General features: G+C 39.3%; 2 long non-coding RNA genes across 2 annotated transcripts; both read left to right on the top strand.

Annotated features, from left to right (window-relative positions):
- Window positions 1–11836: 11836 nt before the first annotated feature.
- Window positions 11837–14881, top strand: LOC140609996 (uncharacterized). Its single transcript, XR_012011786.1, has 2 exons — window positions 11837–12063; window positions 12473–14881. It is a non-coding gene; the product is annotated as an uncharacterized lncRNA (long non-coding RNA).
- A 26733-nt stretch (window positions 14882–41614) lies between these two features.
- LOC140609997 (uncharacterized) lies at window positions 41615–89900 on the top strand. Its single transcript, XR_012011787.1, has 4 exons — window positions 41615–41934; window positions 82144–82290; window positions 87855–87924; window positions 89140–89900. It is a non-coding gene; the product is annotated as an uncharacterized lncRNA (long non-coding RNA).
- The last annotated feature ends 54279 nt before the right edge of the window (window positions 89901–144179 follow it).

Here is a 144179-nt window from a genome sequence, read left to right as displayed (position 1 = left end):
AAAGATTGTTTTTAAGTGTTCAGGGGCTGGTTGAAATTAACAAATACCGGTTTATTTCAGAGGAACACTACCAAGGTGGATCTATACATTTATTCTCTTACACCAGATCTATTCTTAGACCCATTTGTCCCCAATGTTGCCATCTTCAGAGCCATACATCATCAGAGTGAGGTGTTCTTATAATGTATTGCACTAATACATTGTGCGAAGGACAGCAGTGATGATAAATTTCTTAAATGATGGTGCTGTCTAAGGCTAATGACTCTAAGAGCAAATGCAAGGTAATGCAGTGATTTCTTTTCAGGCCCCAGCAAAGAATACAGAAGACATCTCAAAACCATTTTCACTTGAGGGGAATACTGAAATGAACAGTATTTCAATGCCTTTGTAACAGGCACTTAGGCTGTATTAAGGAAAATGTAAATGGCCTTGCCTTTTTCAGTGAAAACTGGTTTAATGCTTTCCCTCATGGAAGTTAAGGTGGATGTTTTGTTTGTTTTGTTGTTTGGGGGGTTTTCTTTTCGTTTTACACATCTCTCACCTGACGTTTCTCTTTGTGGATCCCGTGTGCCTTGCGCTTCCTCGAATTTGCAGGGTTTACTCTGAGCTCTTTGAGCAGGAGGTCTGTTCCCAAGACTGTTGTTCGCATGGTTGCAGCCAGAAGGATGGAAAAATTGGCAGAATTTGTGGCTGGAGACTAGTTCTGGCAAAAGGTATGTGGGTGGATGGCAAATTCCTGTGTGTGCCACAGAGCCACGTCACATCCATGCCCAGAAATCGTGTGGTCGTTCATTAGTTCTCAAACACTAAAATCGAGAAATGGAGAGGCGAAATGAAACATTTGGTGGAATGTTCTGGAGGAAGTCTTTCCTTCGGTAAGTGTGGTCTTTACTCTGTGCGCCAAAGAAAGCAAAAAACTGCGACCAAATCATGTCATAATACTTGGGGGTGAAGCCTCCCCACGTAGCATCATTCCCATCTTTGGGCATAGCCAGAATAAGATGTGTCTACTGGTTTTCCAAGGAAAGAAATTTCAGTCCAAATATCCACACGACAGAGTTTCTCCCTTGATGATTACGGTAGAGATAATCCCTGAAACGTGTGGGATATATTGCCGGCAACTGCTCTGAGCGCTCCTGTGTTCCGTCCCACTGAATTGGGGCAGGTGCGAGTTTTAGGCCCATTTTCCAGATGAGCAATTTAGACTTGGAGAAGGTAAGTCACTTGCTCTGGGTGACAGAGTAGATGTGGTGTTTGGACCATCTGATTCCTGATGCCAGGATCTAAACTATGAAACCCTATTGCAGGTCCATGTGTCTTATTCATTTATTTTTAATTTTAACTTTTTAAAAGATTTTATTTATTTATTCATGAGACACACACAGAGAGAGGCAGAGACATAGGCAGGGGCAGAAGCAGGCTCCATGCAGGGAGCCCAATGTGGGACTCTATCCCAGGATCCCAGGATCACACCCTAAACCAAAGACAGATGCTCAACCACTGAGCCACTGAGGCACCCCTAATTTTAATTTTTTAAAAGATTTAATGTATTTGTTTGACAGAGAAAATGAGAGAGAGCGAGAGCATTAGCGGAGGGGCGGGGGAGCGGCAGGAGGCAGAGGGAGAGGGAGAAGCAGACTCCCTGCTGAGCAGGGAGCCCAACAGGGGGCTGGATCCCAGGACCATGAGATCATAACCTGAGACAAAGGCCGACTCATAACCACCTGAGCCACCCAGGTGCCCTGGTTCATGTGTTTTAAAATGAATCCTACATCTTCTTCTGCATCACAACATGAGAGTATAGGCATCAAGTCATAGACTGTAATTTGAAAATAGTAATTTCTTTGCCCAATTTATTGACTTTTACCAGATGATAATACATTTAATTCATCCATTTTTCCAGCCAAACATACAATAAGAGCCAACACAACCCTTTTTAGCTAGGTGTCATATCAAATTTTGAGGGTTTTTAAAAAATGTCACTATTCTTAGCCTTTAAACAATGGATAAGACCAATGGGAAATCTTTATTTTGCCTATTGTACCTTCAGAATTCTCTATTCTCAGCTAAGGGCTAGAATAGTGACTTTAAATTTCCCACTCTTCCAGGAGGCAGCATTATATTTTTACTAATTATACCTTAATTTATTGATAAAAATGGTTATGTGTTGAGTTAGGGCCTTTGGAGTACGATTTTAATTTCTCCCAATAAGAATATTTGGTTGAAATCCTGGCTCTTTACTGTTTGCTTGTGGATTACATTAGAAATCATTTTTAAAATGTGCTCGTTACCAGATAGTTTTCACTTATAGAATTATTTTCTCGAATTTATACTTATTCCAGCTCCCAATTGTGAGGAAAGAATCCAATTGTAATGATCTTTTTGAATGAGCTTAATTTTGGTTCACACTCTACGGAATATTTATCTTGTATGAGTGCCAATAAGAGGGAAATGGGATGACAATATAGTTTTACTTGATATTTTTGCCAATAAATTTGAACAGATGTGACAAGAAAAAATTAATGGTAAAATAGTTACCACTTATAAGTGCTTAATTTTATAGACCAAGTCAAATGTTTTATAAGCTTTTTAAAATTTTTAACGAATTGTTTATTTACTATCTTAATCAGATTTTCCTTTCTAGAACTTAAGTAAGTGAGAGACTGGAATCAGCCTATAACTTTAGCTTTATTCTTTATCAATTTTCTTTAAGATAGAAAGATACCACAGGCTACTCTCAGAGATGATATCAAGCAACTAGGTCTGGTGGGTGATTATCTTCAGTTTTTACAAAGACACCAGAGAAGATATAAATGTACTTCATTTCCCTAAGAAAATATAACTAATATATTCAGAATAGAACTTTTTGTTGAGTCCTGACCATCTGTTACTCATTGTACAAAGTGATTCTATATTATTATCTCATTTGTTTCTTACAGCAATACCTTGAAGTGGTTATTAATAACCTCATTTTACAAATAAGGAAACTAAGGATGAAATATTTTAAGTAGGCTCCATCAGCTTGTATACATGTGTTTATCTAACATCAAAACCCATGACGGTATTATTTAATATTACCAACTGTTTGGATATGTTTTAGAAACCTCAGCTAAAGATAATCACACAAACTCTTGTTACCTGTTTCATTTTGCAATGCACATTTTAGATGGTTTATTGCATTTATTACACTTTAGTTTTTAAATTTTTATTTATTTGAGAGAAGAGAGAGCAAGCATGAGCAGAAGGGAGGGGCAGAGGGAAAGGGAGCAGAGCAGGGACCTGGACTGGGGGCTTGATCCCAGGACCCTGAGATCATGACCTGAGCCAAAGGCAGATGGTTAACTGACTGAGCTACCAAGGTGCCCCTCATTTATTATATTTTAAACATTTTATTAATAAAAACATTAACTTTTTGTTTTCAAAGATTTTACTTATTTGAGAGAGAGTAAGAGAACAAGAGAGAGGATGAAAGAGACCACAAGCAGGGGGAAGGGCAGAGGGAGAAGCAGACCTCCCACTGAGCAGGGAGCCTAAAACAGGGCTCAATCCCAGGACTCTCAGGGATCATGACCCAAGCTGAAGGCAGATGCTTAACTGACCGAGCCACCCAGGTGCTCAAAAAACATTTAAAACATTTTAACAAAAATGTTCTCAGTCATTACATTAAAACCACAAATTTTATAATGTTTTGATGTTTGTCTTAAAAGGGTAATGCAAAGAATTGTATGAAGTAGTGATTAAACCTTTTTCTTCATGATTTCTACCCCTATCACCTACACCTGGCCTCCTGGTATCTGTTCCCCAAGGAAATCACAAAGCACTGTTAAGAATTGCTTTCTTCCCCTACCCCTGTCTCTCCACATCCCCCCAGCACTATTGAGAAAGAATTGATGCAGTATCTTATGTAAGTTTAACCTGTACAGTATGAAGATTTGCTGCACATATATATTGCACGTATATATTGCAAATGATGTGATGACCACAATGAGGTTAGCTAGTATGTCCATCACCTGACATAATTACTATTTTTGTGTGTATGATGAGAACATTTAAATCTACTCCACTAGAACTTTTAAGTATATAATATAGCATTTTTAGCTACAGTAGTCATGTTGTAAGTTACATGGCCAGAACTTAATCATATTATAACTGGAAGTTTATACCCCTTGACCAACATCTTCCTATTTTCCCTCACCCCCAGCCCCTGACAACTACCATTCTGCTCTTTTTTTTTCTACAAGTTTGGCTTTTTCTGATTCCACATTAAGTGAGATCATATGGTATTTGTCTTTCTCTGACTTCTTAGCATAATGCTCTCGAGGTCCATCCATGCTGTTGCAAAAGGCAGGATTCCCTTCTGTTTATGGCCAATATTTCATCATGCATACATACATTACATTTTCTTTATCCACTCATCTGCTAGGGGACACTTAAGTTGTTTCCATGACCTGACTATTGTGAATAATGCTGCAATGAACATGGGGATGCAGATATCTCTTCGAAATAGCACTTTCATTTCCTTCAGATATAAACTCAGAAGTGGGATTGCTCAATCATACGATAGTTCTGTATTTAATTTTTAATTTTACTGTTTTCCATAGTGGCTACATCAATTTATATTCCCATCAACTATACACAAGCCTTTTTCTCCACATTCTGGCCAACATTTGTTATCAACTTTTGGATAATAGCCATTCTAACAGGTGGGAGGTGATATCTGATCGTGGTTTTGATTTGCATTTCTCTGATGATGAGTGATGGTGAGCATCTTTCCGTGATCCGTTTGAACCACAGGTTTTCTAATCTCTTCATTTATGGAAGGTCTGGTTGTGAATTGCCTCGATTTTTTTGTTTGTTTGTTTTTGTAACAGCTTCTATTTTTATGGTTTTCTGTTTTGTTTTGTTCTGTTTTGCCTGGTAAAGTTTTCAAAGAGAAATACCACACTCAAGATGATGTTTGAAGTAGCTGAGATGTTTCCATTACTTTTTCTAGGTCTAGGGAATCTTAACCTAATCTTCTCCTAATTCTGTCTGCAGAATCCCTTAGCTAATAATTGATAATGGTTTGAATTCAGTTGGGCTGTAGAGTCAGCTAAATGCAGAAATTAGGATCTATTATTTTGAAAGGTACTGCCCTTTGTAACTCATAGCCTCAGAATTCTTGAACACGTTTCTTTCACTAGTGAAATTATCCAGGATGGTTAAAAGTTCCGCCTGATGGAATCATTCTTGAGTCAGGGAGCACTTGCAGTGGGTGGATCCAATGAAACTGACCTTTACCTTAAAGTGAAAATGTGAACCAATGCTCTTCCTCTAGCTCATGCGTGGCATGATATTTTTACATATGGAGCTAAATAATAATGGTATTTTTAGGGGTGCCTGGGTGGCTCAGTTGGTTAAGTGTCTGACTCTTGATTTAAGCACAGGTCATGATTTCAGTGTTGTGAAATCCAGCTCTGAATCAGGCTCTGGGCTGGGCATGGAGCCTGCTTGAGATTCTCTCTTTCCCTTTCCCTCTACCCCTACCTTCCCCCGCCCCCTGGTTCACACACATGTTCTGAAGGAGAAGGAGAAGGAGAAGGAGAAGAAGAAATAGTATTTTTAATTTGAATTTTTCAAAATAAGGGATCTGAATAACATTGGGCAAATACCATGTTAAAAATCCCATGTTTTGGGATCCCTGGGTGGCGCAGCGGTTTGGCGCCTGCCTTTGGCCCAGGGCGCGATCCTGGAGACCCGGGATCGAATCCCACGTCGGGCTCCCGGTGCATGGAGCCTGCTTCTCCCTCTGCCTGTGTCTCTGCCTCTCTTTCTCTCTCTGTGACTATCATAAATAAATAAAACTTAAAAAAATATTAAAAAAAAAAAAAAAATCCCATGTTTTATGCAGTGTCAAAGACTATTTCTCTTTGTGGAGTGTATGAGATTTATTGAATTGGTGTTGCCTTTTAGTGCTTAATTTTTACAACTGACCCACTGGGACTAAATTCAAATTTGCAAGAGGACCCCTTATCTATATGGCCAATTGATTTTCAACAAAGATACAAGGCCGTTCAATGGGAAAAGGACAGTCTTTTCAACATATGGTGCTGGGAAGATGGTATGTACATACAGAAGAATGAAGCTGGACTTACCTTAAATCATATAAAAGAATTAGCTCAAAATGGAACTGAAAGCAAGAACTCAGATACCCACACACCAGTGTTCATAGTCTGTATTTGTCCCCAAAACGAAAAGGGGGAAGCAAACCCTGCCCATTGACAGGCAAATGGATAAACAAAATATAGCATTTACATACAATGGAATATTATTCAGCCACAAAAGGGAATGGAATTCTGACACATGCTGCAACATGGATTCATCTTTTCTTTTTAAGTGGCATAGTTAGAATTTTATTTATTATTTTTTAACATATAACTAATTATTGGTTTCAGAAGTAGAGTTTAGTGATTCATTGGTCTTATATAATACCCAGTACTCATTCCATCATGTGCCCTCCTTAATGCCCATCACCCATTTACCCCATCCTCCTCCCATCCCCTCCAGTGAACCTCAGTTTATTTCCTATGATTAAGAGTCTCTTATAGTTTGTCTCCCTCTCTGATTTCATCTTGTTTTATTTTTTTCCTCTCTTCCCCTATGACCCTCTGTTTCACAACATGGATAAATCATAAAAACATTATGCTAAGTGGAAGAAGCCAAACACAAAAGGACAAGTATTTTATGAGTCTCTCTCTATATATAGATATATATATATATAGCCTAGAATAGGCAAATTCATAGAGTCAGAGAGTAGACTAGAACTTACTTGGGAGTCAGAGAGTAGACTAGAACTTACGAGGGAGAGAGGAGAATGGATAGTTGCTGTGTCATGGGTAGAGAGTTTCTGTTTGGGATGGTGACACAGCTCTGCAAGTAGTGGTGATGATTGTCACACATTGTGAATGTACTTGTCACTGAATCATACACTTTGAACTGTTAAAATAATACATTTTATGTATATTTTATTTATAATGTATTTATTATTTTGTATATTTTATGCACACATGCATGTATATTTATTATGTGTATTTTATATATGCCATATATTTACATATGTATTTTATATATAATACAGGTTTTATATGTTTTACATATATATTTTATGCATAATACATAATACACATACAGAAGGGGGTAAGATACTGCTGGGTAAAGAAAAGTGTAGGTAACCACTGAAATATAAATCTAAAGATAGACATTAGCTGTAAGTGTAGTGACTGGCACCTTTAACAAATGGTGAACATCTTTGAAGGGGGAAATTCATGCCTCTCTTAACCAAAAGCTAACAGCTACCCAGTAATTTGCTCTAACTTTGAAGATCATTTTATGAGTTGTGTATTGCACATTTTTGTGTGCAGTGTATATTTTTTCCCAGCCTTATGTTTTATAAAATGGAAAAATAATGCAAACTGGCATGCCCAATCAAAGGCATTGAAAATCTATTTTAAATTTTTAGAAATTTGGGAACGTGATTCTTTTAGAGAGGTGTGCTGCTGCCTGGAACTAGGAGGAGACTGTTATTGTGATCAGCCAATTAACATTTCCAGCCACCCCTCTGAACAACCACCCATCTTCGTATTGAATTTATGTCAGGGGACATTAAGCAAACAGGAAAAGAAGGGACGGAAAAAAATTCTTCAAATTAATTTGAATAAGGTTGAAATAGAAAAAAATATATAGCCACTTAAATTATTTTAAAGCTCACTTTTTATTGATTGAGTTTACAGTAGCAAAAAATTTTTTAAAATATAATAAAGATATATTGAATATTGATTTAAAAATAATATGTATACATTTTACATTCCTTCAGCCTGGAGGATTGTGCTCCCTCTGTCTCTGTCACTTTATTACTTTCAAAATTACAAGGGACAAGAAGAAAAGAACTTTACTATAGTATTTTGAACTGAGTCTAAAGTACGTGGTTGTAAGTTTGACAGGAAGGGCTGCAGATCTTAAACTCCATGTTAACGAGCTGGTACCTTTATCTTTTTATCTGTGTTCAAACTATGTGAAATCAGACATTTAGTAACATGGAATGGCTCAGAAAAACTTTATTGATTCGGTTAACAGGCATTTGAGGAATTGAAGTATAGACCAACTTCTCTGCTAGCAGGACATGCCCTCTCAGAGCTCAGGGTTGAGAAAGAGAGAGAGACAGAGAACAATAAAGAGACAATCATAATACCCTCTACTTAAGTGCTATCAGAAGACTAAGCCCTGAGGGCTCTGGAAGAACAGTGGGGGGGGGGGCGGGTAGGGGAAAACTACGAAGAAAGCATGAGTAGCAGGTGCTTCTGGGGGCCATTTGTCACCTCCTCTTTGCCCACCTCTGATGTGGTTGCGGAGCAGGGCCTAGTTCTGACCCCCTGACATTGTGAGTGGCTCCTCTCAGCTCTTCTGCTCAACAGCTTTCTCTGAGGCATCGGGACCTGGAAGGATATCGCAGAGCTGCCCAGATAGTTAATGCCCTCAAGGGCCACCTCCCACTGATGGGGGAAGGAAAGCTAACAGATAAATTCCCAATTTCTCCACCTTTAAAGGAACAAATTGTAAGAAACAGTCTGTGTGGGGTTCAGATATCCCAACATTGCCTACAGCAACAACCTTGACAACTGCTGTTTTTTTCACTGTTGCTTCTCCTTCTCAGTCTTCCCACTAGGCCTTCCTGCTCCCTGTGATCCCTTCCCAAATGAACCACCTGCATCAAGTGCTGGCTTCTGGCTCTGCTTTTTGAAAGAATCCAAACAGAGAGAGAATGTGGCAGTTGAGCTGGGGGTTCAATGTTGGGAGTAGGAGTTAGTTGAGGTTGTGTGTAAGCCAAGGAGCATGGTACCTTCCACGGGGATGGAGCCACTACTGTAAAGTCACTAAGGACCAGGAGTGATTCTGGGGGGTTCGTAAGGTGATAGGATGTGTGAGGAACTGTGGGGAGGTCAGTGTCAGCTGGGCTAAGAGATCTGGGATGGCCAAGAGGCCATAGAAGTCTGTTGGGATCAATCAAGAAAAGGCTTACTAGCGTGAGAAGAATTCAGGACTGTCTCATCAGTGAGGGCAGATGACATGTTTGGTGGGCAGACCATGTTCAGAGGTGAGAGACAATAGGCAGGGAGTTACGAGGTCCAGGGAGTGAAGATGAATGAGGGGGCTCCCAGTATAAATGGTGAAGAGGCGACAGGATAGCGTGGAGAAATGTGGAAACAGAAGACCCATTGGAGTTGGTGACAACATGGAGGGCTGAAGGAGACCAAAGCTGAAGCTGTCACCGGGTGTTGGGGCTTGGCAAGTAGGGTAGATGATGGTGCCGCCATATGTAGAGACCTAGTCCCCAGTGTGATGGTTTCAGGAAGTGGGGCCTTTGGGAGGTGATTAGTTCATGAGGGTAGAGCCCTCATGAATGGGGCTAGTGGCCTTACAGAAGAGCCCCCAGGTAGTTCTCTTGCCCCATTCACCAGTGAAAAGATGGCTATCAATGACCCAGAAACTGGGCTCTCACCCGACATTGTTTTGCTGGTGCCTTGATCTTGGTCTTCTCCTCCCCTAAACTGTGAGCAATAAATGTGGCTCACCCCACACCATCTATGTTATTTTGTTATAGCAAGCCAAATGGACGAAGATACCTTCCCAGTGTGGAGGGACGGGTTGTCAGGTAAATTTAACAAAGTTGTTGAGTTCAAAGTGTGGAGGGATTTGAATGCCTTGAATGCCCTATGAAGACATTTGGTTATATGAACTTGACCTTCCATGTTGGGGTTCTTACAGATGAGAAAAAAGGTCAGAGAATAACCTATTTGCTATGAGGAGCGAAATAGAGAGAGAGAGAGAAGCAGAATAGGGAAGGAGAAAGTCCAAGTAAGGGGATGATCTCATGTGAAGTGGAGCTTCATTCTGGTCTCTGAAGTCATTCTACCTGAGTCCTTTGAATCCTGTATTCATCAGGCACTGAACATCTGGATAGGGAAGGCTGGGGGTGACTGCCCGTGATGGTTGATTTTATGTATCCACCTGGAGAATGTTTTTGGGTGAGATTAACATCCAAATTCATGAATTTTGAGTAAAGTAGATCATGCTTCATATGGTGGGTGGGCCTTGCACAATCAGTTGAAAGGCTGGATGCAACCAAAAAATCCAGCCCCCCGAGCAAGAGGGAATTCTCCAGCAGGTTGCCTCTAGACTTCATCTGCACCATTGCCTCTCCTGGGTCTCTGCCCGCCAGGCTTCAGGCTGAAACTGCACCATCAGCGATCCTAGGGCCACACTGCAGATTTAGACCTGCTAGTCTCCGTAATTGTGTGAGCCAATTCCTTGTGACACATTTCTTCTAAACATGCCCATTCTATTTGATCTATTTCCCCAGAGGATGTTGACTAACACAAGTCCTGAAGGTCTCTGTCTCAGAGGATGTGGCTCCCATCTGCCAAGGGCGAGGTTTCTGCAAAGGTCATGGGTCTAAGCAGCAGCTGGTGGCTGGATGTACCCTCAGGGAAAGGGGGGGTCTTGATGGGGCACCAATTTGGACAGCTCTTTTATGGAGTGCTTGGAGAATGATGTGAGAGTAAATAGCAAATTAAATTTATTTAGCTGCAAGTTAAGTTTATGGCCCTTCACAAATCCCTCCTCAGTACTCTGCGAATCCTTGCGGAGCTTCTTTTAGCAACGTGTTATTGTGGCAGCACAGTGTGGCAGTGCAAACTTTTGGGCATTTGAAGTCAAAGAGAGATATACATTCAAACGCCAACTCTTTGCTTATCCGCTGAGCAATATTTACCCCTATCACTGAATTTCTGGGTTTGGATTCCACATCTGTATGACAAATACTGCAAATAACCTCTATGTTGTAAAGATTAAAATTAACACTGATGTCTATGTGAAAAGCAAATGCTTTTTGCCTGTGAATACCGAGCTCCTCTGTGCCAAGCAGTGGGCTAAGCAACTTAAAAATATTGCTGGTTTGGGGGCGGGGGGCGGATGCCTGGGTCGCTCAGTCAGTTAAGCGTCCAAGTCCTGATTTCCGCTCAGGTCCTGATCTCAGGCTTGTGGGTTCGAGCCCTGCGCAGGCTCTGTGCTGGGTGTGGAGTCTGCTTAAGACTCTCTCTCTCGGGATCCCTGGGTGGCGCAGCGGTTTAGCGCCTGCCTTTGGCCCAGGGCGCGATCCTGGAGTCCCGGGATCGAATCCCACATCGGGCTCCTGGTGCATGGAGTCTGCCTATGTCTCTGCCTCTCTCTCTCTCTGTGTGACTATCATAAATAAATAAAAATTAAAAAAAAAAAGACTCTCTCTCCATCTGGCCCTCCTCTCTCTCTCTCTCTCTCTCTCAAAAAAAAAAAAAAAAAAAAAAAAGTTCCAGGTTAAATTCCCACAATAGTTCCCTAAAGTAGGTATTATTCATCTTGTTTCCTAACATGGAAACTGAGTGGTAGAAGAGATGTGTGCCCAAGGCCACTGGGCTAAGAAGCAAAGGAGCTGACACTGCTCCAAGTGTCCATCAGAAATAGAGCCCTGACATAGTGTTGGGCTTCTGACATATAGAGTTCTAGAAGCTTTGTGACTTGGTGGTCTCTCCGGAAGCATGAGATCTTGCTCTGGGGACCTGAAGGTACAGGCCGCTGCTGTGGTGCTCAGGGCCCTTGGGAAGGGAGCAAGGGAGGTGAGGGGTGGGAATGTCGAGGACTCCAGCCACTGCCATGACATTTTTGGCCAACGCATCCAACGTGCCTTGTGTGTTTCCACTGCCTGCCAATCACTGCAAGTTGCACAGCAGCTTGGGGTGGGGGTGGGGGGAGGGTAAATGAACCAGACAAAATGATGCTTCTAAACCCCACTTTGGTAGGTCCTTTTGTTATGTCATCATTAGGATGGGAATCTTGGGGTTGAAAAGCTCATAAATGGGAAACCTGCTTCACCTCTGAGTTTTCACTGATTTCAACGATTTGGTCCAAATCCAGAGTCTCGAGACAATAAAAAGGCTGCTGCTGAATGTTAACGGAGGAGGACGGCTGAAATCTCAGTGAGCTACTTTGATGGTACCAGAGGCATTTAATTTTCATGGTCTTGCAGTAAATTTAAAGGCAAATTATAAAAGTGAGGCTCAGTTTTGGTAAGGCTCCAATTTATGTGCTTCGGGCTTCTTCTAACTAGACTGTGGGGGCAGCCGCCTAAGAAAGTTTAGATTTAAAGACTTTTGCCAAGGTGTCCTGTGTGAAAATTTCCAGCGTTTTGTCGTATTTCCAAAAGGCGTCTCATTGGATACTCCTGGGCCTCATATTATTCACAGGTTTGGAAAGTGGGCTGTGGCTTCTGGAAGGTAATATTTTAATGACCAAGTGCTAAAGTGAAGGACCAATTCACTTCATCTAGTGTATTTAGGGAAATCGCTTCGAATCTGTTTTGGGGTTAGAGTTTAATTCTTTTTTTTTTTTTTTTTTTTTTAAGAATTTAATTCTTGCTGTAGTTTCACGTGAGCAAGGCCTGCAAAGGCCTCTGAAGGCCTCAAGTCTCGGTTTCTTCATCTGCGGTGTGTGATGTTAATAATTATCTCAGGGTGATGTTTGACAGAATAAACTCCATGAAGATCGCAAAGTCTTAATGAAGTTGCTGGCATATATTATGTATTCATACAGCAATCATTAACAGGAAAACTCCCTCTGTAACAGGATGAACAGAACTGTTTTGTAATCCGTGAGATTGAGAAAGAGAACCATCTGTGGGTTTCCACCTGGACAGTAGTTGGGCTCAGGTATCTGTTTGAATGGCTCTGAATAAGGGAGGCCTTTAAAGGAGAGAAAATGGATTTCCTGTCTACTCTGAGCTTCAGCTGACTCTGAAAAGGCGGAGGAACAGTTTCCTGGTGGATCCGGGTTCTGTTTTTACAACTGGTTGCACACATCCCTCATTTGAGGGTTCAAATGGGTAGTTTAGGAGAGAAAATGGATGTCTATGTTCTTGAAGGCCAATTTGGGAGTGTAAATCTGGGATTTGGGATCTCATTGGAAAGTCTGTGTTATTGAAATTTCTAAAATGAGCCCTTCTAATATGACCTCAAGCTAATGTGTGGGTCTGTTTGAATAACAGCCTCGAGTAATTTCTTCCAACCGCGCCTACTAAGCAACCCAAGATAAAAATATTGTTTTCCTGTGAACGGTGGAATTGTCAGGAAGGCAACAAATTGCCCCAGACTTTTGTTGGTGAAGCAGAATTCCGGCTTCTTTCAATTGTTTTGGACTTAAAAACCAAAACAACAAAATCCCCTACCTTTCAGAGACTACTGATGTGAAAATACCATGTGCTTGCCGGGGATCCTACAGATGACAGGCACCGTGCTACAATCTCGCCTTATTTTTCTCTTCCCTCCGCCCCCACCCACCATCTCTTGCCAGACAGAATAGGTGAAGAGGTTGAGCTGTAGATCTCATTTCTCCTGTTTTGCTGCTTGTGAAGTCTGCCAACAGAATCCACCTTGACAAAGTCAAGGACTGTGCGTTTAATGTTGAACTGAGTGAATAAATTATGCATGAAATTGTGCTGGAGTCTCTAGTGTGCAGAATTGCTCCTTTTGATATGAAAGGTTAATTCAGAAAGGAGTCCAAAATAGCTGGAAATTGTGGGGATAAGTGGATAGTATTCACTGTTGTGAGCTGTTATTACTAGAAATTGCATTCCCTCTCTGGCTTCCCCGGAGATTTCGCTTTGCCAGTGAATATAAACTGTACTCAATAGAATAGCATTTAGGAGTAACAAGAGTGTATGTCCACACACAATAAAATATTCTAATGGTGTTTTAAAAAGAAGTTGTACTTTTTCATGTATATCATGCACCCCAAGGAAGAATTTCTATTGCATTTAGGTCAAGAACAAGGCATATCGAACGTAATGAGTTTTGAGCATATATGCATTGCAAGGGGCTGCCTGGGACTCCCATTTCAGAGCCTGGGCTGGTCATGCCACTGATTAGTTATGCAAGCCTGGTTTCCGATAAAGCCCAAACCATCCTTGCTTAAAAGAAGGAACAGCCCCCAATTGTTTTATCACTACATCTTACACATCCAGCTTTAATTTAATCTTTGGTAAATTTATGAAGCTCTTCAACCTGTTTCTCTTAAATGTCCTTTTTACACACATCCTTATATCATTTTTATGTTAGTTCATTATTTCCAGCAGAAAAACGTAGTTGTCTGGAAAGCTAAATTTTACTTAAAATACACATACACATATTTTTGGAGCTTGTTAGAGACTCCTTTTTGTGTTTCCATCACAAGGGAACAGAATTGTGCCACCAGACTGTGGAAGTTGTTTATTTCTGTCCCTCTTATGTACATTTTCAGAAACCATCCCCTTCTTAATCTCCACTGGGGACTGGTAGTTTTTTCTCTAATTATAAAGTGGTCTCATTTCTGACCTGGGGTAGTTTTTAATTTTAGTTCCTGGCTTGTGTTTATAAACTGTTACACTATATTATCCTGTTGGGAACATGGAGAGAAGGGTTCTAGCCCTTTGTGTTGGTTTTAACAATTAGGTATTCATTCAGTGTCTCACAATGTATTTTGGGGGAAACCAGAGATGCATTTTTGACGTCGATTTTTTACCTTCTGTGTTTCTCTTATCTATATATTTCACATTAGTGATAAAGCTTTTAAAACTCTGGATGGGTGACGGCGGATAGCAGTAGTATTATTAAACATCTGACAGCAGTGAACAAAACTGATATGGTTACTTGTTTTTAGGTATTCTTTTTTGTTTCAAATGTTGATGGGGAAAAAGATATAGAAGTCTTGGCATAGGGAAGATATTCCTATAAATTGTGGCAGATGCTGGGTTAAAATAAAGTAGTTGCTCAAACATCAAGGTGACTGTGGGTTTTGTTTTTTTTTTTAAAGTGTCATTTTGTTACTTTAAGGCATCACTAAGGAGCATTGAAAATGACCAATCCTTACCCTGCTCATTAATGCCAAGAGTGTTAAGTTTCTTTATTCTGTTGTCTGTGACTCATGAGTCTGAGTTCTGGACAGCAAATTGGCCAAATGGCCTCTTGTCACTGGAAATTGTTCCTTCTGCTCAGTGAGAATATTCTGCGCCTGAGGGGTTGCAAACATTTTTTTTCATGTGAACCTGAATGCCCCAGGCCGCTAAAACTCAGCAATTAAGTCACAAGGCAGTGTGGCGTTGTGTGTAATATTCCGATGACTTGATTACAGGGATGCCTTTCCCCCTGTGATACTAGATTTGATGCATTTAAAATGTTTCGGGCCAACCAAAGATGCCTTTTCTGATGCAGATTCAAATGCCTCCAGGAGATCAAACTGAAAAGTCATTGAATGAACCACTCTGTAGCACTGAGGACGGGGATGGAAGGTAGGGAAGGTGCTGCTTAGTATCTGAGTATATTTTACACAGTTCTGCAAGATAAACTCAGTAGAAGTCTTCATAGAATTATGTGACATGCACACACGTGCAGAAATAAAACAAAACCGAAGATCTTTTAAGGAATGTTCAATCTAACATCTACGTACATTTATATATGGATATAAATGGTTTTCCATACATTTATATATGTATACAAATGGTTTTACATATATTTGTATATGTATGTAATATATAAATACATGCAAGGGTTTCACATATGAATAAATTACTTTTACATATAAAAACAAAGAACTTAAAATGTTTTCTATAATTCTAAATATGTGTTAATAATTCTAATGACATTTCAATATAGTTTACATAATTTTAAAGGTAACATGTAAATATATTATTGAAATATGTTATTTAAAATTATGGTGACGGAATGTTCACTTTTACCCCAGACATTTTTTGCAGGCAAAGAATCACCCAAAGAAACAATTTAGAAGTAAATGGAGAATCTTTTCCGCAAGTAATTAATACCTTTAAAAGCATGTTTGAAATAATTAGTTAAGAGAATCAATCTCTTTTAAAAGCCTCCAATTCACCAGGGGCCCATTCGGTAGCACACACCTGCTCACCAACAGTCCAATATCCTGGCACCATCAACATTGTCTTTATCCACCCTCCTCTTTCTTGAGGGAGGGGAGAGGAAATACACATTTTCTTAAAAATTTATACACCCTCACCTCCACCCCCAGGGCCCCAAAAGCATGATGCATTCAATTTTCATTATGAGGTGACTAGTGAATATTTAAAAGCTTGGGTTTCAAATTGCTTGTATTAAATGCGCATAAAATGAATATATTGTTTGTGAAATATTAAACACGAGTACTTTTTTCCCAGTTGTTAAGCACAAATATGGTCCTACCATGCACTCGTGCTATCTTGGGAAAATCGGGGCTTTATTAGCTCTTCTTTAAATCATACAAATTACTCCTTTTAACTATAAATGATCTTTTCTTTTGGTAAGTTTCCTCGACTAAAGATAACTTCACAAAAGCTCTGTAAGTTAACCAGAAATGCAAGGAAAAAGTAACTCTTGTTCAGAAGCGATTTATCTTTTTAAGCATCACTTGGGGGCGATATAAAAGGCAATTCTTAAAATGCAAGTAATCTTTAGGAAAAATATTATGAAAGGACTTTATTAGTATTCCGTTGTGTTGTGTTAGCATCCATTTCATGGGAAAGATGTTTCATTTTAACAAGATCCTCTGCTGCAAGAAAATTAATTTTTTTTCTTCTTTGGCACAGCTCCAATCTTTTTCTTCCTTTCCCCTCCCAGTGGATGAAGTGATCAGAGTGGAAAACACATTTTTATGAAAGAGCATATTTACAGGTGACTGTGACCAATGAAAATATTTGAAGTTAAACAATGAACATCAAGTGATTGATGTGGCTCTGCTTGGTGAACAGTGTGGAGTTCTGCTGACTGATTAGAAGGAATGGCCATCTACCCTAACTCGTGAGGGAGCTCGTTTTAATCCACTAATGTTGCATATTGATTCTGGAAGATTTGCAATGTGATATGTGCGATAGGTATTTTTGCAGCTGGTACCAACTGCATCCAATACTAATATTTATTTTATTATTCATTGCATTCTTGTACTTTCCAAGTTTTAGGCATAAAATTTGATATTTACCTTTGAAATACTTAAAAAGAAATCAGTTTTCCTACTATTTGGAAGTCTCAGAGAACTTTCTCTTTCAGTTGCTGTGTGCATCAGTTTCTTATTGCTGTTGCAACCCATGACCACAAATGAACAGTGTAAATTGATTATCTTACCATTCTAGTTCTCCCTGGGCCAAAATCAAGGTGATGGCAGAGCTGTGTCCTTTCTGGAGGCTCTAGGAGGTTGGTTGCTTCCTGGTCTCTTCCAGCTTCTAGGAGCTGTCCGCAGTCCATGGCTCAAGGCCCTTTCCCCCGTCGTCAAAGCCAGCCATGTTACATCCTTGGGACCCATCCTCTGAGTGCGGCCACATCTCCCTGTGCCTCTTACCGGAACAGGAGAGGGCTCTGCTTGGGGACTCCTGTGCTGAGGTTGGGCCCACCCAGATAATCCAGGCTCATCCCCCATCTCAGAGTCCTTCACGTTTGCATAGTCCCTTTTGCAGGGTTAAGCAACATGTTCACAGGGTAGGATGCAGACATCTTTGGGGGATGATTAGTCTGCCTCCAGGTGCAGAAGGAGGAGGTAAGTCAACAGCAACAGCAGTTGCTGCCATTTATTTTATTTGGTGCCTCTTTTTGCCCTTTACAAAAATGACCATGTGTGACACACTGTAGGCACTCAACACGTGTTTGTTGAGTAAATAAATGAAAGGTTGATTGCTTCTCATATTTTTTCATCAGACGGCATTATTTGGAGCTTGTAGCAGAAGTGGGAGGGCACTTCAGGATCGGTCACTGGCAGAGAAATGGGGAGGTTTTTCAGGAATTTACTGATAAGGATAAGCAAATCCAGAGCTTGGTGTTGCGTTTTACCAGAGGTGTGGGGTGTACTAACTTAAAACTAAATGTTGGGGGCATCCCGGGTGGCTCAGCGGTTTAGCCCCTGCCTCCAACCCAGAACATGATCCTGGAGTCCCGGGATCGAGTCCCACGTCGGGCTCCCTGCATGGAACCTACTTCTCCCTCTGCCTGTGTCTCTGCCTCCCTCTCTCTTTGTGTCTCTCATGAATAAATAAATAAAATCTTAAAAAAAAAAACAAACCCTAAATGTTGGGTGTTGCAGTAAAGTCACTGTTCCCAAAGGTCAGAGTGCAAACCTGTGCACCTGTTCCCTGAAGGAAATAGTCAGCAGAAGATACAGGATTCTGAGCTTCCTTCAGGGGGGGACAAGACAAAGCTCTGCTCATAGGGCACCAAATGTAATCTGGCCTTGTGGATGATTCTTCTTGACCACAGTCAACAGTGGTGAAGCTTCTGGTAACCCCTGAGGATTGGTTAGCATGAACCTCGCATTTCTCTGAGAGTAAGCAGAGCACACACTTGCCTTTGTTCCTACTTCAGAGGTAGCACACTGAAGTGGAAATGTTGGGTTTGGAGCCATGAGAATTGCATTCAAATTTTGTATAACCGGGTGACATAATGTATTTGTAAATTCTGATAATAATATCTCCCTTATGGATCAATGAAAGGATTAAAGATATCTTTATAAAGCTTTGGGGACAGGAACAACATAGTAGGCACTCAGTAAATAGCTGGTTTCGTTGTTACTATTATTATTATAACATTTCTCAGCCAGCTTCTAATTTTGCCAGTGATGTGTTATTCAAAAATATCATTCATCTCAGATAATTAAGAGGCTCAATTGGTTAAGAGTTTAGGCTGGATTTATTCTTTTTATTCATTTGTCCACACATTCCAAAGTTTTCTCTTACTGATGACTCACTATGTGATGGGGTGTGCATACAATATTGAAGAGAACAGACGTTGTCTCTTACCTCATAGTACTTTCAGTCTAGTGGGTGGGAGAGGCCATTAAGTAAATAAACAGATTAAAGTTCGTATCCTGGTGCTGTAACTCATCTGCTGTGTGGTTCTGGGCAGGTGATTGAACCTCTCTGACTCTCTATTTCCTCATCTGTGCCTGAAGTTCCTAGGACTTCACTCGAAAGATTAAATTATATAATGCACATACATGTTTAGCATAGTCCTTGGCATAGGAGAATTACTCTTTTGTAATTTAAAAAATTTGTATTTTTAAATTTTCATTTATTACTTTTTTAAAGAGTGATTGAGAGAGCACATAAGGTGGGGAAAGGTGGAGGGAGAGAGAGAGAGATTGAGAGAGGGAGAGAGAATCTTAAGCAGGATCCACACCCAGCAGGGAGCTGACGTAGGGCTGTACACATGGGGCTCAATCCCATGACCCTGAGATCATGACCTGAGTCAAAATCAAAAGTCGGACACTTAACTGACTAAGGTACCCAGGTGCCCCTCTTTTGTAATTTTTAAAATATTCTTTAATAGCTAAAGAAGACATGGTACTGTTTTTCATGAGGAAATTCTACTTTTTACAGGGAAAGCATCAAATTGCTGATAAATGTTTAAAAAAAAAAGTGAGGACGTGTCCTACTGTCTCTCTGATTCCTCATGCTCAGCATTTCAGGGAATGCTACTACTTCTAATATTCTAATACTATTGCTCCTATACCTACATCTACTCGTACAATTGCTATTTTTATGAATACTTACATTTTACTAAGGCTTGGCTCAATCGCATTATGATATTTAATCCACATCACAGCCTGTAGTATGGATTAGGTGCTCTATAGAACCCATATCACTGCTGAGGGAATGAGGCGAGAGGGTGAAGTCCCAGATCTATATCAAGGGGGTGACAGGCCAGAACTCTGACCCAGGTGCTATGACTCTGGGTCTGTCACACCTCAGATGGAGGCAGGATTTGGGACACCTTTCCAGTGAGGTGAATTTTATGGTGGAAGGTGTTGTGAAAATGGAGGAGGAATATAGCCCTGAGATCTTACAGAAAAGAGACAAGATTCATTTGCTCATATCTCCATTATTTGGTCAAACTCTAAATGCGTACCGAGTCCTGGGTGTTGTTCCTGGAGTTTAAATTAGTGCCTCAGGGGGGCACTCAGTCCATAGTGGGGGCAGGCAGTGACTAGGAACCCACTGTTCACGTAGAGCATGTAGTGTGGTCTAAGCGAGGTCTCTGCATGTGGTGCTCTGGAAAGTTCAGGACATCTCATCTAGCCCTTAGTGGCCAGGAGAGGCCTTCCAGAGGAACTATGTTCTGAGGAAACAAGACTTGCTTACTAGAGCTTCAGAAAATCACTTCCTAAGACATGCAGGTCATCATCATATATCATAATAATTAAATGTGTAGGCTTTGGAGTTTAAACTGCCTATATTCGGGGCACATGGGTGGCTCAGTTAAGCAACTGACTCTTGATTTTGGCTCAGGTCATGATCTCAGGGTCTTGGGGTCAAGCCCCCATCGCACTCTATGCTCAGCCTGGAGTCCGCTTGTCTCTCTCCCTCTGCCTCTCTCCCATCTCACGCACTCTCTCAAATAAATAAATAAAATCTTAAACAACAACGACAACGACAACAACAACAACAAAAACCCTGCCTCCTTTCAAACCCTATCTCTGCCATTTTCTCACGTTTAGACTTGTTCCTCATTAAGCCCTTGGAGCCCTCATCTGGAAAATGGGAGCAATAAACATCCCTCTTTTTCTTCAGATTGTGGTGAAGATGACATACAAAGCTATTGGCACAATGCCTGGTAAATGGTGAATGCCAACACAAGTGAACATTTATTATCACTGCTTTTGTCATTGGCATCATCAGTAGTATCATTATCATCATTGTTTTTTTTTGTTTGTTTTTTTTTTTTTAGGAAATATGAAACAGCAAGATAGGCAACAAAGGGATTATTTTGGTGGTTGCTGCTGAATTATTAAGAAACATAATGCCTTGGTCTTAATTTTTAAGGCTGGAAAAATTTCAGACAGTTTATAAGTCCCTGTGATCTTATACAAATATATATTACTGGAATTGATGTGTGCAAAGAGCACAGTTTGTTTTTACCCCAGTCGAAAATGTGCAATGACATAATGTAACCCTTTAAGATAACAGAAGCCAGCTGCCCCATTCATATTTAAATATGAGTCACCTTCCAGAGAGACTTGCAAGATTCTATGTGCCAAGCTGGAAAAGTAAAAATTGCTAGCAAGGCAGGAAAGAATAAATTCACACTTGGATGTTGGTATTATAGGCTAGAGGCCCCATCTCACCAATTCCTTTATGGAGCAGGAAATGGTACCCTAGTGGCCAGAGGAAAGAACTGCAGCACCATGGCCGCATGGTTCACATTTTCGAAGCGTGGAAGCCTCTTCACATTTGGGGAATCATATCCACTTGATTAAAAATATTTTATGTAGATAGCACACAAGCCCAGGCATAAACATAGTCTGCTGTAATGACTTTTAAAAAACACTGTGTGGTTACTTTTGAATTTCCCCCTAAGACCTTGAGATTTGAGTTGGCCAACCACTTCCGATGTCTTCCAGTTTAGCAGAGCTGATCTCAGAAGAAAAGTGAAGAACAGATTCTTGACATTAAGTACAACAAAAGAAGGCCTGAAATGTTAAGTAATGTGTGTCTTCATGAGTGTTTGCTGAGAACATTTCAGAAAGAGGAAGCCTATTGGTGGTCTTTGGGAAAAACATTTAAAAATTCATTACATATGTAAATTGAATTGACACATTGACAATTGGATGAGGTTAGAAGGTTGGTTTGAAGGAATGATAAACTGCTAATTAGGGTTTCCCTCATGGCTGAATCAGATTTGCTATGGGTATGTCTCTGTGAACTTTTACTTGAATGATAATTCAGTGATCAGTAATCAAATTTGGTTGAATCAAAACCTGGAAGTTAGTTCAATTTAGGTAGCGTTTGATAGGCTGTGGCTCATCTCTTATTCTGTAGAGTAGACTGCATCACTGAAAACAATCATGCTCATCCGGAATGGCAGTGGACAGTACTTTTAGGAGCAGAGTAAAATTGTTAGAGAAGGTAAAACAGCTAGGTAAAGGTTGATTAAAAATCACTTTTTAACTTGATTTTGCCTTTCAATGAAATTTTTTGAAGGACAACTTGCTATCCTACACTTTGACTTCTATTCAACTTCTACCAAGTTAACAGCATAATTCAAGATGTACATAAGGATTTAACAATGAAGATGTTCAGAGAAGCATTGTTTATTTTCATCAAAACTGAAAATAATATAAATATTTACAGTAGATGATGAAGTAAACTATAAACACCCACACAATCACACCTTCTTGTGCTGTGAAAGGAGTTGTTCAGAGTTATGTATGTGGCCATATAAAGATGTGCACTCTATATTACTAAATGAAAAATAAGGCAGTAGATCTGATCTTGATTTTAATAATGATCCCATTTAATTAGTATCTTTTTATACAACATTCTTTGGATTAAAAAATTGTGGAATGTCTCTCCCATTTGACCTCTTTCCATTTCTATTAACTTAATTACTAAATTTGTTTTGGTGGAGTATGATTTCTTAGCTCTGTAAAAAGTAATATTTATTTTTATTAAGGAGAGTTAAAAATGTAAAACCTATTTATTTCTTAACTCTATAACTAGTTATTTCTAAGAAAAGCAAAAGAGAAGATTATTACCCAAAAGAATATTCCTTTAACAATGACTTAAAGATGTCCGCATAATAAGCTAAGTCTCTTATATGTTCTTGATGGCCAATCTCATATTGGCATGACTCCATGACAGAGTCAAGAAATATATTTTGTAGGAGTAAATGACAAAGAGGCACCCAACAAAATTTGAGTAAAACCTATCTCACCTCCTCTCTCCCCTGTTACCTCACCAGCTTCCTACAGTTATAGAAGTTGGGAGAATAAATGATAAATAGTGTCATACTATCATAAATGCTGCCTCCATTAATTGTATATGAAGAAACATTTTGTAATTTGCTTTTTTTCCAAAGATTTTACTTATTTGAGAGAGAGAAGGAGAGCACAAGTGGGGGGAGGGGGAGGCAGAGGGAGAAGCAGACTCCCTGATGAGCAGGAAGCCCCAACTGAACAGAGCTTGATCCAGGGGTCCTGAGATCATGAACTGAGCCGAAGGCAGACACTCAACTGGCTAAGCCACCCAAGTGCCCCTCATTTTATAGTTTCGGTATTAAATTTCATTATATTGCCTTTCTATTGTTATAACAATACCAATATTGGATAAATTCTGGGAATCTGGGATGCCATTCCACCTTGCATAATTTGGTGACAGACATTCTAGAATGATTCCGGCATTAGTGTTACATGTGAGGCTACATATGCATGTATATAGGTCAGGATTTCTCATTCTTGGGACTATTAACATTTTGGGCTGAATAATTCTTTATTGCAGAGGGCTGTCTTGTTCACTGTAGGGTGTTCAGCAGCAGCTCTGGCCTCTACTCACCAGATGCCTCATCTCTCTCGTCTTGAATTTTGAATACTCAAAAATGTCTTCAGAAGTTGCCAAATGTCACTTGGTGGAAGGGGAAAATTGCACCCCACCCCATTGGAGAATATATGGTGTTAATAGGTATTATTTTGGGGTGGTGAGGACACGAATGATATCCCCCTTCTGTCTGCTTATATTATTTAATTTTTATATGTGGATGTGTAATATCTAATTTTTTTTATTTATTTATTTACTTATGATAGAGAGAGAGAGAGAGAGAGAGAGGCAGAGACACAGGCAGAGGGAGAAGCAGGCTCCATGCCGGGAGCCCGACGTGGGACTCGATCCCGGGACTCTAGGATCGCGCCCTGGGCCAAAGGCAGGTGCTAAACTACTGAGCCACCCAAGGATCCCCTGTGTAATATCTAATTTTAGAAGAAGGTCAAAAGACAAAAAAAAAATTGTCAAAGTTCTGAAAAGCAGAACATAGAGTGGTACGTTCTTATGGTCCTTGCTCTTGTAGAGAGCTTTGCAATTTGCCCCTACCTTCATATGCACATCATTTTTTTTGGAGTCCTTCAATTTTATGAAGCAGGAGGATAGGGATTATTACCTTCCTTCTTTACCGATATAAATGCTGAAGTCTAGGTTAACACTATCCAAGTGGTTAAATAACAGAAGTAGGACCGTAGCTCTGGATTCCTTAACTACCTTAGTCATTGGTTGGGGGCCCTCAGCCCTTTCTATGTGTGACATGTAGGTGTGGCTCTGAGTTGTGTTTGCCTCGGGGGCTGGTGTGCATGTCGCTCTGGTTGTGTGGATGACTTAATGGGGAATTGGAATTGGCAAAAAGAAAGAAGAGTAAAAAGGCAAGGCACCTACCCATTAAAGATGTGAATGCTGGTAGGGTCTCACATGGCTGCTAATTTCCTGGACTGAACTCCCACACAGAGTCCCAAGCCACCATGGCATTTTTAGCACAAAAGGAGACTGACCAGTGTCAGCTCTGTGAGTTTTTTCTATGAAATATTTTGTGGACTCTGCTTCTCTGTCCTGGATGCATATTTATTTTGAGAAAATTTAATGGAATTAATTCACCTACTTCCAAGGGAAACAGACCCTTCCAGATTTCCCTTTATATTAAGTTTCTGGGGTTCTCCCTTTCTCTCTTTTTTTTTCATTGGTGCACTTCCTCTGGTTCTATTAACATAGTGGGAATTAAGCATGTGCATCGACTGGTGCCCATACCCATATGCTGGGAATTTAATTTCTCAGTCTAGGTGTGTCTTGGATAAGGCACAGTAATTATTATTACCCATTAATATCAGTGCACAAAAATACCCTGAGAAGTAAATATTTAATATTTCACACTCATTGCCTTTTTTTTAAGTTTTTAATTTACTGTGTGCATCGCAAGCAAATTGCATGTCTTCTCTCCTGCCCGTCTTAAAATTAAGCTCTTTTAATTTTGAATAGCATCTGGTTGTCAAACGCACACCATTTTATTTTCTTACACTGAGTGTTGAGCATTCCAGCATATCTGAAAGGGAGTCAACATACAGATATAGGTGAGTGTAAGAAATCTCATTTTAGATTTTAATTTTGGTTTCAATTTTAAGAGCATTAATACCTCACCCCAGTGACTATACTTTTAATTTAACCCACTGTGACTGCATTCTCACATTTCAAAACTGACAAATGAATAGGGAGGAAGGGAAGGCTTTATGTAGTGTTGGACTTGGCATAACTCCTTTAAAAGCAACATTACCCATCTCTGGATCTTGGAATGCATTGCAAAGAGGGGAGCCCAGCACATAATTTGGTTCTCCAAATAATTCTTGAACTAATCAAATCAATCTGTGCTTCATAACTCCTCCATAACTGCTCTTGGCTTCCTTGTCTGTTGACTTTACATCTTCTCTTGTTCTACCCTTGGGTTGACCTTCAAATCTGACCATTTGTCTTCGGGGTTGTGACTTTCTGTTCTATCTATGACTTACTCAAGTCGGTAAGGCTAAACCAGGACTGTGGTCATCACTTATGTCATCAGTAACTCCTGAAACTAAAGAATGGGTTCCAATCACCCATATTTTTTGTGAGCTTAGATTTAGGATTGCAGACTCAGTTGTGTCCAAGAGCCAGATAGTGTAGACATGTGGAGTGTGCAATGGGCAGAACAATAGGCAATAGTGAGGACCTTATGTGGAGCATGCAAGACCTGTATCAAAGGGGGAGTGGCTGCTGTGTTCATGCTCAGTGTTGCTATTCCAAAATGTGTACCAGAGTGGCTAGATGTTTTCATTAAGAGAAAAGTCAGAGATCTAGACATTTGGTTGAAACATCTCTGTTGCCAAATATGACAATAAGTTTCTAATTAAAAAAAATCAATTGCAGAACTATCAGGGAATTTTTAAGTTTGACTAGATATTTGATGGTGTTAAGAAATTATTATTTGCATTTTTGCTTAAATTTATATTGGTATTACAGTTATTTTTTTTTTAAATATCCTTCTAGATGAATGATGTGTTGTGTAAGATTTGCTTCAAAATGGTCCAGGGATTAAAGTGGGGAAGTGAATCTACCTGAAATAAGAGGTGTAAATAAAGCAACATTGACCATGAATTGATAATTATTGAAGCTGGATGATGGATGAATATATGTATACTTAAATTTGTATATGTTTGACGTTTCCACAATAAAGAGTTAAAAAAAAAAAAAAAAAAAAAACCATGGCCATAGGCCAGTTTTGACCTCAGGAGTTGTTGACCTGCCAGGGTTGCATCTGATCCAGGAATTTTTCTGTATGTATCCCAATCTATTTATGTTTTCAATCTGTACTATATTTGGTTATAGTGTTTTTAAACTTAGTCACAAGCACACTACTCCAATACTACTCCAGAGTTCTTGAACTTCTTTGAACAAATGCATGTTCATCCCTTTTACTTGTAAATTTGTTTAAAGATTTTATTTATTTCTTTGAGAGAGAGAGAGAGTGTGAGCATGTGGGGGGCTCAGAGTGAGAGGGAGAAGCAGGCTCCCCGCTGAGCAGGGAGCCCAACACGGGGCTCCATCCCAGGATCTCAGGATGGTGACCTGCGGCAAAGGCAGGCCCTTAACCGACTGAGCCACCCAGGCACCTTATTTATTAATTTTTAACCCTCCAGTTATATTCCCTTGAGCTTTCATCCTTTTAGAAGATTTTTAGTTCTTCATTTTTCTCTCCTAACAGTACTCAAATTTATCAACATGCTTTTCAGAGACTTCCTCTCTTTTGATCCATTGTGCTTTATTTTTTAAGGCACATGGGATTTTGCACAAATTTCAAATGTGTCACATGTTGGAAAGAGGAGAGATTTATTTCCCTCTGAATTTTTTCACCCTTCTTACCTATTTTTCCTTTCTTTTCAGGACATGAATCTGCCTCTTTATCCTTCTGTGTTTGGACCGTGAGCTCTTTGAGGACAATTGTAGTTTGCCATCCCAGTGCCAGGCCAATGCGGGTGCATAGACAGCCTTTCATTTATTCAAAGATATTTACTGAGCTCCCTACTCAGTGGCAAATTTTTTCACTGCTTCAACTCCACTTCTTTCTTGCTAAAAGTGAGGTCTTAACTCTTGTGAAAAAGGATAGTAATAACCCAAGTATCCTTTGGGCAATTTCTGTGTTCTTACTCTCAGGTTCTCTACAGGCTGACCAGAGACCCATTTATTGACTAATTTTGTTCCCTCTTTTTCTTTCCTCTTCTCCATCTTTTTTTTTTTTAAAGACTTTATGTATTCATGAGTGACACACAGAGAAAGAGAGGCAGAGACAGAGACATAGGCAGAGGGAGAAGCAGGCTCCATGCAGGGAGCCTTTTGCAGGACTTGATCCCAGGACCCTGGGTCTTGAGCCAAAGACAGGTGCTCAACCACTGAGCCACCCAGGTATCCCTCCTCTTCTCCTTCTTTTTTTTTTTTTTTTAAGATTTTATGTATTTATTCAGAGAGAGAGAGAAGGAGAGAGAGAGACAGGCAGAGGGAGAAGCAGGCTCCACGCAGGGAGCCCAACGTGGGACTCGATCCCAGGTCTCCAGGATCACACCCTGGGCTGCAGGCGGCGCCAAACCACTGCGCCACTGGGGCTGCCCTCCTCTTCTCCTTCTCAGGCAAACCTCAGGATGACAGATGAAGGGCCTTTGGAATTTCTTTTGCTTTTCACCAATCCCGAATTTTATAACCTGCCTCACCAAGCTCTCTTCCTTTGTTCTTTTATTTATTGAACACCTATTGTGTGTCAGGCACTGTTCTAGACTGTGAGGATCTGATAGGAAACAGAACAGGCACAGATATCTGCCTTAAATTGTTGAGGAAGATAGAGAAAAACTGGATTTCAACAATGAAAAGGATTCAGTAGCTTCTTTAAATCTGTGTCTATCTGGTCATCACCAATTATGGTACCTTTCATATATTCTATGCTTGTTTTCTTTTTGAATACATTTATTTAGAGAGAGCTCTTCTCTCTTTCCTCTTTTCGAGCCCCCTTTGATGTTTTACATATGGTCTCTTTCTCTCTTCATCAGGCATGTTAATGGAAATATAGTCTCTAGGTAGGAAGTGATGGAATAAAGTTAGGAAGCATTAAAATTCATAACGTATCTATAAAAATGTTTCTATTTCACATCTAACACTTGTATTAGGTGTTAAGATACAGTGTTATTTGAATTAACAAAAGATTTTCATTTACATGAGATGATAAATAGCCCTTATTCATACATGCTTCCCACTGTAAGTATTAGGTGGGGTTCGATCCTTATCAGTGCACATACTTTTCCAACGAGGCCATATTTTGGTGACAGAGCTAACTGGTGCTAAAATGAATAAAAGCCTCATCTATAGAAACAAACTATTATGGCATTTAGTCGATTGACCAGTTATGAAAGTTGTCGCATACATCAATCCGTAAGAAATACCTTATCTGTTTGTGGCCCAAAAAAAGGTAAACAGGAATTTATGTATATGATAGCCGGAGACCTGCGCAAGGAAAAAAAAATAGTTTCTGAATATTCCTACTAAATTACATCAGTGCTCTTCCTTTCTATTATTTTGTCACAAAATGACTGCCCAATTTGAGTCAAGCAAGAATGCTGAATAAATTTTATGGATGATTTTTAATTTTTTATTGAGGAGGAGGCTGCTGACAGTGAGTTCCTTAAATATACGCTTCTTTTCTATCTTCCCTCCTTTCTTCCCTCTCTCATTGAATGTTTATTTATGTTTTTAAGGTTATCTGATCCTAAAAGGGTGGAATATTTTTAATTCATTTTGAAAGAATGTTTCCATATACATTCTTAAAAATTTTGGATTATTCTTGTAGGACTTTAACACAACACTGAAAATTTGGCATCTGTAAGCATAATTCAACGAAGAATTGTCTTTGCCTTGTTTGAGGACATTTAGTTTTGAAATAACAGCATTAGAGTCTTTTGAAAATAACAGAACATGAACAGAAAATTATTTCCCTTGGAAAAAACTGTAGCTAATTTTTCCTTTGGCTGATTTGCTGCTGAAATCACACATTCGTATAAATGCCAAGCTATACATATGCATATACATATGTATATGGATGAGCACGTGTATGTGTGTGCGCGCGCGTGCGTGTGTGTGTGTGTGTGTGTATGTATGTAAAATTCCACTCTACAATCATGGTATAAATTGGAGAATTTGTCTTTTTAAATTAACACTCATTCATATACAGGTCAGGAAGTAATGCAGAATGTTGGTGTTGCTAGCACATTTCATCCAAGATTTCAATTAATTAAGTTTTACAATTCCCCCATGCAGTGGGCAAATACTGTCATTATCTCTGCTTTATTGATGGAAAATCTGAGAGTAAAATCTTGTTCAAGGTCAAACAAGATCCAGGCCCTCAAAGCCAAAGTGAAAGGGAAATTTGAGACATTTATTTGATATTTCAGTTAAAGATAAGTATTTGTTGAATGAATAAAATATACATATTAAATAAAGATCTTGGATCTGAATTGGTCAAAATAGCTCCTCAATTTTTTTTTCTTTTTGAGAAAAAATGCAATCAAAACTGTGAATTTAGTTGTATTTCGTTCAGCCTCAAGAGAGTTGATGAGTGCAAAGGAGTCCAGTTCAATCTCTCAACGCAGCATGAGGACTGCAAAGGCTCCTGCCATCATGGGGGTAGGATGGACACTGAATTCCGTGGCCAGAGCTATATTTCTGCTTGACTTTATTTTGAACCTATAGTTCTAGCTTGCCTCAGTTTTGGTACAGTAAAAGTTCCAGCTAACTCAGAACAGATTTGGATATTCCAGACAGAATCACCAGATTGAACAAAAAAGTCTCTTAAAAATCCAAAGAGCTTTGGGGACAGTTACAGGGTTATACACTTTGAAGTATAATGCATGTCCTGGCCCCTTTCTACTCTCAATCTATAATATCCCAGTGCTGACTTTGTGGCTGCAAGATAGAGAAGGCCGAATTTTGTTTAAAAGGGTATTAGGTAATTGGTACTGTTATCAGTAAACTTTCCAATAATCACCAAATGGATCATCTCTAAGAGGTATTCTTGTCCAAAGTTCTTTTCTAATTACATTGTCTCATTTGTTTCTTTGTGATGGGAGGACCTGCATTCACTGAGCACTTGCTTATCAGGGACTGTTTACACTGTCATATACATCTCATACCAGGTAGGTTTCTAGTTTTAAACCCACTTTACTTTTTTTTTTTTTTGGTTAAAGATTGTATTTATTTATTCATGAGAGACACACACAGAGAGAGGCAGAGACATAGGCAGAGGGAGAAGCAGGCTCCATGGAGAGAGCCTGACGTGGGACTCGATCCTGGAACTCCAGGATCACGCCCTGGGCCAAAGGCAGATGCTCAACCTCTGAGCTGCCCAGGTGTCCCAACCCACTTTACATTTAAAGAAACCAGGGCAGAAAGAGAAAATAATTGCCTAAGGACACACAGCTGTCATAAGATAGAATACAGATTTGAATCCGAGGTGTAGCATGTCAGACCCTTAGCCTGCAGGAACTATCACTGCCCTCACAAGCAGACAGATATTAATGTACCCATTTTATGGATTAAGGAAACCAGGGAGGTTAATCAATCTGTCTGAACTCACAGGTTTCTATTTTTTTCCTAACAAAGAACTGACTCTACCAGCTGACGAACTTGCGGGATGATAAAATTGTGTGCTGACTAGAAGGTTTTTGTATGTATTATTTGTAAAGTGACATGTTTATTGTACAAATAAATAATAATTGAGCTTGAATCAATAGAAATTTAATTTTAAAATACCGGAAGAGAGCATTAGGTAAGCATTTCAGACAGAGGTCATAAATTCAAAATTTAGTTTCTAAGGTTCAATTTAGTTATGGAGGTTTTTTCAACTGTTTTAATGACTAATACCATCATTTATCTATTTCATCTGCAAATATTTAGAATTGTCAACTGTGTACTCATTGTGAAGGGTCATAATAAAGAAAAACTTGAGGATATGGACTCTCTTGGAGATCTTGAATGTGTTTGGTGATAAAGACCTGCTATCTGGAAAGCTAAGAAGATGCTGTGAAGTACTATAAAGATTTATGGGAAAAGAAAGACCACTGTCAGTTGGCATTAGTTGGGGATGTCTTCATGGAGATCATTGATCCCGAGCTGTGTCTGGAAGGAATAAGGGAATTGGGAATTGCTGAGAACTAGATGCGGAGCATACCCTCTACTATTGCAAGGGTTACCATTCATTGCCAGAATCCTCACTTAGTGTCCTCTCCATGCCAGGCACTGTGCTAGGGGCTGGGGATACAGCTGTGACAATGACATGTAGGTCTGTCCCCTCACAGATTGTACAACTGAGGGGAGAAACCAACATTAAATGAGCAATGATTATAAAGTCTGTGCTGTGAGAGCCCAGAGCAAGGGAATTTGCCCTGGCATGGGAGTCTGGTGGGGGACAAAGCTCCCTGGGGGAAGTGCTCTTTTATTTGATAAGAGATAAAAAGAAGTCAAGAGATGTGCTAACTCTGGTAATTGGCAGTGTAACTCAGACACAACAACTTTTAATCAGCGGCCACCCTTCCTCTGGCACTCTGGTTATTTCTGGCTTTTCTGCTCCTTCCTGGTGAATATCTAAAGAGTTCAAGTTAATTTGAAGGTTATCCTGAGAAAAATATTACAAGGGCTCAATGTTCTCATCACATCCTATTTGGCAGTCACAGCTGGGAGGAGGAGCTACTGGCATCTAGGTGGGATAAGGCCAGGGATGCTACTAGAAATCTCACGATGCGCAGGACGGTCCCCACCCCCTACCTGCCCTCCAACCCTCCAAAGAGAATTATTTGGCCCCAAATGTCGATAGTGCAGATGTTGAGAAACTCTGATCGAGATACCTGAAAATTGAGCTGATTTTGGGAAATTGGACAGTTCACGCTGGCCGAGGCTTAGGATATATAAAGATATGGAAAGGCATTTGGGTCAGAAGTATTGGGTTAAATATGTCTTATGGCCAAGAGTCATGGACGACAAGACAGCTCAAGTTGATCGTACTCATTTTAATAAGCAGTGAGGACATCATTTCACGTTTCTGGACTAAGCCTGAAGGGTATGGTGAAAGAGAACCATAGTTGAGAAAGATATGTCCAGTGACACATGTACATTGGGAGGAACAGGAGGCGGCATGTAGAGGTGGGATATGATCTCAATGCTCTAGACTGGAAATAAGGAGAGCTTAAATTAGAAAAGAGGACAGGGAAGTTAGGAAAAAAAAAAAGAAAAAAAAAAAAAAAGGACACCTGTCAAGAGGCTGTAAAGGCCGTGACTTTAGGAAGTGGCTTATAGGAGGTCAGGAAAAGAAAGGAGACCAGGCCATACCAAAGATGAGAACTTGCACACCAACCCTGGCATTCATGAGAAATGGGAGTAGCAGGAAAAAAGGGCTTTTCGGGGAGAAAATGAATTCGAGTTGGTGCAGGTTGTGGTTGAGATGCTGGCCGGTCCTTGAGTTGCAACCCCCGAGCTGGTGCATGCAATGGTGAGTCGGGAGCACGGAGCCATGACCCCGCCTGGGGACCATGCTACCATCTTTCTTCCAAGCCAGAGGTCCTAAACTGGCAACCTGCAGCCCCATCTGGACTACAGATGTGTTTTGTTTGGCCCGCATAGTGTTTTAAAATTCTTTAAAATCTCCAACAACATACACATCGAGAGACTGCATATAGAAACCCATCTTTTTAGCTTGTCTTGAAATATCTGAGCAGCTGGCAATTCTGGGTTCTCATTTTTGCATGGCAGGAGTCTGAGCTGAGGCTCAGCCACCCCCTTGAGATGGCATCGGTGTCTCCAGGCTGCCTCCCGCCAACACTCCCTGATTTCACCTGGACGGCCCACCTCGAGCATTTACTCTGCCCGCCTCCTTGGTTTCCGCGCTGATTGCATTACTTACCTGTCTTCGTAAGAAGCCTTCCTGGAGACCAGCTCCCTCTACCTTTGTCCGTGACCATGTCCTTCCCACCTGCAGCCTTCACTGTGCTTCCGTCCAAGCTCCCCTCCCCCCATCTCTCCAGACTGCCTTTCTCCTGCTGTGGGTACCCCCGAGTCTCCCCTACTTGCAACATGTCCATTAGATCCTATCACCTCTTGGGATCCTTCGCGCTTCAGCTCATTTTGTTGGATGAGTGAAGGGTTATGGAAGTAGACGAATCTACCACTTCCTATGCATTTCTTTGGAAGCCCCATCCTCTTGTTACCTATCTGAATGTGTTTGCTTCTTTCCCACCTGCTTTCCAGACCCTGTGTCCTATGACTGCCCTCTGAACCGCTTAGCTGTTTGCCCCCACACCTCCCTCACCGCCCCTCCACTACAGAACGCCTTTTCTCAGCGGCAGCAGCTGTGGTTGCCTTGGGAGGTTTGCTCTTCTCCTAATCTCCACCAGCTCCTCTTATTTTATCTAACCTGGATCTCTATGCCTCCTCTGCAGACACAGCTTCAAACAAGTAAGCCCCTGAACCATCCCTCCCTACCCCAGAAAAACAGATTTCCAACCAAAGTCCCCCCTACAGGGACATGCAGAGCTGCCACTGCACATCCCTGGCCTCTACATTTTGCTAAATTTATTGCATTCCTCCAGAAGCCCCTCTGCCTTGTTTCTGGGAAATCTCATCCTTCGCACAGGAAGACAGTGCTGCTGGGTGGTTCAGAGCATGAGCCGTGAAGTCAGGCTGACCTGAGCTGGAGTCCTAACCTCTTCTATGCCGTTGTGGGGGTCTTCATCAGTAAGATGAGGCCATTCTGAGGATTAATTAAGGTAATATTTGGGAGGGGCTTAGCACAGTGCCTGGCATATTTTAAGCATCATTAGCGGCAACATGGTCTTCTTCATGATTCAAGACCCGCTTGTCTGCAATAAACCTTTTCCAGCAAGGTCAGTCCCCAGATCTCTCTTGCAAAGTCCTACTGCACTTCTTGTCTGGGCTATTCAAATCCACCCATTTTACAGTTCCTAATGATATGCCTCGGTTGTGAGCTCTCAGCAGACCAGAACCAGATTTTTTAACCTCTGTGCCTGCGCCCACCCTTCATCAGCATATTCTAAATGCCAAATATGTCCACGGCTTTCCATGAATATTTGTAGGCTAAAAAAATTATTTGAGGCTGTGAAGCACAAAACAGTTTTAAAACAGACTTCCAATGCCTTTCCATTTAATTAGAAGGAAACTGTTTTGTGTTCCTTATCTATCTATTGTGCTGTCTTAAAATAGGAATAATAAAATAGACCACGTACTAATCCAGCAGTCACTCTCAAGAAAATTGGGACTTGACACTTTAATTAAGATCATGTAGTAAAGCATTTGGCCAGAAGATGGTGCAGTGTTCAAGGGATAGCTAGCTCCCTCTGAAAGTCAAAAAAACTGATTTTTAAAGGGCTGAAATTGCAATCCAACCAAGTCTATAAAGAAATAGAAGAAAGTGATGCCAGTTCAGCTTTGACACCATCCTAGGGCTTAGCAAGTGTCACGCTTTCATGTAGTTTCTTACTTCTTCCTGCCTAGCATAATGAGCTGGAGGATTCTTCTAATTAGCTAAATATTATTGTACATCAGAGTGGGGCCGTGCTTCCTGTACATTCTTATTTGTGTTTTGCCAGCCAAGGGAAGAAAGCTGTCAGAGGCAGGAACAGATGTAAGAAAGGCGCAAAACATACCAAGAAGTCATGGCACTTCTTTACTATCGGACGAGTCATTTAACTTTGCGTGTTTTTAATTCTGATATTAGTATGACTCCTTCAAGCCTGTGCGTAGGACTGGGAAAAGCTTTTGTGGGTGGTGTGTGTGCAGCGTGCATGTGTCAAGTTTTCTCTGCCCTCCGCAAGGTCGTGTGAGTTGGCTTCATCGCTAAAATATCCTCTGTAAAGCCCACACTGACCCAGTCTTCTGATTATTTTCTGTAATGTGCGGAGCCAGGTAAAGGCATGCTGCAGTTGGCTTAAATTTCCTGTTGACAGGGACTGGAAACTCATTAAAAAGGGAAGATTCAAAGTTGATGCCGATCAACTATCTCCTATCAAGTTTGTGTATCGTGTACTTGTTCCTTTTTTTTTTTTTTTTTTTTGCCATGTAGAGTCTTCTGAAAATTGAAAACTAATTTATGATCATGTAGTTATTAGCACAATCACAAAAGAGGTCACTGGTCTTTCCTTTAATTTCTGTCACAGGCTGCAGGCCGTATTATGCTAAATCAAGGATACGGGGAGATAATTAACATAGCAACTCTGGCAAGTTTAATAGGTGAGTGATGAACATTGAGAGTTAGGTTTCAAAATTCATGTCTTAATTAGCACCGCCCGAGTGTGCTGATGGAGCGGCTCCAGCGCATGTGTCCCGGGTACCCTCTGTCAGGCCAAAGTTTCTGTGAGTTGCCTGTAAACCTGTTGTTATTAGATCGAGAGACTTCAAGGAGAGGGAGAAAAAGGTGGCTTGGGTTTTGTTTGGAAAAAACTACGTGAGGTGTCTTAGGCTGGTCCCCTGTGCGGCTCTTCCAGAAGAATCCACCGTACTGGATCAGTTCTCACCTGGGATGGCGTTGTCAATGTCCCATTTGACACAGCCAAGAGACTTTTGTGGTTGTCACTCTGGGGCCTGGGGAGAAGGTGTCGCTGGCACCTGGTGCGTAGAGGCCCGGCTGCTGCTGAAATTCCTATAGGACACACGGGACAGGCCCCACAGCAAGGACCTGGCCCCAAACCTCCATGTCGATAGGCCGAGGCCGAGCAGCTCTGTCCCCCGCCACCACGGACTGTGTCGGTGGTTGTTGGGCACCGCTGATCGCCAACAGGTGTCACCACAGCCCCCGTTCCATCGGCAGCGTCGTCAACGAGAGAGTCCATAAACCCTTGTAACATATGGAATGAAATCCCAACTGCAAAGCTTTTGTGGAAGGCAGTTACATGCTGGTGAGCTGAGGCCCTATGCAACCAAAATTGATCAATTACACAAATTAAGCATAGCCCTTAAGGAATTTATTTTATTGGTCTGGACATCTGTTGCAGTATTGTCCAAATCCAAAACTCAAATGGTGCCTCGGGTTGCCAAGTTAGGCAAGAAAATCTAGTAGCTATAAAAGTACAACTGAAAACCCTATATTAATATCACGTCCATCTGCTGAATGTTACATAAATATGCAGACTTTTTATTTTCCTTGGGAATAACATTTATTTTTACTGTGCCCAGTTTGACATTCTTATGACATTCTGTTCAGTTTATTACATTGTAACTTTAAATGTTTCTTCAAAAATGCATTTATAATGTTGTTGTTAATCTTTTTTCAAGGGTCTGTACCACCTGTTTAACTTACAGTTAAATAGAGAAGTCCTTTTTCTTATAGGAAGAATGGGAAATCTTTGGACAAAGAGGCTCAGAAAAGATTTTGAGTAACACTTGTGTAGTGTAAAGGGAAATTATATAACAGCCATGAATGCTAATATTCCATCCTGCTCTTTTACAAGTTGAAATGTAATCTCCATTTTAAACTAAATTAGCATCATTTCCAAACAGAGTATCATATTTATATCAGATTTATACAACCACATCAGATTACTATTAACATGTAAAATAGTCTCTTTTATGCTGCGGGTAAAAAATAGATTGAAGAGAATGATTTGATTTCCACTGTAATGTTGGGGATTTAAATTAATCTGAGTGGACATGTTTAGATTGAGAGTAACTCCGGCGTTGAAGAAACAGCAGGTAGGGGCGGCTTTACCTTAAGAACCTGTTGTGATCCTGGCACCAAGAAAAACTTGCAGTTATAAAAGTACATCTGAAAATCATGATGTTCCTATCATGTCCATCTGCCGAATGTTAAATAAATATGTTGGTTGGTTATTTAAATATGTTGAGTGGTTAAGCCAACTGGAAAATTATAGGATATGTGTAGGAAAACTTAGAGGACATTTTTGTTCATGTTTTTTCTTCCTTCATTCTCATTTTACGTATTCAGTAAAACACTTTTTTGGTAGTCAATTATTGAATGGATTGTAGTCTAATAATAAGATTAGCTAGGATGATCAGGGAAAGTTAAGAAGCAAAAAAATTAAAAAAATAAATAAGTACATTATAAAGCGAACAACACTTGGCACAGACTTCTGGGAGACTTCCTTGTGTTATTTTCTATTTTAAAAGGAAAATGTATATATAGAGCATTTTATCAGATTCATTTTAAAGAACATTTTAATTATGAAAGTGGTCCATGCTTGCGATAGGACATTTAAATAATATAAATGAAAAAGATTATTAAAAATCAATACAATTTTCTTCATTTTAAAAGAACATACATTGACCCTAAGTTCCAAGGTTGCGAGGTTCAGGAAAAGAGTAATAATGGATGTTGTTTTTTCTTTACTAGAAAGCCACGTTGACTTGACTATCATTTCTAACAGAATTCTTGTATCCTCCTACTCTTGGAACTAAAGAAGGGAGGGTTATCTGGGTAAGTCCCAAATAAACTCACTGTAGGGAAATGCATCTCTGATGTCAAAGAAGATAGACAGAAAAATGAAGGAGGTGTCTGAGGATCTGAATTGGCCATGAGGGGAAGAGGGGTCAGTTATTTGCCATTTATATATTGGTGAACTAAGCCCATTTGAAATGAGAGGAGATGAGATACTTTTTACAGTTGTGCTTGCACTGGAAAGGGAGGGGGCAGAGGTGAGGAATATGGGGTCAGCTGTAAAGAGGTTTCATGCTAGGGATTGCCTTAGAAAGATGGGGGATGTGTAACTCATTGAGGCAGAATGGGCAGAAAGGAGCATCCCCCAGATACCCCGGAGACCTGAGCTTTCCCTCCCACCTCGGCTGTGGGCAGCCCTATTGTCTTGGGCAAATCAGTTATTCCATTGGGGAAATAACCAGTATGGAAGCTGTCACTCAACAATCTGCGGTGGGGGGAAAAGTCTAGAGAAAGGTGTCCATAGCTCAGCCGTCAGCACTATAGCACTATCTAGGGATCCTTGTGATTTATATTCATGCACCCACGGAAGGAGATGGATGGTGGAGGAGAGGAGGTAACTTGCTTTTGCTTTTGGAGAGATTGACTCTAAACGGCCCAACGAAGAATCCCTCTTTGATTCCCAGTAGTCTTAAAACCAACAGGCATTTTCTTTTCCTGTTATAGAACTGCCGCATTTATTGAAGTCATAAGCCCGTAGTCTATCTTTAGACTCTTGATGTAATTTCTGAATCACCAACCATTTCGGAGACCACAAGATATTTAAAAATAAGATAAGAAATATTGACTGAGACTCCCTGATGCCTGCAAGGGAAACGAAGACACCGTGGCGGAGGTTTACAGTGGAGTTTCTCTCCTGCAGCTCGTACGCATCGAAAATGACATGATCTATCCCAAGGAATGACTTAAGGCCCGATCCACTTAAACAGCTCCAAGTGATTTATCAGAAATGTGCTTGTTTGGAACATTTTGCAGTAACAGCCTATGGGAGGTGGTGGGGTTAACTACCAAAATTGTGCATAACTTGGGTCCTGTGTATGGCAATTAATCAAGAAATTATATTCTTTGACTTTCTAACAACCCACAGAGAGTGCTACATCTGTGGTGTGTTTCAAGAGAGAGAGGTGGGGAGGGGTACCGAAGGATGAAATATTTCTTCTAATAAAATGCTAATGGTTTTGTTTTGGAGAAAAAAGTATTGAATTATTGTGGGGTTAGATTTATCTGTATGAGGGTTTCTCAAGTCACAGTCAATAAGTGCTTGTGACAGAAAGGCACGTATTCTCTGAGTACCCTACTACGTATTCTCTGAGTACCCTACTCCAGCCCTCTAAGCGACTTCAGGATTACGGCCAGACCCCTCTGTATGGTGTGGAAGCCAGAGTGTAGGAATAAACGTTGTCATGGAAAACTGTGGCATCTCAGGCTGTGGCTGTGGGCATTTATTACATTCTCAAGGCTATCGTTCACCAAAAGCGTGTGGGAATGTGTTAGTAAAGACAAGGAAGGCATTGCCATTTATTTATAGTGTCCTTTGGAGGCAAAACCTGTGCCTGTGTGGACACCCCAGTACTCAGGTCTTCAAGGCCAGGGTTGCTAGACGGTGCCTGCTGTACTTAGGAACCCAGAACTCGCAACTCTCCTAGAGGGTTACTTTGACAAATTCAGTGGCTGAAAACTTAAAGGAGGTTAGCATCACCAAGAAAAAAAAAAAAAAAAAAAAAAAGGAAATTTCCAGCAACCAGAGTAGCTCTGTAATATCTTTTCGCTTCTGTGGTCCTTTGTGATGTGGTTCAAATTGTGAGTCCTAACGTTTTAGAGTTCTATCATTGGCTTTTTAAAAATTGCAATTTGGGGCACTTGGGTGGCTCAGTGGGTGAGCATCTGCCTTTGGCCCAGGGTGACCCTGGAGTCCCGGGATCGAGTCCCACATCGGGCTCCCTGCATGGGGCCAGCTTCTGCCCCTGCCTATGTCTCTGCCTCTTGCTCTGTGTCTCTCATGAATAAATAAATAAAATTTTTTTTTAATTTTTTTTTAAATTTTTATTTATTTATGATAGGCACACAGTGAGAGAGAGAGAGAGGCAGAGACACAGGCAGAGGGAGAAGCAGGCTCCATGCACCGGGAGCCTGACGTGGGATTTGATCCTGGGTCTCCAGGATCGCGCCCTGGGCCAAAGGCAGGCGCTAAACCGCTGCGCCACCCAGGGATCCCCTAAATAAATAAAATCTTAAAAAAAAATTACAATTTAGTGGATACGTAAGGAGCAGCTACTTTGTTGCAACATCTGGCAGAAGACAGAAAGAGGGAGGAACACCTGACTCCTGCCTTTAGGACCTAGTGCAGCGAAACAGGCAGTTAGAGCAGTATTTAGAGTGCGGTAAATGCAATCCTAATGACCATCGTCTGGCTCTGGACACTTAGTCTACGGCAGGCACTGCATTGTGTCCGTTTTCACGGGCAAGGGGGTTTCAGCTTGGACAGAGTTTAGGTCGTGCAGTTAACAAGAGGAGGGGCTGCTGTTAACGGGTCTGCTTCCCTCACCTGCTACGTAGGAAGCACACAGCTGATGTGCCCCTGTGAGCCAGGCCCTGTGTTGAGGGCTTTGCACCCATTGCTTCACTCACCTGTCACACCATCCCTACATGATAGAAACCTTTAGCTCCATTTTACTGATGAGCAAACTGAGGCTCTCAGCGGGTAAGGAACTTGACCGAGGTGGTGCAGGTAGTGTCAGAGCAGCGATTTGAATGTAGGCTCTCAACCACTAGACTTTACTGCTATGCATTCTGAGGGAGATGTTCTTTTTGCCTGGGGCAGTGGGTAGGTATAGAGATTGGGGTAAAGAAGGTGTAAGATGATCGGAGAAACTTAGAGACAGTTTTGATCAGGACCTTGAGGATGATAATACTTGTATCATACTTCCCTCTGATCTGTGTAGATGGAAGGATCTATTTCTGACCCTTCCAGAAATTTCTCTTAAAATTTGTAGATCTGAATTTTAGTGAGAACCTATTCAATTCCTTGCATTGAGAAAATACAACACAATGTCTGGGAATTCAGACTTATAAAACTCAGATAGAGGTGCTTTTTTTCTCCTTTTTATTTTGAAATAACTGTAGATGTATAAGGAGTTGTAAAAATGGAAGAGAGGTACCATATACCCTTAACCCAGCTTCCCCCAATGGTAACATTTTATGTAGTCATTATGTGTGTCATAAGCGGGAAATCGACTTTCCCAAAATACTATTAACCAGGCTATAGACCTTATGTGGATTTCATCAATTTTTAGATGGACACTATTGTTTTGTGCAGTTTAATGAGATTTTACCACGTGTGATTTGTGTAAGTACCAAGAGGTAGTTCTTTTTAATGCCAGCATGAAGAAAAAGGAAAGTAAACTGTTTTGAACGAACAATCAATCGTTTTGTTGGATGGCATTGTTAGGTTTGGGGTTTATTTTGCCAAATTTCCTACTCTTTCAAAATAATTCATGTTTTAATGGAATATTTCCACAGTGCAGAATCATTATATGTAGTACAAAAAGCTTACACTTCATAGAAAACAACTCCCTTCAGAGGATATAAAATGATGCCATCAAAAAAATTCGGTTCCCATGCATGTCTGACTTAAAACTTACCTGGTGCATTTAATTTCTAACCATTTACAGATGGAAGTGACAAGCTTTTGGTTTTTCTGTGTATTTCAAGTGAAGGAGCAGTTAATACCGAATTGAGGTGAATTTTGAAGGACATACATTATAATATCGTAGGGCTCCTCTTCATTGTAATTCTGTGCTTTTTATTTTGTAGCTCCTCTTTCTCAGAAGGATCTGGAGGTAAAAACCCACGTTTACAGTACATTCCCCAGAGCCCCAGATGCTTGAGCCCAAAAAAGGGTTAAATTTGAACGAAAACATACCTTCTAGTCAATGTGCTTTAAATTATAATTTTAAAAGCCAATCATTTTCTTTTTTGACTGACATGTGGCATTTCGGAGAAATTTTTAAATCTTCCAAGTCTGTAAGAGATGAATTTGGGGGGCTTGTAGTTACCGTATTTAGAGCAGAGGGGAAAAAAAGAGATAGCTCATCGCGAAGGGGTTGAACTAAAATCATTTGTAATTATGCATCACAAAGAGACACAATCACAGAACATCCATTTATATGTACATCTGTGCATCTGCTTCTGACCCTAGCTTTCTGGTTTCTGTCCCTTTCTTTACAAAATCTTCAGTTCTGCGTAGATGCACACATTAGGAAATTGGGGCTAATGGTTTAGGAATGTGCTAATTAATTCTTGTTATGTCCTGTGAACCGAGAGAAACAAGTGAAAGGTTGTCTGCATGCGCATATATACTATGTATATTTTTCCACACTGTTTTTCTTCTGAAGGAAAGTTATGCTGTGTTTTCTTTTTTCCTCCTTAGGATCTCACACACAGTGACAGCTAGCAGCGTCCCAAGTGTTGACATTATGACTTAGAGATGTGATAAAGAGAAACACGAACTGCGTTTTCTGTAAGTAAATGTGGTTCCAGCATTGAGAGAACAGACGTAATCAGATACCTGTTCTCCTTGAGTTTCTTCATTTAAGCATCGTGATTCCTAATTAGCAGTTAGATTTCATTTATTGGTACTTTGTCTTTGGTTATTAGTGATGATCACCTTTTGCTAAATAAAGATATATAATCAAGCTAGGGACACTCATGGATTTCTTTTTTAAGGTTTTAACATTTGATAATAGGTTTTCCAATAGCTTGAAGGGTAGCTTTTAACCTTCCTTTCCCAGCTGAAGTATTTCCTGAGTTCTGTCCAAGCCCTCTATGGTTAAAGAAAAGTCTTTTTTGACACTTAATAGACAATGTTGTGGCTTTTTTTCATTTTTCAGACAAATGTATAGGCATTTAAACTGCTACATTGTACTACTATAATTGAGACACCTTGCAGAAATGGCAATTATAGGGTGACTTGTGTCAAAAATATTCAGAACAAGTTACATTTTACCTAATTTTTAAAAAACTTTCCAAGGTATGTCCTCTCCTTTCCCCCTTTCTCTCCTGTTTTTTCTTTTAAATATTAAGCAAAAATCTTTTTTTTTGCATTTTCCCATTTTATTCAAGTTGTCCCAGATTGGGGCGGGGGGGGGGCTGTTTAGCAAAACTCCAGATGTACTACCTAGATCAAAACAATCAGCAAAGACCAAGGTGTTCTTACTTCCTGAAATGAAAACAAAATAGATGTTCAGAAGGTTCTGTTTCGCTCTGGCTACCAGCTTGGCTGCTTGCTCTGAGAATATTCCTGCTCCCAAGTTAGCTCCAGTTCTGTTTATTCCGCTCTGAGCTCGGTGAACTTTCCAAAGCCATCCTCTTCAAACAACACTTTTTTTTTTTTCTTTCTGAGCTGGAGTTTATTTTGTGCCCAGCCTTCGTTGCGTGGGTCCCATGAATAATTCTAACACAAAGAAAAACTCTCCTTCTGACCAGTGAGCGAAGGGGGAGGGATCCCAGAATAGAGATAAAAATTGCAAGTTAAATCCAAAAAGCAAAGGGCTTGGGAAAAAAGAGAGAAAAGGAAAACAAATAGATCAGCAAAGTAAAAAATAAAACCTTTCAGTGAAGATTTCAGTACAAAACAGGTGTCTGATGAAGCATGAGCAAAATAAACCAGAACACACTTAGCATATACGGGCCACGTACTTGACACAGATTTTTAACTGCTAAGTTGGTTTCATTTATGAAGTAAATACATATTTCTAGAAAGGAGAATTTAGAGCAAATGTTTACATAGTAAAACCTATGATTTCTTGATTGATACTCTGAAATGGGAGGGGGCAACAGCCCATGAAAAATATTCTTAGGTGGGTTAAATGTAAATTTTTTTGGTGTCAGAAAATGGTTAAAATGATCTTTTACCTCTGTGGAATGTTCAAAGAGGTAGAATTTCTGGTTTTGGTACTGTCCTCAAACTGCCTCACAGGGAATTTCATTTGAAAAAGTTAAAAGAAGGTAGAGGAGCTCTACTCTTTGTTTTAAATTTGCCCAGTGCCTAGTCGGAGATGAAAAAAAAAAAAAAATTGAAAAGAGCATCAGAGCCTGGGACTCTAGTGACCATACTGAGGAGGCCCACCCTGCACGCCACTCATGAGACCTGAAGGGTCTGCGACTGCAAAGGTGCGGGTACAGAATCCAGAAAGTATTCTACCCTTGTGGCCCTCGGCATCGACACGTTTCTTTTTGAGGCTGTTTGTAGAACAAGGGAACAGCTGGTTGAGAAGTGAACTCGTCAAGTCATGAAGAGAAAGGAAATAGATTGCTGTATTTTATTCACTTATTGAGCACCCATTACTGGCCAGTTCTATAGCTGGAGGGATGCGGTGGTGGCCAAGACAAATATAGGTCCTGCCCTCATGGAGCTTATAATCTGTCAGAGAGATAAGCCAGGAAACCTGTAATAAGAGAGTGTGGGGGAATGGGGAGCTCCCAAAGGCATGGGAGGAAACGGAGGCAAAGAAGTTAGCTATCTATCCTCTATTCTTTTTCTCGCTTCTTTGTTCTTCACTTTCTCTCTCAAGATTTATTTCCAAACAGGATCCAGCCAAGCTCATGTTTACAAAGAAAGGTGGCATATTGCAGTGGTCATACTCATAAGGTTGGGAGGCTGACCCAGATGGGAATCCTGGCTCTGCCATTGACCACTTTACAATAGTGGCCAAGAGAAATTACCTCAGTGTTTTATTTTATTTAAAAAAAATGTTTAAAAATACTTAGTTTACAGGAATGTTCTGATAGTTAGACGGCATACGGTAAGTGAAATCCCTGGCTCACTTCCTGACAGAGAGTGAGTGTGCTAAAATTATTAGCTGCTGGCATATTATTATTACTAATTATTACTATTATTATTTTGCCACTTGTGTTCTAGAAGCAATGTCTGTATTATGAAACAGCTAAGAAATAGCGAATGATCTATTAATCAATTGAAAAATTTTCTCTGAGAACAACTGGCTCGCTGTGGACTTTTTTTTTTTTTTTTTTTTTTGCCCATTCCCCAAAGCAAGTTTTTTGAATGTTAAAATTAAAAACCATTTTCAATAAACAAAGTTTTTAGATAAACCTACAATTGCTATCTTTTTCTCCAAACATTTTGAGGAGTAAGGTTGAATCAAATTTCAGTTGGCCCCTTTGACAGAGAAATTTGTTCCTGTTTCCCCTGATGCAAGAGCGGCTGAGGGACAGCACATTCCTCAGTGCGCCCATACACAGCAAGGTGATAAGATTTTCTTGTGTCTTGTGGAGTCAGCCTTAACCGTGTTATAGACAAACACTATAGAGTTGCCGTGTGAATACGTATTTATGGAATTTGGTAGCAATACAGGCAAACTTTAAACATCAAATTGTCATAAATTTTTCCTTAATCAGGGTATCTTCTGGTCAGTCTTCATGAGCACTTTTCTGTTTCAGAAGGGCTCATACAGCCTTCCCTACATTGTGTCTTCCACACAGCACAAGTGTACACAAGGTAAAGGTGACATAGTCCTATGTAGAATTTAGATCTCTTTCTCTCTGTTTATGCATTGCATGGATGTTCCTGTTGCTCCCCTTGCCCCCCACCCCACCTGGCTAAGCTTTAAGCACCACCAAAAATCTCTCTTCCATGAAAAGCCCATTTAATCTCCTGTCTTCTATTTTGCTTGCTTAGTTCAATGTGCCCAAAATACCTTTCCTTGCTGGATTGAAACATCACTTTTCTTTTAGGATGTGAGGCCAATGTCATCACTGGTCTGCTTTCTTTCCCAACCCCCACCCTGGGCAGAATAGACTGGTCTCTTCTCTGGATCCCGTAGCTCTTTGTTCTTTGCCCTGGCACGAGATAGCTGCATAAGTGAGCGTCTTTCTCTGCTCCCCCCCGCCTCTTACACCATGAACTCCTAGATGCTGGGGTCTAGGTCTTTCTCACCTTTCCAGAAAACCTGATTCCTGTCTTCAAGGAGTTCCCAGTCCGGGCAGGGAGACAGACATATAAACACGCAATTATATTGCAATTTGGAAAGTGATATAAAACAATTGTCTAAATTAGTGCACACAGATGAGCACTAATTTACTAAAGAACCCTGCTCTTCTCATGTAAGAAACGAGCAGTCGGCATGTAGGTGTAGTGTGTTTCTTAAAATAGCAATGTTTTCCCAGTGTTCGTATCAATATTTATATTGTTGCTTGTGCTCTGTAAAAAAAACAAAATCTCTCAAATGACATTGTATATCCCCTGGTAGTGAGAAGAATTGAGGAGTCTGTTGAAACCGTGACATACGGCAGGAGCAATGTACACTACTCCAAACCAAATAAAGTCTCCCTGAGCCTTTGCTGTAAGCTAAGACTTTAAGTGCCATTTATTTGTTGAGCTTTGCCACTCTCCATTGCTCAGTTTGGCACAAGAACTTTAAAAGTATTTGTGGTTTAATTGGTATGTGGTTTATTTTTAATTATATTAAAATGACCTGCTTATATTAAAATGACATGCTTTGCAAAACCTCACATTGCCTTAAAAACATTGTTGTAGCAGTGAAAGATTTCGAAATGTTATTCTAAGGAGCAAGGGAAAGGATTTCAGACTAACGCACGGTCCATATCTCAGGATTTTTGTTTGTGCGGAGCTCCCAGGACATAGTTCTAAAATCGTTTCCTATTTTATATATGGCCAGCGTTTGGGGCTTTGGGAAAAAAATTTTTTTTTCAATTATTGTTATTTTTTGGTACCTGTCTTTTTTTTTTTTCTCGAATACTCACTCCGAGTCAAATTCCAGCAGGCTCATAACACCATAACCTTTATCCATATATAGCCAGGCAAAGCTTTCTGCTGTTAAGTAGAACTTAGGAATACTTTAGAGAGGGGAAAGCATTGCTATTTTTGAGCAAACTCAGAGAGTTTAGGAGCATTATTTTGAAATGTGCTTCCTTAAAGTCAGAAAGAACTTAATTAAGTTCCCAGGGTTAATTGTTTCTGAAGTGTTAACATGTCATTTGTCTATTCAAACTCCAAAGCAAACCTAATACGGGATTTAATAACCTGTTTATGTGAATAGAAATTTGGGGTGGGGGTGGCGTGGGAGAAGAGGGGAAAGCTAATAGGGCTTTCACCTAGTTAGTGGGTTTAAGGAAGAATTCTTTCTGTCTTCATTTGGAAACAAAAGGCAAATCCTATGTTCAAAACTCCTTCTATTTGGGAGTATAAATTGGGATGACAAGGAAGTTGCGGAACAAAACAGTATTTTTATACTTTGTTCATTTCATATTTATCACTAGCTTGTTTGCTAATTTTCATTTGCAAGAGGCAATTCTTCCAGCTAACTGGGTGCCTCAATGGGCCACTGATTTCTTTGAAGTGACAGTCTGTAAATATGCATAAAAAAGGGATGCAATTAGCGTGTGTGTGGTTCAGTGCAGCCTGATTCCATTGGCAAGTTTACCCACAGTGTTGATAAGCTACATTATCTAGAAAATTGGCCGCTGAAAAACAGCACCTCTGATTGCCAGCAAAGGTTCCAGATAACAGGGTGCTGAAGAGAAATATAATTGAGGTTGAATATATTAACCAAGGTGTCACATGCTCCTTAGAAGCTCTAATTTATCAGCATGTTGGAATTTTTATTAACATTTGGAATGCATTTCTACCACACTAATGAAGTGGAATTGGCAGTTCAGGTTTTGGTTATTGTCATTTCTGAGAAGTTAAATGTAATTTCTCGTTAGACACAGTTATGTAAATATATTTGTTCAGGGGCTAAAAAAATTATACATTTTGCAAAATATAAATATGTTGTTAAGAGGCGGTGTGACAAATCAGTGACGGCTCAAGTCTGAAAACCAGCCACGTATTTCTGCTGCGCTTTGGACATTACAGCTCTTCTTTGAGGGGGGAGTTTGAGAGAAATGAAGGAAGCTTAATTTTATTAACTCTGCGACTGGCTCACCGTTATGAAAAATAGTTAAAATTAGCCACTGTTTTAGTAGGCTAGCTATCTAAAAGGATTTTATGATTAAAAAAAATTTTTTTAGTGAAAACTTACTTAAATGATAAGGTTGAAGCATTTCTGGAAGATATCTGCTTTTCTTCTCTCCATCCTGTTTGGAAGACCCAAGACTTCTATTCATTTTCTAATTCTGATTAATAGGTTTTGACAAACATATGTGAGCAATCACCTTAATTTCTATCAGAAATAAATTGAAGTGTTCAAACCTGGAGTTATTTCAGGTTGCATAAATGTGTGATGAAACTAGATGTTTTTTAAAGCGAGGGAATGAAAATAACAAACTTCCGGATGATAAAAGAGGAGGAGCCACAAATATCAGGGGAAACACACCGGCAGCCTCATTAGTGTATTTCTTAAGTTACCTGGGTGGATTCAAGGGCATTTCATTATTGCGAGGCTTAACTACATACGTGTAACATACACTTGTATGTAGCATATATCAAAACACAAAAAATTTTTTGAAAGATAATGGCTCCATTTCTATTGACTCGCAAATTTTGTTCTTCAGGGGAAACGATTATGAGTTGCACCCCAATGGAGTTCTTTGTACTTGTAACAGGCTTAGTATTACTTAATTGTACACATCTCCGACCTCAGGGAATGATGCCAGCAGTTTGCCCCCGTTAGTAATAGATATGGTGGTCACAGCAATGGTCCCCTTAAGAGGAATGACCCACGTGACACATTTTCCCAGCTTTCCCTTTGCATTCACCCCTTTGCAACTGCCAGCCCTCTATTGTCCTACAGCGCTCCTAACTTCACTCCTTCTTCTCCTCCTGGCTGCCACTGCTCCTGGCATTCCTGGACCCAGGTTTTTTATCCCTGCTGCAATTCTTCGCATGCATCCTACACCATCATCCTATAAATTTCTGATCCCTATCATCAATCCTATTACAGGTGCTTGCAGTGGTGGAGGGGCAGGGTTGGTGTTTCCTTTACCAGTGGAAACTTCTGATTGAATCGGATTTGTCATGGAGAAGTCTCCGGCCTGTTGGACAGCTGCTCCCAAGCTTTCGTCAAATTAGATGTTTCGTAGCATGCCCATCGTGGTGGGTTTGGTCAGTTCTCACCTGACCTGTGTTTTATCCTTCTTCTGGTGTCATGGGTTGGGCAGCTAAAATCCACTATCCCCAGACTCCCTTGCAGCTAGGGTTCTGGAAGGAAATGAAGTTCACACAGGTGCACGCAGGTGCTGTTTGGAGGGTTGGAACAAGGCAGGGGTGCTTTCCTGCTGCTTCAGCTGTTGTTGCTGGCAGGCATGAGCCTGAGGTGTGGGGTGTCTTTGCCGCAGTGTTTTCGTGCCTTTCCCTGACTTCCTGAGGGTTGAGTGGCAGTGCTAGTGGCCCGGATCCTGGGTCACACCTGTGTCTCTGTATCTTTGAATTCAGCAAACTGCTGTGGGCTGCCTCAAGATTGATTCTTCGGATTCTTGAGAGAGACAGATGTAGAGGCTCCCTTGATAGGCTGGTTGTCTGGCCTACTTCTTTAACCCTTCCAATAGTTTTGCAAGCTCTTAATTCCATGTGTTGGGTTTCTTGATGCTCTTGATGCTTGAACAGTTGAATCTTGCTCAGTACATCTGTAAGTATGGTTCAGGTGCCTCAATAACAGGAATAGGCTTAGGGCGAGGCAACAAAGGGACTGGGGTACAAAATTTAAGGAGGTGCTTATTTTCAGGGTCACAGAAGTGTCTCTTTAAATTCTGTGTCCTTGGTGTCTCTCTTGCCTCACTCTTGGGCTGGCTATGCTCAACAATTAAGTGGCAGATGTTATTTATTATAAAATAACTGAATAACATTTACAGCAGGTGTTAGAAAAATAAAACCTGTGGGCTCTGTCTGACCCACCGCCTGTTTTTTGTCAATAAAGTTTTATTGGAACAGAGCCAGATCCTCCTTTTATGTAATGTCTGGGGCTACTTTCACACTACAGGGGCAGAACTGAGCAGTGGCAACAGAGACTGCAGAGCAGAACATGTTTCCTATCTGGCCCTTTACAGGAAAACTGCTGATTTGTGCTCACTGGCACTGTGGATATGCCTTGATTTACAGAGTCAGACTGCTTGAGATCAATTTCTGTTTCCTCTCTGAGTCTGGTGAAGTTGCTTAAGCTCGGTGCGGTGCTGTGCTGGAGTCAGCCGGGGCTGATTGTGTGTGTCCCTGGCCAGCTCCACATTCATGGATCATATTGGGAGCTCAAAATCAGCCTTGGTAGGAGTATTTCCACCAGGAAAATCAGCAAATGATACATATCAAGGCTTTCTCAGAGACCCAGGAATTAAAGATTTGCTGCCTCTGTGTTAGATTCTTCTTCAAAATGATGTGATAGATGCAATTAGTGGCCCACTGGGATCCCCTGAGTAGCCACCACTGCACCTGGCCCCTTGGTGCTGCAGCTGGCAGCTTATACCTGTGTCATCCTTAGGGGCAGTCCAAGGTCTTGTTGCTACAGGGAGCATCCACGCCCAGCTCCTGTGCACTGAACTGTGGTGCAGTTTATGCTTCAGAACTCTACTCAGATCACTGCTAGACTCCTCCTGGGGCCACATTCTCCCCTGGCTCTTTCACCTTCACTAGCCTGCTTCGCTCCTTCCATTGAAGGTTGGTTCTAAAGATCTTGCCCCAGGATCTAGGTGAGCAGAGTAATGCATCTAGAGCACAGAACTTAAGGACGCATTCCCCATCAAGGTTAAGCAAGTTGCATGACCCAAGGATGAGTGCCTCCTAAAGTTTTGTGGCTTAGAGGCCTCACTCTCCTTCCCCTGTCTGGGCTCTGCTGGCCCTGGTATGACACACACACCTCGATTCCTGTTCGAACCTGATTAGGTTCGACTTGTCAGAAACCCAACCTAGAGCAAATGGGGGGAATACTGAATTCTTTGTAACTTATTGATTATTGTAAGAACTAAGTGAGGTGAGCTATGGAAAGTGTTTAGAACAGTGACCGAAACAATAATGGGCGGGTGGACAAGCACATGAGTGGAAAGACATTAGACATATAGCTTTTATATTTCTGTACATACCACTCTCCCCACCTGTAATGCATCCTGTGCTTCATTTTGCTTATCCAAATGGCACTTCCCGTCAAGACCAATTGTGTCTATAGGATGCTTACTAGTGGCAGCATTCTGAGTCATGTACACTTACTCTAAATTATGTAACTCTACGCTTCCAACTCCACTGTAGTTCTTTGCCAGATGAATTGTTTCTCCCCCTTTCTATTGTGTCCATGCCCCATAACTCTTTATCTACATGGTAACTTACTCAAATATATTGACAGACATGGTAAAACCAATTTAATGATAGTGCAACAATCATCCTAAACAGTAGTTTTTTTTTTTAAATTATGTATTTATTTAGGTATTTAAAAAAACCCAAACCAATGGCTTTGGAAATGTGGTCCTTGTGTTTCCTACCAAGTGTTCAAGTATAAGGATCGCCCTGAGCTCACAGCTTATGTGCAGCTCCCAGAGGGGGATGTTTGAATACAGTTTACATGTTTTGCTTGCAACACTTGTTTCTTAGACTTATCAACAGGTTTTAATGGCTATATTAGTACCTATACCCTCCATATTTAGCTAGTTGATAAGTACAATTGTGGTCTGTCCCAGCATCCTGTTTAATTTATTCATGGTTCTCAACATTACTTATGCTTTTCTAATTGACTTGTTTAGTGGAAACCATCTTTGTCCCTGACAAGGCTCTAAGTTCCATGAAGGCAGGCTCTTGGCTGTTCCTGTCCAGCCTGGCACCTGACAGGCACACAGAGAGTAAATGTTTACCATGACCGACACAACAAAAGAAATGTGCTGACTTTGAGGCTACAGTACTGTGCTGTAGGCTTAAAAAAGTTTTTTAAGGTGAGTGAATGAAGGAAGTCATTAATAAATTTACCAGCATTTATTCTATGAGGCCAGGAGCTTCTCTCATTTGAGCTGGATAAATCTTATACTTTTCTACAGAGTGCAAATGTATATTCATGTGTCTTTTCCCTGAAATTAATCCTTATGTGAAAAATATAGAAATGGTGCTACATCTAAAATTGAAAATGTGCATCACAGATTATTTACTCCAGGTATATTCAAGTTATGAGAAGAATGAACTTCGGATCAGAAGCATAGCTGAGATGCTTAGGGTGGTACTCAGATGGCTTTATGGATTGACTCAAAGAGAGATGGGTCTACCTCATTGTTGTGCTGTGAAGGTATAGTGCTGGGAGAGGCTAGTTTGCCTGTAATCTCAGCACAGGAGCAGGGAACTGGTATTTGAAGGTGTCAATGTGTGTGCTAATATCAGCTGTGTTTTCAAACTCAGTTCCTTAGAACCCTAGCTGGTTCCTAAGAGCCACCCTGAGAGACTGCATAATGCGGAGGTATGGAGGGCCAGAGAGGACAAGGCAGGTGGATATTAGAAGACCCACCCTGGTTTAAATGAGAACAGCGCTGCTCCCATCATGTAATGGGCACTTGCTTAAAATTCAATTTAAAAATGCTTAAAACACATAAAAATGCTTAAAATTTAATTTAAAAATGTACTGAGAATTAAATTAGAATTCCAAACTCTGAAATCGGAACATGTTGATACTTGTACTCTTTCCAGAGGACTGAGGTAGTTTAACTTTCTGGGCAGACAACCTCAGTCTATTAGGTTATTGGATTGGTATTCACAAAACAGTATCAAGATAAATATCCCTCACTAAAATACACACAAACATTCAAATTCCCTTATGCCTAATAGAGAAGTGGTATTTAGTAAATCGTGTGACCTTATTTTGACTTAAGAAAAAATAAGTGACTTAACTTTTGATTTCATGGTCTTTTTACTTCCATTGCTAATAAGATCATGTTATGGGCAGTATGTGGTGCCCCAGTATCCACCCATCTTTGTATCCATGGCCCCTAATGACATTGTTCCTGGAACCAAAGTCCATTTATCCATCAAGCATTTATTGTGCTTCTATTATATGCTGAGCATTGGCTCTTAGGCTAGACAGATTACTAAAGATGCACCTGCTTCTATGAAGCTTTCATTCTCTTGGAAGAAATGGAGTCTAAACAAATAATTACATAACAAATATTTTAATATAGTTGTGATGTCTAATAGTTAAAAAAAAAAGATCCAATATCTTTTAGACTATTTATCAGAAGAGGCTAGCCTAGGCCCGGGGCACAGGGTAGTGGGTAGGGAGCATCTCTGCAAAAATGATATTTAATGATATTTAAATAAAAGTGAAGGATAAACAGCTCTTGGACTACAAGTTGCTGGGTAAGGTGGTTTGGAGAGAAATCATTGCTGATTACTGCTCAGCCTGTCTTAGGAAAACAGGCTCTTGAGCCACCTTGGTTTCTGGTCCTTTTCTTTTCTTCACACATGCTCACCAGTGCTTACAGGAAACACAGTTTAGTCAACGGGGGAAAATGTGGAGCAGCGCAAACCTGTGTTTGAATCCCAGCTCTGTTGCTTACTGAGCTATGCATTCTTGGGCAATTTTCTTATTTTCTCTGAATTTTATTTGTGAAACACAACCCTCCATGGGGTGTGGAGGAGGATCAGCAGTCCCCTCCTAATGGCAAACTCTGCTCTGGACAACCCACTGTACTGACTTTGCTGTATATCATCTCTAGTTCCTAACATCCCATTGAGGTAGGTGCTGTTGCTGTCTCCATCTCTCAGATGTGGAAACTGAGACAAAGAGGTTAGCTGTCTTACTCAAGATCACATTGACTGTCAAGTGTTAGAGCTAATTCAAATCTCAACAGTGACTGGGTCTGTATATTTGGCTACCAACTTTTGATGTGTAGAGCAGCTGGCCAAGTGAGTGCCCAAAGGGAGCTGAAATAATATTTTTTAAAAAATATGTTTTATTTATTCATGGGGAGGGGGAGGAAGAGGGGCATAGGGAGAGAGAAAATCCTCAAGCAGACTCTTCAACAGAGCACAGAGCCTGGCATAAGGCTCGATCCCAGGACCATGAGATCAAGACCTGAGCTGAAACCAAAAGTTGGCTGCTAAACTAATTGAGCTACCCAGGTACCCCAAGGAACTGAAATAATCATCTCTCTCTCCTGGACTGTTGGCAAGTCTAGGACCTTGAGGCTTTTGTTGATCTATGGAATTACTCAGGGCACATGACTTCCTGGAAGAAGTCACTTTTACTAAAGAGCTCAGAATTCCAAGTATTTGCCTGAATTGGTTGTCTTGAAGGCTTTTATTGTTTGCCATTGGGTTTTCATTCCAAAGCCACATGTGACCGTGACTTAAATACTTGTGGAGGGATATCATGACTCCAAAGCTTGAAGTCTGCATGTCAGCTCCCTGTCTTTACAGGAAGAGTGGTGGGTCATTTCTCTTCTTGTTTAAGCTGAGAACCCTAGAAGGTCCGTCTCATCCACACATTTTATGTTGCCTCCAGCTATGACCTCTCACTCTTGACAGAAGAGCTGGAGTTCTCTGGCCCCACCTCATCCCACCTTTAGTCACCAAATCTAGCCATTCCCCACCTCCAAAGATGCAGCAGGACCTTCAATGAGGAGCTGTCCTCCTACAGTTGCTAGGTTTCCTTGGGTGCTTTTTGGAGTTGTGGGCATCAAGGAGGAAATGCACTTCAATGCGGCACAGGCTAGGACTCTTCTTTGCTCTCTTTCCCAAATCTAACCTGGCTAAGTGCTACACACCCCTCAGATGTTGGTTCTGCATGTCATTTAGAATATAAGCTCTCTTCCCTGAATAAACCAGTCCTATTATGAACTGTCTTCTCATCTTTACTTAACCTTCTTGTATTTATCACCCGGTGTCGACCTACTTACCTATATGTCCATCCATCCATCCATCCATCCATCCATCCATCCATCCATCCTTTTGTATGATTAATTTTGATGTCTTTCTAGTGAAACTGTAAGCTATATCCCAAGTAGGAGCTCTATTGGCTAAATGAATGAATGAGTGGAGATGAAATATACCTGTGTACATAATAATGCAGACATAACTGGAATCCCCCAAACAGACCTTCATTTGCTGGGAGATACACCAGCACATGCTCTTTAAGTGCATTTCTGTTCCCTACCACACCTTCCACCTTGACACTTTTACATCAGCTTGTTTGTTACATGCCTCTTTCTCACTTTTTGGGGGGCTCCTCAGTGGATTAATAAACCTCAGTGGGGCCCTCAGGAATTTACCCAAACCATTTTGCCTAGAGATTACTTATTATGGGTTACCTCTGCCCCCAGGCTGCCTTCTGCAGCCTTTCTAGAATCATGTAAGGGTAAAGTGGTGAACAAGAATGGATTTGAAACAGAAACCACCATTGCAATTGACACTAATTAACGGAGCTGAGAAAATCTTTCATTAGCAGCATTTAAATCATGTAGTCTGGTTCTACTTAGAATGGAAAAAAAAAGTGGCCTGTGAACCATTTAATGAAATTTAAAGAGATTATTTTCTTCTTTCCTTCTTTCTCAGAGAATATATTTGGATCAGAGAAGTTATATTTGTTCAGAAGTAGGGTAACAGAAGACAGAGGGAAGGCCCACTGCCTTCAGGTCTGTCCACACTTCCGCTGGTCCCTGTCCTCTGTGCTGTGTTGCTTAACTAGGCAGTTTCCTGAATGCATCACAGAACTTTCTGTGTTACTTCTGTATTTTTCAGTTCTGTATCCCCAACCATGAGACTTTCAGCTTATCACTTACAAACAATAGCAACAACTACAAAGCGAGCTAACATCTATTGGGCACTTACTGAGTTCTAAGCATATTACATGAATTATTTTATTAAATCTTCAAACAACTCTATGAGGTAAGTACAGTTATTATCTCCAATTCATAAATGGAAATTGAGCCATGGCAGAGTTAACCAAGTAACTAAAGTGATAAATTAATGAATCTGTAGCAAGGGGTTACAAATTAATCCCTTCTGGACAAAATGTGTGCATTATTATAGCATGTACTTGAGAATAGAATGTCTTTGGGTGGGTGATGTCTGGGAGGGAGTCAGTGAGGGAGTAGGGAAGAAGGTTAGTTACCATGTCTAATAAAAGAGGTCAAGAGTTCATATTTGGAGGTAGCAAGGCTTCACCTGCTTCTCAAATCAAATCATGGAGTAGCTACCCTTTTCAACTATGTGCTAGTCTGAACTTACCTATATTCAGAGTAAAGGACCAAGTTTTCACTGATCTCCCTAATTCAAAAATTTTTGACAACTAGGAACAGCTAATAATTTCTCTGCCTAATAACCTTCTTATTGGTGAGGGCTGACTTTTTAAAAATCATGCAGGACTTCTTCTTGAATTCCTACTTTTCCACCATTTCCTCAGTGACTTGTTTGATAACCAGATATTTTAGTGTCACTCAGGACTTGAGACAAATATAAAGGGCACAGTCCAATGAGGCTTGAGCATTTGTAAATTTCAAGGCATCTTTCCGTTACTACGTTCCTTCCATTTAGGCTGGTCAGTGGTGTTAATTTGATTTGGATTGTTTTTCTAACTTGACTGAGTTCTCTGTTACAGAACTTACATTCTGTAGATAGAGTGAATGAAGGCAATCTTCCCCATCCCAATTCCTACCCTTTCCAAATTTTTAAAATTTATTATTATTATTATTATTATTATTATTGTTATTATTATTATTAACATGGGGCTTGGACTCACAACCCTGAGATTAAGACCTGAGCTGAGATCATGAGTCAGATGGTTAACCATTGAGCCACCCGGGCACCCTTCCCTTTCCAAATTTTATGAGTAAATTCCACTTTGCTTCCTAATTTTGAAGAGTAAAGTGATCTTTGTTAAAATTTTAACAAGAATAATATGATCATTGTTAATGGATCCTATTCAAGCCCAAGGAAGTATGTTGTTTCAGCCCCCTTCAAAGTTACAGTTACTATTAATTTCTCCACCTAATTCCCCCCAATAAGGGAAGGACTAATATTACTGGCATAGCAATGGGACAAGTTCTCTTACACTGAACAGAGATAGTCTTTTAAAGAAGTCATAAACCAGTCACCTTGTGAAACCACAGACATGGTCTATGGCTCCAGACCTTCCATTTAAGGGGTAAAACAACATTCTAAGCTCTAGGTTGCTTAATAATGTCTAAGAATTGACTCTAGGTTTCTTAAAAGCATCCCTTTCGAGTAAGCATTTATCATGGCGCTTGTATTATTTCCAGAACCTTCCAAGAAATTGTTATGGGATGTAGCAGGTCAGTTTAACAAGAGGTCAATCTGTTATCACTAAGAAAAACATTGAGGGAAGCAAACTTTGATACTGACAGAGAAAATCTCATGGAACTATCTCTAGGACTACAGCTTTCTCTCCTCTTCTCACATCTCCATATGTTGTGGTTATACTTGACGGTTCTATTCTGTGGACTCATGGCTGTCCTCTGTGGGTGCACCAATCCCTTTATCTTATGCCTCCAGTGTGAAAATTCTTTTCCCTTATTTAAACCAAGACAAATTTGAGTATTTTCAAAAGGATCCGTTCTTCAGAAACTAAAATGGAAGAAAATCATACAAAATGAGGGAACAGAACTTGTTCTGCCAGAATCTTATCTTAACATAGTTGAGGTCTTGATACCTATTGACTTGGCTGATCCAGCTTAGTAGGTACCCTGCCCTGGTTTCTTCTGCAACATTCAGTGCTTTCGGGATTGGATGTTAGAAGAAGAAGCCCTGACTTTCAGCCCAAAGTAGGTTTTGGTTGAAGGTTCTCTCAGGCCTGATGAGATTTTTTTTTTGTCCTTTCTAGATACAGCTTCTTATCATTCTATAGACTTAAGCTCCCAAGTCTTGGACTGTGTTGTTCTTGGGTTCTCTCAAACATTCTTGTTGGAGAAGTCTTTCCATATAACTGGTTCTTGTGATGATTATAATTAGTTCTGATGTCAGAGTTCACTTTGGTTGAGCAAATCCTGCGTGCAAAGCAATGTCCTCAGTGTTTTACATGTTCAGGGGCTTGTTCATTTCATCCCCATGACAATCCCACATGCCTTCATGAGTCCCATTCATATGAGGAGGGAAATTAAGACTTAGAAAATGTAAAGTAATTTGTCGAAGGTTACAGAGTTCATGGTTGAGCTTGGATTCAAGGCCATAGCTGTGTGAGAAATCAATGCACCATACTTCCGGGCTCTCTGAACGCACAAGATCCCATTTCTTTTTCTTTTTCTTTTTCTTTTTTTAAAGATTTTATTTATTTATCTATGACAGACACACAGAGAGAGGCAGAGACATAGGCAGAGGGAGAAGCAGGCTCTCTGCGAGGAGCCTGATGTGGGACTTGACCCTAGGACCTGGGGATCATGACCTGAGCCGAAGACAGATGCTCAAAGACTGAGCCACCCAAGGTACCCCAAGAGATTCCATTTCTAAGCCTTAGGCCATCTTTAATTGGCCTTAAGCCTTTCTTTTGGAAGACAGAGAGTTTACTACACTGGAATTTTCTTGCCTAGATCTCTCCATGTTCTGTTTCTTAGAAATGTTCCTAGTGGCCGTTGGTAAGAAGGTAATCCCTTCCTTTGGCCAGGATGGTCAAGCGCTTCATCTCAGCCTCTGACCTTGGCTTCCTAACTCTGGACCATAAGTTGTTGTCCAGGGTGACCAATTTCCAGCTCAGAATCATACCTGCAGATAAATATTCATTTATTTAATTTAATGGGAAATGATCTTAGAAAATTTCCTAGTAGATGCAAATGTATTTTTTATGCAAATGTGTGTTATAGGAGAAGCAGCCAGTGCCATGCAATTTGGATGCATATTCCTGCCATCCTAGAGATCTTCCCCTAAGACCTTTCCCTCTGAATGTACCCATAGGCATAAAATAGACCCCAAATTTGGAAAAAAACAGCTTGATTGACTCAGTAGTCTTGTGGATATCTTCCACACAGAGCCTACTGTTGTTCTCATTAGCACAGAGGACACCTGAGTTATTTCCCCCACTCAGTTAAGCATGGGAAAGAAGAGAAAGGTGGCTTTCCTATTTAAGAAATGGAGTGGGATGGGCAAAGCATCTTCTTTGTTATTTATCATCCAAACTGCCTAAGGACTTGGAGAAATGTGCCAGGAGTGATCAAAAAAGAATCACAGGCACTTCAGTTCTCCAGACCCTCACTGTCTATAGCAGGCACACACTAAGGCAGGTCGTAACTCAGAAGGAGGGCAGCATATTCACAGATGTAGGCATATGTTGATGAGTGTATTGCGGAGAAGGCCAAGAAACACAACCCACTTTGATGTAAATTAAAATGTAAATAGGCTTATGTAACTGAAAAATCTAGGAGATAACATTGCTTCAGGCATGGCTGAATCCAGGCACTTGAATGTTGAGAAAAAAATGTGCTTTCTTCCCTCTTTTCCATCTGAATTCCTCTCTGTGATGGCTTAATTTGCTTGTAGGGTCTCTTCCTGTAGGGTCTCCAAAGGCTCTAGGCTTGTGGTCTAGAATGGGAGCAACCCTACGATAAAGACAGCTCCTCCTTTGCCATGCTTCCAGTGAACATCAAACAGGAGTAAGGCTTGGGTTGCATACCAGTCCTTGAACCCGTCTCTTTGGTCAGATTAGTAAGTGCCTTGATCGATCAAACCTGGTGCCCACACTCAATCTTGGGAGTAGGTTAGTCTTACTAGGTAAGCCGCATGGACTGAGAACTAATAAGGGATGGTTTCAAAGGAAAACTGTGATAATATTTCGATCGGAGGGAGCAAGGCAAATATAACAGATGTTTGCCATGGTGCATCCATAATAGAAGTAAGACCGTAACTAGGGTGGAAGGCAAGGCTTACAGAGCAACTCGAAATGAGAGTAGGACTCAGGTATATATTGACTCTGTTGAATTCGGGAGGCTCCGTGAAGAAGGTCAGATTGCAGACGTGATGGTCACCTGGGTACCTCTGGTACAGGTGGGCCACTGTGGTTCCATTGCTGAGCCTCGGTTTCCACTTTTTGAAACTGTGGGTGATGCTCTCTCTACAATAGTCTCGTGGTGAATATCAAGAAGTTAGATTCACAAAATAGATGCCAAATGATCCAAGGTTCCAAGGTGCCATAGTAGTTTTGCATTCACAAATCTGCAAACATCGTCGTGGCATACGATTCTTGTTCTCCAGTGGAGTAGCGATGCTAGGGAAATAGAGGGATCCCCTCGGATTTCAGCTAAGAGTTACTGCTAAGTAGAGGCTGGGAGGTTGGTGCTGGGTGGGGCAAGTAGGAACCTTTTCTAGCCAGACGCTTGTTTTCACTCCAAACCTCCCAAGGAGATCCAAGTTTGTGCCTCAGCAAAAAGACAAGCAGACCCTCGGGGCCGCTGAGAAAGAGTCAAAATAGAAGTTGCTAAATTTAAAAATAGGTCTCCTCTGCACTGAAGTGGGGCAATAAAAGAGGATGCTTGAAAAAACAAACTGCTTGCTATCGAGGCTTCTTTGAGAACGTAGGCTTTCTGTATCTGAGTTCTACTCCGACCCTCTTCCTGGAAGCTTCCTTTGTTTGGGAGTCTCGCAAAGGGACTGGAAATGAAGGCCTTTATTAAAGAGAGCTAATACGTATGTGGTGAAAAGCAATAATTAGCAGCAAAATGGCAGTTATGAATCCACATACACTCTGCGTCAAGGTCTTAGGCTAAATACGCGACACCGTAACTGTCACAACTTTCTGAGGTAGGTACAATGCTTATCCCCAATTTATGGATAAGGAGACTGAGTCAAAAAGAGGTACAGTAATTTCACTGAGGTTTTCAGCTGGGGAATGATGAAGTTAAGATTCAAACGCAGAAAGCCTATGCCTCCGACTGTTGTAAGGTGGGGCAGCCAGGCTGGGGTTGGGCTTCTAGTACGACCGTTGGTAACATTGGGATCTTGGCTTACTCATATGGGGAACGCCTGTAAGAACACCAACTATACCTTGGGGTGCCTGCATGGATCTGTCTGTTAAGTGTCTGACTCTTGATCTCAGCTCAGATCATGATCTCAGGGTCTTGATCTCTGCTTTGTGGAGCCTACTCAAACAAAACAAAAACCCCCAAAAGCACAACCTATCCCTTCGAGTTGTTCTGAGGGACAATAGGGTGATGGTCAGGTGCACCTACTCCCATGGGTCAATTTTCATGGGTAGCGTGTGGGACTCTACTTTGCTCAGCCCTACATCTCCCCTGAGGCCCCACTTGGCCCTCCTTTGATGGATTAAATGTCCCTATTAAGCAGATGGCTGGGTGAATGTCCCTGTCTCTGCCGGCCTTACTTTTCTTGAGTGATTTCCTATTGTAGGAAGGGAGTATCCCATAATAATGAAAAATTGACAGGAGCTATTGATTAAATTCTTTTCTAGCCTCTTTTCCTTGACTTCCCCCCATTAGTTAAATATGAACACCTCCGAGATAAATGTAAAAAGGTGAAGGGAGGTGAACTGGTGTAGGGCTGCCTTCTGTCTTTTTTAAGAACAAAATACTATTATTTTGTTTTGTTTTGTTAAAGTCCTATCTTCCTAAAAGATCAAGGGAAAGGAGAAAAGTTTAGATTACCCAATTACTGGCAATAAATTATTTTCTCTTCTTGGGGACATATGAAAGCTTAGGATGGCAAATACCATCTGAGAAATGTTCTTTTTATTTTGGTGCCACAGCAACTCCAGAAAATAGGTTAATTGGTTCAGAGACTTGCTCTTACTGTTAATGGCATTTAGCTTGTGAAATTGAACAACTGCATCTCAAGACAGAATGTTCATAAAATCGATATTCTGGTTGCTAAGTGTGTGTTTTTAAGATATAGTTTGAATTAATTTATTCAAAGCCAGCTGGTGCTGTTCCCAATATAACCTCTAGGAGGAAACCTCAACCCATGTTGCGCCGAAAATAATCGGGTTTTCCGTGTTCTCTCTTTATTCAACTTTCATATTGTATCTAAGTTAGTACTTTTGATATTTCTAAGTTTTTTTTTTAACATTTATGTAGAACACCACATAATTGCGGGAAAGATAATAGTCACATACCCTAGGGCCTACTGTACACTTATGTTAAAAGTACAGCTTTTATTGGCAACTAAAGTAATAACCTTTCCGTGTCAAATTGCTTTAAATTAAACTTAAAAAAAAAAAAACCCACTGGCTGATACCCACACTTAGTAATTGTCAAGCATTAGCATAATGTGGAATGCTAAAGCTGCCTAAATCTTTGGTTTAAAAATAATTATTTACTTAGATAAATTTTGTATGCGGTGCCATATTATTAGAAATCCTTTTTTTTTTTTACCCTTCTAAAAACGTCAGATCAATGTATATGTTAATATTATGCTCAAGCTTGACATGTAAGTGGGACTGTAACTTACGTTAGCCTCGGAGAAAGGGGTCCCATTTAATCTCTGCTCATCCATCCATCATAGACCACATACAAATGGGGTGGATCGACACTTTGGATGGCTTCGTGTATTGTTCCTTATGTTGGGTGACCTAACACGTGACCTCAGGGGGAAAAATGTACAAGTCTGTTTTTGATGAGGCTGCAACATGGCCCAGCCTGCATAATTTCCACCCATTTCTAAGGCACTTGGGAGATGAGGATCCTAAATGATGGTGTGTGTGTGTGAAGCCCTCAGGCGGAGGTCGCAGCCGCCTTTCCCACTAATGCACTTGTATTTCCCGGATCTCTCTGTGCTCAGCCATCGAGCTTTCAATTAAAACCAGCCGCCAGTGATTTTACGGTGGTGGCATGCAGTCAGTTTGCAAGGTCTGTCCAGAGATTGGGTACCACTTGGGCACATCTGCCAGCTAAAGCCAGGATGGCTTTTTTGGTCAACTTTTGCTAATTTGAAGTAGAAATACACTGATAGTGATGGACTTCCTGTTGTTCACTGATACCACAAAATCCTGACTGGTCACCTTGAACAACTACCTTTCGAATTTATGGATAAAGCGTCTTGAAAGTCAGGCTTCCAATATTGAAGAACGCTGACATATATGTACAGCCTAGTAAGCAAGCTGCCTTCAATGCGACCACGGTGCAGTTGAGAAGTCTGGCAACGTCCACAGTTGGAAGCGACATGCAAATATTGGGTCATGTTACCAGAAATCAGAAACTCAGAGGATGAGCCCATAATAGATGCTGGATGGAGCAGCCCTCACACTCTAAACTGTATTCCTCCAAAAGTCAGAAGATGTGCATTCAAAGATAACATCCATGAACATGCAGGGTTATCAGGAGAATAATATTCTCTCAATAATGTTGGATTGCATCTTCAGTTAAAATCCAATTCCCTGCATTCTGGGATCCCCGGATGCCTTCTTTCAGTTCACAGAACAAGTAAAAGGACTAGTGTTTTTCACTTTTTCCTCATGGAGCCTGAGACCATAATGTCTAGGATGAGCGTAAAAATAAGAAACCAAAGTTCTGGCTGCTAGACCTGTGTCTCTGCTCTGCTGGGTGGCTTTGTTTGGGAGATGAACCTCTCCTGGTCTCCATTTTCCCATGTGCCAAGTAATACCTGTTTTGAAATTAAGCAATGAAGCGAAAAGAGATTAGATGATGTTTTCAAAGATGATGCTTCTTCAAAGTTATGTGTTCATTTTTCATGTGCTTCACTTTCCTCCACGTGTGTCCTGTGTATTCCTTTGGGTCATCGCTGGGTTTGTTTTTCTCCTGCAACAGCCTCTACTTTCCAGTTGTTGATCATCTTTCTCTATCCAGTGTTTGTTTTCTGTCCTTTATAATGCTTTCCACGTACTCTTCTCTCATTGCTCTAAAATCCTGCAATACGATCATCTCTACTACATCATTTCTCATTCTACTGTATTCTGCTTTGCACTGTTTAGCTCTAAAATGGCTAGTCGTTGTCCCACCCAAAGAGGAAGCAATCTTTTTTGCTCCCAAGCTTGGAATTCGTTTTGTCCAACATTGATTGCATTGCTGAGCACAGAGTAGGAGCCTCATACATGCTGGATTCATTGCTTTTGCTTTTCAGGGGCCTGCTCATTTAGCATCTCCTCTGATCCTCTCCTAAATGCAAATGTGCCTGTGTGTATGGATCAGACTGTGGCTCCTTTCATTCGTGGATGGGGAGCTGAGACAGACAAGTGTAATGATTTGCTTCATTAAGTTCTTAGGCAAAGGTCTCTGGATGTGTTGTCTGGTGTTTTTTCCACCGGATCTGGGTTCCTCGAATTTACTTCTGCAGATTTGTGCCAGAGCTCCGCAGGGGTCCTCTCTTGGGGATCAGAATATCAGGAACATTGGGACGGTCATGGGACATGAGTAGTCAGAGGCATGACAGGATATTTTTGCTGATCCTCCTATTAACAAGCCTTCATTTGTACTGAGTCTCTTCCCCTGGAGTGTAAAGCTCTTATGGCTAAGGGCTGTCTTTTCTCTACCTTCCATGGTCTCACTCCTTTCCTGAATATCACGAGAAAGGGCATAGTCATAATCATGAACATTTACAAAGAACGTACTCTATTCAGGCAATGTGTGAAACATTTGTGTATCTCTTCCCTCAACCCTCATGACAGCTTTATGGATAACTATTATCATACCCATTGTGTAGATAAGGAAATTAAGGCCAGCAAAAACTAAATGGGAGCTGGAGAAAAGAAAGGTGCTGAACTGGCCATTAGACTCTGGAGGATTGTGCTACCTTGGGCCACCATTGGCTTGTATTGTAGACTTTTCATCTGGCCAAGAAGATGGCTTAGTTATTTGGGGACAACTAGACTGCATGCTTTGTGCCAGATCTGTGCCATCACCTTCTTTAGGATGAAAGAAACTTAGTTTCATGTTTATAGGATGGACTCTGGGCTCCTCTCTGAGTGACATTCAGGAATGTCCTGTCAACTGGATGTTGGGGTGGGGTTTGGGGTCTGGTGCACATGGGAGCCCTGGGCTGCTGTAGAAGGAAGGGGTCAGCTTTGCTCAATTCCATGCAGCTCAGGTGGTGGGGTGGACTGGGCAGATCTCTTTGGTGCTCTAGTTTGGCGACACAGTCTGAGACTTGGAAATATTTCTGCAGAGAGTGTTTGAAATGATGCCTGGAGCAAAACTATATTAGCCCATTCATTAAAAAAATCTGTTTTCTAAAAGCGAAGCTGTTTGATTTTTAAATGTGTGATTGATTGAAGTCCTCAAAGCCCCTAGGTGCCTTTGAGGGATGTTTTGCAACCCTTAACCTTCTGTAGTACGTGTTCCATGTTTTATGTTGTGATATATGGGGAAACCACAAACCTGACTCCAGGGGCCAACTTTCTCGAGGCGCTGACTTTGACTTTGGAAATCATATAACCATCAGCCTGCGATTGGTGCATGTTATATAAAATTCAAGTTGTGCATGGCTGAAAACTATGAGTCATCCATCTTTGAACTCTCCCTCACTTCCCCTTATCCAAGCGCTGTTGATTTTAATGTCCTAAACATTGCCTGGCTGGGCCCGCTTCTCTTCCCCACCAAACTCCTCGGTTGAGGCCACTGCCGTTGTCTCTTACCTGAACTAATCTAATAGCATCAGACATCTATTCATGCATCTTTCAATCTGTTCTCCTTTCAAATCTGCAGCGATCGCCTGAAATGCAGAGATGTTCATGTGAGCATCCTGCTCCTTCTCATCCCCATCCAATACCTCTAGTGACATTCCATCCATTGCTCTTAAGATGAAGACATGGCTCCTTAACATGGTCCACAACATTGTTTGTTGTCTGTGGCCTCTGATCTAATCTCTCCCCGGTACCTTGGCCCTAGTCCCAATGTCTGCTGTACATTATTACCTCTGTCTCAGGTGGTTTCTTCCTACAGGGCCATGGCCTTTGTGATTATTACTCCCTGGAAGTCCCATGTCTTTAGTAAACTCTTACTACTCATCGTTCAGATTTTAGGTGAGCTGTTTTCCTGCCTGGGTGGGTTAAATCTCATCTCTTTCAAGACCATATAACTTTTCCTTGTAGAACTCATCACAGTGTACATTTTCTACTTTTTAGTGTGATTATAGCATCATGGTTAAGAAGTAGGTTCATTGTCTGGCTCTACCAATGATCAGAAATGAAATGCTAGACAGTCACTCAGTTTCTCCTGGCCTCAGTTTGCTCGCCTATAAAATGCGGACCATGATAGGTCCTAGGGGCTGTTGTGAGGATTAAATGAGAAAATATATAGTAAAGTGCTTAGAATGTTCAGTGTCTCCACAGGGTAAGGGCTATATGAGTGTTAGCTGTAATATTAGTGTAAGATATTATAGATCTCCATGCCCAGCACTGATGCATAAAAGATAATTAATTAATTAAATTAGTTGTGTATTGCTGCATAGCAAATTATCTAAAACTTAGAGGCTTAATATAACAACCATTTATTATCTCACCGTTTCTATGGGTAAGCTGGACCCTCTGCATCAGGGTCCCTCATCAGGCTGAAGTTAGGTGTCACCCAAGGCTAAGGTCTCATTTGAAGGTTGGACTAGGGAAACATTGACTTCTAAGCACACGTGATTATTGGCAGGACTTAATTTCTTGTTGACTATTGGAGGGAAGCCACTCTCAATTTCTTGCCATGTGGGCCTCTCTATGTGGCAGCTCACTTTATCAAAGCCAGGAAGAGAGGCAGTCTGCCAACTAGGCAGAGGTCACACCTGTAACTAATAATGGAGGTGACATCTTATCATCTTCTGGTTAGAAGTAAGTCACAAGTCCCATCTACACTCAAAAGGAGGGGATTGTATAAGAACATGAGTACCAGGAGATGTGGATCATTGAAGACCATCTTAGAAGCTGCCTGCTATGTCATTTGATTAATTAAGGTGTCACTGTCTATGTGGCTCCTCATCCTAGTAATGAGGCTCTTGGATGTATATATAGAACAGTATTTACTGAACCGTGTTCTGAGTAATTCCAGTACATGATGAGATGTTGACAGATGTCCACGCTCTGATGAGTTTGAGAGACATCAGATTACCAAAGTAAATCCAGTTTGTGACTTTTTCTGAACTGAAAATACTAGTATGACCTGTGATTTCCTTGGAAGAAGATATGGTGATAGACAAATGATTACTGGTTCACATCTTAGAATACCATTCGGGAAATGCTGCCCTACAACTTGAATGTAGGGTGCCACTCAGCTACTGGTTTTAATGCAGCTTAGTCAAGGGAAGGTGTGAAAGGCATACCTCTTTGGTAGACAATTTGGAATGAATGAATAAATGTGGAATTATCACAAAATGACCAGAATTCTTTGTTCAAGTAGGAAAATAATAAAGCTAAGATCAAGAAAGATGTGAGCTGCACATGGGACTCGTGACTTGGTTTCTGGGCCATGAGTGCTACTACCCCTTGAAAGAGGGCCGGCCTGATTCAAGTATGTGCTCTTTTTCCAAAAGGAGGCTAGGGAAGGGAGTATGGGTGAATTGATATAAACCATTACCTGCTTCTAGGAAAACTACTCAAAGAAACTTCTTTAATTATCTTTGTAAAGAGAATAGTCTCTATTTCCATTGAATTTTATGACTTGATTTGCTGCTTTCCAGCCCAGACTCTGGCTTATTCCTGATAGACCTCCAATCAGGTTGTCTTTGTATTGGCAGACATTGGGTGCTAAGGCCAAAGTCACTTATTCTAAAGTCTTCAGAATTATTGCAGCAAATTGAAACTACAAATACAATTTATGTCATTAACCTCTTAGGGATTATATTTTTGACTTTCTCCTATGTGACATATATCTGGTCACATATTCATTGTGAACCAGTGCTTAAAATGCATAATCCCCAGAGGTTATGGGCAGTCATTTCAAAGACCCCATATTCATCTCAAAACGCAGAAGTGGGAGATAAGGTTTAAGGAATGGTTGAATGGGACACTGAAATAAACAAGCCATTTCATAGTTCTTAAAATACTTATGGAGCACATTTTTATCTACAAAGCTTGAGAAATGAATTTACTAATCCTCACAACATCCCTCGTGTTATTATCAACACATAATAAATATGGAACAAGGGGTTGGAAGGTTAAATTAGCTTTATTCTCCCCCCACAGGGAAGTCGGTATTACTTGCGAATTAGGATGGAGTTGTCTTGTGTTTTCCAGCTGCAAGTTTCTGTCCCATTTGCCAAATTTACCCATGTGTGGATATTTGCGGGGCGGGGGGGGTGTGTGTGTAAGATTCTTGCAGAGTCAATCCTGAGATTAAAGTCCAAGTGAAGTCAGCGTCTCGTCCAGTCCTCCCGGGAGAATGCAGTTTGTGTCATTTCTTTGAAGGCATGGATCTTGGCAAGTGGAGGCTGGTCTCACTGCTTCCTGCCTCTCCTTCCTGCTGGTCTCCACCTCACTTCATTTTCCTCCTGCTACCTCAGAGAGCTCTCTCTCTCTCTCTCTCTTACTTTTAAAATTTTATTTTGAAGTTCTCTGAACATATAAAAGTGTACAAAGAACATTGTAATGAACTCTCTTCTTCCTACTACCCTGCTTTAGAAAGAAAATGTTTTCAGTATAAGCAGAAAGTCCTGGGGGCTTTCCACCTACCCACCATGGTACCCTTCTCGTAAGTGTGACAATTATCATTCCCAATTCCCATGGCTTTCTTTATAGTTCTCTACATATATATGTGTCTCCAAGCAATATAGATTATTATGCGGCATGTTTTAAACTGGCATGTGACTCACGTGATAAAACATATATTTTTGCAACTCGCTTTTTCTTTCTTTTGCTCAGTATTGTATGTAGGAGGTTCACCCTTGATATGTGTGGCTCTAGTTCATTTTCCATGCAATTTACTATTTCACTCTGAATATGCTGTATTTGGGGTTGTATCTTGTTTTTTTTTTAAGATTTTTATTTATTTATTCATGATAGACATATCGAGAGAGAGAGAGAGGCAGAGACATAGGCAGGGGGAGAGAAGCAGGCTCCATGCTGGGAGCCCGACGTGGGACTCAATCCCGCGACTCCAGGATCTCGCCCTGGGCCAAAGGCAGGCACCAAACCGCTGAACCCAGGGATCCCCTGGGTTGTATCTTGTTGATAGACATTGAAGTTATATATATTTTTTCAAGTATAAATATTTGAGATAAATATTTTTGAAGCATATTTCAAATATTCAAAAAATATAAATAACACTCATAAAGTCTCTTACACACACATATATACATGTGAGTTATTTCTAAAATATATTACAAAGAGAGGAATTGTTGAACCAAAATTTATTGGTATCCGGAAGTTTTATTGATGATTGCCAAACTTCTCTCTAATTAAACCGTTTTACTCTTAACAGTGTATGACAGTCCTGGCTGCTCCATATTTTCGTTTTACTTGGTATTATAAGATTTTTATATCTGATAATTTTAAAATGGTGCCTCACTGTGTTTTAATATCCATTTTTTCTAATTACTACCACAACTAATAGTCTTCATAAATGATTTTGTGGTCATTTAAGCTTTGTGTTCTGGAAACTGCCTGACCATAATTTTTGTCTAGTTTTCAACTGGATTGTCTTTTTATCTTTTAAAAGGATTTTTATTTATTTATTTGAGAGAGAGAATGCAAACGTGAGTGGGGGGGAGGGACAGAGGGAGAAGCAAACTCCCTGCTGAGCAGGGAGCCTGATAACACAGGGCTCGAACTCAGGACCCTGGGATTAGAACCTTGGCCCAAGGCAGAAGCTTAACTGACTGGGCCACCCAGGCAGCCTTGGGTTGTCTTTTTTATTGATTTGTAAGTGTTCTTTATATATTCAGGATACCAATCATTTGTCAGTTATGTGTGTGGCCAGTGTTTCTCATATCTTTGTCAAACTTATTCCTTATTGCCTTAAGTTTAAAAATCTAAAATTCTTAGCCTGGTAAATGTGGATAATTTGGTTTCTCCTGTAGTCTTGTTTCTAAAAATTTTCCACCTCCTACTCGTGTTTTGGCAAATATGTCTCATCCCTACAAAGTTCTTGCTTATGTTGTTCCCTATGTTTGGAGTGCATTTATATGATCTTTGTCTGGCTAACATTTATTGCTCTTTCACAAACCAATCTTTTAGAAAGATTTTGCTGCCCCTGCCTCCCGCAACCTCTCTGTACTTGCATAGCCCCCCTGTGCAGACCTGGGAAGACTCAGCTTCTCTCTTCCCAGAAATAGTGCCCGATGGATTTTGCCACCCACACGTTTGGCTCTGGTGAAGTCTTCTTGAAAGGCCTACCGGGAATGGGTGGCGAGATGGCCTTTTGAAGAAATTTTCAGCCAGGCCTCAGCTACAGAATCAAGGTCCTATATAAACATTCTGATTAATTTAATCTCGGCAGCATTTCCATTGGGTTCCATATCATCATAGTCTTTTGAACCAGCAGCATTTTATTCCAGTTTTCAAAGATGCTTACCACTTGAAAGAAGAAAAAAGCCTAAATGTAATTTTTGGAAGCCTAGAAAAAAATTCCATGGATATTTCCCCGTATTCTTTCCCAAGTATCTATTCCAAATGGAGCTCATCAAAGAACCTAACGATTTCCTGCCCGGCGTAAACCGGGATCTGAGACACATGGCCACTTACTCGATTCTTTTTCTTGTGTGAAGGACCAGAACATGCATTGGGACATCTATAGTTTTGAAGCTGGGCTTTAACCCAGCTAAGGGGAAAAAAAAAACCCAACACACCAAACTGTGTATTATTTACACATTTCAATATTTAATTTCCTGTCTCCATTACACACATTTTAGTATGCAGATTATTTGCCCAACATAATTTATCAGTTCCTTGTTAGATAATATTCTCCTCAGGGTACATATTGTTCATATTTAGAAATTCTTATTAATCTCAAGAATCATATTGTTTATCCAACAAAATTATTACAGCTTTGATGAAGCTTTTAAAGTGTAACATGTAAATCACTATTTTCTCACTTTCATAAGCAGCTGAATTTTTGATCTGGTGGATTATTATGGTTTAGAAGATATTTAGTCTTGGGGAAAATGCACAAGATGGTGCAGTCATGTGTAGATGAGGCTATTTAATTAGAACTGCTGTTAATGACAAATTGCCATCACAGGAGCTACCCCTCCTCCAAATTGCCTTTCTTAAATAGATAAATGAGTAGTGTTATCCAATGTTGTTATAAATAAGATAGGGCTAATATTTAAATGTTACAATAACAAATGACAGGATAGAAGCCATAAACGAATATTCCAGTATTTTGATCACTTATTTTCTAGATGGCATATTGATTATTTTACCTGAGAAAATACTACGGTGTATTTATGAAATGAAATACATTTCAATGAAAAACATAATGAAAAATCATAGAAGATTATTATAATGTAAGATAAAATAAACATGTCATTTCTTAACATCATTAAGAAAACTCACAACTCATTCCTTGTTTATGTGTTATGTTTTTATGGGAGACAATCGCTTGATCTGTACAGCAACATACTCCTATGTTTAGTAATAACTTACATCTGAAGAATATTTTACTTTTTCCAAGTATTTTTATATCCAGTTACATTTAGTCCTTCTGCTATCCCTGGGGCGATAGAATTCCTAATTTGACAGATGAGGAAACAGACCAGAACAGGTTACGTGGCTTGAATAAAGCTGAAAAATCAATTAATAACAAAACCAAAATTATAGTTCCCTGACTTCGAAAATAATGCCTTCTTGTAATCACACACGAAATGTACCATGTGGGAAAGTTGAATACTGCTTGCAGGTTATGGTTATGAGGGTTTAAAATACAAGAAGAAGTGGCTGTGTTCCAGTACTGGAATATTAGAAATAAACGATCAGTTCCTCAATTGCATCCACTGGCTTTTCTCTTTGCTATATTTTCAGCATCTCCTGTATGTTCTATAATTAAGTCTTTTCCTTCATAGTTCACATACAGCTCAAGTCCTGTGAGACTTCAAATGAGGAGAAATGCCATTTTTAGATTGTTTAGGGATCCCGTCTTTGTCTTATTTGAATTAAGTCTATAAGCTCTACAATTTTTATTACTCGGATCAGTGTCTCATTCTTTTGTCCTCTTTTCTGTTCTTAGTAATAATGAGGTAAGAACCAATACAACTTTCAAATCAATGGCCTTACATTACTACCCAGAGGAATTGTAACAAAGCCCCTGTGACACTCCTGGAAATGTCTGTTTATCAGTTGACATAAGAACACTTGGATGCTATGCTCTAATTTTAATGTGTAAGTAATGGTATGTGAATCCTATGAAATTTGAGGGCCACCTGTAGTGGCTTTTTAGGCACTTCTGGACTTTTACTGGGAATCCCAGTTTGTGGTTGAGTGGAAAGACCACAGGAGGAGCATCCCCATTCAGGTCTCTTCCTCTTTCCTAGATTCTTCTTCCCTCCTTGACCATTATGCTAGAGGTTTTATTCTACACTGTGAATTGGGCAAAGAAAGAGAATCCTTCTCTATTCTAGTATGGATAGTGCCAAGTTCAAGTTCATAGTCAGTGTGCTTGAAAGGCCAGCTTCTGGTTCAGAGGACTGCATCTTGTCCCTGGTCTTCTGAATGCAGGCTAACCGAGTCTCTCTGTATTCAACAGGAGAAAATGGGCATATGGAGTGAAAAATTAACTAATATTTTTGTTTTTTTCTTAGGTTCTGGTTGCAAAAGGCATAGGGTTCTCTGCTCTTATGTTTGATTTGGCCCTAAGCTCACCTTTCCCCCTTCCTTATGTATAGTGTGTCTCTGTTGAGAGGGACTATCGTTAAAAAGAAGCATACCCGCCCTTTGGAGAGTCAGTGTGGAAATTTTTTGACCAAAAATCATTCTTCTATTTCAAGGAATGCAACCTCAAGTGGGTATTGAAATAGGAAGCATCAATGAGGAAAGCAGGCTGAGGGCTGCAATAGTGAGCGGCTATGGCCAAGTAGCATTGCCCCATCCAAAGGCGTGCTCTGTGGTCTCCACACGGCTTCTGCGAGTGGGTATCCTGCTGGAAGGCAGGCCCACGGTTACCCAAGCCTCTCATGTTTTTCCCATCACAAGTCAGAAGTCTGAATTTTTATGTGAGATATCTTGATTTAACAAATTGAAAAAAAAGCTAATCAAATTACCACATAGGCTATGGAAGATATGCCAGCTTGCAACTCTTAGTTTGCATGTGTCTTAGGAAACCAGGCTGAAGAAGGGAGACAAGATAAAGCTCATGGAAAAAACTTCTTCGTTTACACATTGTTATCCACATGTAGATGGGATACATACCAAGCCAAACGATTTCCTGCCATATAGACATGGCAGGGCAAAGTTTCTTACCCCAATATATGCAACATTTTGCACATTTTTTCATTTTTATGGAGAAATTGTCCATTGCCTTTATTCTTAGAAGTCTGCCACCCTAAGAGGTTGTGAATTGCTTTTGTTACATCCTTGATAAGTTGTCGTCTAGTTTCTACTTGAATTCCTCTAGGGACAGGGAACTTACTACTGCACAAGATAGCCCACTCCTGCTTTAGACAGTTCTGAAGGTAGAGCACTTCTCAATGACAAAAATTCTTTTTCAACCTCTTTGTTATCGGGAGCTGAAAAGGCGTCTAATCTTTAGGAAAATGCACTTGAAAAAAATAGTCTCAGAAATTAAGAGGTTGCTATAATTTCCTGTAACTATTATCCATTCTTGGGGAAAAAATGAGCATTATTAAATTGTGATAGTTACTAATGGAATTTCTAATTCTTTTACAATTAAGGTCATTGAATCTTTATGTCTTGACCTTCAATCTGAGACTATTTGCATGAAAATAAGGACTCCAAGTTTCATCATGTTCTATTGATTCATTTAAGCTCTTTTCGTATCATAGATTTCTAGAAATGTAGAACTGTAAATGGTCTGAGTATCTGATGTATAACAGAGAACCCATTGGTCTTAAGAGTTAGGAGATGTTGGATTGACTGTTCCCCTCTTTATTCACTGTGTCATGTTATGCCAGGAGTCTTGGTTTCCTTGTTTGAATGTGAAGTCTGATAAAGTCCTCATGAGTTGTGTGACAAACAAATAGGAATGAATGGGCAGTAAGCTGCAGTAATCAGCAAAAACCTGTTTTTCTTGTTTGTGATGCTGAGTAATTTAACTTTTCTAGGCCTCAGTTTCCACATCTGTACAATGGGGCTAACCATTCCTGCTTTTAGGGGTGTTTTAACTGTTCAGTTAGATGGTTCCTGAGGGCTTAGAGAGTGCTTCACATACAGTAGATATTCAATTAATGTTGACTATTAATATTTTGATGATGCTGAGAGAAGTAAAAGCACTGTGTAAAATAGGAAGCTTGGAAGTCTTGCAATCACCTGGACCCTTCATTTTCCCCACAGAGAGGAGGGTATTGAGCAACCCCGAGGTAAGAAGAGCTTGGTCAAGATGTGCTGGGAAGCCTAGGAGAACTTCAAAAAGTGACAGGCTGTATGACCAGGAGCTTAAAAATACATTCTGAATCTTTAAAATAGGGACACTTGGGTGGCTCAATGGTTGAGCATCTGCCCTCGGCTCAGGTTGTGATCCTGGGGTACCAGGATCCAGTCCCGCATCGGGCTCCCTGCAGGGAGCCTGCTTCTGCCTCTGCCTGTGTCTCTGCCTCTCTCTCTGTGTCTCTCATGAATAAATAAATAAAATCTAAAAAAAAAAATAATAAATCTTTAAAATAAACAGATTAAGGAACAAAATCCAGAGTTGGTATGAGATTGGGATACCACAGTTGATCTCACAGAAATTTGGTTTGTGATAGTGCATTCAGGCTCTGTGCTGAGGCCTGGGGTGTGTATCTTCATCTGTGGGTAGATTGAAAAGCTTGAGGCTCATTGCTTTCCATGCTCCCATTTCTCAGGTGTGGGGCCCAGTGGAAAATAATCTGACGACTTTATGATCTTGTTCTCTTCGGTTTGAATTGCTGGGCAGCAAAGACCCCTGATGTAGGGTCTCAGGAGCCTGCACCACGCTATGAGTATTTAAAATAGTAATTGTGTATGGATTCTGGGGAAAAGGAGTAGGGGGGAAAATCAGCCCTGGGGAAAGAGATATAAACATGTCTACCCAGAGAGTACCTCAAGCCCTTTTAAAAGTTTGTTAGTAGGTTTAGAATCTTATGCAGGGAGAGGTTCTTGACAGAATCAAGGGAAATATGATCCCAATTATAAAGATAAGGTGAAATCATAGGAAGGTAGTCTTTCCCGTGACTAATTCACTTTGCTCTCCCATTGTTAAAGAGAAAAGTTGTTGATTTTATACTTTGTTCAAGGCGAAAGGGACATAAAATAGCAATTATTCTTTTTGCCGTTAGCCTGCCTTCCTTTGTTTGGGGGTGCACTATAGCAGAATAAAGGTCTGTGCTTCAGAAATAATGAGCAAGGGGAAGCCAGAGACATAGTTTATGCATGAGTCCTTTTGTAGTGAGTACATGGAACCATTTTATTTGGGAACGGAATATTTGAGGGTGTGGGGGGCCCCCTCCTCCTCAAAGTGCAAAGACCCTGAAACGTGCCCGCTCCCTCCACTTCAGGATTTGAGTGGCATGTCAGGACCCATCCAGCACGAGGTGCATAATGTATCGTGCAGGCTGACTCCCATGTGGAAGAGAGCACAAAACTTCCTTATGCATGAGGCATTTTTAGCAAATTGGACCCCATTTCAATCTTGATGAAACTTGATGACATTTCCAACTTGCAAGTGCACAAAATGAAAAAGCAAATTTTTAGCTATTTATGTGTCAGAACATCAAAAGCTCAAAAGCCATAATTAAGGGTGTCAGCATTGCAGGGAGACCATATTTCTGCTCTTCTCAGGGGTCTTGGGGGTCTCTCCTTGGAGGTTAGATGAAGCTCCCCTTCCCCTTGAAGACTTGAATCAAACAATTTGGATTTCATGAGCCCCACCTGGGAAACTGCCTCTTCACTTCCAACCCTGTCATGTTGATATTTAGTGTTTTTTCTCCCTTTCATGAGAAATTTGGGAAACGACTATGTAGCGGGTGCTCCACATTCCTTAGCTTCCTTGTGCTGTTTTTTGGAAATCTGAAGGCAAAATATAAGAAACAGTGATTTGACATGATATTTTAATTCCTTTTCATTTGTGTTTCTATTATATGCAATTAACTTTCTGACTTTACATTCTAGGAAACATGTCAAACAAGCTTTTATGATATACTCACTTAATACATATACAGATATAATGGGGCTGAATATAAATATATGTCCAAATAAATGGAAATACATGGACATTAAATATTTAATAAATGTCCATGGAACCCAGTTTTTCAAGTTTCTATTGTGTACAAGTGTATATGTGTTAAGATGTGGCTCTGATTCAGTAAGTCTGGAGAGAGCCCAGAGATACTGCATTTCTAACGTGTTCCCAGGTTGAACCACGCTGACTGTGTCTGGGTCACACTCGGAGTGGCAAATCTTTCTATATCTTTCCAACTTAGGGAGGGTCTTAAAATTCAGCTGTGGTCACTGTGATTATCAACAGGTGCACTCGTCTGGGATATACATGTTTTCGTTAAGATCACCTTTGAATTTTATAACAGAAATATTATTAAAATTAATCCCTAGAACTGCCCTTGCCTGTTAATGATTCACAAAAATCCTCGCCTAATAAGAGCTATTTTCCGAAGAGCTCACATTGAATTGCAAATACTACTTCTCATCTGAATGACATGGGCAGCTCACTTACGTAGCCCTAGCCAGAGACAGAGCAGCTTCTGCAAGTGTTGGACACCCGTTGGCTGCAACGCATTGTCTTGAGGGTTGTGTGGAAGTATGTTGAATAAGGCTCATGTCTACTACCAGCAAACTTAAACTCCATTGTGGATAGGATGGGGTGGGATGGGGGGACACAGCCTCGACATATGAAAACCCCCATAAAATACAAGCTCTTTCAAGTGATTTCAGATCTAAGAAAGACCCAAATTAAAGATTAATTAGATTCAAAGGTGTGTGTGTGTGTGTGTGTGTGTGTGTGTGTGTGTGTATGTATGTGAGAGAGAGAGAGAATGAGAGAGAGAGAGAGAGAACTCATCTGTTGGCAGAGGCCAAGAGAGCCTTCATGGAACAGGCAGCCAAACTAGGCTTGAACTATTGGGATTAGGTGTAGAAATGTGGCTGTGAGGTGTGGACTGAGGAGCAAACATATTAAAGAGAGGAAACCTCAGAGAAAAGACAGGAGAGGAAAGGAGCTTATGTATCATAAACTGGAAATAGTTTCAGTTTGGCTGAAGTACAGACTTCAGGCAGGGATTTGGTTGACAATAACCTTGGAAAGAAAGTTGGAAATGATCTTGAGAGCCAGTGGAAGATGTTTGGGTTGAATTTAGTAAGCAGTGGGGAGCTGTCCCTTACCCCAACCGCTTGTTCTCAGTTCTCATTCCAAAATTTCTTCAGACTTGCTCATCTGAATTACGTGTGAGTGTGTGTGTTAATTGACATATTGATTCTTTTCAAATTTCTTTTGCTAATCTATCAAAGAGATTATAATAAGAAGATAAGCTTGTCATAGGAACTAACAGGAAATGAAAGATGAGGAGAAGGAGGATTCCATGTACTGCCCTCTGAGAGGTGACTCTGTCTTATAAATTGCAAAGAAGGTATAATCCAGAGTTGTGGAGGTTTTTAACCAGGAGGCATTTGGATTTATGCCTCTTACATGGAAGGCCTCCAGTAACACATCAGGTGATAGGGGAGGGATAAACTTGGTACATCTGCCTGGATCAGCAGTTTCATTCAGTCATAGTTTCACTCGACACTGTATCATTTAAAGCCTTTAAAGATATATTAGAAACAATTATATTTATCCTTAACTTTAATTTATATGGTAATTAGCACTAGTCTAAAATCAGTCAGAGGTACCATTTTAGATTTAAATGTGTTTTCCTCTTGTTTTTTAAACTTTAATGTTTACTAACGCTGGTTATGTTAGACTGTTCTAATTAAGAGCTCTTTTTCATTTAGAAAAAAGTATAGATATACATAAAGAATTTAAAAAAATATGCTAATTCCTCACTCTGTTAATCACTGCCTGACCATTCAAACTACATGGCTTTAATAGGACCAAAGCACCCTAGTGGCAGCCCAGTAAAATTGCAGGCATAGGAGCGAGAGGGAAGGAACCTTTGGAGTGGTGAATGTGAAAAGCCAAGTTTATAGAGACAATGTCAATGCTACAGACGGGCTCAGCCAGTATCAAGTCTGGAATAGTTTACCTATGCCAGTGTTTCTCTACTCTTTTTTTTGATCATCACATGCCTAAGAAGTCTTTTGTGGGCATGTTTTTCCTAATTGTTATTCCTCCCTTGTTACCGTATTTTAATACCACAGATATATTGTATATCTGCTTATATTCTGAGGCCCTTTGCAGGCACACAAACAATTATGGTATCTAAGATCTTCAAATCCATGAGAACCAATTTTTGCCCCCTTGGAACATTATTTCCTCCATCGATGACACATGATCTAGAGTTTTCTAGCCTCTGTCTCTCTGGGGGTAAGATCTTATCCTTATACTCCTGTGGCTACTCTGAACTGGATCACCCAGAGCCACCCTTCTATCAAACAGAGACTTGTTGGAGAGTCACTTATTGAGACACCTGCTTTTGAAACCTTGAAGAGGTCCCACTACTAAACACTCGATATTGACACAAGTCCTCCTGCATCATCAAAGTAAATTAGTGCTTTTAGTCATTCACCTAGACTGGATTCATTGCCATTCTCACAGTTCCCCTTTTCTCTTATATAGTCATTGCCCTGAGGTCCCAGCTGCATGAGCCTACTTTTATCTAGTTACAATGAATCCTTGAATTCTCCCTGCTAAAGTGGGCCAACAGCAGATCCAGAGGTGCTTGAAGCTGCATTCCCATTCCCCCCTTGTCCACTTATAAATGGTAATGGGATGACGTACAGGAGAAGAGCTTGATCTTTTATGCCCTACAGCTTCTATTCCTCTTGTCTTTCCCTGAAATCCAGATTCTAATTAGCAGGATTGTGTGTGTCCTCTTGGGTTCTTCCCCATACTTAATGTTCACAATAGTTTCATCAAGAACATCCCCATATTACAGGCGAAGAAAAGGTCACACAGCTAATGAATGTTGGAACTAGCCCTTGAACTCAGGGATTTCTGGCTCTAAAACCAGTGTTCTTATCCTATATTGTCTTTGAGAGGCCTACCAAACCCTTCCTAAATGGAGGTAATCACTTATTCTTTCCTCTCCCCTATTTCTAGACAGATCCCCATACTTATTTTTTCATGTAGTTATTCACTCAACAGCTATGCATTGAATAACCACTAAGTGATAGCAATTTTGAAAGTTATTAGAGATACTATAATGAAAAGCACCATTTCTGTTTTCCAGGGGCTCATAGTTTATGAAGAAGATGGACCAACGAATAGGTATCTGTAACTGTGTTTGGCCCTATAGTGAAAGTGAGAGCTACATGGTACTGTATCTAAACCACCCTTGTTTAGTTATTTTAGATCGAGTCACATGAAAAGACTAACTCAGCTCTCTCAGTCTCAGTTCTTAATTCCCTGAAGAGAGAATCAGATTGGCCCACCTTGGTTTAGTAAGATATGGCTGCTAGAGGACCCATTCTTGTGGAGCTGGAAAAGAGGTGGTGAAAAGCAGCTCTCAGGGAAAGGAGAAACTTTGTGAGCTCAGCAGGTACCTGAAGAAATGCATCCTACCTGTATAGTTGAGAGAAAAGCTCCTGAGTGTGGCAGGAGACCTCTCCTTGAACATAAGAAATTAGTAACCTTCTAAACTTCTGAAGCCATTTTCTCACAATGATCTTGGCTTTCCTGAAGGACTCTGCTCCTTATTTGATCAAAGTAATGTCCCTTGGTTTAACCCATTTGATAAATGATGATTTTTCACCAAGAATAGTGTGTTGTTATATTGATCTTAGACCTTTACATAATGATATGGTGTGTGTGTGTGTGTGTATGTGGCAGAGGCAGGGGAGGGAGACTTCTAGCTTTTTAATACATGGAACAGAGTTAATGAGGATATTTTCTGACCCCATGAAAACACATGGATGGGCGAGGTAGACTACATGATAAAAACAATTTTTAAAAACAATTAATAGCTGAGTTAAAAGGAAAGAAAGGGAAAAATATTCAGGTATCAGGGACATGTAAACAGAAGAAATCATGTCCAGAATGGTTAGCAAAATAGCAGTTCTATTTATTATCTTTAAAGACATGAGACTGAAATCTTAACATTGATGTGGGAGCTTAATACACAGTGTAGACCACTTATCACACCAAAAAGGAGTACCATGGGGTTGTTTCCATAACTCCTGGTACATAGAACTTCTACAGAAAAATAATCTCAGCTAAATATATGTTCACAATAAAAAATAAAAAATCACACAGGGAAAGGATCCATTATTAGGGAGAATCAGCTGAGTCTACGAACAGAGGGATTGATGCGAAAATGAACTTGAGGTTATAAAATGGTATTATTTAAGTAGGTTTAAATTGATTAAAGATTTCATGTGTGAGGAGGAAGAGACTCAATGAAAGAACAGACCATTTTGAATTCAAAACCAGGAGTTACAGAGATAAAGAAAAACATGGTTATAAAATTAAACCTCAGTGAATAAGTCAAATAGGTTAGATATATGGGGGAAGAGAAGGGGGGAGAGAAAGAGAGACAGAGAGAGAGAGAGAGAGAGAGAGAGAGTGAGAAGAGAGATCTAAAGAAATCACAACTAGAAAGAAAAGATAGGTTTCCTCCAAAGGAGTAGTAATTCCACTAAGATAGAATTCTCATGAGTCGTAGCAGGTGTGGGAAGACAAGAATCTGCAACAGGCAGAGAAAGAACTATCAGCCTACAGTTAGGCACCTGGCTAATCTACTCTTCAGGACCATCTTCTCTCACAGAAGCTTGCTAAAATAATCACAGAAGGATGGGCTTTAGAAAGAGGGACACAGAAGCCCAGGAGAGATGGAAGAAGCACTGGAAGATGTTGGAAATTATGTGAGTCACCCTGAAAGGATATTGATATGTGAGAAAAGTCTAATATGGTAGAGGGTAAAAAACCAAGCAGAGTTGCAATATTCTAATATTCCAATATTCCAGAGAACATGACTGACCAGAGATCAAGTGCTCTTGGGTACACATAAAATATTTCTATACATTGTTAAGAAAGCATGGTAAAAGCTTAAGTTTAAAAAGATTTTGGTTTTTTTTGGGGGGCTGGGGAGGAGAATGAGAAAAGCAAAGGGAAGACATGGCAAATAGGTTACTATTTGCAAAATTAATCCAAACATTTTAATAACCACAGTAAATATAAGTGAATAAATTTGCCACATGACAGTCTGATATTTATATTGGTTTAAAAAAAATCTCACTTATGGGCAGCCCGGGTGGCTCAGAGGTTTAGCGCCACCATCAGCCCAGGGTGTGATCCTGGAGACCCGGAATCGAGTCCCACACGTCGGGCTCCCTTCATGGAGCCTGCTTCTCCCTCTGCCTGTGTCTCTGCCTCTCTCTCTCTCTCTCTCTGTGTCTTTCATGAATAAATAAATAAAATCTTTAAAAAAATTCCTGTTAAAAAATGAATGAATGAATGAATCAATCAATCAATCAGTCCAGTTATATACTCTTTCAAAAGACAGACTTTAAATATAATGGCACCTACTTTGATAGTGGACTTGATTTCTTTCTAATCTCTTGAGAACCTTACTGTAGTCAGGTGCCATTGATGCCAAAACTCACATGCACCTATTCTGGAGTATTGAGTGCCTTCTATGAGCAAGAAGTAACAGCAATCGAACATAGCTGGATGTGGGATTCCAAGTATTTTAACGCTTTATAACATCAAATCGAGGAACTGCTGGTCCGTGTTTGCCACAGGATTAGTTTTCACAGATGGCTGAGAATAAAGCATATGAAAGGACATATATGTCTCTTTTTAGAACAAAATGGACACATATAACAGCATATGGTATAGTTATTTTAATTATGAAGTTTTACCACACCATAATTAATGATAAAATAGAAATTTAAGAACCATGAAAGCATTAATTAGCTGTGATAATGCTATGACATAAAGCTTTTGTTTTCTTGTTTTCCTGAAATCAATTCTTCCATTTATTAGGCTGTTGATATTTTGATCATGCACATAGTTCTTAAAAGCCAGAGTAGATAATAAGCCAGGTTATATTCACGTAACTGTACACAAACCAAATTTATAATTATATGAAATCTGCATATAGACAGAGGCAAAGTTGAGTGGCTTTTGAAAATGTAGATAATCAAATCTCACTACAAATTTATCTGAACACATCTATATTTACATTTCACTCCACTACTGATTCAAATAATGAAGGGAGACCTGGCCTAAAGGGATCGGATCTAGCACATTCATATATAAAATGTGACGTGTACAAGTTTATCCCCTGCTAGGATTTTGAAAGTCAGATATGGCACACTGATACACTGCAACAGGTGTTATGGGCTGAGTGTTTGTATTCCCAAATTCATATATTGAAGTGCTAACCCCCAATGTAATGGTGTTTGGAGATGAGGCCTTTGGAAGGGAATTATGTTTAGGTGTGGTGGTGAGGATGGAGTCCCGATAATGGGATTAATGTCCTCAGGGTCCAGAGATTTCTCTTTCTTTGCCTTGTAAGCATGTAGTGGGAAGGCAGCCATTTGCAAGCCAGGAAGAGGATCCTTACCAGAAACTGAATCTCCTAGTACGTTGATCGTGGACTTAGATTCTAGAACTGTAAGAAATAAATGTGTGTTGTATAAGCCACTCAATGTATGGCATTTTGTTACAGCAGCCTGAGCTAAGACAACAAGCCCCCCTGATGAGGTTGGAATTGACAAGTGGATCAATTTGGAGGTGCCCATTCATTCATCTGTTTTATGCCCACCAGAGGGGCATGTGAGATGGGAGATTGAACCTTGAGTAGCCTATAAACCAGGTGAGCCTAAATCTCTGGTGTGTGCTGGTCTACTTGTGTGTGTTCATAATAAGAATATTTAAAACCGAACCTTAGTTTACATTTTGTTCAACATTACAGCGAGTGCATTACCTTGTGTTTCTTGCTTTAATGGGCTCTCAGGAGGAATTGATACGAAATCTACCTCCTGTATTCTTAGCTAATGTTCCTTTTGGCCTCAGGTAGAACATATTGGGCAATTTTTTTTTTCTCCACCAAAATCTCTTTGTAAATAAACTATAGATAAAAATTAGAGGGGAAGAAATCATACATAAGTTGTTTAGGCAAAGGGCATCAAAACACAGGACTCAAATAATTTTTGGTAACTTTTCTATTTACTGTATTGAGGAGATTCATTTAAACTAAAGTGGGTAGAGGTCATTTAGTTTTACAAATAGTGCTTATATTTTTGTGCTTCTTGCTGGCCCTGTTTAGTCTGTGCTCATTCATATCTCTGGACCAAACAGCAGGTTCAGGGAAAAGTAGAATTTTTGAGAAATCAGGACATTAGGAAACGTCTCCGACAAAGGCCAAGTGGAGATAAGGAACACTGAATTTCTATGGTAAAACATGTTCCAGAGTGATTCAAGCATAATATGGAGTTCAAAGTATCACTGTATGCAAAGATATTAATTATTCCAGTGAAGGTTTTTTTTTTTTTTTCCAGTGAAGGTTTTAAATCACAATGCAAGTTCTGTTTAAGATACAGCTTCCTTGAGGGTTGGTATTGGCCAATCTTTTAGGTCATGCTTTATTTTCCTATTTTTGCTGAGCATTTTTTTATAGTTACTAACGATAATTTTATCATATCAGAGAAATTTGTGCCAATATTTCCCTCAGAATCGGGAGAGAGAAAACAGTAAAAAACAAGACCATTGCAAATCGTACAGAAAATTATGGAATAAGATTATATAGCACTGGATTTGAAGGAGACTAAATTTATATCCGGTCATTATTTCAATTGGCCCAGGTAGACTTTGACAAGATTGCAAAAGATGCCTATTACTTCTGATTATTCATTATAATAATTCACTATTCATTAGCTCATGCACATTGAGTGCTTGCTCTATGTTGGGTGCTGGTGTGAGTACTTCATACGTGTTTGCCTCCTTTAATCATCTCAATAACCCGTGAAGTAGCTACTATTATTGTCTCCCAATTTCTAAAAAAAAAGAAAAGGACACAAAGGTCTAGAGATGATAGGTTAAAGCTTGCTGGTAATACGTCAAGGCAGAATTTGAACCCGTGTCTCTTGGACCTTAAGGACCATACGTATAATTGCTGTCTTAGGTCTATCCAGATATCTTCAGCAAAGAGCTTTTCAAAAAGAGTTGTAAAACAAAAGTTAATGTTACAAAGATTCTTCATGAATAATTTCATGAAAAAGATCCCTTTTTGATATTTATGTATTAATGCATACTTAAATATGTATTATTAAGCATATAAATTAAATTAAGCTAGTGAAGTTCAAGCATCCCTGTCTTGTCTAGAGAGGTAGTGCTGAGGGATGCTGATTAAGGCAAAATGTGGATTCCATTTCTTTCATTGTGTCATTAAAGTATTTGCCATTATAATGAACCTAATGCACTTTATAAAATGGAATGAGTGAAATTAATAGATGGAGGCAGTTATAAATAAGGGATTTCTCATTCCAGCCTGGGACAATGTCTAGAGACACTAGAAATAATTCACTTAATCTCACCATAATGGAGTTTCCCATTGAAGTGGATAAACAAATGCTTTCCTTAAACAAGATTTGAAACAAACAAAAAAGACCCACCAACTTAAAATAATATTTAGCTGAAACCACCAGCATCTGACAAGTTCCTTCAAATTTCTCACAGCGTTGTCATCTCAAGCACACTGGCTCGGGTTTGTGAGATAAACTGGTGATATTCAGTGAATGAAAAGTTCAGATTCATGTATTATCGAGCTCAAGAATGCTGCTCATAAGTCCCTTGGAAGTTTGGAATATGTTCTAGAATTCTGAATGCAAAGTCTTCCAGTCATGAATTTCACTGCAAGAGTTTTGCCCACACCTCATCATGAAGTTAAAGTTGTGACATCTTCAGTCTGAAGGTAGAAAAATTAACAAAAGTAACCAAATCTGTGGCAAGAGAAAGGAGAGTGAGGAGACCAATGATAAAAACGCTGACATTTATCTGAGCACAAATACTGGAAATTACTATACAAGAAATAGAGAAAATGGCTTAAGTGAATGACTTGGTTTCAAGTTCTGTGAGCAGGGCGACACTTCTCTTTTTTATTTTTTTTTTTTAAGATTTTATTTATTTATTCATGACAGAGAGAGAGGCAGAGACACAAGCAGAGGGAGAAACAGGCTCCATACAAGGATCCTGATGTGGGACTCGATCCTGGGACTCCAGGATCACACCCTGAGCCAAAGGCAGACGCTCAACCGCTGAGCCACCCAGGCGCCCCCACTTCTCTTTTTTAAAGGAAATTGTCTGCATTACCTTTTTTTTTATTGTGTCATACTTTATTTTGATTTAAAATATTTTCTGGGATTCTATAGTTTTGCTGTATTCTCTGCACTTTCCAATAAATGACCTATTTATTTACATGAAAAGCAAGCTTTGCTAACGCAAAGACAACATGCAGGATTTTTTCCTGCCAATTTTCTAATGAAAACCAATGACAGGTTTTTTTTTAATTTGGTTATAAGTTTCATTTGCTTAAAATGAAAAGTGTATTCTTAAAACGAAATAAAAAATATCATATTATCAGTATTTCTGGCAGCAAGTGAATGAATACTTATTCTGAATAGATCCCTCTGAATGGCCACTCTATAACTACCGTGTTTTGTTAGAAAAGTATATTAAAAAGTAGAAACAGCATCCTGAATGAAGAAAAGGGATAGAAACAAAGTATAAAATATGTAATCTTTTAAAAGAACCTTATCAAGGAGAATCTTAGTGAAACTTTAAATGGGAGAGTCACACAATCCCAAAGCTTTCCCATTTCCTATTCAATGAATAATTTACTTTTTAGATGAGATTCGCTAACATTATTGCAGAATAACTGTAATTGAAAATTATTAAAGCTCTATCTTTATTGCATTTTAAAATCTGTGCATTTGGTGTTTGACCAGGGCTGTCTCATCATTAAGAGTTTTGAGGGAAAGCAAAATCTCTGTCTCCTGAAGAATAAAGAGCAAAAACCTTAATTGCTTTCTTGTTTCCCACAAAGATGCTAATATGATGAACTGAATGTCAGGAATAATAAGACAAAATGATGGTGTACACCCTGCAAAGAGAAAATAAAACATCTTTTTATGTAAACTGTCACCAGAACCTCAAGGAAACTCTTTGCTCTTTCCCTGCCCTGATTTTGAACTGCTTCATTAAAAGTAATTTTGTTTTTCAGGAGGATAACACCCACATTATTCTATAAAAATAATTTTAAGAGAAATCTTCAATTAAGAGGTTATTGTTGCCTGAAAGATTTTTCCATAGTTGGTTGGTAGCTGAAAATGTGATCTTCCCAAGTTTGAATGGAAATATGACATTCATAATGGTTTAAAATAGATAAGTGTCTTGTCTGTTTGAAATGCCAATGAACTTGGTATTATTTATCAGATCCTTTTAAAATGTTGGAATTTTCAGAGGACAGAATTTTCAAAAGGGAGAGAAATTAATCATCAATTTGTCCTGCCTTCAAGTGATTGAAAAGTTAAGTTAGAGAGACTGATAAAGCCCTTGTTCCATGTAGTATTTTGAAAATAAATGAGAGATCATGGACTCACGGTATACACCCCCTGCCTGCGAATCTTCCTTTTGGTTCATTTCGGATGGAAAACCTGTAAAAACTCACCCCACTGTCCATCAGACTCCCACCCAGTAGTTGTCTTATCTAAATTTAAGCACTTGCTTGGTCCACGCTGCCATATGATAGATGTTTAAATACAAAAATACATATAAGTCACTTAGAAGGGAATTTCAAATTCTTAATTAAAAAAAAAAATCCCTGGCAATTTGTTTAGTTAATAGTTTGTCTTGTGGAGAGTTTCTTCTCAATGCACTCCGGAAACTGCACTTGTCAACTCAGGCCACAAGAGGCACTTTGCAACTAAAGCAGGAGTGATTTCGATAGTTTGCAGATAGTTCTCCAGGTCTTGAAACAGTCTTTATGCATATAAGCCCCAGAAGTCCTGTAGAAAGATTTCTATTGCCTTAAGATGCTCCTTGAAGTCCTCCCCATCGCCCTTTCAGACTCTCTTCTGAGAAACACTGATCTCCAGAAATACTCATCATAAAAGGGTTCCTTCCAGGTCAGATGATTCTGTGGAATTCCAAATATTGAGTTATATTTGTGATTTAAAAATTCATCAGTGTATATGAAAGGCTCTGAGGAGCTCTGTGTTCTGTTCTGCAATCAGTTTTACATGGTTCAGTGTAGAATGAATTGAATGAATTGCTCAATACAGCACTTAGCTATGGATCCCTCTTTTTTTCCCGTCTAAACAACCCTTGTGAGGTGGATACTTTCCTCTTTTACAGATGAAGAAACTGAGGCTTAGGAAAGTTAACTAACCTGTGTATGGCAGGATAGCTCTTAAGTGATACAGCTAAGATTTGAAGCCTCGAAGCCTATCTTAACAGCACCATGACCTAAAAATACAAGGAAATACATTCACCTGACTCTGCGGACTATTTTCAGTTATGTTTAGCATTTTTTTCCTGTGCAATCTTAAACAGATTTCTTTTCTCCTCATGTTCATGCTATTGGGATTATGTAAACAAACAAACAAACACCCCCCCCACTTTACATACAGCGTTATTTGCTTAGAAAAAGGTTATTAAATTCTGTGCAGTCCAATAGTTAGAAATAAGCCCAAATATCACACAGAACACATATTTTTTTTAGAACACATAATTTTAAAACAAATATGTAACAAATAGCACAACATGAATATTACGTTAAAGCCGGGAATCATGTTCAGGAAAATCTTGCGAGTCAGTAGAGAAACACGAAATAAAGAGATCCATTTGCCTGGAAGGATCTTGTTTAAGCTAATTTCAGAAATATTTAAAGGATTCAATTTCATATGTAACAGTAAAATGAAAGTTACATTGAGGAAAAAATATTTAAATGCATTAAAAGATTCCTGTCACAGTGAGAAAAAATGTATATGCTTTTAATCTTTACATAGGTGTTTTATCTACATTGTATCCCTTTCTTGTCTTTATATACATGGATATTTTTGCTATTAGGAAAGCATGCACATGCATATACAAATATATGTATATATATAACTAGTAAAAACAACATTGTATCTGAATTGTTAAAATACCCATTTTTGTTATTTTAAATGTAATATAATTTTAGATCCCTTTCATAAATGTCCAGTGGACAGATTTATTATTATTATTATTTTTAATTTCCTGCATCAGATCTAGGTCTCTGATAAATACCACAGACAACCCCAGCACTGTAGGATGGGCTTGACAGTTCTTCAATAAAGGACTGTGTGGTTTTTTTGTCAGTGTCTTCCTTCCAGTGACAGCTGCTTTGTTCTTTTCTAGTCAGATTTTCTAGTTAACACATCAAAAGTGTATCTGTGTACACGAAGTACGAAGAAAACAGTTCAAAGAGGTAAGAGATTCACTTTTAACTCTTGCTACATTTTCCCCACACTTGTCACAAAAGAAGTCTCATATGGAAGCTTCAGAACAAGGTGAGGAGTTCATGATGGAGCCCAGGGATCCGTGGCATTTAAGAACTCGTGTTCTAGAAGGCGAGTTGGTCAGGCAAAGTGCTGAGAGTCTCCAAATCAGTGAGAACTGGTCTGGGATGAAGAATTTTCCATTTTCCAGAGACAACTAAGCCCAAGAGCCGAGCACAGCTTGTTTTATGTGGTTTATTGCAAAAGCCTGATTTCTTCTTCTTGGCATATCTTAATGACAGTAGCCGCCTGCTTTATATACACAGCTCTGGAGCCTTGGCTTGGGCTTCTGCCAACAGGGGTTCCTGCACACACATGAGAACTGCAGTTACCCATGCTTCCATGCTTAAATAAATGTTCTGGGGATGGGGGGGTGGGTGCCAAGATCTTTTTTGACTAAGGTGGCTAAACCTGGATTGGCACCAGCATATTCAACCCCCAGGGGAGTAGCCTCTTACACAGACCCTCTCTTGCAGCTTTCTAGTGATGAGCGTATGCAGAGGTCAGGTGGAAGGCAGCTCCTTTTCTGCTCCTCCCAGCCGTACTTCCCCTAACCCTGAGTAGGGAACATGTCTAGAAAGAACTACTGCCTCTCCTCCTCATCCCACCCCCATCTTCAGTGAATCAGGTTGAAATAGGCCAGCCCTGGGTTGTGCCATATGTGTTTTTAGTATGCCAAGTGAAGCCAGAGCAATAAACATTTATTTTAAAGAATTTTTACATTTGATCTTTTAACAAAGCATCTGTGTAGTCACTGTGAGAAAAATAACTTTGTTCAACATTTGTAGGCTTACTTTACAGTTGAGCATAGTTTTAAAATTTGATACATGTCAGTTTTTCAAAATTTGATATATGTCAGAGTTCTAAGGGGCTCTGAAAGCCTTAAGCCAGTCCAGGCACAATCTGTGTGCACAGCGAACAAACAAAAGAGTCCCACATTGCCTGAGTGCTCCTGGTACCATGTTGTTTCTGGTAGTACCATGGTACACAAGAGGGAGGCAGGAGAGTGACAGGGAGAGGACTGGAGACAGGTTGCTTGGGGTCAACTGAGTCAGCCATGTGCCTTAACCTATCTAAGCTTGTTCTCTCATCTAGGTGGGGATTCTAGTGGTCTCACACTCACAATGTTTTTTTTTTTTTTAAAGGACAATTATGCATGTAAAGTACTTGGCACAGTCAAGACACATGGAATGAATCTCATGAAAGACTCAAAGTGACCATGTCATTGACCAAGATCTCTGCAGATCTGGGATTTAATAATTACCTCTTGCATTCCAAAAGTATATCCTATTATGGTGCCTCTGTGGGTCCTTTACTTTGCATTCACTAAGAAGTGAAAAGTCTTACCTATCAAGGATTTTATTTTTTTACCTGTACTATATGCAGCCTACAATCAAGAGAGTGATATTCTTCCTAGATCTTACTCTTTCTTATTAATTTTCTTTTTTTCTTTCTTATTAATTTTCAATCGTTAAAGAACTTAAAGGACATAGGGTAGGGGAGAGTGAAGAATCTAAGGAGGCTCCACACTGGGCCATCTTGATTTCACAGCCCAAATCAAGAGTTGGACATTTAACCAACTGTGCCACCTACCTGCCCCCATAATAATAATTTAAAGTGACATTAAATATAAGTAGAAAAACTAACAGGAAAAAAATACTAGGATGCTTGGGTGGCTCAGCCGTTGAGCCTCTGCCTTTGGCTCGGGACGTGTCCGGATTGAGTCCCACATCCGGCTCCCTGCATAGAGCCTGCTTCTCCCTCTCCCTATGTCTCTGCCTCTCTCTCTCTCTCTCTCTGTCTCTCATGAATACGTCAATAAAATCTTAAAAAAAAAAAAGGAAAGAAAAAATACCACACATTTTATTCAAGGTCAAGAACTCTAGGAAAAGGGCTATTTTACCTCTTTCAGACACATATTCTTTAAATTATTTTCCTTTAAAAATCATGACGTCAGAATTAATAACTTAAGAAGATTAAGTCTCTAGGTCTCAAAATGGAATTATTTTGCAAAATAAATGTTTAAAAAATATTTTAGTGTAATTTTGAATGTTCTGCAATTAATAACAGCCCTCTTTAGTTTGTGAATCCTCTACCAAATTTCTTTACCTTTACCTTTATTAATTCCCAAGGGATTTTTTCCCCCCAGTGTTTTGGTTTTCTCCAGTATTTACCTTACCTCCCTGTGGCATTCCAAATGTTGTTTTGAGCTGTAATGAGTGATGTTCCTTTTGGTTTCCAATCTTCTTAATCTTCCAAATTACCTAAGTACTTAAAAATAATTCCAGGCACCCACCCCATAAGTTCAAGATCAAAGGTTAGTGCCTTAGACTCACCCAGAGGGCTTGTTAGTACATAGATCACTGGGTATCTTTGTACCCCCAGACTTTGTGATTCAGCAGGTCTGGGATGGGGCTCAAGATTCTGCATTTCTCACAAGTTCTTAGATGATCCTGATGATCCTGGACTGGAGACTGGAGTTTGGGAATGCTATCCTAGATCATGCTTTTCTGGGAAATTTTTGTTTTTAAGGCACCCTTAGTAGGTGGTTCTGGTATTTAGCCAGGTTTGGAAACCAGAGTTCTGGTGATAATTGTGGAGTATATTATTGCTTTACATGTTACCTGGGTAGGGACCTGAGCCAGGGGGCTGAAAACCTCCAAGGCACCACCTATCTCCAAGCTTGTGGGAGAAGAATAGATTTGTTCTCAGAGATCTGCATGTGTGCTGGGCAGGGGTGGAAAGAAAAAGGGAAGAGCCAAAAGATTAAAACCAGGAGGTTTTGGAAGGCGTCTGAAGGTTCTCTTTCCAAATAATTTTGGAACACTATCAGAATGAAATGGAATCATCATCTATGAAGACGACCTGGCACTCAATGAGAGGGCAGGAAGTGGGAGCCATTATCTATTATTACCTCTGAACACGATGGGTGGACGGGGTGCCCCATGCCCTAGAAACTGATTTACCCCCAATTGAATGCCCTGGTCAAGTCACAAACTCTTGGCTTTGGTTTCTTAAACTTTCTCTCATCTTTTGGATTCATGGTTGTGATTATTTGATTGCCTGTCTCCCCAGACAGTATCTTGTCTTATTCATCATTATATCCCTAGCATAAAGCCTAGCTCATAAAGATTTGTTGAATGAATGAATGAATGAATGAATGCAATCAATGAATGTATTTTTCTTCAATTCTCTGTCCAAGTTTTTGGCTCGGAGCAGGTATTCTAGAAATATGTGCTGAATAAACTAATGAGTAAATCTAGAAGTTAGTGGTGTGACTAATCACAGATTTTCAACATTTCGGGAAGCACATGTATTTTTAAAAAGCTCATCCAGTAGGTGCTGGAGAATATCACATACACAAAAATGTCCAAGTCTTCTAATGTGAGTGAAGAACATTTTTATCTGGCATGTAAGCATCCTTCATGATTAGACTGTTAAAACACTATACCTGACAAATTTGAGGGCCCAATTCTCTACAAAATTTGCCTAAAAGCAAGTATAGTAGACATATCATTAAGTGCATTTTACTATAAAAATGATCTATCAAAAGGAAGTTTCATATAATTTTTTGAATTTAAAAACACTTGAAAAATTTCTCTTTTTCTCTCTGTTATTTGGACTCACTGCCTTATATGACAAGATCAATTGTGGAAAGTTGAGGAAGGCTAAAAAAATTACAGTTTTAATCAAGTAAAATTAAGTGGAACATTTTGAGATGTCAAAGATGGATAACACATGGTATACTTATGTGAATAAGTGCTTTAAATAGTGACAAAGGCTATTCCCTTGAAAAGTATGGACTTCTATGTCAGTAAGAGGTGGTATCTAATTCAAAACTTCACAAATAAAATGTAATTTTTATTCCAAAAGGAATAATACAATGTGTGTAGACAAAGCTTTATGGTCACTATTATTATAAACCTAAATGGTTTACAGTGGTTTCATTTACCTTCATATCACAAAGAAGATGCAAGGTTTCACAAATTTAAGAAAAAATTATTATTAACAAAAAGGGATGAAAGCTACTATGATTGATCAGCATTGACAAGCTGGGGTGAAACCTATTTGCCATTCCTCAATTAGTTTCTGCCCCACATTTCATCAATGATCATTCATACTCTGGAGTACAAAGATTAGTCAGGACCGGCCTGCAGGAAGTCCCTGGATCGGGTGCCTTAGTGTTCAGATCTTGAATGAATCAAATGGCCTGCAGAAGTTTGGAGGCTTGAAGAAAATGATGTGAAGTGAGATGAACTTATGTGGGGGAGTTTCCCTCTTCCTGTTCCTGGTTTGTGGGCTTTCTTGTCCTCCTGCTGATGCTGAAGTCTCGAGTGCTTCATTGCGCCACTCCTCCGGGATGGTCTACCCTGGACGTGTCTTCATTCTTCTCTCTTTCCAAGTCAAGACTACCATTTCTCCATCTGATTAGCTGACACCATTATGCAAATTACTGATAAGTTCATCTCGGCAGTCCCCGAATTGTATTCCAGGGAACGCTAGTCCAACAGCAAAGAAAAAAGTGTGTCAACATTAAATCTGTATGGGAAATGCTTCACAGACCCTCCTTGGGGTTTCTCAAATATTAGCTCTGAAAAGTCCCGGGGTAAGAAAACTGTTTAATTTTTAAAACCATCATATAATTTAAGGAATAACTTGGTTATTCAAAAGATAAGGATTGGAACAAGGATATCATATGATTAGGAGACTTTTCAGCATACCTCTCTTTTTAGGAAAGTTTTATTGTAGAGACCCTCATTAGCTTTCATATTGCTCCTTAGATTATCCACTTCTTTTAGAAGGGGAACCAACTCTTGGCTATGCTGTGGGGGTGACATGAGGCCAAGAGGGCCAGTGGAAGGAATGCTTTTCAATCGGAGCAAGATAAGAGGCATTTGGGGCATGAAATTAGCATTATGGTTTATTACTAATGATGTCTATTAATAACCCTCAGTATCTCTTAAACATTTTGCCTGGTATATCTGGTAGTTCAGGAAAGTGAAAATTATTAAAAATATAGAGAATTTATAACAGTCTAAAAAGTAACATTTCACAGGGTAGGTAAAGGAAGTAATTTTCAATTCTAAAAACTACCTTATAAGGTTTATGTAAGCATCAAATGCATGTAAATCTTTAAAACCAGGCCTGGTACCAATAAATATTTCTTATTAAAAATAGCAGAAAAGAATAATTTCTATTCACACTTATTTGAGGCTGAGGTTATACATATCTTGTTAATACAAAAGTAGCCTTTTTTGGGGGGATTACATGCTTCCCAAGTGGTCGAGCATGGTTCTCAAAATGTGACTGAAAATTAAAAAAATAAGCAATACTGAGTACTTAACTCATTTCAGTCTTTGTTTTAAGTGTTTCTACATATATCTTTTCATTCTTATAATGACCTTAAGGGGTAAACACTGTTATACTCATTTCATAGATGAGAATACTGATGTTTAAGCAAAGCTATGTAATAAAGATGACACAGATATCAGCTGGTGGAAAATATTTGTGCATCTTTTAAAATAGATGAGTTATAGAATACTTGACATGGAAAGAATTTAGAGATCATTTATTTAAGAAATCTCTTTTATAAGTAATCATAATTTCCTTTATAAATAACTAATACTGAGGTATACAAAGGGATAGAATCTTGTTCTGGATGACCAGACAGTGGTCAGACTCAGGTCTTTTATCCAGCCAGTGATTCAGTGATTTAGGGACTGCTTATAAACTACAGTCTGTAGATGTAAAATTATCTCTAATCAAACAGATCTCCAAGCTTGCTGTAGCAGATCGTATTTTCCATCATAGCCATATCTGTATATTCTATCACACCTACTATTTTTACAATATAATGCACATACTGTTCCATCAATAGGTGAGGTCTTTTTCTCTCACCTTTAAACTGGGTGGGCTTTTGTAATTTAACCAATAAAGTATGGCAGAGATGACATTGAGTCATTTCCAGAGCCAGTTCATAAACGGTGATGTGACTTCTGCCAAACTTTACTATTTCTCAAGACTCTTGCTTTGGAACCCAAGAGACATGTTTTGAGGATGGTCAAGGTGCACAGGAGAGTGATGTGTTGGTGTCCAAGCTAACAGCCCAAGAGGAACTCTTACTCAAGTGGTAAGACCTAGGAGCCTTCAGGTGACTTGATTTTCCAGACTTTGAGTTTTCCTTCCGATGTCTAAAAAATCATGGAGCAGAAACAAGTCATCTCTGTTCTGTCCTATCATAATTCTGTGAGCACAATGACTGATTGTTCTATGCCAGTAAGTTTTGGGGTAATTTGGTAAGTAACCGTAATAACAGGAATATATTTTGTACCAAAGTGAGGAGGTACCATAACTAAAATCTCAAGCGTGTGGAAGTGGCTTTGGGATTAAGAGGTAGATGGAACTGGAAGGACCATGAAGATAATCTTAGTGGAGACCTGGCAGGTCTCTTGGAGAGTCTTGAGAGGAGTACATGGGTAGCAGAAGTCATGCCCTCAAAGAGGCTATTGGTGAGGTCTTAAAAGAACATGAGGAAAATGATACTGGAAGCTGAAATCCAAGGCCTTTTGTTAGTGGAGTAGGGGGGTAGAAAGTTTATCAACACAGTTACCTATAGGAATGTGGAAAATAGGAAAGGTGCCTCATGAACTTGTTCAGATTTTGAGTAAAATTTATAGCAAACATAAAGGAGCCAGGCTTTGCCAAGTTTAAAGTAAAACTGTTTCTCATTCCAGACTCTCTAAGATTCTCAAATTAGGAAATGTTTTCCAGTTGGAGATCAAATCCAGGATAATGTCAAGAAAACATTTTTATAAAGATAAATGCAAGAGTGTGGCTGTAAAACTATTAAGAACGAAGAAAGGTTTAAGGTGGTGCTTCAGACAAACAACAGGGCTTTTAAGGGTCTTAAACATGTCTCCCTGCCCCACTTTTATGAATAGAGACCAACTTTAGCAATTATTTTGTATCCGTCCAACTATTGGATGCCTCAAAGGTAGATTACTTGCCTCTGATTCACAGGTCTTAAGATGGAGAGGAATGTAAGGGGCTATATTTAAGGAAGTGCATTTAAGTAGCCTCATCTGTAGCTGAACCTGATTCATGTGATAAGATCCTTGACTGTGACCTGATTTTGTAATAAGATTTGAGGGTTTCAGGAGAGGAACGTGTATATTTTGCACATGCTAGGAATGTGAATTATCATGGCCAAAAGGCAAACCGTGGCAGATTGCCTTTCCAATCCCATCCCACGTATTATTCTTCCAATGTGATGATGGCATTTCCTTTTTCCTCCTTCTTGAAACTGGGTGGAACTTGGGAAATGCTGTAAGCAGTAGAATGCAGTGGAAGTGATACTGGGTAACTCTGGAAGTAAGCTTACCAAAGGTGATATGGCTTCTCCCTGGTCCTCACTCTCTTTTGAGATGCTCACCCATGGAACTCCGTCACTATGGTTTGAGGAAGCTAAGGCCAATGGTGATGGCAGGTGTAGATGTTCCGGACAGCAGCTTCAACTAACTTCACAGCCAATAGCCAGCAAAACCATAAGATGTCTGACTGAATGAGCCTTTAGATGACTCAAGCTGTAGTGTTCAAGGACTCAGAGGACTCCAAGGAATCTAAAGCCTCTCTCAGAGGCCTCAGACACAATGGAGCACAGAAATGCTCTTCCCTCTGTGCCCTGTCCAACAGATTCCTGACCCACAGAATTGGTGAGCACAATAACTTGTTGTTTTATGTCACTACATTTTGGGATGTAGATGTAGTGATTGGGACACTAGTCACTTAAGAAGGATCTTCAGTGCCCAAGTGTATGACCATTGTTTGTTCCCACTGGTATAAAGTATGGTGCTTATGGGTGTAAGTAACAGAAATTTGACTCAAACTCATTTTAAAAATATGGAAGATATATTATCTCACTTAACAGGAAATCTAGAGGTTAGATAAGCTCTAAGTCTGGTATTCTCAATGGTTTAGTGAGCTCTTTGTCATCAAAGTGCTCAACCTCTTCATTTCTTCATGGAGCCATTCTTAAGGCTCTGGTGACAAAATGTTTTGGAAGTCTTTTCTATCCAGTTGCAGTAGTATCTAGAAGAAAGAAAGAGTTTATTTCTCCCTCTGGTTCTCTCTTAGGGGAAAGATCTTTGCCTAGAAGCAGCCCTCTGCCCCCAATGAGATGTCTCTGTACATCTCATTACCAGTTGAAAACTCTTACTGAGTGGCAATGGCAGGGGTGGGGGATGGAATGACCATGATTGGCTTAGTCCTTCATCTGGGGCAGCATGGATACAAGGGAGTCACCTTCATGTTCACTATTCCCTTCTGTTGTTTATTTCATCCCAATCACTAAAAGGAAGAACAGAACAGGGTTTGGTTAGCTCAAGGTAGTAGAATTTGCAATTTTTGACCATGCTTGAAACGTTCTGCTTATGATCAGATCTAGAGAAAAAAGATGATGTGCAATGTTTGAAATTTCTTTAAAGCAAGGCAGGTCCTGTAATGGCTACTTGAAGCTTCTAGTCTCTGATTTTGGTATGAGTCCTTGTCACCAGGTGAGTGATGTTAATGATCTCACCTGTGAATGAGAAAAGCAAGTATATAGGGCACAGATATACACACATCAATTAACTTTTTGTGGTATAGCAGTTAAGAATTCAGGCTTTGGGTTCAGACTGATGTGAATTGCCTCATCTGTGAAGTGGAAGTAATATTTTCCACCTTGACAGGAGGTTACAAGATTAAATGAAATAATAACACATGTGGAAGAGTCTACATGGAAGTGTTCCTAGCATGTAGACAGTACTCAATAAATGTTATGGTTATTCTTCTTATGAAGAGTACTTCTTGTGCTATGGCTTATAAATTGGAGAAAAGTTTTAAGCACTACATGGAAATATCCTCACTTTCAAGTTTTGTGTTGATTAGTGTTGTGATGACATATTTTAGCAAAAGAAAAAAAATTCTCAAAAGATGTAGATGGAAAGTAGCAGTCTCTAATAAGATGTAGATATGTGGCTTAGCTTGCACACTTTACATTCAAACATAGTTGTAGTCAGCATAAGCTACAACTGAGGTACTTCATTCTTAAAATGTATATGACCTAACAATATATTACAGTATAAAATTTAAGCTCAGTAAAATAGGAAAGCATTTTGATGACATATTTCTAATTTATTGTTATTACTTATACATATGATACATATTTATTTGTAACACAAATATATCTCTTTGGCCACCTATTTTATTTTCTTAAGTTACCGGCAGTACATTACTCATGAATGGCAGAATTTGTCAGTTATTTATCTTTCCAAAGTATCCAAAAGTGAATGAAGCTTGAATTGAGCAAGGAAGTATCATAAATTAAAAAGTGAATTCTCTAAGAAAAGCTGGGAAAAGGTTTGAATATGAAATTAAAGTACATTTTGCCATAAAATGTAACTGTCAAAGTGGCATGAACCCAAATGTGAATTACGATTGGATTGAATTTGTATTTTTATCTGATGAAGCACTAAAGAATCATTTTGAAATCATTGATCTTGGCCAGTTTAAATCTTTATTTTTCTGATAACATGTCAATCAGGTATAAAGGTGGTGAGAGACAATTTAAGCCTGTGCATTTATTTGTCAATAAAACGTGTGCTCTATTGGTTTTTTCTCAGTTGCATTGTTTTATCATGTCAATATTTCATAAGATTATATGACTGACTAATGGGAATAGCTATTACCAGTGTTGATGTACTTCGAAAATGGCAATCCATATTTTATGGACCAGAAAGAGACAAAACCTTTACCTTTGACCTTATTGAGCATAACAGTAAGGTAATGCACATGAAACTTGCTTCTTATTTCACAGGTTCACAATTAGCTTCTAGTGGCCTCAGGGATAAATATTAGAATAGGTAACTTATCCTTTCTTGGTTTGTAAGAGTGATTTATGGATATCAAATAAAATTATTCAAAAGGCAATTTAGGGAAGAGAAATGACTTAATGTATGCCAGAAAAAAAGGCTATGAGCATTTTTACACGAGTCTTTGCTTATTATAAAAGTAATTAATTCATTTTCTCTGTGAACATCATGGATAAAAACACATAAGCAAGAAGGAAAACAATAACGTCCCATGCAAACACCCAGACATAACCACTGTTACTGTCAGTGTATAGTCTTCCAGTCTTTTTTCTATGCATATGTATTTCTTTTCCAGAAATGCATTCTATACACTGATTAGGAACCTAATTCTTTACCAGATGAATTCTTGTACTTTTTATGCTATGCCACTGTGTCAGGAAAATAATAAGCTAAAGCAGGTAATTTTTACAATATAATTTTTTTCCATTTAATGCCTTACTACTTGTATTTTCTCACTTCTGCATGTGAATTATGCAGTTAGATAATTTGCTTGTATAAAATACCCTGAATTCTCTAAGTGTTTTAACAGCACTGATTTGTTGGTTGTCATGTATTTGACAAGTTATAGTTAAGTATGCTTTCAATATAACATAAAGATTTTTTTCCCTGCAATACAGCTACAAACAAAATTAGAATAATATAATCACATTTCCATTTGTAAAACATGGCTAGTAGCTAGATTTAGGCCATGCCTCTGGCTATCTCTAAATATTTTTGACTACTGGCTGCTTCCAAGATGGTGTCCCATGATACCAGTGGATACGATACCAGCAAGCTTCCTGGTATCCACAGCCTTCCCACATTGATGAGAGCTGAACTGTAAACTAATAGAATATTGTGGATGCGTGACTTCAAAGGCTGGGCCATAAGAGGCAATGAAGCTCCCGTCTTCTAGCTGCCATGCCACAAGATCATTACACAGATCTATGGAGGGGTTCATGTATCAAGGACATGAAACCTGCCAATCGTCATCTGTGTGAACCATCATGGAAATAAATCCTCTGGCCCCAGTCAAGCCTTCAGATGATTGCAGCTCTGGCTCATAGATTGTCTGCAGCCTTTGGAGAGACTGTGAGTCAGAACAAACAGCTAAACTGCTCCTGAATTCTTAATGCACAGAAACTGTGAGAGAGTATATTTTTGCTTTAGGCCTCTAAGAATTTGGGGAGTAATTTACTATGCAGCAATGGATAACTAGTACAAACTGAAAATGAAGGTGTCTGCTACATCAACACTATTAATTATGTCCTGAACAAATAAGAGCTTATGAGAACATTCTTTTGCAAGAACCCAGATGATGTTTCAGTATTTATAACTAATCATAGGACACACTACTCATTTAAAGGGTAGAATTTGAGACAAGCTAGATGTACAAATGGAAAAGCAATGCAAAGTAGGGTGATAATATCTTGCACTTAATATTTTATACCATTGTTTTTTGTTCTGGTCTAAATTATTCTCTCCACTTTTTGTAGTTATGATACACAGAAAACATGTTCAGAGGAAATAAGCATATATATGAACATTTCAGTGATGAAGCCCTTTATATATATGATGGAAATTTTGTAGTTTTCTGAAATTCATGTACTACATGTGAGGTGAGGTACATTTTATTTTATCAGAAATTTAATTAACAGTCATACGTGATTATAGTCATTAGCAACATTTATTCTAGGCAGATGTCTGCTTCTTTGCCTCCAATCTTATGTGCGGTGGTAATAGTTTGAACAGTTTGGTGTGTATCCTTCCATAGCGATCTGGTCACAGAACATTAGATAAACATAGAAGCATGATAAATTTTTTTATAAACATGAAATCTTAGTCTACATGTTGTTCTGCAATAGGCTGTTTTAGTTTAGAGAAAGCACGTCTAATACATATAGACCTACTCCATTCTTTGCAATACTGCTTATTAGTCTAAAGTAAGGTATGGCTTATGGGCTAATATGTGCTGCTACTTGTTTTTACATGCTTCTTGAGCTGAGAGTTATTTTTATATTTTTAAATAGTTGGGGGGAAAGTAAAATAGAAAAGTATTTCCTGATACATGAAAGTTTTATGAAAATTTAAATTTTAGTGTCCATAAAGAAAGTCTTACAGGGACATAGTCATGTTCATTTGTTTGTATATTCTCAACTCAGCTTAGCTGTTGCAACAGAAACTTTACAGAGTTTGTCAATTCCTAGTCTATAGCATGCTAACAAAAATACAATGCAAGGGGGATCCCTGGGTGGCTCAGCGGTTAAGTGCCTGCCTTTGGCCCAGGGCTTGATTCTGGAGTCCTGGGATCGAGTCCCATGTCGGGCTCCCTGCACGGAGCCTGCTTCTCCCTCTGCCTGCGTCTCTGCCTCTCTCTCTTTCTCTGTGTCTCTCATGAATAAAAAAGTAAAATAAAATCTTTAAAAAAATACAACGCAAGTCACAAATCTAATAAATTTTCTATCAGCCACATTTAAAAAACATAAAAAGAAATAGAAAAAAATTTAGTAATTATGTTAATTAACTCAACACATCTGAGAGATCATTTTAGCATTTAATCAATATAAAAAGTTATAAATGAGACATTTTACATGCTTATTTTTCATGTTAAGTCATTGATGTGCAGTGTACACTTTGTACTCACAGCATACCTGGACTTGGATTCACCATATTTCAAGTGCTCTGTAGCCCATGTGGCTAGTGACTGCTGACTGGACAGTATAGTTTTATAGTACAGATACACAATAATTTATATCTATATCTTTATCCATATCTATATCTTTATCATCTATATATCTAGAGAGAGAGAGAGAGTTTGCCAATAGACATTCAAGTTGCTTCCAGTTGTTTTTGTCATTATAAACATTCCTGTCCTATACATATTTATTTCTACACAGTATGGAGTTCCAGAACTGGAGTTGCTGAGTCAAAGATATGTACACAATTAATTTTAATAGATACAAGAATTAAGTTTTGGAGTGAAGTTCAAATGTAAAAACATGTTTGTTATAGATCATCTCCAAAAGTTTTTGTTTTGTGTTGTTTTCTCTCAGTGTTCTTTCTAGAAGAGAAAAAACTTTTATGTTAATACCTTAAAATCTGCATGAGTATGAATTCCCCATAGTTGTTTTGGGTTTGGTCACCAATTTTTGTAGTAAAAATAGTGTGTATGTTAGAATGCCTTGCAGTTTCTAAGCAGTTTCAAACATGTCATTTTTCCATGATGCTTTGACAACTCCACTTAGGATGGGTTTTTATCCTTGTTTTATGACTGCGGAGGCTGAGCCTCCAAAAAGTTAAATGATCTGCCTGAAGACACAACACAGCCAAGAAGCTAGAGCCATGACATAGAACAAGTTCTGGATCGTAGTGCAGTGTTCTTCCAAGTGCAATGTTGCCTGTCTGGTTCATTTGTAAATTTATTTTAAAAAATCCATTGGGCATCATCTACGCCAAGCCCTGTATGAGGTCTCAGCATGTCAGTAGGGCACAAGACTAATGGGTTTCTGCTCCAGCCCCAGCCTGAGGGATATAAAAAGTAGCAAATCTGTGAAACACCTGTACAAAAGACACATAATTCAATTGCTTTAAGCATGCTTGAGTCCCTATTTCACCAAGGAGAAGCTCTTCATCTCATTAGAGGGATTGTGATCAAGTGATGATAAAAAAAGATAAGGACTCAGAATTATCTCGGTGTGCCTTCTGAATGAACCACTTAAAGCCTCAAGCACTTTAAATCATTGAGACATTTAGCTACTTTCAGAGTTGCATGATCGGATGCACTTATAGAACTTCAAAGTTTTAGACCTGTCGCTTGTCCATTTGCTGTCCCAACGCCAAGCCCAATCAGTTAGGATGATGGACAAAGGGCAAGTACAGTTCTTATACTAAAGAGAAGGTAACATAATTTCTCCATGTGATGAAATCTGGCTTGGAATTCCAATATGCAACATTAATCTTTCAATGACAGTAGGAGAATCAAGGGCTTGAATTTTTGTGAAAGGAATTGCACATGTGAGACCTAGAAATAAGTGCTTAATGAGTAGAACCAGAAAGTGAGTGTATGTGTGTGTGTGTGTGTGAGAGAGAGAGAGAGATTGGGAATGGAGGTGGAATTATTTCAATTATAATATGCAGAGTAGAACATTTTTATTTCATGTACCTATTAATACTTTCAGTTGTCTGACTACTGGAGCTCCCAATCCAGTCTCTACCCTTTTTTACCTTGTTCTGTACCCTGGGAAGCTTACCTTTATGGATCAAATCACATTCTGTTGGGCTGGGCCAATGACAGTGGTTAAGTGGTAAGAGAATGAGTTAATACTGGGCTGGAGAGTAGAGTGCAAAGGGGATTTGCTTCTTCAACTACAGCTACCCTTGGATACCCTTTGGAAAGCAACTCTTCTCCTTAACCATTCAGGTCAAAGAGTGAGTGCTGGATGGTTGCTAGCCTTGACATGCTTCACCATTCCTTGTCGATTTCCCAGAGCCTTGCCTACATCTTTGTAAATAATTATTTTTCAAGTTCTTTTCAGTGCTCCTTTGGTGTGGCACCTGTTTTCTGTTGTCCAGTCAGGTTACTGCCTGATATGCCCCCCTTTTTAATGAGAAGTACTTATTTGTTATTCTTATTTGTAGATCTTTAAAAGCACATAAGTATTGGACCATCATTATACCTCTTGCTAAGCATTTTTGGAAACGGTTTTGGATTTCTATCAAAGTACACTTAGATATTCTTAGGCTGCTGGACTAATTGTATGCTTAAGTGTGTGCATTTAAAAACAGCTTTCCTGGGAAGAAGTCATCAAAAATATTTAGAAAGGGCAATGACCTTTTGTAAAGGCATCCCATTAAAATGTTTTATATTTTTACCTTGACCATCATCTTTCTCATTAAACAATGGGCATTATTTATTAATAAGTCCAGTCACAGGGACAGGCAGCATATTGGCCTTTATATTAAACTTTTAATGCTAAATCTGTAATGAATACACCAAACTGCTATATATAAAATAATTCTCTCTCCTCTTTCTACTCCTAACTGAGAAAACTTCAGTAGGCATCAGGACTGCTGTGTGTATACAGGTCTCTTTCTTTCTGAATGCTTTTCTGACCAAAAGGAAGAAATTGCATCTCTTCTAATTCTGCTGTCTTTGGATTTTCAAGTCTATTGGTTAGAATTTAACTATTTCTATATTTAAGTTCACATTTCACACCAAGGGATCATGTACATTATCCACAATGTTCTTTAAGTTATACTTATGGAAGAACAATCCGACTATGTTATTTTCTGCTTAAAAGTCTCCAGTTATTCTCCATGGCCCACCAACTAACTTTTACAGGTATGTAAGGTACAGGTATTTTAATCTGTTCTCCAGTTTTCTCCTATTACCTTTTGCTTTTCTCCCTTCTTCTTCCTTCTTATGCAATGCTACTCTTGCCATCGAAATCCGGTCAGGTACTGTAAACCCTGTGCAATATCCCCCACCAAATACTTTGACATGCTGGGTCCACCTAACTGTAGAGCTACAAAATAAGTACATGAAGTAAAAACTAACAGAAATGGGAGAAGTAATTAAAAAATCCACAATTATGGTTGGAGATCCCAACATTCTTCTTTTAGTAATTGAAAAAACTAGTAGACATAAAATTAGCAAGGATGTGGAAAAACTGAACACCATTAACCAAGTGAAATCCAACTGGCATTTACACAACCCTCCATCAAAAACAATATAATAAATTTTTTTTTAAATTATGTTGAACTTACCCAAGAGAGATCATATCCTAGGTCATAAAACAAACCTTAACACATTTAAAATAATTTAAATCATGCAAAATGATTTTGTCTTAATAGAATATGTGCCATCCTATGACTATAATGTGTTATGCCAGAAACTAATAAGAGGAAGATAAGAGAAAAAGCTCTAAACACTTGGAAATTAAGCAACATACTTCTTAATAATCCATGGGTCAAAGAGGCAATCTCAAGGGAAACTTGGAATATATTTTGAACTGAAAAAGTAAAAAAAAATAACAGAATTTGAGGGTTGTAGCTAAAGCAGTATTTAAGTGAAAATTTGTAGCATTGAGTGCTTATGTTAAAAAGAAGATTTTTTTAAAAAATATTTTATTTATTTACTAGAGAGAGAGAGAGAGCATGAGCAGAGCAGGGAGGAGGAGCAGAAGGGAGAAGCAGACTCCCCACTGAGCAGGAAGCCCCACACAGGGCTCCATGCTGAGGACCCTGAGATCATGACCTGAGCCAAAGGCAGATGCTTAACCAACTGAGCCACCCAGGTGCCCTCCCCCAAAAGAAGAAAGATCTTAAATAAATATCTGAGCTTCTGCCATTAGAAATTAGAAAAAAATAACCTAAAACAAGCAGGAATAAGGAAATAATAATGAGGAAATCAATGAAATTTAAAATAAAAACAATAGAGAAATTCAATTAAAGTTGTTTTTTAAAGAGCAATAAAACTGATACTTATTTAATAAGACTGACAAAGAAAAAAGATAAAAGACACAAATTCTGAATATCAGGGATAAAAATAGTCACCACAGACATTAAAAAAATAGTAAAGGAATAGTACATACAATTCAGGACACACAAATTCAACAACTTAACAAATTATTTTTTAAAAAATCTACAAATTACCAGGACACCTGGGTGGCTCAGTCAGTTGGGTATCCACCTCTTGATTTCGGTTCTGGTCATGATCTCAGGGTTGTGAGATGGTGCCCCACACTGAGCTTTGTGCTGGGCGTGAAGCTTGCTTAAAATTCTCTCCTTTTTCCTTTGCCCCTCCCCACCTGTACTCTTGCATGTACTCTCTCTCTCTCAAAAAACAAAACAAAACAAAACAAAACAAAAAAACAAAAAAACCAAACCAAAAAACTACAAATTACCAATATTACCCAATATGAAGTAGGTAACCTGAATCATCTAATATTATCAAGAATATTGAACTCAGAGTTTAAAACCTCTGAGAAGGAAATCTGTAGGTCCAAATGATTTCATTGTCTAATTCTACCAAACATTTAAAGAAGAAATAATGACAATTATGCTCAATCTCCTTGAGAAAAGAGGAACTCCTCCCAACACTTTTTTGTAACACCAGAATTACCTCAATACTAAAACCAAACAAAAACAGTACCAAAAAAAGCCTATAGACAAGTATCTTTTATGAACATAGATAAAAAGTCTTCACAGGATATTAGCTAATCAAACTCAGCAGTATTTAAAAATTAACATGCCATGACCAAGTGAGATTTCAGTCTTTAAAACTCACCAATGTAATCTACTGTACCAGTAGTCTAAATTTAAAAAAAACACAGAAATATATCGATTGATATGTAGAATTCTCAAAACTCAATAATGAGAAATTTTAAAATGAGCAAAATCTTAGACAACTTACCAAAGAGCATATGCAGAAGGCAAATAAGCACACACAAAAATGTTTAAGATCCCTGGCTATTAAGGAAATGCAAATTAAACCCAGGATGAGGTACCTCTAGACACCTATTAGAAAGACTAAAGTTAAACATACTAACTCTACCAAGTGCTGGCGAGAACGTGGAGCAACTGAAAGACTCAAACACCGCTGATGGGAATGCAAAATGATGGAGCCACTCTGGGAAACAGCTTAGTGGTATTAATATGAAAATGAAATATACAGTTACTCTATAACCTATCTATCCCCTGGTATGTATTTAGTTTGGAGAAAAGAAGACTTCTATTCATGCACACAAAAACCATGTGTGAGTTTTATAGATCTGTTCATAATCACCCAAACTAGAAATAGTCCAAATATTCTTCAATAGGTAAGTGGATAATCAAACTAGTGAATCCATACAGTAAAAAATTCCTCAGCCATGAGAAGTACAAACTATTGACACATGAGACAACTTGCATGAATCTCAAAGCATATACTGAGTGAAAGAAGTCAATCTCAAAGGGTTACATACTGTTTGATTCCATATATAATATTCTTGACCAGAAAAACTCTGATGAGGAAGAATAGATCAGTGGTTGCAGGGTTTAGGGGTGGGGAAAGGCTGTGATAACTAAGGGATGGCATGCGAGAGTTTTTTGTATTTTTGGTACTGTCCAGTATGTGTCCTCTTGTGGTGGTCACAGAATTCTGTACTTGTGTTAAAATTCACAGATGTGTACACCATAAAAGTCAATTTTACTGCAGTTTAAATTTAAAAAATCCAAATGGAGATAGGGACAACATCCTAGACATATACAAAAGTAGTAAATGTTTTAACAGTAGAACCAACAGAAGGACCTGGATATCCATCTTATGTTAGAGATAAGAAAAAGGCCTTTGCTAGGAGTAAACTATTTTTTAAGGTTTATTTATTTGCACGTGTGAGAGAGTGCGCAAGGAGGGAAGGGCAGAGGTAGGAGAGAGAATTCTCAAGTAGACTCCCCACTGAGTGCAGAGCCCTTCATGGGACTTGATTCCAGAAAACCTGAGATCATGACCTGAGCTTAAACAGAGTTTGATGCTTAACCGACAGAGTCACCGCAGTGCTCCTGCTGGGAGTAAATGTTACACATTTCATATTGATACACAAATCTGGTGTTGGGCATCTACCATGTTCGTTCCCTAAAAAAGGAAGAGGATTTTGCCATGAGAGGTAATTGGTTTTCTATTCTTGAAGATCTTCAATGAAAGGTTGGAAACTCTTGCCCAAGACCTTGTAGAAATGATTCCTGCAGAAAGTGTGTGTTCAGTTAGATTTCTGAGATCAATCCATTTGAGATTCTGTGAAATCACCAGGAGCAAGAGGGATGATGAAAAAAATCTGTTGTTGCAAGGTGCGGACCAATGCAGGCTGGCTAAACTGCACATTGATTTGTCTCTCACAGGCACAGGTGCAATCACAGTTATTTTAGAGATTGATCAATTTCGGAACCCAGACTACCAGACCAATCTAAATTTCTGAAAATTATCCCTCAACAGAAGGTCAAATGGGATTACTCTCAGTTTATTTTTTTTTAAATCCCTTTTGCAGGTGTGCCCTATTTAATTGAAAAAAGCGTTCATGCTGATTTTGTAGTGAAATTGCTCATCTATTTCTATTTTGGCAAATTCCTTTCACAGCTCCGGTCTATTAGGGGGTGAATTGGAATGAAAACTCTGGAGCCCTTTCCTAGGATTTTGCACTTGCCAACTGGCTTCTATGGTTAGTAGTGACTTAGGACGGCCCTTAGCCATTATGTGTGATCTAGTGGTCTCTGAGGATGGCCCAAACCAGCAGCATCAGCTTCACCTGAGATATTGTTAGAAATGCAGATTCAAGGGCTTCAAGCTAGAGCTCCTGAATCAGAAATTCTGGGTGGCATCCAGTAACGTATAGTATAACAAGGCTTTCGGGTGATCCCGATGGAAGCTAAGGTTGGCTGATGCATTTAGCAAGCATGGTACAATAATTTTGCTTTGACTTACTTCAAGCAGCACTCCTGACAACCCCAGAGGTGATTATCAAGCCACTGGGAATTCACATTATGCTGTCCCAAGCTGACCACCTGGCCACAGAAGTTCCAGTTGGCCCACTACTAGTTTAATTCAGGCATTAGACATCGGAGACATTAAAATTCCAGCACTAGTCTGTACATTTCCTACTTATAAGCCTTTTCAATTTGCAACTCAACAGTGTGACCCCAAGAATGAGGAGGAGCCTGAACACCTACCACTCTTGAGATTCTTATGTGATTAGCTCATTATTAGTCCATTTAAGAAGACATGGTCTTTCTAAATTATATGTCCTGTTCTAACTTCCTTCTAAAACTTAGTCATTATACTCCTGACTCTTTCTCTTTTTAAAAATTTCCAATTGGTAGTTATTTTCTTACAGTGCTTGCCAGACTGAGTTTAAAACTTCACTGTCTGTTTTAATATCTCAATTGGTTGCTATAATATGACTGTAGAGGTTTCTTGAACCAGAAATATGTCTGCCAAGTAAAGCTTTCTGTCTGAAACTTGAATGTGACATGTTTCCTCATCATTTTGAGCACTGTTATAATTAAGGATTGGTGAACCCCGTTTCAGTTTGAGTTAGTTGAATGTCTAATGTTTATTCAAACATCCTGGCTTCAATAAAAATTCTAGATGTGAGTTGCCAGCACTTTTTCCATTAACTTTTAAATCCCTGTGTGTTTCAAGGGAAATATAGTTCTTATGTTTCTGATTCATTTACACTTAACTCATCAGAATATTATTTTGTTAGAACCAGTTTTTGTCTAAATATCACATGCCTCTTGAAATCTTTAGAAAAAGGATGTTAGAACACTGCAAAATATAAACCAAGCTGAAGCTTAGAGGAGTTGAACCATATTTGGCCTTGTTTCTGAATTTGGCCTCAAATGCCTTATGTTTAAAGTTATAATGGATTAGCAGGATGCTTTTCACTATTCCAGAAAAATGGAATTGTTGGACTTGTACCTCTGGATACAATCACATGTGCAAGGTTGGAGGTGATAATAAAGAATATGCATGAAAGTAAACTACCTGTAGAGTAGCGATGTTTTCATTTCAGGGATGGGTAGGCCTCTCTCTCTAAAATGTCTAGGACAGGAGAAGTTAGCAGTGGAACTTGGGGAACATGGAAAAATAGAAGGTGGCCAGCCACTGTCTGCCTGAAGGTCACCCATGGTAAATCTCCAAGAAAACAGATTAACGTGAATGAATATTTAACTTCTTAAATCAGGTGACACTTAAGAAAGTAAACTCTTGTGCTATTGGATTGACCGAATGTACAAATGAGCACTTCTTCTTTTTTGGATAATATGTCTGTATCAACCAGGGTCCAGTTGGGAAAACATATGCACACTCAGTATTTCAACAGAGAGAATCTCATAAAGGGCACTGGGTAAGTCGGTATGAGAAGACTCAAAAATCAAAATGGGGAAACTGAGGTAGCACAGAGCTATCTACAGGAAGCAGGTCCCATGCGTGAGGCTGGAGCAACAAAGGGAATTGAATTTCTTAATTCCAGAAGCTTGGAGGAGGGCCCCCAAGGAGCTGGAGTTCAGACCTCAGAGAAGTGGTGGGGCTGTTTGAGGTGCTAGTTTCTCTGCTTGCTGCTGCTCCATGTTCTGGAAGTACAGAAAGGAGCTAGATGCTACAGGTGATTACTGCTGCCAGGGTGACATGCCTATTATTCTGAATTATGGTCCGTTCAGGCTTCCCATTGAGACCATTTATAGATGTCTGTCCCTCGAGCTGAAATGCGGAACGGATGTGTTTACTTTCTTCCTTTGCCTTGGTCTCTAAGAACTTCATTGTCTTCATCCATAAAATGGAACTAATAGCCTTAATCTCTGCCTCTCTTGATGGTATCTTTGGAAAATAAGAAATTGGCACTCTTGGGTGGCTCAGTGGGTTGAGAGTCCAACTCTTGATTTCAGTTCAGGTCATGATCTCAGGGGCGTGGGATCAAGCCCTGTGTCAGTCTCTGTGCTCTATGCTCAGTGTGGAGTCTGCTTGAGATTCTCTTTCTCCTTCTCCCCCTCTCCCCACTTGCTTGCTCTAAATAAATAAATAAAATCTTTAAGGTAATAATAATAATAATAAAGGAAAATAAAGAAATATTGAAAGACTTGAGAAATGATAAAATGCCAAATAAATTCTGGGTACTGTTATTTTTAGGCTTTACTTCAAAATATTATATTAAAATAAGAGATACTTAAGACATTGCTTATATTTTTGGCTAATCAAGTAAGTGGCTGATGCAGCTGTTGCTTTTTCTTCTTCTCTTCTTCTTCTTCTTCTTCTTCTTCTTCTTCTTCTTCTTCTTCTTCTTTCTTCTTCTTCTTCTTCGTCTTTTCTTCATATACTTACTGTTTTATTTACTTTCTGATGTTACTGACACTTTAAACCCAAAGCCCTAGAAGTTTTGTGTTTGAGGATATGAGTGAAATATTTTTCAGTGCTTTAGTTCTAAAATAGATATAAATGAGGTTTTTTTTTTTTTTTTAAAGAAATATATACAGGGACACCAGGTGGCTCGTTGATTAAATTTGACTCTTGCTTTCGCTCAGGTCATGACTTTAGGTCATGAAATTGAGCCCCGCATCAGGTTGGGCTCTGCACTCAGCCAGGAGTCTGCTTCTCTCCTTCTTCCTCTGTCTCTCCCTCTGTTCTCTCTCTCCCTGAAAAGAAAAGAAAAGAAAAGAAAAGAAAAGAAAAGAAAAGAAAAATAAAATAATAATAATAAATCTTAAAAAAAAAAAGAGAAAGGAACATGGACAGAAGGAAGGAAGCAATTTTAAATGAAATCAGATTAATAACAAACAGTGTTAAGGATGTTTTACAGCTGCAGTTTATAGCACTGAAAGTAAAGCAGAGCTATGTTTATAAAATCAGAAACAGAAATGTAATTCCAAGCTTATTGGACCTTTTTTCTAATTATGCTGCTTTTATACAGGTGAAAGTGAAAATATTTATAAAATAAGATACACTTATGACAACTCACACAAAGATAAATTTATCCTTCAAAAATATCGTGTATTGAAACTGAACACTTGGTTTGCAATACCACGAAGGAAAAAAGTAGTATCAAACACTTGGAGGAAGAATGTAAAGTCACCATTTCCACTATATGGTTTTGAGCATTGACAGTCCCTGGAAGTATGGACAGGTGTTTCCTCTGAGTAACAAAGAGTCATTTTGATGTCCCCTTCATTTTTGTATTTTCCTTTAGCAAAGCAACATACAAATTCAGTGAAATATCTATTACCGACGAATCTTTTCCTCTTTCTTCTAATCAGAAGTGACAGTGGGTACCTTATCCTCAATTTTCTAAAGAGGCACAGTTTTTACAATATATATTTTTTTTACTTTTTCCATCAAAACATAAAATATTGGTATGTTCTCTTCTGTAGCTCCCCCCCGCACCCAGCAGGTGTTTTATTCTATTCCCTAAACCTCTCTATCCCCATCACTAAAAGTGGGTGGCAATAGACTCTTTTCCCCTTGGGATATTGTTGGAATAGGCTGCCGTTATGTGTATTATTTTCTTAGTCAATGAGCTTCGGAAGACAAAAAGCTATGAGTCTGCCACTCAGTGACTTACTTCAACACAAAAATACCCTTAGGGGAGCCACAGTGACTGGTAGAGTAGAAGGGATTGCTTCATGTTTAGACTTTTCCAGTGAAAATGAATTGGAAAGTTAGAGCTGTTGTAACATGGGGGCGTTCCAGGGGGAGTGCCACGATCAATTGGAAAAGGGAAATGTGAATTTGAAATAGCTATTTGGTCTTCCCACTCCAGTAGCAGAAAATGTTAAAATTGTATCTGGTCTGAAGCATTCGCAGTCACAATTGAATTTCAGTAGAAGTGTCTCGCACAGTGCGTCAATGTATGCAAAGTCGTCATCTATCGGCCCTTTAATGAATCTGAAGCAGTTGCAGGGGCAACACATTGTCCCTAGAAGGGGTATATATGGGTGTGTGTGTGTGTGTGTGTGTGTGCGTGCACACACACACATTTCCTTCCAAGGAAATGATCCCAAAATGAGGGCCATTATTCTGTCAATGCAAGTGCCCTTGGGATGTCAATGAAGTATTTTTTAATCCTCACCCTACTCCCTGTTTTTTTTTAAAAATGACTTTACAAAGTCAAGAGCAGTCTCTAATATGGTTGCACTAACAGTATATAAGGTTTGAAAAAGCTGTCACAGCATCAATCAAATGTCAACTCTACAGAAACTGTACAATGTCAGTGAAAATTTACCCATTAATGCTCAGGATTTTCTGTTTGGGGAAACCCTGGAAGTCACAGGGCATTCTCTATAGCTCCAACTCACTGCAAAGGATATCATTGAGAAATATTTTTGTGGTTGGGTCAGTTTCCCATTGTACCTATTAAAAGTGAGGTCATAAATTAAGAAAAAAAAAGTCATTGAAATAATGGCCCAGGGAACACGAAAGAGAAAAAGAACACAAATGGGTTTTTAATAGATTGAAGGTAATCTTACAATCAAGCAAAGCAATGTACATTCTATATTCCTGTGATTATTTTTTTTACTCTTAACATTTTTTTATTGTGGCTAAATATTATAATGAGAAATTTACCGTTGAACCATTTTAAGAGTACAGTTCAATGGCATTAACTACATTCATACTGTTGTGCAACTATCAGCGCCATCCAACTGCAGAGCTTTTTTATCTTCCCAAATTGAAACTGCATCCATAAACAGCAACTCTCCACTTCTCCCCTTCCCACCACAAGCCCCTGGCAACCACATTTTTCCTTTCTGTCTCTACAAATTTGACCACTCTAGTTATGTCATATGAATGGAATTGTACAGTATTTGTCCTTTTGTGTCTGGCTTATTTCACTTAGCATAATATCTTGAAGTTTTACACATCCTGTGAATTTTTTCAAGATGTTTGTTTTCAGTGTTAAATGGTGACGCCTTTGTGATACAAAAGCACTCCTTGAAACTTGACCTTTTTTTTTTCTGAAACTGACTTTTTAAAGGCAGTTTCAGGGGCTATTTGAAGCAGCATCAAATTAAATTTAAACGAGGAAAAATATATTAATCCTTATAGCCATATCCCTGTCCTACGTCTTCTAGTGTAGTAATAATAACACTACTTAAGGCTTTCTATGTGCTAGGCATCATTCTATGTGTGCTGCATGTACTCGTTTTTTTGATACTTAATAATATCCCTACAAAAGTGGTCTATGATTTTCCTCATTTTATGGAGAGTGATCTGAGGCATAGGAAGGTTAAGTAATTTGCCTGTGATCATGCAACAAATAAATAGTGTGGCTGGTTTCAGAGGCTATGCTCTTACTCGCTATATTTTGCTTCCTCTCATGTTCCTATCTCATCAACAAGAGACTATGCTTAAATCAGTCTAGGTGGGGTCTGAGGGCTCACAGTGGTTTTTTTTTTTTTTAATATTTTATTTATTTACTCATGAGAAACAGAGAGACAGAGAGGTAGAGACACAGGCAGAGGGAGAAGCAGGCTCCATGCAGGGAGCCCGATGTGGGACTCGATCCCGGGTCCCCAAGACCATGCCCTGAGCTGAAGGCAGTACTTAACCGCCGAGCCACCCAGGCTGCCCGACTCACAGTGTTTTAATCTTAAGTGATTCCAGTGTTTAGTCAAGTTGAGAACTTGTGGAATAGAACATAAGAAAATAAGAGAAAATGAGCCTTGGTACCAGTGAATGGCCTTGAATATTTGTCTCCTTGAAAAAACTTGGCCTTGATTTATTTAGCAGTGGGGAAATCATGCAAGTTCCAGGGAGTTATATAATAAGCAGAGCTTGTTTTAAGCAAGTTAATGTGATAATGTTCTTGGTTGCCAGCTATTTTGTAGAATCTTATGGTGAGTCATGGCTCTCTTGTTGGCTTTGGCTTCACCTTTGATCCTGCATAGAGGAGAGGGAGCACGGCAAAGGGGGATATTTTGCATCAAAATGGGTATTTAGGGGGATGGGGTGACTGGGTGATGGGCACTGAGGGGGGGCACTTGATGGGATGAGGACTGGGTGTTATACTATATGTTGGCAAATCGAACTCCAATTAAAAAAATACAAAAAAAAATGGGTATTTAAATAGAGGCTAGGGAATGATGTGCTGGAGGCACTATATCCAAAGGGTGAGGGTCATGAGCCGGAATAATGTTTCAGGACAGCCAAGTAGGTAGGAGAAAATATGGAAGACATGGACCAATCAAATCAACTGATGCAATTCCTTGATTAATTCTTAAAATTTGTATTTGTTTTTCTTTGTAGTGTTCAAGTAAGTCCTGGTGGCTATCTTACTCCTATTCAATTGTCTTTCTTTTCTCTCAGAATGCTATGTTAGCCAGCAGTGCCATACCCATAGACGTGCCACCTGTCTGGGTTTTGTTTTCCTCATTTGTGAAGGGTGAAGTTTCAGTGGACCCTTCAGCACTGAGTTTATGACTTGGGGTTTGCAGTTTATCCCTCTGGATTGTGAAACCCCTTCCCTCTCTGCAGAGCTCCCAGGGTGGGGGGCCCAAGGGGGAAGAAGTAAGCTTTTTCAGAAAATAATGTGAACACATCAGAATTGGACAATAATGGAAGATGGAATCCTCATTCCTCTTCTCATTGAGACAGGCACTGGTGATTCATCTTTCGCCTCTGTCGCCCTAATTTAGGTCATTCCTATTGTGAGGTGTCTCAAATCGTACCTGTCTGGGTATAAAATTTATGTTGAAGAAGCATTAATGCAAGCTCTTAATAAGATGAAGAACTTAACAGTATGCTGTTATCTGGGGATGATATATTTTATATACTCGAGACATGTTTAATTAGCTCTGCACAAGTCAAATTGGCTTGGGCAGTAATGAAGCTTTCTTTTAACCATTCCTCCCATATTTTGCTACAATAACAGGCAAAATATTTGAAAAATCTGCTTTCAACTTCGATATGTTTGTAAATTCAGTCTCTCTCTCCCCATACCCCACCCCCTTCCTACCAAACCACTCTGTTTTGAAGATTCAGTTCTTGCTAAGGATGGAGGGCAGAGGAGAACTTTTTGAGAAGTCCACAGTGGAAGAAGTAATAGAGCTGATAGGTGTTAGAGTTCCTCAAATATTGAACATGCATCTTTTTGAAACAGACTTACTAAATATTTAATGAGCATTTACATCTAAGCAGCACTAAAGGGTTTTATAACCTTTGAGGTTCACTCCCATTTCGCAGGTGGGGACCCTGACCAGAGTTTGAGTGACTTGCTCAGAGCTTTAAGGATTCAAGCCAAAACTCAAAATAAACCTCTGCCTCAAATATCTACCTCCTTTCAAAGAGAAAGATCCAAGTTTAATTGATCAAGGCCATTCCTCTACTTAATGAATTAAAAAAAAAAAAGATGAAATTTACTAACCAACATACCTTTAAGCTTTAAGGGGCCAAATAGGTGATGAGGATTTGTCTCTGGCAGGTCTGGCCATGCAGAGCCAAGGAAGAAATGTAATGAGCATAATGATGACAATCTTGAGTTTTATACCAAATCACTAAGTATTTTCATACTTGTAGTCTCGTTGTTCTCCCCTAACACCTCTAAGATACATGGAGTAGGTGTTTTGATCTCATTGTATTTCAAGGCATTCATCTAAGGTCACATTCACTTACAGTGTCTTTTTGAGGCCAGGAAGATGCTTCTCCCAAACTCCAGCCAGAACGACCGTGAGGTTTTATCCAATTTTTTAGCAACTAATACTTTGGGAGAGACAAGACTAATGAATGAAGCAGAAAAGTGAAGATCCCATCAAAAGTGACAAAAAAAGGAATGATGTGGGTCGTTATCTGTTCTAAGGTATTTTTATAAAGGAAGGGGGCAATTTAGAAATCGTCTGAGGAATAAAAATCTTAGCAAGAGAGAGCAGTTATTTCCTTTGATAAAGACAGATCTTTTGGTTGAAATTTTGATGTCGAAACTCCTGGAAAATGTCTGATATTTTTCATTTGAAAGAACTATAGGAGGTAAAATAAGGAAACATTTCTCACAATGTATGTTCCTATTTTAAGAAACGGAGTGTTGCTAAGTCGTTAATACAGAAGATTAATTGTGACTACAGTAATGCATTGCTTCATTCACAAAAGCACTGCTGTGTGTTTGCAGTATATTGAGAGAGTGCAAGAATAGAAGGCTCAGAATTTCTTTACAAATTAGAGATTTAACACACTGAATTCTATTTTCTTGCCTATTCCTACTGAGTTCATTTCTACTGGTCTTGAGTGCTTAACCCTTTAGAAAGTAGGATAAGGAGAAATGGGCCTGGGTTTCTTTGTCTCCCAGCCAAAGAAAATTTAACAGTTGCTTGGGTAAATTTTTAATATGCATTTTATAGGACTTCTAGCTTTTCCTAAATATTTTTATTTATTCATTCTAAAAATCGCTATTTCTCGATGTAAATATATTTCTGTAAAGATTTAATCGGGATGCAAGGATAGTAAATATCTGTCAAACCACTCTGGCTACCTGGAATGGTGCTACAGAAGGACTTAGAAGTTCCATTTGAGCTCCCTAGTCAAGAGTTCTGGGATTTGATACCTTTCATGGCCTTAGGCAGTGGAGACTATGAAAACACATCAGTCAAATTATACACTCAAGGAAAGGTAGATGGCAATAATGTGATTTTGTGCTTATAAATCACATGACTGACATGTATACAGTAATTTATAGAGGAGTTTAGAAGAGAAGCATTCTTAGTGGAATGGTATGCTCTGAAAGGATTAGTGGATCTTGAAGAATGAGTAGTTTTGGTAGGTAGGACAGGTAGAGGTCTTTAGGTGAAAAGCATGGTAGTACAATATGCCAAGTCAAGAATGTCTAGGAGCAACAGCCCACCCAAAGTAGCCACAGCATTTTGGAAAAGACTGGAAGTATTTGCAAGTGTAGCTAATAATTCTAGCTAGCAATCAGTTAACATTTACTCCGCTTAGCTTGGCTCAGTGCTTTGCATGCCCAGCTTCCACTTCTCAGGATGATCTTACAAAGAGACTCTATTATTAACCCTATTCACAGACAAGGTTTGTAAATCTCAGAGAGGTAAAATCACTCACTCAAGACACACAGTTGGTAAATGATGGAATCAGATTTGAAGCCTGATCTGTTTGACTTCAGAGTTCACCCTCTTATGTGCTCATAGTTTGTTGTTTCCTTTTTTGCTTTCGTTTTTGTTTTCATTTTTGTTTGCTCTGAGTGTGATGACACCAGATTTTGAAGGGTCTTAAATGCCAGATTGTAAGTTTTTGTTTCCTTTGTTTATTTGTTTGTTTTTTTAGAAAAGAAAACACCTTTATTTGGCATATTCAACATGTCAGATAATTCACTCAATTCAAGTGTACAATTCCAAAATTTTGTAGTAAATTTACCAAATTGGGCAACGACCACTCTATAGCAGTTTTAGAATATCTTTATCACAGCAATATGATCCTTCACATGTATTCACTGTTAAGCCCTCCCCTGTCCCTATTCCCCCTCCTAGCAACTGCTAATCTACTTTCTGTTTTCATGACTTTCCTGGGCATTTCTTATCAATGGCATTATATAATATAATAGTAGGTGGTATTTGTGTCAGACTTCTTTGAGCATGTTTTTGAGACTCATCAATGTTGTGACACGGGTTTATAGTTCATGCCTTTTTATTGCTAAAGAGTATTTTACTGTAAAGATATACCACATTTTGCATATTCACTCACCTGCCCATGGACACTTATATTGTTTCCAATTTTTGGCTATTATGAATAATGTCTATAAGAACATTCATGTCCAAGTCTTTGTGCAGACATATGTTTTCATTTTTCTTGATTTCTCTAGTAGTGGAATTGCTAGATTATAGGATTATGTTAGCATTTTGAGGAACTTCTATACAGTTTTCCAAGGTGACTGTATCATTTTACATTGCTACTAGCTATGTCTGAGGGTTCCAATTTCTGCATATCTTTGCAGTGTTTATTATTGGCTGTCTTTTTTATTATAGCCTTTCCAGTGAGTGTAAAAGCACATCTACTTTTGGTTTCTATTTGTATTTTTCTAATGACTCATGATGTTCAGCATTATTTCATGTCCTTATTAGAACACCTTGTATATCTTCCTTGGTGAAATATCCATTTAAATATTTTGCTCATTTTTTATTGGATTTATTTTTTCATTGTTGAAGTGTATGAGTTCTTTGCATGTTCTGAATATAAGTACTTTGTCAAATATGTGTTTTGCAAATATTTTATCCCAGTCTGCTGCTTATCTTTTGATGTTCTTAATGATGTCTCTTGAAGCATAAACATATTGCACTTTGATGAAGTCAAGTTTATCAACTTTTTAAATGAATCAATCTTTTGACGTCATATGTGATACATCTTTGAAGGTCCTAAAGATTTTTCTGTTTTCTTCTAAAAGTTTTATTATTTTTAGCTCTTCCTTTTAAGTATATGATGTATTTTCAGTTAATTTTTGTATATGTTGTGAGGTAAGGCTCTATTTTCTTTCCTTTTTTTTATGTGGATAGTTTATTGTACCAGTACCATTTGTTTAAAGAGCTATCATTCCTTCAATGAATTTCTTTAGTATGGCTTTTGAATATCAATTAACCATAAATATAGGGATTTATTTCTGAACTCAACTCTGCTCCACTGATCTCTATGTCTATATTTATACAGATAATATAAATTTCACACTGCCTTAATACTTGTGGCTTTATAGTAAATTTTGAGATTGGAAAGTGAAAGTTCTCCAACTTTGTTCTTTTTCAAAATTGCTTTGGCTATTTTAGATCTTTTTTCCATTTCCAATATGTTTTAGAATCAGTTTTTGATTTTTGAAAAGCAAAATCAAAAAGAGTCTGATGGAACTTTGAAAGAGATTGCATTGAGGGATGCCTGGGTGGCTCAGTGGTTGAGTGTCTGCCTTCAGCTCAGGGTATAATCCCGGTCCTGGGATCGAGTCCCACATCAGGTTCTTTTCAGGGAGCCTGCTTCCCTCTCTACCTATGTCTCTGCCTCTCTCTGTGTCTTTCATGAACAAATAAATAAAATCCTTAAAAAAAGGGAAAGAGAGAGAGAGAGAGAGATTGCATTGAATCTATAGATGAATTAGGGGATAATTGCTATCTTAAAAATATTGAGTATTCCAGTCCACAAAATGCAATATCTTTCCATTTATTTAGATCTTCAGCAATGTTTTATAATTTTCCAGATAGACTCTAGACCTTTTTTTTATAAAATATATTCCTAAGTATTTTATTTATTTATGTCTGATGCTATTATGAAAGTATACATTTATTTTGGATTGTTCATTATATATAGAAATAGAGTTGATTTTTGTATATTGATCTTCGCATTCTGTGATGCTGTGTATTACTTGTTACTTTTAGTGTGTATGTGTGTGTTCCTTAAAGGTTCTCTACATACAGGACATGGCATCTACAAATACAAACAATTTTGCATCTACCTGATCTGGATGCCTTTTATTTCTTTTTCTTGACTGATTGCACTGGCAAGCACTTGCAGAACAACATTAAAAAGAAGTGGCGAGAAAGGCATTTGCACCATGTTTCTAATCTTGGAGCACTTCCTTCACTCGTTCACCATCAAATACAATCTTCATTATAGGTTTCTTTCTTTTTTTTTAAGATTTAATTTATTTATTCATGAGAGACAGAGAGAGAGAGAGAGAGAGAGAGAGAGAGGCAGAGACACAAGCAGGCTCCATTCAGGGAGCCCAACATGGGACTCGATCCTGGGTCTCCAGGCTCACGCCCTGGGCTGAAGGCAGCGCTAAATCGCTCAGCCACCAGGGCTGCCCACATTATAGGTTTCTCATAGATGCCATTTATCATGATAAGGAAGGTCCCTTCTATTCTAAACTTGTCAAAATCATGTGGGGCAATTTAAGAAGTGACAATTTTCTTTTAGAATCTTCAACATCGAATACTTGCCTAGAACAAAATAAATCATTGATGTCCATAGTTTGTACAATAAGTGTCTTAGATTTCTTCTTCCTTCACTTCTGGGGAAAGAGAATATTAGAAATGGGTAGGGCTAGATGATTTTCATTTTGTTGATATTATTTGCCATAGTTGACTTCTGAAACTATCTTTCTCTTCTATATCAGTTCTGTTCAACATACACATAAGACAAGCTTCAAATGTGAACTGTTTATGTAACCTAAAGTTTTTTAGTGGTTAAAGAGTAGTTAATATATTATTAAAATTTTTAATAATATATTTTATTTAAAGTATATATATATCTAATATATCATTTCAACATATAATCAGCATAAAATTCTTCTTTTTAAAAATTTGTGTTTTTAGTTTTTGAAATCCAGTGTGCATTTTCCACCTATAGCCCATCTTTATTTGGAATAGCCACCCTCTAGTGCTCAGTAGTCACATATGGCTAGTGGCTATCATTTTGAATAGCACAGTTACAGGACACCTGGGTGGCTCAGCGGTTGAGCGCCTGCCTTTGGCCCAGGGTGTGATCCTGGACTCATGGAGTCCAAGGATTGAGTCCCACATCAGGCTCCCTGCATGGAGCCTGATTCTCTCTCCACCTATGTCTCTGCCTCTCTCTCTCTGTGTCTCTCATGAATAAATAAAATCTTAAAAAAAAGAATAGCACAGTTGCATGCTATTAATACATGCATATTAAACTGTAGTTAGCTAACAAATATTAAATAAGCAGATCAAGGGAAACATAAATGGCTTGTTATTTGCCTTGTAATAATAGATACAGAATACATGGTCAGTACTTTTTGTATTTAAATAACATGAGCAGAATTCAAGCATCTTCTAATAGATAATCTTTTTGTGGAATGTTCTAAGTGAAAATAAAGACCATGCTTTAATGCTGTATTTTTCAAGTTGCAGTTGAGTCTATATTTTCATGGCCTTTGGACATGGTGAGCAATATATTTTGGACAATATAAATCTAGCAAGATGCCCATGAGAACTTGGTGACTCAGAGACTGAACTGAGAAAAACCTGGTCAGTGTACTCCTTTCAGCTTCCTTTTAGGAAACTCTGGATTTTCTCCTACTGGGATTTCTCTATCTCTTGGATATTTGGTCAATGAAATGCATCAGCTTTTTTGCCAGCATAAAGGGCGTTAGGGGAGCAAATGGGCATCATAGAACCAGATGAACATCAGCACCGACTGCATTATGACACTCTAGCTGTTAAATCTTTCATGGTAATGGCTGCACTGGAGATGGCTACAGTGATAGACTTCATGCTGGAAGAAGCCTGTGGTCACTGCAGGTGGTGCCAATGTCATCTCATCACTGCATTTGAAGGATCATTTGAACAGCTTGTAAAGAGAGTAGCTGAAGCTATTGATTTTGGATTACATCCGAATGTGAAAAAGACAATGGTTTTGAATCACAGAGAGCCACCCTCACAGGGAACCACTCTCCCAGAAGTAGTTTTAAGGTATAAAAAATAAAGCATTGTTCCTGTGCTCAGAATGCACTTAGCAAAAGACTCATATATTCTGAATCCAATCCAAGGGCAAAATGTGGTCTCCTCATGCTTTTCTATTCCATCATTGAGTATCATGATTAGAGCATTAGTTAGCAGGCGTGAAGAGTTCAAGGGCATAGGTTCAATTCTCATATAGACTACTGAACTTCAATATTTCTCGGTCACAGATCTCCTTCCTCCAGCTTCTATCTTCAATGAGTGTGTGGTTGATCCCAAGGGAATTAAAGGAAAGAGGGGTGGCCGATAAGGACCATCCATAACCCCTATTGGCAAAACAAGTATAACCTATGGAGCATGGGTCAGAAGTGGCACCTTTTAAAGAAAAACAGCACACAGAGCTTGCACCATCAGAAGAGTCATATGCTTATAAATTGGATCACAGCGAATTTTCAATGAAAGCCTGCCTTGGCGCTAAAGCTGGGAATGGACACAAAGCCAGTAAACAAAGCAGCAAAAGAGATTAGCTCTTTGAAATATGTGGCTATCCTAAAAAAAAAAAAAAAAAAAAAAAAAAAAAAAAAATATGTGGCTATCCATAGATCCTAAAAGAACACAACTGGTGAGATCAATGAGTGCAGATAAGAACACTGTTAGATTTTGCATTGGTAGCCAACATCAGCACTAATGTTTCCATATCAATACTTATTTATGGCCCCTCTTTATGACATTAGGTTTACTTAGGAGTGTTCTCAATAGTATCATTTCTGCCTGTCCACCGGTTTATTAGCACATTTCTTGTTTATTATGTTTAATTTCTGAGTTTTAATTTCTGTTACTATTTTAAAGGAGGTTGTTGATTATATTTTACAAGAAGCAATAGGTTACATGTGGAACTCACACCAATGTCCTTGACACTTGGTTCAAACTGTCCAGCTGTTTTCTGTGTTTGCTGGCTTCCATCTAGTTCAATAGCTGTGTATTTATCACTGGCTGTGCTGAATCGCTCTACTCCAGAGAAATCTTATAGCAAACAAGGTGATGGTGTCAAGGTCCCTGTCCAGAAAGGACTCATAATCTAGCTGGAGAGAAAGACTCACTAAACAACTAAAATATAAAAGGAAAATTGTTATCATGAAAAGTGGTTTTGCACACATGTGTTTAATGTCACAGATCTGGGGGGAGAAAAAATTTTGGATAAACTTTTGGTTTTGCTTATATTGCTACCTATGAATAATCTTTCAAGGCAAAAATACTTCTCAGTTTTTAAGATGGAAAACATCAGTTGAAGAAGCTTAAAATAAACATGAGTATCAAATATACTGTGAAGTCATTGAGTGAAGGCTATTTAGCCACAGCTTACAGGATATCAAAAAACATATGAGTTTTTATACAAGGAGAATTTGTGGCTTATACTTCAAAACTTCATGGATTTAGGAAAATGTTTGTATTTCTTATTTGGTATGATTTAGGGAAATATTTCTTTAACATCTCCTTTTCATATTGTGCAATTCACACGAGAGACATGTCTATGAAATATTTACACATGATTTTTATTTGAAAAGGAGTAGCTGGTTGCTGCATGAAGGCTTCATGGCGAAGATTCCTTGCTCTCAAAAGAAAATTGAAGCTAAATAAAAAGATTTCAAGGAGAGTTTAGAGAGGTCTTTTCTTTTTTTTTCTTTCAAGAGGTAATTGATTTGCTCCCCAAAAGGGTCTTTCTAGAACTCTGAGTAGACAATGCTCTAACCTTGTCAGAAGAGGATAATAAATTTAAAGTTAGACTGGTTTGGAAGGAAAGACTTAGAATGAACTACATTTTATAGGAACAGAGCACCAAGGGTCTGTTGTTAGTTTATAGGGCCTTGATTAGATAGGTTATTGATTTTGGCTGCTGGTGATATGGTTCATGTTCAGAAGGTATCAAACTCATGCTGAATAAAATAGAAGCAAACGCTTAAAAAAATCCCCAGAAAGTAGCAAGACACTGGCTAGTAGTCTAGTTGCAGTTCTTCAAATGGAATGGGCAGCTGTGCCTTATTGCCTCTAGCCCTCTGGAAGCAGTTATGTGTATTAAATACTGGAATAACTTGATATTTTAAAAGCTTATATGCTCATCCAAGTAAAATGGTTTTAGAAGACTACCGGGAGTTTCATGATTTTATAGTTAAATCAATACCCAGATTTATGCCTTTTGGACAGAGAAACTTGAATTTAATTGAGAAAATGGATCTAATGAGGATAGACATATTTTGTGCAGATGTAGGAGAGTTTTTTTCCCTTATTATCTGAAAAGTGAAACAGGTACTTTTGGTATGAAGATGAATATAGCTTTACAGGAAAAATGACAAATGTTCAGAAACCTTAAAAGAAGATTTGTGATTTTATATAGAGGTTCCTGAATGTCTGGAATCTGGCGGAATAGTTTTTTGTCTCTTTTAAATTCTTCAACTTAAGATTCATTAATTATACAGAAAAGCACATAATATTTTACGTTATACTGCACAATTAATGGCCATATGGTATTAAATTGGCAACCAGACTTTCAAAAATAACAATTTTAAGCAGAATCACTTGCAGTGTAGATTTTTCTTTCCCTTATTTTACATTTACGGTGCTTTACATAGACATTTGTATTTTATTCACCAGCTAAACAGAGACTATTTTTTAAAGGAAATTGTAAAGGCCATTGTCAATTTTTTTTCAGAGATAGCTACACATAAAAATTCTCTAGGCATTACTTTCTGTGTTCTCAGAAGTCTTCTTGGAGTTTTCCCAAGTGGACAGAGAAAACTTGAAGGAAAAATTTGCAAAATGCAGAGATGTTTCGATGATCTGCAATTTATTTTCCACTAACCCTAATTCTCCACATCTTTGACCACATTTTGCTTCGGGAAATATTCAAATACTCTGTTCTTACACAAACAAAAATTCAATTTCATAGCCATTCTGCCTGCGTAATAACTGCAAGATAGACCTTGAGATGCAAGGAAGCAAATTCAGCTTCTAGAAACATATGGACTCAAGTAACTTTAAGAAAAATCATTGGAGGGCAGAATTTGGCTCTGATATTTTAATGCAATGCAAGAGTTCCAGAAATAACTGCCTACTTTCTTGCTGTCCAGAAAACACACATTAAAAATTTTTTTCCAATATTACTTTTTCTCTATATTCTTCTCATCACAAATTAAGAAGTCTATTCTCTCAGGAGACTCCATGAACATCATAATTTTAAAAGTGAAATTTGTATATCACAGTGTCAGAGACAAGTGTGGAGAATTGATCACTAGTAAATCTGGGAGTACCTAAGAGTTATGTCTAGGTTAGCTAAAGCTTAACGTCATTGCCATATATTTCTCCTGGAAGATATTGTGAATATAAGTTTTAAAAAAGTCTTCAGACATAGCAAACCCATACTGTTCGAAGCATTTACAGGTTTTATGTATCATGCTATAAATAAAAATACATTTTCAGAATGTGCACTGCAGAAAATGGAAAACCTGAGTATTAGTTTTGGCTGAAATAATCTTGAAAAAACACCAAATAACTAGACATTGGTGTAACTTAAAAGGCATAGTATTTAGAGGGAATCTTATTCATAGTTTTTTTTTTTAACTCTGATATGAATGATCATTAAAAAAAAGAGGGTTATTTATATTCTTCTACTGTAACTTTCATGTGGCATATTTAGGTATTTGTCCTATTGTCCTCTAAAGCTTCTGTACTCTTTTCAAGAAACAGAGGCATCATCCCAGAAAATCTGAAAAAGAATCACTGGATATTCAAATGAATGAATTGCCCTCCGGCCCCCTGGCAAGGGTTTCAGGAAAACACCTGCTATGTTAGAGAACCTAGGAGAGCATTAAGTTGAAGAAGCTTCAGATTGCAAGTTTCCATGGTTTTAGGTTAAATTGGAAGTGATTTGGTTTGTGCAGATAAGTGATTTGAAAAGTCAGCAGTGATGTGATCATTTTTCTCTGGGAAGTAAGCTCACAGGGAGATACTACCTAGATGGCAATGATTTCATCTGGACAGCTGATCTGATCCTTTAGAAATACGCTTCCCATTACAGAGAACTTTCTATTAAGCTTTGTTCAATTAAGTTTCATATTTTACATCTTTTGCCTTTATTCAGTGGGTAACCACAGGCCAGGTACAATATTTTTAAATTCCTTATAGGCTCATTAGTTATTGGAACCCAAACAGAATTTCCTTCCCAAGTTGTTACTTTGTTTCACGAGTGGTCTTTTTCTTTTTAGGTGACAGTCTCATGTTAGCCATGGGGAGTTCCCTAGGTCACGCTAGAAAGTTTATGGTCCCCACCTGCATCCACGAGAAAGAGAAAAACAAAGCTTCATTTTTTAAGTCCTTGGCAGTTGCAGTTAAGAAACTGCTACAGCCAGCTTTCCCACGTTATTCAAAAGGGTAAAAAGTTCATTACACTAATTTGCTTACAGGTGCTTGTTTATATTCAGGTGATCTGAGGAGATTCTATTTAATAATAACAATTTGCTTGTGAAATGTCAGGTTAGGGGTGGCTTTGGCTCTTTAGAAGCTCAAGTAAGAGGAGCCTAATTAACTACGAAGTGGGAGGAGCTAAGGGCAGTGGGAAGGGCAATGCGTGCAGGACCCGTCCTCTACAGAGATAACGAGATTTTCCCCCAAAGCTCATCCTACAGAAGTATTTCTGATAGCGATCACAGCCCAAAGGGAATCTGGAAAGTTCAGAATTTTCAGTTGGGCACATTTCCAAAATCTGAGGGTTTTTTTTTTTTTTTTTTTTTTTTTAGTATTTAATTAGAGAAGGAAATGATATTAAGGAAATACATTTTCCATAGGGGTTATTTATCTCTTTAACTTGAAAAGACATCAGTTTCGGGCAAATATTAGTTTCATATCAAGTTATTTGCTTCTTTATTGGAACTTTTATTTTCCAAGAGTTTTCTCCTCTTAGTTAAGTGTGCCTCATAGCGGCCTCGTGAATTAATCTTATATTGGTTCTCTCCTACTGAAAATGTTGAAACCATCTACATAAGATGATCCAGCACTACGTAGGGATTAGGAAGATATATAAATTATTGCTCGCATACTTAACCACTAACAGTCTATTGCATTTTTCTTCTTGGATAAATATAAGCGTCCTAAATTTAGACTGATGGAGATATTATTACCCTATTGTATTAATGCATTGGGAGTTTAATAGATTGTAATACAAGCTACTGTTTCTTCAACCATTTATTTTTCAGCATGAATTCCCTTTAAAATAGTCTCTCTTCTCTTTGTCACATGGCCGACATGGTGCTACATTGATCGATTCGGCTTAATTCCTTAAAAAAATAAAAAAGTATCAAATGTCTACTATTTGTCCTGCCTTTTCAAAATCCATTTTTAATATATTGAATATTTCAAGAAATGGGGTAAAATTTGCCTAGGTTTTTCACAGTAGTAAAAAACAAAATCCACTTTAACTAAAAAAGCAAGTATGTCTTGCAACTTATACGTCACCTGTGTGGGCATCCTAGTATCCTTGACACTCCTCCCCCTAACCACTACCGTTACATGTGCTTTTAATAAATAGAATTCATAGATACTCAAACTGGATGATTCTTGCAAAATCTTTTTTAAACCCTTTTCTTTGAGTTGTTGATGGATTATAGTGATCGTGTGGCCAAATGACAAAACTTAATACTTCTTGAAATTCTGTAGCACTTGTTTCTTCTATCTTGTTAATCATATTTGCTAGATAAAAACTGTGTTTCTGTTTAAATTTGTTCTCTGAAGGTGATTTAAAAAATAGGATTGCTTCCCCTTAAATACTCATAAAAACTCCTACAGGTGCTATTCATTTACTTTTCAGCATGAGAAACAATTTTATGCATTTAAAGTGATGGGGACATGATCTAGCTGTATCACAACATGTTAACAGGGCCCACATTTATGTATCTGGGGAAACAGAATGGCTGATTTAAAAAAAAAGATAAAAATACAAAACAAAAATAAGCTCCCCAGGAGAGTTACTCAGAATGAGAGCCCCTAGATGACATTCTCCCTTGGATTAGTTGAGCATTCTTTTTATGACGTATCCTGTAGGGTGTAATTTCTCATATTTTTCCTAAGTGATGAGTGAGCCTCTATTTTTTGGCCGAATGTCATATTTTTGGATGATTATATGGATTTATTATTTGTTCTCGGGCTTAAATGAAGCACTCTTACACTGGATAATGGTTAGACGAGAAACTGTTTACTCCAGGAAACCATTATTTCACTTTCTGAGGTGAGGCTCGTTGGTAAATTTAGTCATTTTCTGATATCTTTAAAAGAGCTTACGTGATTGAATAGAGGGGAAAAAGAGTGTTCATTGCTTTATGAAGCAATTGAAATATAAGCTCAGAGTTGAGCCAAAATAGAATGCACATGAAGGCATGGGAAAGAAAGGAACTAAGGGAGATGTGGTATGGAGATCAAGAATCCTGGAAGTGGTGACAGCTGTTTAATAACTCTGGATTTAGGTAAATAGACATCCATTATAGGAAAAACAATTATGGGAGTTAGAGGTACTTCATGAAACCTAAAAAAAGAATTTTTTTCCAACTCTTTTCAACAGTATACCTATTTTTCTCATAGGATCTAGTTTTATTGTATTCATACACTTACAAATGAAAAATCGAGAAAAGGTTAATCTTCCATCCTTTCAATTATCTACTCAATTAATACCAACGAGGCCTAAGATTTTTTAGGTGGCTGTCTATTAAAGAATAGCCACTGAACTGGAACCGCTTCTAATTATAGATCATAAATCCTAAGTGGACATTCTAATTTCAAAATCATGAACCAAGCCAATTCTAACTTATTTTGTATTATAGCTTATTTCCCAAATTCTAATAAGTACCACCCCCCGCCTTCCCATATACATTTTAATGTTTTCAAATTGAACTACATCTTAAAATCAATATGGACACTTAACTTAATGCAGTAGTTTTTCTTTTATATCATAAAAGCTGGCACATAATTGACTTAAGTATAAAAAAATTATTTAAAAAATTATCTCTCATTTAACAGAAAGTCTAGAGATGAATTGGTTTGCTTTTTAATTGACACAGTGGTTTAACAATATTAGAGATCTTGGTTCTTTTTATCTCCTCTCTGCCAGTGATATGAATATAGGTATGGTATTGATTTATTCATGCCCGTCAGGTAGCTGTCAATGCAACCAAGACACCTCATTTCCTTATTCATGCCAAATGAAAGTGAGGTTAATACCTCTTCTTGCCGGTCAGATTGGCTTGGTTTAGGTCACCTGACCACCCATGGACCAATCGGAGGTACTGGGGTAAATGTCTCACCTTGATTGGTTTATTCTCTTCAGGCTCTACCCCTAAAGCTTCACCTGAACCTCATGAAACACCTGAGAGACAGGAAGTACTTGATTGAAATTAGAGGTCTTCAGGAGAGAGGCAGAAGGACTCCATCTAGGTAGACAATTCATAGTGTCCACCTTAGGGAAGTGGATATTTGTAAGCTGACCCAGTTCCACAAATCTATCGCGCTAAAAAATAAGAACGTGGGCTGTGACTTCATAGCTGTTATCCAAGGATTTGGATTTGTTCTTTCTCTTACCCCTTGCTCTGCAGTCTCCTCCAGAAATTCTGCCAAATGACTGGATAATGAATTCCTGATGAGGTGTTAATGGCTTAGAATGACTTCATATGGTAAGCTTCTCAGGACTATTGCATAATAACAAGGAAATCTTTGGAATTAAAATCCCTTTTGATGGTGGTAAGAAGTTGGGTCCTGGGTCCTCCTGGGAGAAAGCTGGCTTTTAAAATGGGGTGTCCTGACCATTCATAGTTGCTCTTTACATTGGGCCACCAAAACACCTTTGCACATAGTAATTAGGTTTAATTTTTAGTTTGCCACTCAAGAGCACATTTCATTTAGAGATATTTCTGTCACTGCTCCAAGACTCAAATTCAGCATACCCATAATAGCTCAGTGCATTAGAGATTCACACTTCAGGTAAGAATCTGAATTCACCAAATTCACTACAACACAAAATAGAATATCTAGAGGAATTCCTCCCTCAGGTTTTTGTATGTGTGTGTGTGTGTTTTAAGGGTCTGTAAGATCTTTAAGAGCTAAAACTGAACATGCAGATTATGTGTTAACGAGGTGGTATATGCAAGAAAAACGATGCAGGACTTTATCACATATCCACTTGTCCTTTGGCATAATCCTAAAAGATTAGAAAGAATATGGACATCAATATATTCTCAGCCAAAGAAAATGTCTACAGAAAGTATATGTCTCCTTTTGTACTCTTTTGCCTTATCCAGACCCCTTTGTTTAGATCAGCTTTAACTGTGACAATTCACATTCCTACATCTCCCTGGCTGACCGATTTTGACACTTCCCATTTGCAGATCTGTCTGCAGAGGGTGTGTCATCTGATAATAATAATAGTTTGTTCAATCAGTATTTATTGAGTACCTCCCATGAACCAATCTCGGGTCCGGAAGCTGGGAAAACAAAGATGAAAAATACACTGCTCCTGACTTCTAGAAGGTCATGGTCTAATGAAGGGAGAGAGTACAGTAGGGTAAGTATGACGACAGGTGTGCACCCGGGGTACAGTGAGAAGTAGAGGAGGGACAAATAAGTTGAAGGCTGTAGATGAGCCCTCTATAGTATCTTGCCATTTGTTTTGATTTCTCTCAGTTTGGAAAGACTTTGCTGGTCACAGCCTGGTTTGGCATGGGGTGTTAATAATGCTGATGTTTGTTGAGAATTTACCTTGCGCTAAAGAGTGTGTTGTATACTTCATGTACATAATCCCATGTAGTCCTCACAGGTACCCTATGTGGAAGATCCCCGTATGATCCCCACTTTATGGAAGAGGTCATGTTCACGTAGCTGGAAAGGAAAGGCTGGGATTCAAGCCCACTCCTGTTCATTTTTAAGATACTTGCGCTAAGGTCTCCACTATAGCACCTTTAGCAACTTTTATTGTAAAAGAGATCCTTATTTGTTCATGATATAGCTTAAAAATTGTTTGAACATATGGACAATATATGTGCGTGTTTGTATGTCTGCAAAATATACAGTTGGATGGTCTCTATATGTACTTGCTGTGAAAAATGTATGGTGTATGTATATATCTATAAACACTCCCTCCCCATATGCTGAGCGTTATAGTTAGCAAGATGAACCAGTTGGCCGTTACACATGCTGGCAGGGCCATCTTAGGAGCAGTTGCTGGGGATGTATAGCACCCCCATTCTCCAGAAGGGTTGTCCTATTGTCTTATGAGGGCTCTTCAAAACGGTTCCAGGCCCTTCTCCAGTGCCAGCATTTCAGTAGCCAATGGATATTTTCTGCTCTTCTCTTATGCTAGGGATGTGTGGAGGGAGGAGGGGGCATTAAAATAATTTTCTGCTCTAGGCTCTGATACACTTAAGACAGCCTTCTTCCTGGAATACATAAATGCCAGCAAATCAGCATTTCTTAAGCTGCAGTATCCTTCCTGGAAATCCTGTTAAAGGACATACCCAGGCTACTTGTCTCGGACCGAATGAGAATATAGTGAGCCTCATGATTTCCACTGCTGAGATATTAGCATAAATCTCCCACTAATGCACCTCTGCCTGTGAGTGGAAGAGTCTCTGCAACCCAAGAAAATACGTTAAATTGAGAAGGGACTAATGTTTCGCAACTGGGGCATGGCACTGTGAAGGATGCCTTCGCTGGGAGTTCCAAGCTCTGCAAATACCATTGGGTCGGCCTTTAGAATTTTCCCCTAATGGGTCATGAGGAATGATTAGATGCCTCACTAGAAAAAAATGATTTTTTTAGTTGCCCGTGGAGCAACAGCAAGAACTTTACCGCCTATAGAGCGGGTTCCTCCTTTTTCTCTTCTGGAATCACACATCACGACAATCTCATGAGGACCGCAGCCTGGTAATGATCCCCCCCCCCCTTGTAAAGATGGGCAAATCCAGGTGCTGGAGGTTGAGAGAGTCCGCAGTTGAGAACGTCAAAGCTGGAAGGGTAGTCAGGATGGAGTTCTGTTTCTTGTTTTCCCTCTTTGTCCCTCTGCCTTCTGAAACCTCTGCTTCTCTTTTTAAGAGGTGGAGTTTTTAGGCACTTAAAATGTGCTGAATGAGTAGTTTCTGGTGTGTGTTGAATGAATGTTAGATGAGTGTCGGTGAAGGACCACAGTGCCTGAGACAGAGGAGGAGCTGCAGTGGCTGCAAGGGTACAGCAGGCCAGCCTCTTGTCCATTCAGCTTCACTCAGTTGCCACCCTGGCCCCACCGACCACTCAGCCACCACATTGCTTGCTCCCATGACCACATCCACTATCTCCTCTTACTGAGGCCTGAGGCAAAGAAGATATTTGCTGGAGAGTAGTAGCACTTGGATCTAGATCTCCCAGGCCTGGGCTCTGCTTCCAAGCAGGGCTCTACTTGCATATGAGAATAACTGTCTTCGAGACTTCACTGAGTGCAGCTGGCCACTGGCTGTTGGCATCCTCTGTTCTATCTGTGAGCGGGGCCAGCGGCCTTCTGTGCAAAGTCCTGCGCCGTGATGACAGGCTGGCTATGCCCAACAAGTCTTTAGGGAAAGGCTCAATTCCTAAGGAGGATGTACTTCTTGAGCGGAGCGGTCTATGTAGCAATGAGATGCCCGTAGATGGTTTCACCAGGCCTATGGCCTTCATTTTCCTGGTGTTTTTCTTATTCTCTCATCAGAGAATAGATTTTTGTTGTTTTACTTAAGCCTGGTGTGTGTGTGTGTGTGTGTGTGTGTGTGTGTGTGTGTGTGTGTTTGTGTGAAAAGAAAAGATGGATAAAAAGGATTTTTTGTCATTTAATTTTGGGTTTTTGTTTTGCTTTGGAATAATGAACTGAAAGTCAGTTGTCCTTGAAGATAAATGACCTTGAAAAAATTTAGCTTTTAATCCTGGTTCTAAGAAATCTCAGTCAGATATCTTCATCATGGTGAGTCCTAATTCTTCATATATAAAATGAAGGTAGTAATAGCTTCGTATGGTTTTTTAAATGCAACATGAACTAAATAATATATATACACCGCCTAAGCTGGTGTCTAGGACATAGCGAGATCTCAGACCAGTGGGGATCACTCTAATAATAACAATAATAACAAAATAATAATCATGTTGATAGTTACTTATATATATTAAATAATATACCTACTATATATGGGCAGTATATATAACACAAACGTAAATACTAATACATATGTATGTAGGTATTATATACAGGTATAGAACACCTTGGCCTTAGAAAACAAATAACTAAGGGGCACCTGGGTGGCTCAGTCAGTTAAGCATCTGACTCTTGGTTTTGGCTCAAGTCATGATCTTGGGGTCATGAGATCGAGCCCCAGGTCCAGCTCTGTACTTAGCACCGAGCCTGCTTGCAATTCTCTCTTCTTCTCCTTCTTCCCCTCTCACGCATTCTCTCTCTCTCTCAAATAAAGAAATAAATCTTTTTCATTTTTTTATTTTTAAAAAGATTTTATTTATTTATTTATTTATTTATTTATTTGTTTGTTTGTTTATGAGAGACAGAGAGAAAGGCAGAGACAGGCAGAGGGAGAAGCAGGCTCCTCACAGGGAGCCCGACATGGGGCTTGACCCTGGAACCCCAGGATCACGCCCTGAGCCAAAGACATACACTCAACCACTGAGCCACCCAGGCGTCCCGAAGCCTTTTTTAAAAAAGAAAAGAAAATAGATATCTAAGACCTGAGACCTTTTTATGGACCAGAGTCTCTTTTATAGACCCACTTAGGTAAGAATCTCCTTTAATTGCATTAGTGTCAAGCAAACATTTAAGATCTTAGCAGAACATCAAGATGTACTTTTCCTCGCTGAACAATCAGGGAATACCAGAGTAGATTGTGCTGTCCTGTATCCATTCATTCTTTCACACAATATTAAATCTATTCTGACTATGTACCAAGAACTATTTACCAGGGTCTCTAAGACATATTGTTCCTGCCCCATGGAGTTACAAATTTAATTAAGTACCATGGAGGAAAAGAAAAGTGCTAGGAAACAGAAACAGAGGTCTCCTAATTTAAATTGAGGTTTCAGGGGAAAGAGACCAAAATCTGTAATCTGAAGTGTGAATCAGAGTTAGCCAGTTGAACGAACAACAAAAGCAAATGCCCTGTGGTAGAAAAAAAAGCTCCTTGTGTTGGGGGAACTGGCTGGTTTTAGTGAGGGTAGAAGCTCTGCTCAAGGATCATGGTGTAAGTGATGGCGAGAAGCTTGGAATTTATCAGGGAACAATGGGTGAACATAGAAGGTATTAAGCAAGGACATGACAAGTTTTAGTTTACGTTTTTAAGAGAATTATCTGGCACCATCTCCCCTCCTGCAGCATCTTCCTCTTGCTCTGTTCCCCTCCGCAGCAGCCCAGGGATGCATCTGCCCTCTCTATCTAGTGAAACATGCCCAGAGAAAAGGATTTAATTTTGTTACTCCTGATAAGAAAAGTGGCTTATGAAGCTGTATATTTTGTCTCGAGAGAACATTTATATCTTGAGAGACCCAAGTTTAAGCCAAAGGAATGAATCTCTAAGTGTGATTTTTTTTTCTTCCATCAACAACTCTAAGAGCTGAAGGGGCTTCTCATGGAGAGGAACATGGCCAGCCTATCAGTGTGTGAGAGCTCAGAGACACGACCTGGGATCAAGTCCAAGCCCTGTTGCCTAGGTGTATGACCTGATATACGTAATCTTCTTAACCCTCACGTTCCTTTATCTGTAAATGGGGGTGGGGGGAGCTTAGAGTTGTTGAATTAAGTGGATTGACACGTAGGAATAAACATACCATTGTGGAACTCTTCATACCCAACAGAACTGTGCAGGGTCCGGAAAGGACCTCCCCCCTTCCCCTGACTTCTCCTTCTTTTGAAAACATTATCACAAGGTTCCAGGGTAATTTCAAATTGACTTTCTCATGATCTGTATCATGTCATCTATGTTTAGACATTTTCACACTTTCATCCGAAAACATTTTGGGTGTTCTTGCTTTAAGAAACATATACTTTCTTCCACACATATTTTTGCATGTTACAAACTGTCTCAACGTGCAAATTATTTCCTTGAAATAATTGGCAATTTGGTGTCTGTGATGGGCAGGGGGTGATTCAACTGAGAGTTCAAGAAAGAGGTTTCAGACAGACTGCAGGGAGGGGGTGGGTGGGGAGGTGGTCTTCGGAATCCATGGTGGTGTAGGATAGGATGAATGAATGTCAAGTAGGCACGAACGCTCAGAATGTCAGTACCAAGATTGGCTGGAAGTCCTCATTTTGCCTTCAGAAAGGGGACCGGGCAGGAAATGAGTGTCTAATGGTGGTAACAAGTTTTTCAATTCCTATGGCATATGCCCTCGGAAAGCTTGCTTATCTCCCCACTCTTTGCTCCCCCCCCCTTCAAAAGAAAGGGGTAGGGGAACTGAAAAACACTTGGCACAGGTGCAAGAAAGCTGAAAACGTCTGGCAGAGCTCACAGGCGTCTTTTTCCACTAGGCACCAAATGTTTTACAGTCTTCGTGAGCCCATATAGATCCTGGCTCCTGCCCAGTCGTTTGTTTGAAACTGTAGGCTCCGAGAAAAGGCTCCACACTGCAGCTGGCCTTTAAACCGTATTTTATGGGGGAGAGTGTTCAGGGTACAATTGGAATGAGGAGAGCTTGCCTTTGACGTTGGACGCAAAAGTAACAGATTGGAGTGGGGTGGCGCTAACACTAAGGGATTGTTGGTCTGTTCATTTTCCCAGTGAAGACTAAGCTTTTGGAAATTTCACCTCGATCTCAATGATTTCACAGGCTAATTTATAGCGAGGCCCCCAAATGTGATTTTAGCCCAATTTAGCTCAATTTTACTCAAACATAAATCTAACAGGTTCTGCGTAATGGGAATGGCAGGACTGTTCTCAGTGATGCAAATTTCTTGCTAATTTTGGGCAACTGTGGCTGAAATCCTACCTACACGGATGTTCATTATGAATGAACATTTAATAGCCAACTATTCGTCTTTCTCCCTCTCTGTAGCTTTCTTTGGTTCTTTATCATGCTATGGCTCATAATTTCACAGGACTAATGACTAATTAGATTTTGGGGGGTAACTATACGTAAATGTTACAAAAGAAGGACTCCACCAAGTTCATGGAAACTGAAATTTGCATATAAAAAGTCCCTCTTATTGTGACGATGTAGGGCAAAGTAGGTTTTGGAGTCCTCCTCATGCATTTAGATTGAAATAATCACCATTCTTTATTGTATACTTGCTATGTGTCAGCCACTCCTAAATGATTGCCACGTACTTTCTCATTTCATCGTTATCGTGACTATGAGGTCTGAGTGTGATCTCCAGGTACCAGGCGAAGGAACTGAAGGTTAGAGAATTTATGTGACTCTCTAAGTGGAAAAGTTTATTATGAACGTGCATTATGGATTGATTGGCTTTTTGAAAAGTTTGCGGGAGCCTCAAGGAGCAAAATATTCCATAATTCCCAGAATAAATGTTGCATCCACTTCTCTATTCTCAGTAGCTCCTTTAAACTGAGTTATCCTAGGATGAAGTCAAAGATAATCCTGTTACCCCCAGGGGCAGGGGTTTCTGCCTCTCAGAGGTCAAGATTGTTCTTTTTCAGAGGGATTAGGGATTATGTAACTGAATCTCTGACGTAGCTAATTAATACGGAAGTTACAGTTTCCTTATTGTTGGGGGATCAGCCCTCTGTAAAAGCCAGCAGCTGTCCCGTGTCCCCTGGCCTGCCAGAGTTGTGACAGAAAGGTAGAGCCATCTTGGAAGAAGCCGAAGTGGCATAATGTGAATGAGACACCCCCAAAGTTGTGCCTGTGTTTGATTCTTAGGAGCCACATCAATCAATAAATGAGCACTTTTACAGTTCTCAAATTGGGAGCCGTTAAAAGAAAAAAAAATAATAAGGGCATAGATATATATTTAGAGGAGTGGGATACAAGGAAGGAAAGAGCAAGTTGCATGCCACGAAACAAAGAGAAAAATAAGAAGAGAGAGGGTGTCACTACTTCCCTGTGGCAGAATCAAAATCTTCTGTTGGATGTCATGTTGAAAAGATTTCCAAATCTTAGTTCTGTGAGCTAAAGCAGATGGATGCTCCATGTTGGTGCAGATTCCTATTTGAAGCAGTGTGGTTGCAAAGATGGGGTGGGTCATTTGATTTTCTCTGAAAAACTGTCTGTGCAACTAAAGAATTATAATACCCAATGAAGTGCATCATCTATGATGCTTTCAAAATGTTAAATAAATGCTTAAATCAGTGCTTCAGATATATTTGCCCTTATTAATAGACAAGTTTCTTTAGTATGTTTGAAAAATGCTGACCTAAACAAATATGTGCAGGTTATTTTTTACTGCAGGACTTCTCAGAGCCTTTAACTTGCCCCATGAGTCTCCAAGAAGGAGTAATATTATATCACTGTATCATAGAATGCTTTCTCCACAAAATACCTGCTTCTGACTACTATGCTGCCAGACAGCCTTAGGGACGTGCTCAGATACCATCACTTAGCTGAAGAAGTGTCTTACTTTTTAATTGTGGTTACAGTAATCGTAGCTAAACCCCTACCTACACAGAAGTTCATTATGAATAGATTTTTCGGTTAAATCTTCTTCTTTCACCTTCCTTTAGTCCTCTTTGGTTTCTTATCATGCTTGTAGCACATAATTCCTCAGGATTAATAACTAATTAGATTTTCAGACAACCATAAATTAAAGATGTTGAAGAAGAAATGAAAACAGTAAGGGTAAGTCAAAACTGAAATTTGGAGTCTCAGCTCCCACTGAATAATTTAGTTGTAAGCACTTGCTGGAATAACTACGTGCAATTATGTCACCTTTACGGGGACTCCTTAGGAAGAATCCTGAAATGAAGGCTGAGATACCTCTTGGCATAGCATATTTTACTCCTCAACTTGGCAGACGAGACTATGTGCTGTGTCCTGTTCCGAAGCATGACGGCCACGTTTGCAGTGCCCTTTTCCTGTGAGATGGGACTGTTTACACCAGAGGAGAATGCTGGCATGTGCAAATGCCCTGCTGAGACCCATTCTGATTTAGCTGTAAAATTCCTTGTCCTTTTGATTTCTAGATCTCTATCAATAGATTGCAGGAATAACTCGTTTTATTGTATCCCGAACAGATGAGATTTGCCTTGAAGCTAACGAAACTTCGACTTCCTGGGTCCTCTCTTGGGCCGAGCCCCTTTCAACCTGTTAAGATGTTTTGACAAAGTTGCAAAATTGGGAGATTTTTGCACGCTTCATTCTTAAAAAGATTCTCCCAAGTTTGAAGCAACAAGCTACAGAAAACCATGGCTCTCCCCCTACTCCAGAGGAAGCCTGAATTGGGTTTTGCCACAAAATGAGGGACTATATTAAAATTCCATCCACAGTACATGTCTAACCAACTGCAGGCAATACAATATTAAGGTCCAGAACACCCCTCCCATGTGCCAGTGTGTTCGCCTGAAAGTTCACGTAGGTCCTCAGCTATAGTTATGAGTATCCAGTCTGTCTTTTCTCCCCTACAACTAAGAGGCCTAGAAATTTCCAATAATTGCTGTTTCTTTCTAGGGCATATCTAGATATTGTATGAGCTTCTGTCGGGGGGGTCATCAAGAGGACTTGAGCCTGGAGATCTGTCAGCTGGACCCTGGCCAGTCTGATGCTCCTCACCCTGTCTGCTGTCCTTGGACTGTGCATTCCACCTGCCTCCTCTGCTCCCAGGATCTGCCCCAAAATACAGCCTTGGGGTTGTAATGCGATGGTGAGATATCTGGATGGAATATGTGACTGAACCCAGTTAAGTTTTCTATATAAGCTTTTAAGATTTGCTAGGTGGGTGCGGAAATCTACTGGTCTATGATGGTCCAAGACAAGGGAAACATATGTCTGCCACCATGAGCTGGCCACTGATGCCCAAGTAGAGGCGGAGGCTCTGGTGAGAACATTGGAAGAAGAGCCAAGGCTAGAGAAGGACGAGTGAGTGTCCCCTACTCTGCTGGTGTCGTGGGGCTGCTGAGGGCATGGGGTGTAGGATGAGGAGTTGGAGACCTTAGTGTGTGGTTTTGCAAAGCTAGGAGGGTTCAAGCCTCCTGAGATGAAGGTCTGAGCGCTTGTGATAAAGCCTGATTAAGACCCTGGGAAGTGGAATCCACGGGAAAGTGATGAAAATGAACAGAACAAGAGGATGTTGTGGTGATCCGGGAGGAAACCGACAGAATGTCCCCTGCCTTCTGACCCCGGATGCAAAGGAACATTTTAAATAGCAATTACCCTAGACTTCTAGTAATAGGAGACTCTACCCCCCAAAACCCCTAGGAGAAACCTTTCATGCTTTCTCTGTCTCTTGATGTTGTAAATCTTATCATGTCTTTGAAATGTAAGCACCTCGGGAGGTAACCAGAAGACTGCCCACAGAGGCTGAAAGAAAAGGAGGGGAGGGAGGGCAAAGAGGCTTTTCTTTCCTTTCTTTCTCTTTGTTTTTTCCTGAAAAGAGGCTTTTTAAATACTAGATTGCTAGGGAAGCTCTCTTGCCCAAAGACTTGTGACTCCATAAGATTCCTCACCAAGGGCTGCAGTTTGGAATGAAAGTTACAGGGTCTCTGTGTCTGTCTGTCTGTCTTTGGAGATGTGCTACGTGTTTTTGATGTTTTCCTCTCTCCAGAGGGGAGTGCCAAAATTAATTTGTGAAATAGCTCTATTTAACTGTCTTAAAGGAAAATAAGCTTTAACATCAATAGTGTACTTTATATAAAAGCAAAACAATTTTCTTTCATCTGCCAAGAGGATAAAGTTTTCTTGGACTACTGGTCTGTTCTTAATGGGACAGTAAAAGGTTTTTTCTTTACCTTTTAAGTAATCTGCCTAGCAAACAAAGATTCTGTGTTTTATCAAAATAATTTCCTATGCTTCATGTTGTCTTTATCATGCCTTTGATTACTAAAGAAAACAGAGCCTTCTATATTAAAAGAGCTAAGCTATTTTTTTACAACCATGTAACTTTCTGTATTTGCCTTTGAAATCTTTGTCATTTTGGTTAAATGGATAACTAAGCATTGTTTCACAGTGACCTGTAATCCTGTTTAACCAAACATTTTTAAAAACCTTTTGATATTTTTGACTAACTTCCCCCACATCAAATTCTAATGAAGTCTTATTGACCTTGAACTAACATTGGGATTTCCAGGGGGTTCCCGGAACATCTCAAAAGATTTGTTTTTTTCCCCCTTATAAAACAGAGATACTAACTCATTAGGGCTTGTTTGACATGTTACATTAAATGGGAAGCATTATCAAGTAAGTGGTGCTAAACTTCCCTTAGGAAATATTTGTATGGAAATTATTAATATGTGTTCCAGAAGTTATATGAAATTCCTAAAAATCTGACATGCCCTGGTATGTTATCAGCCATAATTAATGTGTTAATTAATGTATTTTTAAATGTATGTCATAGAACTAACCAAATTCCCTTGTCAGTTGTATTATTATAAACTCTCATCAGACAGCTTTTATTTCATTCTGATGCCTCTGCAAAAAATGCTCCTGCAGATGTGCTTCATCTTCCAGGAGAGTCACGGAAAAGACTCTGAGAAATGTAGTTTTCTGATAACTAAGATCATACCACTGAACTGAGGAGGAATTAATTACAAAGGATGGTAGCCCAGGCCCCATTGCCTGTTCTCTTTCTTCACATCAGTGAAATGGGCCCATTACACTGGTTATGTAGTGTTCACACGTGAAGACTTGCCTCTGTCATAGGATGCTCTATGGTCTTTCCTGGAATATCTTTGAAGGAGAGGATGAGGAGTAAACCCACAGAAAATTCAAGGACCCTCATAAAGTTTTGGGGAATCTTTGGTTAGGGTAAGACACACGTCTCAAAAACTGTGATCTAGAGAGTCCAAGTTTATCCAACCCTATCCAACCCTTAAGAATGTAAAAGAAGTCTTTGTAGGGATTTTAGAGTTGTAGAGTATTTTTATTCCCCACCTGGCACAGTGCCTCCATCCCTTATGTCCCCCTGGTAAAGAAAGGTCACATGTGTGACTGGGGATCAGACCAGCAAACTACTTTGGAGAAGGCAGAAATACCAATGAAACAGAAAATAGCTCTAGGCTTCTCCCAAGCAGGGCTACTGTTTGAGTTAGATATTCCTGTCTGTGACTCAAAAATGTGGGTCAAGCGCTGGCTCAGAAAAAACGAGCACGCCTAGGATTTTTGGTCCTAGCTCTGGAAGGGAGCAGAAACCTTATACATCCCACAAGAACACTAGCTCCTAGTGGTTCCTCTGGGGTGAGTCTTTCACAAAGAAATAAACCACAGCAGCAGCGGGACAAACTCGGAGTAGGTTGGCTGGAAATCATTTATTAGCCCTGGCCAGTCACCCTTTGCTATTGGGCTGTAGTTGGGCTGTTTTAAAAGGACTGACCCAAGATCCCTGGGTGGCTTAGTGGTTGGGGGTCTGCCTTTGGCTCAGGGTGTGATCCCGGGGTCCTGGGATTGAGTCTTGCATCGGGCTCCCTGCAGGGAGCCTCCTTCTCCCTTTACCTGTGTCTCTGCCTCTGTGTGTGTGTGTGTCTCTCATGAATAAATAAATAAAATCTTAAAAAAATAGTTAAAAGGACTGACCCTATGGCTTAGACACAGGAAGCTGAAGGGTAAATAATCACAGGTGGCCCTTGTGAGATCAGGATGTACATTGGGACATTTGGCTTCACCTGCTGATACTCCCTGGCACTGGGAAAGCTGATGCCCGAGCCCAGCTGTGAGCTCTAGCAACTGACCCGTTGCTAGATTTAGCAGATTGGGTGCATAGCAGAAATGGTCACCATTGTGCCTCTGTGGTATGGAGTATTGCCAAGGTTGTCATATTGACCTTGGAGTAACCAGGAGACTTACTTAGTGCAATAAGGTGTCCCATATATCCTAAAGGGATCCCAAGCCAACTGCCAAAGGAGTCTGGGGCCATTCACCAGAGTTTCCAACTGGTAAGGGATTGGCAAATTGTATTGGTTGGCTCCCTCTAGCTGATTGAGTGTTCTGAATATGCCCTGGTTTTTGTGAACACTCCCTGGGCCTAACTTATACAACTCCTTGCCTGTGCTCACTCTGGAATGTGGCGCTTTCTCTGGGTGAGGCCACTCTCCCTCACTCAGCTGCAAAGCAGCTCACCCCTCTCATTTCCGGGATGGGAAATGATGCTGTCCATCCCTTCCCCATAAAACAAGGGCATGTGTCAAGCTCTCTATGTGGTCACATTGAAGTCCTTCTCACCAGATTAAGGAGGAGGGTGTTGCAGAGTGTTGAATTGGCCAGCCTGGCCTTCAGCCATAGTTGCTTAAGTGGTTAGGAACCACTTAAGAGCGGGGTGCAAAAGTGGTTAGGAACGTGTGTTTTGGAATCAGATAACCTCCTACATTCAAATCTCTGCTCTGCCATCATGTATCCTTGGCATTTAAAAATTATTTAAGTGCTGCAGGCTTGACTTTCCTCATCAGTACTGTGGCGATCTCAACACCTTCCTCGAGGATTGTTGAGAAGATTTGGAGATATAATGCATGAGAGGGCATTCATACAGTGCATGGCACCTATGCGTGGTTATTAAGATTACCTGTTATAACGAGCATTATCCTAATTTTGGAGAAAAGGATACTATATCATAAGAGAAAGAAAAATAAAGAGATATGAATAGTAGAGGTGCTCATTTCCTGGAAGGAAATTGGTATGATGCGAGGTATTGCAGAAAGAAAGCGGTAGACATCTCTCATGTGTTATGAAAACAAATGAACTGGGTCGTGATGCTAACAATAATTGTAGCTGAAACTTAGTGAGTGTACTGGATGTACTCAACCAGCACTGAAAGCTTTGCTGAATTATCTTTTTGATTCCTCACAATGCCCTCTGGGACAGGTGTTATTAACCACATTTTATTGACAAGGGATCTGAAGCTCAGGGAGGTTTAGTTACTAATTTAATGTATTTAGCTAGTAAATGGGGCAGTCAGGATTTGACCTTAAGTCTGTTGGTAGGCCTCAACCTTCTTACCTGTTAATACAGGCTGACATGAAGTCTTTTTGTGGAACACACTTGCATTCTAATGGAGTGTTCTGGAGCAGGATCTTCCTAATGGCCCAAGCTCCCCAAAGGCCAGAAGGGAAGGTGCTTGAAACTGTGAATCTTTGGATACTCTTCTGATGGAGGCTGCCTAGGTGATACTTTGCCACACCCACAGAGCAGTCTGACCTTTCTAAGATAGCTTTAAACCAAAGGATGTCCTTCATTCTCCCACTTCTCTCAAGACCTAGGGGGCATCTTGAATTACCAACAATTGCTATGTTTACAGCAGATAAAATCAGAAGAATTGGCAGGGATTTTTCCTTGTATAAAAGGTACTAGTTATAAAATTTCTGCTCACTCTAGGGTTTCACGGGGCATCCTGCTCATGGTCCAGCTGTCTCCCTCATGCAGAAAGCCCCGGCAAGGGCAGAAAGAAGTACATTTCAGGCATGACCAATAATATATACGCTGGGTTCTAAGCCAATGCAAATGTGCTGAAAGTTCATCAGATGACTTTTCACTGATTATTCCTACAGGACCAATCTAGCTGTTGAGAAGTCCGTTTCCATAATTCTTCTCCGTGCAGAAGAACTTGCCAGGGACCTGGAATACAATTTAGGCTATAGTCAGATGGGATTTGCACTTCGTCCAACCCTGCAAAGTCACTCCTTGGCTATTATTTTTCACTCTATTGTAAATAGCAAGAGGCAGATGAAAAGGTAAAAAATATGTTGGTTGGAAGATACTTATTCTCGCCCACCTAGGGTAATCAAGAGGAGACATCAGCTCCAGATTTGGTAAGCAATAACTCACATTTGACTTTAATACACTGTGATAAACTTTGAGGAATATATCTTTTAAAACATAAAATGCTTTACCTCTGATTTAAAGTTTTGGGGATTGGTCTTGCACCGGAGGCAGGTTAGATTTAGCATCTCTGGAAATTCCAGAGCAATTTTAAGCTACTCTTTTTGATCACTTGCTGCAGTTCCAGCTTTCAAAGAGAATGAGATGTTTTGGGAATGAATTGTGATGGACTTATATGAAAATTTATATGACCCAGAATTGGATTTGTTCCCCGGGAATATTATAGATTATGTTTTATGTTGGAATTACATCAGTGTGCAGAGCAGCAGAAGGCTGGCTTAATGTAGCTAAAAATATACCTTGACTTTCCACTTGGAAGAGATCTCCCCCCTTCCCCTACCCGTTTCTTCCCTAATGAAAATAATGGCTTCATGACTCATATATGTGATAGACAGTAGGGAATATTTGAGTCTTAAAATAAGAAGAGTTTGAGAAAGGATTAATGATCCTTTTCTAATTTTTTTCCCATCCATCTCTTCCCTCCTGGTTTCTCTGTCACCGTCCTATTTCAGGCCTTCATCACCCCATGCCTTTCTGCAAATGCTCCTTTCTCCCATCCCTCCTTGCCTTACATTGTTGTGTGGCTGGGCTCCCTCGCACACCACTTTAATCATGGGATCCCCTGCCATTCACCAGTGGCTCTCCCTCTGCTCCTAGATAAAATCCAAACTAGTCTTCAAGGCCGTTCTGACATGGCTCTTGCCCCTTCTTTTCCTCCCCAACTATTCAGATCATACCCACCCTCTTTGTCCGGTTCCCGGACTAAGTCTTACCTGATGTTGGGCAGTCACTGAATTGGTCTCACTCTTGGCTTTCGTTGCACCTAGGGTTCCAGCATATGATACAAGTACTAGTGGTAGCATGAAGGTTGATTTTGTTGCTACACGGATACCTCTGTCCTCAGAATTATTTCTAACGCGTCGCTAGTACATTATTGTAAAAGTGTCACTTGTAGATCCAAACTATAAACAGCTCTTCTACAACATTAAGAACCCCCTTCCCACCTCACCTCCCAGCAGTATGTCCACAAACTCACCTCCGGAACAAGGTGGTTTCCTGCTACGCCCACTTTGGCAATTACCTGATTGTAACAGTGGTAGAGTTATGACACTGCCCCCCCTTTTGTCATCCTACCCCATTGGAGGGACTTGCACTGGTATTGCAAAGCTAGTCAGCAGTGATTTGAGATGTGAATGCAGCTTCTGAGGAACCTCAATTACAAATGATGAGTAGCTTAGCTACTGGGAAAATCTTGTTCGATATTCTTGTTTTATTTTTTAAAAAATTTACGGGAACTTGAAATTAAATAAGGAACCACAGGCAGAAAGTGCTGAAAGAGGAAACAAAGTGGATGTTGGAGAGGACTGAACCTAGTG

Source organism: Canis lupus, chromosome 19 (genome assembly GCF_048164855.1).
Source record: "Canis lupus baileyi chromosome 19, mCanLup2.hap1, whole genome shotgun sequence".
NCBI classification, from domain to species: domain Eukaryota; kingdom Metazoa; phylum Chordata; class Mammalia; order Carnivora; family Canidae; genus Canis; species Canis lupus.
Note: the sequence above shows the minus strand (reverse complement) of the source record. Positions and strands in the feature narration are given on the sequence as shown.